Here is a 123,354-nt window from a genome sequence, read left to right on the forward strand (position 1 = left end):
GGCCAGGGGGGCATATAAGCAGGACCATTCCCAATGTATCCCCAGTTCTGTTCTACCCTACAATAAACGTTGGTTGCATTGAGCTCCGTCTCTGACCTCTTGAATCCTGCCCATGCAGACTTAACAATATAGGTTCTGCAAAGTACAATCTACCTCCTCAAAATCAGGTCCTAATGTAAAATTCCTCATGAGATATTTAAGGTGAGTGAGATGAGATTCCTTCACCCCCTTCTTCCTGTTGCCAGCAGTTTGAAACATACCGTTTTCTTGACAGAACTCTCTATCTGGGACCAGACCTGTGTTTGGTAAGGCGCTACCTATAAGAGATTAAGAGTTTGTATTCCTCTTTGTTTACAGGAGACAGCCGATTACAACGACCCAGCGCAGGTATTCTCATCAGGCACTGACAGTGGGGAAATGATGGTTGGCAGAGAGAGAGGCTTTTTTCATTCTTCTGCAGAAGTATGACACAATGCCAAAGTGCCACTAAAGAAAGAAAGACACTGGCTGCTAAAAGGACTCTCATGTTTCTTCTTTGCTGAACCTTGTCACTAAACAGCATTATTCTTTTGAGATGTTGTGGAATATTCTCTAAAATTGATAAAACCGGTGGGAAAATGTCCCAGGAACTTAACCTCAACTTCCTGAAGGGACTGGAGCAAGAGGTTATTTTGGATGTCTTGTATCGTGACCAAATATTGAGAAAGATGGATGACGAAAGAATAAGGTAAGTTACCATTCTAGAATATGGTGTGTTATTTCCCCCCCCCCCTTTTTGGGCTTTTTCTCGCATGATATTTGCTTTTTCACTGGATTAGTCTAGTGATGAAATTGCTGCTTACATAGTTTGCTGCAGTGTGTTTAGTCATGACCATTCGTACAGGAAAGACTGCTGAAAACCTTACTCAATGCATAAGAATTTATATTGAACTTCCTTATCTCTTTCACAGAAAGTATATAGGGACCAATTTATTGGATTCGTTTTCTCACAGTTTCTGTAACTTCCATTATACCAGATATCTGGAAACCAATTGTGATTTTTCAGTAGAGCTCTCTAGTAAATTTTTCCAAAAGTCTTTAGTTATTTATGGGCCAACTAACAGATCATGTGGAACTCCCAGAGTTCGTCCCCCCCATGTTAAAAACAGCCTTATAGTGTGGTGCCCCTCATTGGACTGGGCTCACAGCATAGAGAGAATGAGTTTAACTTCTATCATTTTTTTGATTTATAGCATCCATCCACAGCTCCCCGTGAGGGAGAACATATCGTTATATGGGAGTTTGTATGTTTCCCCCCATGGGGCAAATTGCAGCTTGGGGGAAGTGATTTAAATTGGAAAAATTATGTGGGGGAAAGGGTTAAACTCCGTCCTGTCATGCCACAGTCCCAGTTCTACTGGAGGGGCTCTGACTGCTTTTAACGTTTGAAAAATAAACAAACAAAAGTGTCTTCTCATCTAAATTGGCCATACGATAGGAGCAAAGAAGCAAGTCCTCTCTCATGTCCCTTGAAGTTAGCCAATATTCTAGCATAACATTACAGTGGGTAGATAAGAGAGGTTTACAGTTGGTTTCAATTTGTGTTATATATTTGTGATATATTTATTATTGTTGCTTTTTAAGGTTGAATTGTATGTTACTTTGTTGTAAGCTACCCCGAGCCTTGCTTTTCAAGGGAGTGGTGGGGTATAAATTTGAGAGCTAATTCAATGTTCCACAGTTTATTTACTTATTTATGGGTTGATCCTCATTTGCATGGGTTCTACATTGCCTCTACTAAGTAAAGTGAATTATGTCCTAAAATGGTTTCAAGCAACTGCCCAGACAGAGATTGCAGCGTTGATAACTGCCCAGAAGCATTTATATTATTGCAGTTGCTTGTCTGTGAACACATGTGCATATTTCTCTTTCTTCTGTTTGAGAGCAGGAAACTAAAAACGCAGCTGCAGCAACTTCGGTGGGAAGGGTCAAAAAGCACAAGCCACGAACACCCGGAGAAGTCATGCGCCCGCTGTCAGAAAGCTCTTGGAGTGCTGATAAATAGAGGGGCTGTATGCAATGGGTGCAGCCATCGAGTATGTCCTGGATGTCGCATCTTTCTGAATCCCTACATGTGGAAATGCACTGTCTGCTACGCGCATGAGTGAGAAATTCTACATCAGTTGTTCAACAATATTTGAATAGGTAGTGGCTATATGTTGCTTGCATCTAGGGTTGCCAACCTCCAGGCAATAGGTGGAGATCTCCCGCTATTACAACTAATCTCCAGCCGATAGAGATCAGTTCACCTGGAGAAAATGGCCGCTTTGGCCATTGGACACTATGGCATTGAGGTCCCTCCTCTCCCCAATCCCCACCCTCCTCAGGCTCCACCCCAAAAACCTCCCACCTGTGGCAAAGAGGGACCTGGCAACCCTACTTGCACCACATCTATTGGTCAGGCAGAATTTTGTCTTAGGCATCAGACCCATGGGAGTTGCAGAGTAACTAGCTACTGGAAAGAAAGATGAAGGGAAGGTTTTTGTATGGGAAGTGGAGGAAGTGGAGAATAGCACAGGTCCAAAAATAATGCAGAGAGGCATTATCAGACTCTTGGGAGAAGAGAAAGGAAGAGACTCTAGGATCTCTGTCCATGCTGCTGCTGAAATGCCCGAAATAGGTCATCCCCCAATTATATGTTACTGTATTTATGGTAAGTATGAGTTGATTTTTCAGAGTGAAAAACTGCTCTCTATTTACTCATAAAATATTTTGCAGAACTGAGGGTTAGCATGTGACACTGCCTGTTAACAAAAGGCTTCAGTTATAGATATGTAAAAACATGGTCAAACCAGTGGGTCATTTAGCTCAGAACTTGAACTACCAGAAATGGCCAGTCAGATGTTTCAGGGAGGCTCGCATGGAAGGCATAATTCTTTTATGAATCCCCTGCAGCTGGTAGTCAAAAACACAGGCCTCCTGTGCAATATTCACTGCAGTATGCAAGCCACTTGCCTCTGTGTAGTCCATCACAGCTGTGTACTGAAAGCACATGGGAGGTCCAACCACAAGAGGCTTTCTCATTTAATCATTGCTGAGAAGGGAAGCTAGCTCCTTCTTATCAGACTGGATGCCAGCCAACAGCAATCCCATCCCTTTCTCAGTCCTCAATCTGCTTCTGGCCTGTACTGTCTTTACAGATGACAATCAATTTCCTCTAGTTGGTATGGAATACCATAGAGTCTCTATAGTATAGGAGACAGGGTATAGCATGCACCCTCTGCAGCCCCTCTAGGCCTTCTATTTCTCCTAGACTCTATGGTATATTCAGAGTCTACCCTCCGCAGTTGCCATTTCTTGAGGAAATTGTATCTGTAGTCTGGAGAGCAGTTGTAATTCTAGGAGAATCCCATGCCACACCTCAGAGTTGGGGACCCTAATTCTGCATATCCTGATGGCAAGCAGTGAATAATTACAAGTTGGTGGTGGAAAGGGCCATCAAGCCTCAGCCAACTTATGGGAACCCCCTAGGGTTTTCAAGGCAAGAGACGAACAGATGTGGTTTGCCATTGCTTGCCTCTGCATAGCAACTCTGAACTTCTTGGTGGTCTCCCATCCAAATACTTACCAGGGATGACCCTGCTTAGCTTCCGAGAGTTGACAAAGTTAACTTCTGTCATTTCATTCTTTATCTGGATTGTTTAAATTGTGTTATCTAGCTCTTTACACAATTACATGTTTTCCCCCAACACAGGTTTGTACTACATGCACCATTGTTTAGTCCGTGTTGCTATCCCTTGAATTAATTAACTAAATTTAGACATATGCAATGTACAGGGGAAACATTTTAGATAGATTTTAAAAAATCCATTAGCCCATGCAGACATAACATTTCCTAATATCTTAACTGAGGTTAAGAACTCCTGTGCACCCCCTTCCTCTTTTCTGCCTGAATTTCTCCCCTTCTAGTGTTTTGTGTGTGTGTGTGAAAAACACAAACAGCAGATGATACTTTGACTTGAAATATACATTGGAAACATTTGGGAACAAACTGGCAGAAGTTAGTTGCAATGAACTCCTGTTCTGTTGCTTTGATTCTGACATAATTGCACCTTTAACAAAAGTATTAGTATTATTTTGGAAGGAAATTTTTAAGGAAATTGAGGCGATTACCAAAGAAAAAACAGAACCCTCAGTGCAGATAGTTTTCCTGAATCTATTTTTGAATGAAAACAGGAATTGTACACAGAAACATTAGTAAGTTTTTTTTATTTTAACAGCGAGGTTGGTAATCGCCGCAAATTGGAAAATGGCAGAAAATATTATGTTGGACAGCTGGCGACAAAAAATAAAAATGTTCATGATTTTGGAAAAAATTACTTTTAATACCAGAGTCATTCAAGGATATAAGGTGGGGGAAGAATTTAATAAGGTGTGGGGTAATTTGTTACTTTATTTCGGAAAAACCTCTGACTGTAATATAAGTAATTTAAGTAATTGGGTAAACCAATATTTTATGTCTTAATGAGCAGAGAATTAGTGGAATGTATTGATGCTCACATTGGGGTTTGCACATGAAGTTCAAGAATGGTCTTTTTCTTTGGTCTATGTAATTTTTGTGATCGTTTTTTTTCTTTCGGTCTTTGTATCTATGCAGTGTTTTTTTCTTTCTTAATTTCTGGTGTTCCTGTGGGTTTTTTTGCACTTTCTAACAAAAATTATTAATTTTTTTTTTAAAGTATTAGTATTGAGCATAGTGTGATATTACCTCTGCACTATGGTTAAAGCTAACCATGAATCTTCCCTCCTCCTTTTGCCCTCACAACAATCCTGCAGGGTAGGTTAAGAGTGAAGAGAGTGACTAGGTTCAATGTGAGATTCACGGCTGAACAGTCCATTGCAAACCACTACATCACATTGGCTTTGAAACCTATTTTACAACCCTGGTTAAGAGATAGCTGAGGTTCCTTTGCTTCTAGAAACTTTGAGAATGATTGTTTTAAATGTCCACGTATGATTATAAAAATCACTCTTGCAAAAGTGTGTATAGAAGATTCAAATGTTTGTTGTTTTGCAGGGATATTAAAGCAAAAGCAGGTGAATGGTTCTTTGAGGAGCGAGCAAAGAAATTTCCAGCTGAAGGTAGTTATGAAAAATAGCTGCAAATCACTAAATGCTGCTAAATGGACTATAAGTTAAATTGCTGATCTGTTGTTTTTGCACTTCACATTATTCTCCCTTAGCAAGAAATAAGATTAATCTGAAATAATGGATCCTCTGGCATGTAAACATGTGAGCTTATAAGACTGCAAAATGCTGTTTGCTGTGGCTACAAACTTGGAGATCTTGAATTATGTTTAAAGTCTTTTAGCTATGTAGAGTGCATTCCATCTAAATTGGTGGTTCCCAAACTTTTTGGGCCCCTGCCTCATTGGTTCCACAAACTCAACCCCAGAGCCCCCTACCCTATAAAAAGCATTATTCAAAATAGGGGTTTGCATGACTTGCTAAAGAAGATAATAACAATAAAATTTCAAAACAGTAACAATTCATTGCACATCTATCAAAAATCGAATTAAAACTTTTTAGTTGAAATTTATTCAATAAACTGATGAACTTGATCCAGTGGTACCAGTTCTTCAAAGTCTGGAAAAAAATTCTGATAGTTTCTACCAAATTTACCAGCATGGTGCCATAGCTTGATCTATTGTAAATTAGTGAACAACACAGTTGAAGGGGCCCACCGCTAGCGCCCCCTGCTGCCCCCTTGCCTCTTAGTGCCCCCCTAGGTAATCCCCCCCAGGGGGTGGTACTGCCCTCTTTGGGAACCCCTGATCTAAATTATAAATGTTTACTATGGATAACTGTTTATATTAGACCTGTGTTGATAGCCATTGGCAGCAGTGCATGCCTCTTACATAATTCCTGTTCTTATACTGGAGAAATATGTGCACACCAGCCTGTTCGGTGTGTGCAGAATGCACAAGTAATCTGAACTGGACAAACATTGAGACTTGATTAAATGAAGACTGTGGTCTGGATCCAAAGGTAACCTTCTGTCCATGGAAGGAGTCATTCTACTCAGAAAAGAAGTCCTGTGAGTGGGAGGACCTGGTTGGATCATTGTGCATATACAAAATGACTAGCCATAAAGAAAATGCAATAAAAGCTTCCTGAACTGGGGAAGCTGATCATGAAGGAGGGCATGCAACATGTCTGTGCTGATGGAACAGCCCAACATTTCTGAAGTACTACAAATGTAGCTAAAAACTAAATGGGGAGAACCAACGATGCCTGCGGGGCATCTGGCTTATATGTTCCAGCTGGATACATTCCATCCCTTAGATGGAGAATTTAAAGGTCTCTTTTATAAGAAAAGAGAATGTTTTACAGATAAAAACAGAGAGATGCATGTAACACCCTAATTCGTATAACAACCACTTTCTAAGTACCCTTAACCACCAAATTAAATTGCTGAAGGCTCTATTCCTTTCCGTCTGCTGCATGCTGGATTTTTATCTGCTTTGCCATTGCCTGCCTTGCATTGATTTGAAAGCTAAGAACTTGCTTGTTCTTTTGGTTTAGGGTATTTCTGAAAAACATAACTGTACATCAGCAGCCGCAGTGTGTAAAATGGCAGGCTAAACACAGCGTGGCGCCCGTGTTATTACAGGAACTAAATTTTAAAGTGTGATAACTTGATCAACTCACGAAACAACATTTGAATACACATCTGCTGAATAAAAGTCCCTTAGGAGAGTTGCAAAAAAATTGGCAATGCTATTTTGAGTATGCAAAATTGTAATTTTTGGTGAATCTACTGCTATATAGAAATTATATAAGTGGCTCATTCAAAGCGAGGCTCCCAGCACCTGGGTGAATACGCAGCAAAGCACAGGGAGCTGGGCTGAGACGCCGCCCTTGCTTTGCCGCCGGCCGCCTGAACAGACACGGGAGAGCCCACCTCCGGCCGGCAGCCCTTGGCTGTCCGCACTCCAGTGGCCACCGGCCTTCCCACAAACTCCGGCTCGTTCTCGCCCTCCCCAACACAGGCAGGCAAACTGGCGCTCTGCGGTTAGTCGGAGCTGTGCATATAGAAATTATATAAGTACTTTATAAGAGCTGAATAAGATGTTGCTAGAGTAGAGTGCTAAATATAATAACTTCATTAATGAATAGCTTTTTAAATAGAATATTAATGAATCAGTATTAGGAGGGGGGAAAGCAAGTTCAAAATTAGACAATAGAAACAGTTATGTAGGGTTAGCAGGATTGTAGCGAACTTTCCTTTCCTTTTATTCCTTAGAAGCTCCTTGATCAATTGATCTTGAGCAGCATATATCTAGTGCTGGAGGGATATAAGGACTGAAAAATCTTGCCACTGACAATGTAGCCTTGGGGTCCCTATCACTTAGTAAAAAAGGCATTATGTCAGTCACAGAGGCATTGGATTTGTATATTAAAAGGGGGGAAATATAGTGCGATCGAAGTTCCTCGTAAAAGCAGCATTCCAAAAGGGCATGGGCTAATGAGTCAATAGAGCCAGAAGAGCAAGGGCAGATCCTGTCTGAGTATGGTATATTCAGAATTCTGCCCTGCATTACCATAGAAGGGTTAGCATTCAATCTAGCCGAGCAAAAAGCTCTACAGAGACGAGGAGTTGTCAGATAATATGTATAGGCAGGCAGACCACGTGGAGGGGGTATTCTGAAGAACTGGGATGAACAGACGCGACGAGCATGAAAAGTAGTGCTGTTATAATCGAGCTCTTTAATGCGCTTTTTAATTTTGGCAAAAGCTTCAGTTTTCCCAAGATCTGATAACATATCCTGCGAGAAGCCCAGCAACGCCAGTTTCTCATCTAAGATTTTTTGCCATGAGGATTTGAAAGAGTCATGCTTCAGAGAAGCTAGGAACCCCTCAGTGCTAAAGCGCAGCTTAAGGTGTAGTTTCAAGGCAGCCAACCACGCCCTAGCTTCAAGTGACATTTGGCCAAACTCAGAATGAAGAGTAACTCCAGCAACACATCGAGGGGCATTTAGGAGTTTTCGTAAGAACTGAAGCAGTGGACGATCTATAGATATATTGATGACTGTTATCCAGATGGCAACACCAAAGAGGATAATTGGGGTAATTTTCAGGTTAAAAATCTGAATTGCCCCTGGAGTATATTTGCCACCTTTGGTGTGAAAAAAGTTGACAATAGCATCAACCCCAGGTTTAATTTTGTCGGACACTGCTTTTTGATGGGCATTCCAATTTAGGTTATGGGAAAACAGAATGCCAAGGTAAACAAACTCCTTGACTTGGTCAACCTCAAAGCCATCTAATACCCAGCGAAAAAGAGGCATTTTTCTCCTCTTAGTGAAGATCATAATCTTAGATTTATGATGGTTTATTTTAAGACCTTCCCTAGAGCAGTACTCAGAAAAAATTTGCAAGGATCTTTTCAAACCAATTCTTGTGCGGGGCATGGGAACCAGGAGCACATGACCAGGGCCCTGACTCAGAGCCAAACCCTGGCCTGCTTGGGCCAGGAGCCTGGGAGCCGTGGTGTCAGGCTAAGGGCCTGACATTAATGAAATCTCAACAGCCTTGCTGTGCACAGGCTTGTAGCCAAATACATTTGTTTTCCTAGTTTATGACTCTTCTGAAAGAAGAATTAATAGGCTAAAGGAAAACAGGAAACCAACATGGTAATGATTACTCTGTTAATTTGTTGTTCTTCACAATAATTTCAGTTTGGGCAACATGAACATTCTGACATATGCTGTAACAGCAGGGAACTGCAGAAATTAGAACTGTCCATTAAAATATAATTGATGTCATCTAACCATTTCACCAATTTAAAATATTAATGTTTCTGAAACCTCAGCCTAGGTGTCTTTTGAGATTTTGAAGGATTTGTGTGATAGCTTACAATTTAATAAAGGCAGGATACTTTTCCTTCTCATGAGCTGTATTTTTTTCCTACTTAATGCACCAGAGTCAAATAATCTCCACCCCACAAAAAAGTGTGCTTCTAAGTCTCAACTCAACCAGTTAGGTTAAATTTTAACAGATTAAAATTGGCCCCTATCAATTACCATTTAAAATGTTCGAAGTTCTTTATGACGATTGTTCTTACAATGTGACATGGTGGGGAGCACTGGTCTAAGTCTACCATCCAACCATCTGTGGACTTCGTGGAGTGAGACTTTCCTGCTTCCCCCTCCTGCCACAACCCAATGGCTTCTAATTTTTTGAGCTAGCTCCTAAAGCCAAATAATATTTATCAAGACTTGTGTTTGGGTATCCTTTTGAATTACCCACATAGGCTGCTTCCACACAGAGATGATTTTACTTCCACACGGAGATGATTTTCCATGTAGCTCTCATTGCTGTTGTAAACACGGAGGCATTCAATGTGGGAATGGAGAATGCACACATCAGTTTTCCTAGCACTTCCCTTGCCTCAGTCCCCACAACCACCAATCCACACCCTCTACTAAAAGGTTTTAAACTGGAAACTGTTAGATCATTGTAGCATTCTAACAATCTATTTTTTAAACAGTCTTTATTTTTTGAAAAACTCTCTAGCATTTTATGTTTGGAAGCTATAAGTGGAAATGTGCAGCCTGCACCTTTTGCCTTACAACTCCGCAAGGAAAGGGGCTAGATAGTTTTAAAAAACCCCAGAAAGCTAGGAATACCTAGACTGTGACAATGAATTGTTATAACATTATAGCACTATAGCAATGTGTCAACTACCAACAATATTCTCTCCCCCCCCCCCGCTCCAAATCCCTCCAGTAGTGTTGGGGGAAATGGTGGGAGTAGGGACTAAGGTAAGAAAAACAGTGCTGCTTCCAAACGGCACTCTGATTGTGACCTTTCCAAAAAGGTCACACCAAACTAAGGGAAAACACAGAAGCAGGATGAATAGAGGACAGTGTTATGTGGGTGCCCCACAAAATAGTGCTGCTGTTTGGATGCCAAGGCAGAGCAGAGCAAATGTGTAGAAGCACCCTTTGTAGAGTAGTGAAGCTGGAGCAAAAGAGTTTTTCCAACAGATTTCTTGTACAATCTATACTCACCTCCCTGTTTTGGTGGCATAACCTGACATAGAAGATGAGGTAGTTGATTATTGTGAGAAAATAATCAATATCACTTATTTAGCTGATTATAACAGTGTAAGAGTCACCTTCTGTATTGTTTTAGTTAATAATTTATCTAAGACACAATGATTACCTTTGTAAGTAGCTGTGATAAGCAAAATGAGATTTCTGCTGTTAATTATTGATGCTTGGTGCCTTTGCTGTGTGCTATTCATTTGTTGCGTGCGATTGGTCACTCGGCTCTCTTGAATTGCAACTATTGCTTAGCTGATTGCAGTGACAAAGTTTAGTGAGCAGGAAGATAATCGTTATTGTTCATATTTGTATGCAGATTTTTAGCGTTCCCAATGTGTTATAAATGTTCAGAATAACAGTACCTTTTCTCTGATTAACCTTTTTTTCATTTAATTGTACTGATAAGTGATTTTCTGACTACAATTAAAGTTTCTACTATTGATGATTGGACATTGGAGAAAAGTCTGGAAGAACACTTTTAAAAATATCACATTTCTTTTAACTTGCTCACAAAATCTTTTGAGAACCCCTAAGGGTGGGCAACATGAAAAAAAAGTCTAAACGCTACAACAGAAAGAACCATGTGATTGCAGTTTTATTGGTGCCAAATGACCTTGGTGGGTTGTCTTTTTGTTTCATAGATAGGCACGAAACTGCTGGCATAAAGCTCCTGAAATCTTATCAAAAACTAAGGTAAGGTTAAGAAGGACATTGTGTCCTAGAGAAGCCAATGCAGTACTGGGAGTATACTGTACAATACAGAACAGACTGTCCCATGTAATTTGCAGCAGGTGTCAGTGTTTGTTATAAGTTTGTCATAAGAAAGCAGAGTTCTGTTCTGATGGTTCTAATGAAATTTCTGAATAACTTTGTGAACAAGTAGGCATTAACTGAACCTAGGGCTGCTGCCAGAATGGCTACCTTGTGTTAAGTCCCCTGCTTCTCTATCTGTAACTATTAGTGCAGTTTATGCCATGACTCGATGTCATTTATGTGTGTATTTCACAACCCTCAGCAGTCAGTGATGCAGAGATGGGGCGGGGAGATGCACAGTGTAACGAGATCAGGACATGGGGCAAATTATACTAGACGAGAAGTGGTGGGAATCTTTCCATGTTGCTGCCATCATAAATGTTTATTGTGACACTTAACTCCACCCTTTAGTTGGCCTAAGTGCATATGATTTATTTCCATCAACTTCCTGATTACTCTAAACATAAAGATCCCCTGTGCAAGCACCGGGTCATTCCTGACCCATGGGGTGACGTCACATCCCGTCATTTACTAGGCAGACTTTGTTTTACGGGGTGGTTTGCCAGTGCCTTCCCCAGTCATCTTCCCTTTACCCCCAGCAAGCTGGGTACTCATTTTACCGACCTCGGAAGGGTGGACATCTGAGTCAACCTTGAGCCGGCTACCTGAAACCAACTTCCGTTGGGATCGAACTCAGGTTGTGAGCAGAGCTTTTGACTGCAGTACTGCCGCTTACCACTCTGTGCCATGGGGCTGATTACTCCAGCAGCCCAATTAATGGCTATTTATTGGGGCTCTGCTGAAGGTAATTTGTGAGGGATGGTGGGGGAAAGTCTCAGATTACATGTGGCAATTCACAATTCAATAGTTGCATTCTAGTATGCTCTGAAAAATGGCAAAGATCCTTGGGCGAACTGTTAGATTATGCAGTCATCCAGCATAGTATAGCAGAATGTCTTAGGCTAGGCCTACCTACATTCTGAGCTGAAACACCTTATTTAAAAGACTCTTGCTTTGATTTCATTGGGACTTTCCCCCCTGTAATATTTTTTAGTGCTAAGGTTGAGCTCTTATTTTAAGTGGATGGGCAATTCAGTCATATGAGCCCACATTAACCACAGTTAGCGTAGAATTGGACACTTGGAAAGCTATTTAAGAAGAACCCCACTCCCAAATTCTTATACCTGGGGAAGACCAGCACAGAATTGTTCCTGCTTTCCTTTGATCCAAGAGGCCTTGTGATAAATTTCAGCCATGGCCATACAAAGCGCTGCCTCTTCTTTGCCCTGCCTCCAGCACTGTAGTAGAATTAACTTACCAAAGTTTGACATCACCAATGATAGCTTCAAGTCAGTATGATAATAGCTATCCCTTTAAAGAGATGGACTGAGCCCCGCGGCACGGAGTGGTAAGCTGCAGTACTGCAATCAAAGCGCTGCTCTCGACCTGAGTTCAATCCCAATGGAAGTCGGTTTCAGGTAGCCTGCTCAAGGTTGACTCAGCCTTTCATCTTTCCAAGGGCAGTAAAATGAGTACTAGGGTTGCCAACTTCCAGGTACTAGCTGGAGATCTCCTGCTATTACAACTGATCTCCAGCCAATAGAGATCAATTCACCTGGAGAAAATGGCCGCTTTGACAATTGGACTCTATGGCATTGAAGTCCCTCCCCTCCCCAAACCCCATCCTCCTCAGGCTCTGCCCCAAAAACCTCCTGCCGGTGGCGAAGAGGGACCTGGCAACCCTAATGAGTACCCAGCTTGCTGGGGGTAAAGTGTAGATGACTGGGGAAGCCAATGGCAAACCACCCCGTAAATGTTGTGATGTGACATCACCCCTAGGGTCAGTAATGACCTGGTGCTTGCACAGGGGACTACTTTAACCTTTACCTTAAAGAGATACTTCCTCTTTAATCAGGTTTGTGGTTGCCATTGCTTAGGAAGCTCAAACTCTGCTGTTTATGATATAATGGATCATTTTCCCCTTTGCTAAGGTAACATGCTCACATGTTTCAGTGAGGATTTTGACTTATCTCAGAAGGCTAACATGAGGTTGATAGGCTATGTTGGTCCAGTCTGTTTGGAAACTTAGGGACTTGGAGCAGGCCCTTCTGAGTAGTGCTGTATCAGTTACAGCATTCTTTCTGTAGGAACTTGCTATACCCACTTGCTCCATGGATTTAGGCATTAGAAGAGGATTTTCCCTCCTTTTGTCAGTTGTCTGCTCTCTAGAATCTTATAAGTTGTCAACTGTTTATGCTGCATATCATCATCTTTATTGTGAACTATCCTGGGCAGTCATCTGTGGTTGGTGAATTTTAAACTGCAATGGTAAATAAAGTGGTAGGAGAGAATGGTGATGTGGAAATCTATTTAAATCTTTTTTTTATTATGTTCTTTCCCCCCCTTACATTCTTAGTAACATTTCTGTGGTTCCTCCAACCCCACCTCCATTTTCTGAGTCGACAAGTGGAGTTAATACAGTGGTAAAGTATACTTCTGTCTTTCAGTTGAATGGGCTAATTTTGGCCTACTGCTTTTAGTGTGGTCAGCTGTTATTTCCCTTGTGCACAGTCTTTTCCCCATTTTTTTAAATTTTAATCTTTTAGTCCTTGTTTCAGAGGATGACATTATGACACTGTGGGTGTAAGTCAGTTTATGAGGGCATATTAGATGTGATAGTGGCAGACGTGTGTGTTTAAACCCTAGATCTGTTACAATCAAGTGAGTGTGGGGGAACTCCCTCTTCATTTGAGCTTACCCTCCCTTTAGTTTGCCTCCCAACTTCATTTATCCCTCAGCCTGATACAGGAAGTGACTCCAGATGGGAGATTTTGGGGAAGAAGGCACTAGAGATGTCAGTCATTTTCATTACTTAAATGGAATTCCCCTCCTACCTACATGATTGTGGTAGATCTGGGTTTAAGCATATGGATCTACTGCCATCGCATGTAGTTTGCCTTCCATCCCTGAGCCTCAATCAGAATCACAGCCACTCACACTTGCAGTAGCTTCCTATCTGCAACAGTAACACCGCCATAATATGATACTTGACATGACAGTTCATTTCCACCTCAGGTTGGCATTGGAACAACTGGAACATATCCCCCTCTTTGGCCCTACTGTCCAGTCCCAACCTTATAGCTACCACCTCTCTTCTTATTTACCTTACTTCATTTTCAGAATTAAAGAACACCCCATCCCTAATACTAGGGTTGTGACCCAGAGGCAGGCAATGGCAAACCACCTCTGAATGTCTCTTGCCTTGAAAATCCTATGGGGTTGCCATAAATTGAATGTGACTTGATAGCTCACAAAATATGGCCTCCTTGAATTAATACATCTCATACAAAATGAAATCTGGGGAAAACATCTGGACTGCACTATGCACTTTTTCTGTTCCGAATGCCTGAATCAGATTAGGGCACAGAGTTTCTAAGCACTTTCTCCCTACTTTAAAACTTGGTATGACCTGGATGGCCCAGGCTAGCCTGATCTCGTCAGATCTCAGAAGCAAAGCAGGGTCAGCCCTGGTTAGTATTTGGATGGGAGACCACCAAGGAATGCCAGGGTTGCTGTGCAGATGAAGGCACTGGCAAACCACCTCTGTTAGTCTCTTGCCATGAAAACCCCAAAAAGGGGTCGCCATAAGTCGGCTGCGACTTGACGGCACTTCACACACACACACACACACACACACACACACACACACACACACAGGACAGGGAAGAGTAACAAACAGGCTTCTGCCTGGGTTTAAAAACTAATTAAAAAACTTATTTGATGAAAGGCGGAGTTAATATTTCAGAGGCATATAAATACTTTATGCTAGTGGTTCTCAACCTTTTTCTGACCGTGGCCCCCTTCCGACCTTGTTTCCTTCCTGTGCCCCCCCACCTCGTCCTACTGGTAGAAAGGTAGCTATTTAAATGTTTTGTTTGTAAATAGCCAAGGAACAAAGAAGCATAAACAGCCACACAAAATGCACACGTGCAGTTCTTATTGGGAAACTGAAATTTACTAAAAAATACCTCACAAAAATGGAATACAACATGCTAATAAACAACAATGTTCACATACAAGGGAGAACAGAGCCTCTACCACGGTTGCACAAGATTACAGTGATACAAAAACCCATAGTTGCAAACAATGCATAGAAGGGCAATGAAGGAAGTCATGTGTTAGGTTTTCATATGTTTCTGTTTTCTTCACTTCTCACTTCCCTCTGTGGCCCCCTAGTCTCGTGCCATGGCCCCCCATTTACGCAATTTTCACCTGTGACCCCGTTGGAATATCCCTGGGGCCCCCAGGGGGCCATATGGCCCCAGGTTGAGAAGCACTGCTTTATGCGGTGGGAAGGCTGGGGAAAATTGACTGTTCTTAAATAGTTGATGGTAAGAAGCAGAACAATGGTGTAACGGCAACTGTGGATAAAATTACTTCTTTTGTGCATAAATCTGCTTACATAGAATTTAGCAAGCCTGAAACGGATAGGGATTTAGAAATATTTGTTTGTTGTCGTTGTTGTCTTTATAGACTCCCAGGGCTTTGGGAGATGCCAAAGGACTGGACTGAGCTCTCTTGTCTGTTTGCAGACATTTATAGTTCCATCCCTGCCAGGACATTTGCCAGAATTGCTTGGCTGTAGAAGCAGTAGCTCTGATTGCAAGACTTGCACACATGCTTCCTTTGCCGTTTCTAAGGGCATGTGATACTAGAAGCCTTGATAACACAGCTCCTCATTTTATCTCTTTATCCATTTTGTTTTTATATCACAGGAACATGACCAGAAGAAAGGTTTCCATAGGTCTGTGGAAAACCTGTTTCTGTCTTTTACCACTCATATAAGAAGTAAGTGTTTGTAAAGACTTTCACTGTTCTAAAACCTGACTTAGATGGCCCAGGCTAGCCCAGTTTGGAAGCTAAGCAGGGTCAGCCCTAGTTAGTGTTTGGAGGGGAGACTACCAAGGAAGTGCAGGGTCACTACGCAGAGACAGCCAATGGCAAACCACCTCTGTTTGTCTCCTGCCTTGAAAACCCTACAGGGTCGCCATAAGTCAGCTGTGACTTTACGGCACTTTCCACCACCAAAACAATGCTGCTATGAGACCAATTCTAAGCGAGTCTACTTGGTGTCCACAGCATGCTTATAGACATGCATCCCCCTTTCCCAATGTATTGTGTTCAACAAAACCTGTTGGAAACCTAGCTCTGTGAGGTTCTTCAGCTGCCCTCGGCAATCCCAATAAGTCACTTGCTCAGCCAGGTGAATCAGAAGCAGGTAAACATTTATTGAGGAACACGTAGGAATACAACATGAGCAATCCACGAGTTCAAAGCTGCTAATGGCGAACCAAACTACAAAGCATAACTTTAAGCACAGAGTCATCCCAGGTGCAGAAGCAAGCTGCCTGGGAACAAGGTGATAACAGAGCCTAGCAGGAAGGGGGGAGGGAGTAAGCCATAATACTGAAAGTGCCTACATGAAACTCAAGGCCAGAGCAAAGGGAGGGGGAAGGAGTGGGGCAGCTTGACCCATTCCGAGAAACAAAACGAAAGAACAACACTTGCACAGGAATTGGCCTAACTCATGTCAAGAGCCTGCCTGGACTCCTGGCAGGCTGAATAGCATAACGAATCGACACACTTGAACAGAAATAAGTATAACTCTGAAAGAGAAATAAGCATGACTCTGACAAGCTCCTCTATGCATCTCTCCAGGAAGAATCACCTGAGGGCCAAACTGGACATGATGGCAGCCACAGGGTCTCCACCATTTTAAAAATGACACGAGGCCAAACTAGATGGGATGATGCCCACAGGTCCAACCCATGGGATTTAGAGAGATTTAAAAATGCCTCAAGGGCCGGATCAGGCCCACAGTGCAGTGGGCTGAGGTGCTCTTGCCCCCACCTCCCTGCACCTTTTCAAGTGCTGAAATAGCAGTGGCGGGGAGGGGGCTGCCTGTGCAGCAGTTTCAGGGCTTGAAAAGGCATGTGCCCGGGGGAGGGGGGACACACAAGTACCTCAGCCAGCTGCACTGTGGGCCTGATCCTCGTGGCATTTTAAAAATCTCATCAGTTGGACTCATGTCTAGTTTGGCCCTGACAATTGTCAGTTGAACAGATTCCCCTGATGAAGGTAACGACATGCGCCAAGGACTAGATATTTTGCTAAATAACCTTACTTAATTGGCTTTGATTCTTGTATTTTTTCTGGGTTTTGGTGTGCCCTCTGCCTTTTTGTTCCTCCCAGCAAGCACTCCTTTGTATGTGGCAAGCATGCATGTCCTGCAATGTGTACATCAGCACTTAGTTGAAATTACAGTTGGAGTTCAGATTAGCAGAGTGTAAACATTTCAGGATGGATCCTACCACTCCACTGAGCAAAGTTTGTTGTATTCCTCCAACTTAAGCGGCTCTTCCTTCAATGGAAATGCCACATAAATTGGAGGAAGGCTCCTTGTAGGAAGGTTGGATGGCTCCACCAGATGGAACTATTGTTTTTCTTTTTCACAATTATCACAAACCCAGCTTAAAATGTTAAAATATTGCATATATGTTCTTGTTTTTTCCACTTTCTCTTATTTTTCTAGGTATCTCAAAGTCCCAGAATGACATGGTAGTTGACAAATGTCTTCTAACGGCTGATTATGGGCAGGAGATGGAACTAAAGAAAGAGAAGAGGAGCCAGTCTGATACTGCCATTGATATTGCAAACAGGGTATTTGCACGTGTCTTAAAGGGCAGTTTAGAAAATAAATTTATCCAGTGAACTTAGCATTGTCTTCTGAAAGCAATACCGGTTCTGCAGCCAGAAAGCACAACAGATTTTGAGAATAGCTGATTACCTTTAATTGACAGAGTACTTGCAGGTCCGGGCCTTCCAGTACTGTGATCTTTTTGAGTGGGAGAGTTTCTTATATGAATGACGCTTCTGCACCTTCTGAAAATTGTTGGGTGCACTGTCTTAAGCAAACGAAAGAACATTTGTTTACAGGTAAAACAGGCCCCGAGTCTTCAGCGACTTATAAGTGGAGCACAAGAAGACAGTGTAATTACTTCTGAACGGGATTCCATCCAAACGGTTGTGCCATCTAGTCCCCAGAGTGGCATATTTTCTGCAGGCATAAAACGAGTAAGTACTGATCCTGTTTTCATCCTGTGTTACCTTCCCAGTGCTGGGAAACAGATTGCTGAAATAGATGATTGAAGCTTAAATATTCACTGGTGCTATTTTTAGTCAAACAGTGGGAAATTCCCTCCACCCAAAATATACGGAGTTTCACAAACCCTTATAAGACTGTAGAGAGCTTATGTTTCCAACTGACCTTTCTGCAGTTCCTGTCAGCAGGGCATAGGTGTGGACACAGCACCATTTGCCGAAGGCAGCAAAAGTTAGACTGCTACCAGGAAAGCCAGAGACGTGGGCAATCTTCTTCTGAAGTGAAGGTGGCTGTAGTATTCTATATGTTGCATAGGAGTGAAGTCTAAAGAGAGATACATGAATAGTGGCTTTGACAATATTTCTATTCTTTGTCTTTTTACAGGGTAGTTTGTATAGCATAAACAGTACTTGCAGTGAGGCTGGCAACTTTGAGAAAGCTGATGTCAGTGGTGAAATAGAATTTGCCATCAGATATATTTTCAAATCAAGCATTTTAGAAATATGCATAAAGGCCTGCAAGAATTTGGCTTATGGAGAGGAAAGAAAGAAAAAATGCAACCCGTAAGTTTCTTTTGTTTTGTGTGTGGGGGAAAAAAGGCAGCAGTTGCATTAACCTACAGGGACTAATGTGGGTCACAAACTAATTGAAATAATCTATTAACTTCCAGCTAGACGGGGTATACTTGCAGAAATTAATTTTGCTGCAAATGTTTACTGGCCAGAAGGGGGCGAAAGACGGAGTTATTTAGGAAGATACCCCATTGCAGATGGTACTTCCCTAGACAATAGATTTTTAAAGTAGTCTGGATAAGTGAGTGTGATTTAGAGCAGTGTCATATGTTGTTTTTTAAGAATTTGAGTCACTTTCTTTTATACTGACAGTAACACTAGCTATATATGAAAACTGAACCTGACAAATGTTTCTATTGGTTTCCATAACATTTCAGTCCCTATACTGGACTTACATTTTCCTTCCTCCTGTAAACTAGAGTCCCTTACTCCTGGAAGAGAATGATATTAAACCCCTTTAACTGTTCTGTTTGGGTAGAAATTTGGTAAACCCAGGTTTTTCTAAAGGAGGTTAAGGGTTTTTTAAAAGTATGGCCACTCCTCCCTTTTTCTTATCCTCCCTAAATGGCCGGGGGACATCACTTTTTGTACCAGGGCTGTTTTGCATATGTCTGTGCATCATCCTGATTTCTTATCACTTGTTGCTTGGCAGCTAAATGTGTGAACTGACACCTAAAATGTGTTACTCTGAAGTAATAAGGAAGCTCTAACTGAGGTATAAATAACTCATTGACACATACCAGTAATCAACATTAAAATGTGAATATATCCCACAGTGCCCTGACCTGGATAGCCAAGATCTCAGAAGCTAAGCAGGGTCGACCCTGGCAAGTATTTGGATGGGAGACCTCCGAGGAATACCAGGGTCATGATGTGGAAGCAAGCATTGGCAAACCATCTCTGAACATCCCTTGCCTTGAAAACCCCACCAGAGGTCTCCATAAGTCAGATGTGCTGGGGGGATTTTCATTACTTATAACTCCTCCCAATAAGAACCTGTGACAGATACTCACACAGCTACATTCCAGAGAGTAACCACAACACCAATGATTGTGGAGGAAATATTGTGGTTTGAATGCTCACAAATGAATATATCTCTAGAAGCATGAGGGAAAATGTGAGAAATATGTGCAATAAATGATGAACTGTAACATCAGGCCTAGAAAGCTGTAAGAACAAAACAAAAAACCCTCTGAATGTTGCAGAAATTAATGAGTAGCAAACATTGGCTATATTCTCTACCTTCCTTCCTTTTAACTGCTCTTAACTGCTGACTCCATCTCTAAATTACAAGGTATGTCAAGACTTATTTGTTACCAGATAAATCTCCTCAGAGTAAACGGAAGACATCTGTCAAAAAGAACACAGTGGATCCTGCTTTCCATGAAACGTTAAAGGTACATTGCAGCAATAGTCTTAATCCAGATATCTCTCTCCTCACTTACTGTTTCTCAAACAGCAAAATTCTCCCTGACATTTCAGGAAATGTCCAGTGAAGGAAGATCGGTTAAAGGCATATTTAAGCCAGTTCATGTACAGGACAGCCAAATCAAGCTACCCTGTAAGAGAGAGCAGATGCAATCAGAATAAGAGGAGCAGCTTAAAACAGCTCCATCAAACCAGAACCTAGGAAGGCAGAGCTACTTGTTTTTTTTCTGCAGAAAATTGATTGTAGCTTGAATTACGTTATGGCAATAAGTTTCTAGAATGTACTATCTGAACAATGCAAAGCCTGTCCAGAACAATATTAATACACATGGGTTGTGCAGCTTACAAAGGATATCTTTGACTTGCACTTCGTTATGAGTGAATTAATTTTTTACAAAATTTAAAGGAAGTGTCTCACGCAATGTTAATGCATTAATCATGTAGCTGTTTGAATACTTAAGCCAATAGGAGATAATGTCCACTATATAAACTTCCTCTCCTTGCCAATGTCTCATTCATCACTGTTACAATGGCATGTTCACATACAATGTTTCAGTTGTCACATTAAAAGGCATTGGGAGACGGCAGTTTTGCTGGCTACTGTGACTCATCAGTCCAGAGTTTAGGGACGTTCATCCTGACTTCATAGACAGGAAGATTGCATATGAAGGGCTTGCAAAACTCTCAGAGCTGTTATTTGCCTATCTTCCTGCCTAATAGATAGATGGGGAGCTCTCCATTAGTGTATTCATTGAGCCATCACGATAGGGTAACAAGATCAGAGCGGAACTCAGAGCACCTTTCCCTTTTAGAACTGAGTAGAAGATGCAGTTTAACCAACTGTAGCTGAAATTACTTGTCCCTGCCTGACAAGCTCATCTGCTGAAATTTCCTCTTCTACACAATTGTAAAAAGAACAGGTGTGTCTCTGCATCTGGTCACTCTACCTAAACCACCAGAACAGATGATTGGAGGCACAGCATTAACCCAATGTCAATTGTACAGTAGTATGCTGTTTTGTTGGCCAATGGAGTATCTCAGTATTATTGGTGCCATAACAATCAAAATGTTACTACATCACTCCTTGAAGCATCCATAGTAGGAAGATAGACCTTTGAACAGGAAGCAATTTTTGTTGTGGGGGTTTGGAAACATTGTGGCTGCTTAGCTACCATGATAATTCTCTCCTGCCTATTTTTTCTAGCAAAAATCAAAATACAGATCTTACCCCACTTTAATTTGTGGTTTCTGGGTGATTGGTGCTCTCATTCAGAGTGCTGATCACCCCATAATGGTGTAATCTTGGGATGCTTTTTTAAAAAGTTGTTGGATCTTATGTATAACTCAACATCTGCCTAGGGGGGGATCGTCCACAAGTTTGTCAGACACTGTTGTTCTCCTTTTGTTCCCTGTGAGATAAGCAACTTTAAAAAGAGATAAAATTGAAGTTTCCAAACACCCCTCAAGATCAGCCCCACATAGAGCTCATTGCAGTAATCTAATCTAGATGTAACCAGGGTATGTACCACAGTGGCCAGATCTTTTCTGTTCAGGAAAGGCCGCCGCTGGCTAACCAATCAAAACTGGTAAAAGGCACTCTTGACCAGAGCTGCCACCTGCTTATCCAAGAGCTCTCCCAGACTACGGACCTGTTCCTCTAAGGTGTGTGCAACCCCAATCCAGAATGGGTGACACCTTAAATCCCAGAACAGACCTTCCGGCCACTAGTAGCACTTCTGTCTTGTCAGGATTAAGCTTCAGTTTATTAGCCCACATCCACTCCACAACTACCTCCAGGCATTGTGATGTCCTCAACTCCTTCCCTTTAGTACAGTTTTCAGACTATGTTCCAAGCAAGTCTGGATTTCCTCTGAAGCTTATATGGTGTTCTCCAATTACAAAATGGCAGAGAATTTCCCTAAAAGATAACTTGCCCAGCATGAATTGTCTCCCAAAACAAACTGCCCTAACAAGTTGTTGCTCTAGGGTGCACTGGATTCACAAAAAGCAATGGTGAGGCTCAAAAAGCTGCTGAATTGTCTTTTTTTCCTAATATTGATCCGGTTTGTAGTATATTTTATTGTACTCTCAAGGCAGAGGGAAGATTATTTTTCATTTTCTATAGATCTTATTGGGGAGGAGGCCCGGCGAATAGAAATTAGTTAATTCATTATATTATGTGAAAGATTTCTTATGTGTCTTATACCAGCTCCGTTTACCTTTACAGTACAAGACTGAATACTCCCAGCTGGAAACGCGACAACTTCAGGTGTCCGTCTGGCACTCTGGAACTTTCAGACGCCGAGTATTCCTTGGGGAAGTGGTCGTATCATTTGAATCATGGAATTTTGAAGACAAGTCAGCTCAGTTGTTTAGTTGGTATCAACTGAAAACAAAGGTAACTTGGGATTTATTTTAAATCTGCTAATTTTAGTTTTCCAGTGTCTTATTTTTTTAGATTGCATGTGGTTTAATGTGCACAATATTTATTTAACCTTCTCCAAGGTGGCAAACATCAAAACATTTCAACATTAAGACATCAAAAAAATTAAAGCTATAGATGTATATAACATATTTAAACAATTCAATAAAACATAAAAACACACATAAAAACCCAACCAAGGAGGAGGGCCATTAACAGTCCATGGGGGAACAGCAAACAAAACAAAGAAGTCTTCATCTGCTGGCAGAAGAGAATGATAGAAGGAGACAGACAAATCTCCTTGGGGAGGGAGTTCCAAGGTTTCAGTGCTATGACTGAGAAGACCCTTTCTCAGGTTGCCACCCATCTAGCCTCAGATGGCAAGGGCACCCGAAACAGGGCCTCCAAAAATGACTGGAGTGGATGTGTAGGTTCATGTAGCTGTCCATGAGGTATGCTGGCCTCAAGCCATAATAGGGCTTTAGAGGTCAATACCATCATCTTGAATTGGGCCCGGAAGCAAATTGGTAGCCACTGTAGATGGAACAAGACTCGTGTGATATGGTTCCCGTGACCCATACCCGGCAAAATTCTGGCCACCACATTCTGTGCTAACTGGAGCTACTGCACAGTCTTCAAGGGCAGCCCAATGTAGAGTCATTGCAGTAATCTAAGCTAGATGTTACCAGAGCATGCCCCATGGTGGCAAGATTTTTCCTGCCCAGGAAAGGCCACAACTGGCTCACCAGTCAAAACTGGTGAGAACGAACTCCCCCAGCCACTGCTGTCACCTGCTTATTCAATAGACATTCCTGTTAGTTTTCAAACATCTTGGAAGGATTTCAACAATTTAAAAAACCACATTAATTGAAGCCCAGATAGAATGTATATGTCATGTTAGGATAGATACCACCAATGGATGCCAATGTGGTGAATGGCCCAAGTTAAGGAAACGATAAGAGGGCTTTCTTTTAAAAAGTAAAGCTTGCCTGAATGAAGTGAATGTAAAGGTGAACAGGTTCTTACCAAACAAATGTAAGTTGACATAAGGCAAGCAAAAATAGAATTTGAGGAGCAGATTTCTTAAAATACAAAGACAAACAATATTTCTTCAAATATGTCAGGGCCAGGAAACTGGCCTGGGAAGTGGTTGGACCATTGGACAGCAAAGGAGTGAAAGGTCTGATTAAGGAAGATGGGGAGATGCCAAAGAAACTGAGTAAATTCTTTGTCTGTTTTCACGATGGAAAATGTGGGGCCTCTACCCATACCAGAGCGGCTGTTTTCAGGAAAGGTGTGTGAAGAATAGAGGTGATGAGAGATGAAGTTCTAGGACTAGTGTACAGATTAAAAGCTGATAAGTCTTCGTGTTCAGTTGGCTTAAACCTAGGATCTTAAAAGAACTGAGATGTGAAATTATTAATATTCTAAGATATATCTATATCTATATAGTTGCTAAATTGGCCTCTTCACCAGAGGATTGAAAAGTAGCAAATGTAACACCAGTGTTTAAAAAAGGGCCTCAAGGAAATCAAGGCCAGCTAGCTTGACTTCTGTTCCAGGTAAATTAGTTAGAAGCTGTTATTAAAGACAGAATCATTAAGTACATAAAGGAACAAGAATTACTGATGGAAAATCAGCATGGCTTCTGTTAAAGTCTTGCCCTGCCTGTCTTTTGGAGATTTTTTGAGAGGATTAACATATGTATGGATAAGGGTGATCTGGTAGGCATGTACTTGGATTTTCAACATCTTCTGATGGGTTCCCTTTCCCATAATACTAGAAATTGGGGACACCCAGTGAAATTGATGAGCAATAGATTTGTAACAAACAAGTAGTAGTACTGCTTCACTTAACAAGTAGATTGTGGAATTCATGGCCAGCAGATGTAGTGACGGCCACTAGCAAACCTTCAAAAGGGGATGTTACCAGAGCATGCCCCATGGTGGCAAGATTTTTCCTGCCCAGGAAAGGCCACAACTGGCTCACCAGTCAAAACTGGTGAGAACGAACTCCCCCAGCCACTGCTGTCACCTGCTTATTCAATAGACATTCCAGTTAGTTTTCAAACATCTTGGAAGGATTTGAACAATTTAAAAAACCACATTAATTGAAGCCCAGATAGAATGTATATGTCATTGTATCAAAATTGCAGTGGAGCTGCTGGTGCCTATCCTTTAAATAACCCCCAAATTTCAAGTGAATTGAACCAAGAGGTTCAATTCTGTGGGCCCCTGAACACGGTGCCTTCAGCCATCCCCATTGTTTGCTATGGAGGGAGGGGAATTCCATGCTTTCCCCATAGCAAAGAATAGCTAAGGACACAAGAGCAAGCGAAGCAACCCCTGGCCAAAAGCCTCTCAAAGCAGACCAAACCAACCAGCCCAAAGAACCAATGCACAACCACGGAATCCCGGCAGAAGCACGGGACAATGGGGCAAGCCTGACCAACAAATGTACAACCTGAGAATCCAATCCAATGTCAAATCACAGAATTGCCCAAGCCAAACTGAATAGAAATCTGAGTGAGCCCAACCAATGTTAAACCAGAGAATCTGATCCAGTGTACAACCCAAGAATCAAAGGCAATGTTAAACCTGAGAATCCACTTCAGACCCCACATGAGGCAACCTGCGCAAAGAATACAATGTTGCAAGACCAACAAAACCAATTTAAGAAGGACAGAATCAAAGCCAAACCAACATGGTAAGCCCTGGAAAGACACAGAAACACAGTAAAATTAAAGGGGGGGGGAACAGTCCTCGGAGCCTTAAAATGCTGCCTCCCAATTTTCCTGGTTACTGCTGAATAGTTCTGGGATTTTTCGGGAGTAATTTCCTGGTATCCCAGATACCATCCAGACTGAAATATATCCAGAAAATACCGATACGGTATTTTTGGCTATATATTTGGACTGGGTATAGCTGAATGCACATTCCTGAATGCACATCTTTCTCTCTCTCCCTCCCTCCCTCACTGCTCCTGCTGCCTCTTGGTGTGTGGGAGTTGTTAAAATTATCCTGAACTTTTGGGTCCCCCTCAGAAACCCTGAAAGAAATCCTGAAATGGTAAGGAGAGTCTCAAACATTTGGGATAACAAAAAACATCCCCCAAAATCCAGATCTGGAATGAATACAACATGTTATTTTGAAGTGCACACATCTAGTTGGGAGACAGAGGTATTTAAATCTGGGTATAGCAGATTGTCATGTGAGTGGAAGTGCCTTGAAAATTAGCTTAGTTAAAATACAATTACTGAGATTCCCAGTCTGACCTAGATTGAAGTCTACTAGCAGTTCTAGTTTGATAGGTAGATCAGAGAAAGATGAGGCCAGGCTGAATATGCAGACAATTATCTCATATAATTGCTGTAATTACCACAGATAAACTTCAATTCTTGGATTTTTGTATCCATTTATTACAACTACCTTAGCTGATCATGAGAATAAATCATGAGAGGGGGGAGTGGCATGGAATGTTCACAAGCTGTCAAACCTTTTCATGCATTTTCCTCTCTCAACTTTGGTTTAGGCTGAAAAGTCAGAAGATAATATGATTCACTACAGTGGAGAACTTCTGGTGCGTGCAAAGCTGGTTTCACCTTCCCTCTGTAATAACTCTGAATCTGAAGACCAAATGAAAAAGAATGCAAAGCACTGTATGTATTTATTTTACTGTTAATATTCTGAGTCAATCTGTGTAAAGCCTTTAAAAGGCAAAATCACTATTTGTTCAAGGCTCCATGTTGTCTTGAAGCTTCCATTGTGGCAAAGTAGGAAAGGATTGAGCAAAGCATGTAGGCTATCAATAGGCTTCTAGTTCTATCCCTTTTCCCTTCTGTAGCTGAAAGTTTCATGTCACATTTGATTTTGAGCTCCAGTCAGCTACATAGAAGGGGCAGCAACTGCTTGGTTGCAAGATAGTGGTATGGTCCTCTCTTTGCATTATCAGCACCCCCCCCCCTTACAAAGATCAGATGAGATGACAAACCTCTTCCTGGACTGTACCATTTCTAAGTACAAATAAGAGTTCCATGACTGAGTGCTTGTCCTTACAAAATATTCCCTACCTATTGGAAACTGGAGATTTCCCTGACATGTTAATCTTCTTTGTATTGAGATTTTTTTGTACAGAGAAAAATTATCACACCTACAGTCTGAAGTGGTACAGTCTGAACACAAATTTAACATTTCACCTGTTTTTGTGAGGACTAGGCCCTGGTCTTTCTCCAGATGTCCCCCCCTCCATTTCTTCCCTTGCTTTCCCATCAAACCCTCATAATCTATTTGTCTTTGAGCTCAAGGTGGCTTTTGCAGGGTGTAACCTCCCCCCCCCCATTCTCATAGCTTTAAAAAAGGGAACAGGAGTGACAGAGACCTCTTACATAACAGTCATGACTGTGATTTGGATGCTAGTAGATGCTTGTAGCATTATTAGTGATCCAAGTCCCCAGAGCACAGCTAACCCTATCATTAGGCAGAAGAAGGTGGCTGTTCACCTCGTTTTCTCTGAAGTAAAAAGAAAACTGCAGGGGTGGCCCTGTGGGTGGAGAGTCCATCTGGATGCTGACCCACAGCTGCTATGCTAACAAGGGCAGATCTAAGCTCTCCCTCTCCCCATTCCCACCCCTTCAAAGAGCTCCCCCCCTTGTTTATGTACTAAGCTGCTCCGTAGCACTACAGCATGTCTGGTGTGGGGGGGAGAACAACGGCTTTAAGGGGAGGGGGGTTGCAGGCTGTGGGTACACCAATGCAATGGGGAAGTGTGATGAGGGTGTGTGTGGCAGCAGAGCAAGTGGTGTGAGAAGAGGGCATGTAGATGCTGTTTCTGTGCCACTTGCTTCTGTTGTGGTGGGGTGTTTTCACATCTCTGGGTGGTTGCAGCCTGTGTGTGTGCTTCTGAGTATTTTGTTTGTTCAATAGATCAGTTCATCTCTAGAAGATGTCACATGACTTCTTGTTATTTTTACACAAATCCATTGCCCCCCCACACACAACTAATGACTAGTGTGAATTTTGGGAAAGTCACTTCAAAAAGAGCAGCACCCGAAAATATTACCGTAACAGCCCTTTCCTGACCTGCACCGGTGGCCGTGTTGAAAATCCTTAGGAGGCCGAAAAAGGCCTCTGCCGGTGCAGGGGCCCACACCTCCGGCACCTGGTAGGCACACGCCAGCGTGGGTTGCCCCAGCACTGGCGTGCAGGCCATGATGCCAGTCCCCGGCCGCTGCAGCAGCAGCACTGGGCCCAGCCGCCGCCTCCCACCAGCCTCCGGACGCCGGCACAAAAGCTGGGAGGTGTTCCAGCGTTCCTGGGGTGTTCCGGCACCAGCCAGGGTGCGGGGCCGACATTAGTCGGCCTCCTGAGCCGTTTTGGCTCAGGAATGCCCCCCCTTTTTTAGCAGATACGCCAGCTCCCGTATCTCCCTTGCAACCCTCTTCCTACACAAGAATCCTGTGCCGGGCAACCACTGGGTTGCCTCCTAAACTCGGTGCAGGCATTCCTTTCAGGAATGCGCTGTAAATGTTTTCTAGCCTTTATCCTTCTTACAGTTTAAGTGATGTTTCCTCTTGCAGTGAGGGAAGACAAAACATATCCTGATTACCAGCTCCATATTATAGTACTTGAAGCTAAGAATTTGCCAATTACAAGACCTGATGGCATACTGAACTCATTTGTTAAAAGGTATGGTTGACAATAATTCTATTACTTATCTCAGTATGAGTACTCTGCACCAGTGCGACAAGGACTGGAGTCCTTTATAATCCCAAGCAAGGCAGCCTCCGAATTTAAGAGCATTTTCTAGAGGCAATGTTGGTTGACTATTGTGGTTGGGCTGGGATTTTTCTGCAGTATTACAAACTTTGATTTGGTATTGTGTTTTAGGTATGCTGTTTACTATATTAAGCTTTTGAGATAGTACAGAGTAGAAATCTGGAAACAGAATTAAAACAAAAGCTTAAGTAGTTAGACACCAGGCAGATGTAAAGAGCACTGCGTTGGATACAACACAACGCTCTCACTAGTACCAGAGATTACCTGTTGAAAATTCAGTCTGATGTCTAACTACTTAAGCTTTTAATTTCTGAATTTGTATTTTTTTATTATTATTATTTTAGTCAAATCTGCAAGGGGATGGGAACCAATTAGAGAGATGTGTTCTGTGAGCTATTCATGGTTCATGGACAAATCCTGAGCTTCTACCACAAAAAGATGCAGTAATTTCCTAATTGTTGATACTGGGATCTGGATTTTACTTTTTCAGGGGAACATTGGGGTATATTCCAGAGCATGCCTCCCCAAAAGCTGCTCCTGAAGTACCTAACTACCTAATACGCTGTACCTAGATACCTACTTGATTCTGTCAACAGATGTGATGGGTTTTCCGCCCCCCATGCTCAGAACTAAATTGCCAGGCACACAGGGGCCTGATTTGGGTCAGGATTGTAGTGTTGGGGAAAGAGGGCTTAAATCTGGCATCAGTTGCACAAGCTCTTTCAGGGACAGAGAAAGAGCTACTGTATGTGGGTGCACACGTGGGAATTTCTGCCAAAATAAAACTAAGGACAAATGAAAGATAGTTCATAATGCTTCACTAATGGGATCAAGAAGTATAGCTATGTTAGCCTTTCTCAGAAAACATGACCTCATGGGACCTGGATGAGTAATGCATTTGCTGGACATGTAGGCGAGAGCCTGGTGCTTTCATCTGTAAAAGCTCTTGCCACAATAAAATACTCCTGCCTTCAGTGCTATTATTCTTTTGTTCTATCAGACATAGGCACAATTCAGCCTAAATCAAGCACTTGTCAGTCCCATTGCTTTCAATAAGAGAGAGGTACTTGTGCGCTCAATGCTCCTGTTGAAGTCAAGCAGACTTTCTAAACGTGGTAAGCTTGTGCCCGAACTTTCTCCTGTTCTGAAACTCACTGCGTGCTTTCTAAATTTCTTTTTTGGAAGCTGCCTGTGCATCCTGGGACAACGTGACATGAAACAAAGGACTCCTGTGCTGAAGAAACAAGCCCATCCACAATGGAAACACTTGTTTGTCTTTAATGGTGTTACCCCATCTCAGCTGCAGCAGTCTTGTCTGGACTTAACCGTCTGGGATCAAGCACCTTTCGGCTTACGTGAACAATTTCTGGGTGGCACAAGGCTCGGAACAAGTAAGTTATTGTAAAAAAAACAAAAAACAAATCCCAGAAGTCTCAAGGGTCAGGAAACAGATATGAGGGATAATGTACACATCACAGCAATGCCAAGATGTTGCAACTGCAACGGCACAGTGAGAGAATGAGTCGCTAGCCAGGAAGGCTCCTGTTGCTCAAACATGATCTCAGCCACAAATTCACAGGTTTTCAGCTTCTCCCCCCCAAGTTGTAAGGATTACTTGAGATAAGTACAAGAGGGGATGCACAAAGACAGGAAATCCCATTTTCCACATTGCTGCCTGTTGTGGCCCAGCGCTGACCTTCCACACCCTCGCAGCCTCCTCCTGGTGGCTGGTGCCATGGCAGCTCAAAATGCCACCTCAACTCTAGCACTTTTGGGAGGGGGGGCAATACCCACATGACAATCAGTATTGGGGTGGTGATGCTAACCCCCAAATTAGCTTGAGTGCTTATTGTTTGCAGAACTCTAAAACGGTAGCTGTGGCTAGACCCCTTGTGCCAATTTGCCTATCCATGTGGAGCCTACTTCTTGGCTGTTAGATACAGGGGTTAACATTAAATGTTTTTTTTTTGTGTGTGTGTGGCAGAGTTCTTTTCCCAAGTCTTAATTCTGTACATTTAACTTTCATAATAATAACAAGCATGTACATATTGAGTATTCAAAGTGTTGTTCATACACTGTCTTGTTGTAACCCTTACAACAATCCTGTAGATCATGATGGGTAGCCATGTTCATCTGTCTGTAGCAGTAGAAAAGAGCAAGAGTCCACTAGTACCTTAAAGACTAACAAAATTTCTGGCAGGGTGTGAGCTTTCGTGAGCCACAGCTCACTTCTTCAGATACAGCTAGTATGAAGAAGTGAGCTGTGGCTCATGAAAGCTCATGCCCTGCCAGAAATTTTGCTAGTCTTTAAGGTGCCACTGGGCTCTTGCTCTTCTCTACTGCAACAATCCTGTAGGGTAGACAATACTATTAATTTCTTTGCCACAGATGGAGGTTGTAACAGGGACAAGGTTTGAAATAGGAGGACTTGACGCCTAGCTCTGACTGTTAACCATGATATCAGCTTGGCTCCTGGGTAAAATAAAGTATCACGGTCAAGAGAAGGATGAGTTCTGCTATCCCCCAAACCACTTTCACGCTAATTTTGTTCTGGTACTTAAAAAAGGAAACGGAAAATAAGCTTAAAAGGCATACATTTCAAACCCCTGTGTTTTTGATAGGTTGGAGTGTATTTAAAAACAACACACCCAAAGCATTTTTAGGACAAGAGTAGTTGGTTATTAATGGCACAATTGGACTGATGTTTTTCATGTAAACTGCAGTCCATATGAGCAGTGTACGCCATGATGGTTTGGAAGTACAGACCCACTACTACCTAAGACTGCAGTGTTCGTTACACTGAAGCATCCCCACGAATGCTTCTAAAGGCACGGGTAGATTTTTCATGAGGTCTACAGCCATAAAGGTTTATGCAGAATGGGGCCATTTTAATTCTAAGATTCTCCAACTATCCTGGTGGGTCTTCAGCTTGCAACATTTCCTTCCCCTCTCACACACAAGGAAAGGAAACAGTCATTGGTCCTGTTGCTCTGTATATAAATATGCCTACCATAGCCACATGGAGGGAAATAAAGAATCCAAGCATTACCATGGATGCTCCAGCTCATGCATTGAAACCATAATTGCATGGTATTATGTGTTTTCCCCTCTGAAAGGGGGGGGAGGTTGGGATAGGGGAGAAATGTAACAATACATTCTTTGGGAATGAACCTCTCCCCTGAGGTTTCATTCTATGAGAGAGATTTTGAAATGGATGAACCTGGAGCACAGGGGTCCCCACCAAGGAGCAAAACGTTCTGGAAAACCTGGCTGGAACTCCAGCCTAGACAACAAATGTGGATATTTGGCCTCCTGGTGAAGCTATGTACATTAGGAGGGAGTCAGAAGGGAAGTTGGCTCCCTCCTGTCAGCTGTCTGCAGAGAACCACTGGCCTAGTTGTTGCAGGCTGAATTAGGCTATTGTATTTCTCCATTATTGCCTGGGCTTCCTTTGGCAAACAAAATGATAAAAGGGAAACTGTCACATCTCTAACCATTTTAACTGGAGTTGCTTTCTGCCTGCTTGCTCCCCTGCTAGGCGTTCCCTGTAGCAAACTGTTCTTTCCCTCACTGCCAGAGACTAATGCAATTAAGTCAGACATGGAGGTTTTACAACTGTTCTAATTAAATGGTTTGAAGCCAGATCAATGGCTAAAGGAGGCCATTTAGTAGCCTTTGTTTGCAGAGCATCTGAGGCAGTTTACATGTAGTCAGTAAGCTGAACCAGTGGGTTGAAACTAAATCAAGAATTTTCAGCTGTAGGAAGAACTTCTTGACAGAGGGGTTCCCCAGTAGAACAGGCTTCTTTGGGAGGTGGTGGGCTCTCCTTCTTTGGAGGTTTTTAATCAGAGGCTAGATTGCCATCTGACAGCAATGCTGATTCTATAAATTTAGGCAGATCATGAGAGGGAAGGCAGGAAGGGAAGAGCCAGTGCTCGGCTCTTGTGGCCCTTTCTTATATGCCCAGGGGAATTCCCAATCGCCTCTTTGGGGTCAGGAAGGAATTTTCCTCCAGGCCAGATTGGCCCAAGAATCCTGGAAGGTTTTTTGCCTTCCTCTGGGTATAGAGCAGGGGGGAGTGGGTAGCTGTGAATTACCTGCATTGTGCAGGGGGTTGGACTAGATGATTTCTGTTGCATTGACTGTAAGGATGTGCGATGCAAGATTGATTTGTAAAGCATGCTCTGGGCTGGTTCTCTTGCACCCTCCCTACCATGCAAAGAAAATTGCTAGGAAGCACATTAAGCTATGTTGAATCTCATAAAACATTTACAGCCAAACTTAGTTCCTATAGGGCAGTGGAAATTGTTCTCTTTATAACTCTTTATTACTCAACTCCCTTACTTCAGGTTTTGCATGTCAGCATTAAAGATAAATATAGAAAGTGATGGGTAAAATAGTTAAAACCTGAAATTATTATATGCAGCCTTAAAATAAAGAATTTGCACTCCTAATAGTTGTAACTCAACGTATTCAGTTGCATCCTACAGGACGTAAGCTATGACAGCTAAAGAATAGAAGAGTCAAAGGAGGTAATTCTTGTTTTCTTCTATTCGCAGCATTCCAATCCAGAACCTCAGATGCAACCTCTCAAGCATGTCTTCAGTGGCAAAAAGTGCTCAGCAGCCCATATGAATGGACAGACATAACACTTACCTTGCATTCCAATGCTCATGAGTTTGACTACTGAACCATTTTCAGACTGTCTCCTCCAGCTCCAGTAGATAGAAATCTACTTTTGTAGCATGAATCCTTGCAAAACTGGTATGAGCTGCTTATTTGAAACCAAGAAATAAAAGTCACGAAGAACATGATTACCTAGTTGTCCTTTCAAAACTACTTCTCCTTGTAAAAGTCTGAAGCTTTAAGTCATTATATGGTACATCTATATACTATAAGTGGTTAACAGCAAATTGATTTAAAGATCACTACATTTCTCAGGACAACTGGATAGGTAGCTTTGTCAATTTTGGCATGAATGTTTCCAACTGCTATTGAGAGAATGGTGCTTGTTGGGAATTCAGTGAGGATGCTCTTAACACAAATATTGTCAGTGTATATTCTAGAAAACACGTACTTCACTGTCTATTGCCTTCTTGAAGCTAGGCCTAGCTGTGGACTAAACAATGCAAGTAGGTCAATCTCACTGCAAGTGTGAGAGGCCACAGGTAATGCGTATTTTGTACACAAGAGGCTACGCAGTCATCCAAGGCTAGAGCATCATTTTCTCCCAGTTACTCGCTCCTCTTCAGTACCAGTCTTTTTCTTCATATTTCTGTACTATTTTGTCAGCATTTTTATTTGATCAATCTGGATTTCAGTGATGGCATAATACCACCTTCCATTTTTATAAGTGCGAATCTTATATTTTTTAAACTATGTACTGACATTTACAGATTCGTTTCCCATACAGCTCAAATGATACATCTCATAAATTCAGCCAAACGTTTTGGCACTGGAACAGCACACCAATGCCCACCCTTATCCTTTGGAAAGTTGGTCTCTGAGTTCACCAATTTCTTTGAAAGGAGCCAGTAAAGTATGAGAACTGCCCTTCCTTACCAAAGATCATTTTTGATCAGCCATTCTACTTCCTCATTCCCTGTTATATATTATCAGTATTATGAGACAGTGTGTGTACATGTATTGTAATAATTTAAAGGAGAAAAGACTCAGGGCAGGAAGAAATCACGCAACTTCAAAATCCTGTTGCCTTGCAGATTTTTTTTTATTTGTTGGTGAATTGCAAACAAATCCCATAACACTGGGTACAAAGCATCATAAGGAGTTTTATGTAGAACCAAACTGATACCATGCCCTGGTGTTCTAGCAGATTTCCAGAGTCTTAAAAGGGAGAATTGTTTTGGGGTGAAGACTAATATGGGTAAAGTGGTGGAGGAAATCCATAGAAACACTCTTTAATAGAGAATAAAAAGCCCGTAGAAGGTCCCTTCATGGTTGGAGTCTGAAGCTATATCATTTTTTAAAAATTTCAAAAATTGTTAGAAAAAAATAGGTACAGTGAAATTGTATATACTGAATCAGTCATGTATCACATTGTTCTTTAAAGTAAAAAAAATCACCTTTACAAATGTTTTCTAGATAGTAATCAGTTTCCTACACTGCTTTGCAGCAAAGAATAGGAGTTATTTCTAACATATTATTTTAATATTAAATCTGACAGAGGTAACAAAATATACAAAGCAAAAAACGTTTATTCTCCCTTTTCAAACTAGAATTATAATTCATATTTGCACTTACATTTCAATATAGGTATATAAATACTACACTACAGCTGATTGGTTAAGCTGGAGTACCACACTTCAATCAGGTCGAAGGACAACAACAATTCCTGCCTACCTCTTTACACAAGGAGGGTATCCAAGTGTACCCGTTTATGAGTGGTCACTGTGGATGTGTCTCCAGATCCTATGGTAATTTAACTTCTCTTAGACTTACACCTAGAAAAAGAGGATTCTTTGTGTTTGTTGTGACATTTCTGCAACGGGGCGGTGGGGGGGGGGAAGGGAGAATTACATGGCAGCCCTGAAGGATTTATATCCCTACATTCTGTGTCGACAAGTCTAATTTGTTGTGATGTTTAGTAATAAGAAACATGGCACACCACATCAACAGTAGGTTTATTATTTTATTTTTAGTCTAACGTGTATGCCACAGCGGAAGTCCCTGTTCTTAAGCAGTTTAACAAGCTGCACGTTAAGTCTTAAAATTGGACAACAAAGTAAGAAAGGCCTTTTTGGCACTAGGATATGGCCAAATGTGAAGTTTCCAAGATTTGACTGATATTCTCTGGCAGCAACCCCTGTGCACTTACTGAAGTTGATGGTTGCTAAGTTCAGGTAGCATCCAAGTGAGAGAGTATGGGGATATTATTTGGTGTGTCTGTTCAGTGACCCTTCGAAAAGAAAAGTCAGTATTCAAGATCTGCATTTTCCAGAGTCTTGCCTTCTTGGTGCTTTTACATAGCTTCAAATTCATCGATCCTCTGTTTGGTATTGCCTTGCCGAATCTGTCTCAGGGTCTTGTACTTGTCCCGTCCTTGCCGCATGTTCTCTGTATGGATGAGGTCATTTTGGGTCTTCTTGTTCTCATCTCTGGCTTGGGCTAGTTCATCAGTCAGTGTCTACAATATTAACACAGTGTTAACAGGATGTACACATACTTTTAGGAGACACTGTTCTATCAATATGTGAGCATTAATAGGGCTGACAATGCAAACATGGAATCCTTTGAACACTCTTAAAACTAAGGATCACGTTTTCCACTTACACGGGAAAACTCAGCTGGTAGTAACAGATTGAAAACCTCTAAAACCCTCTGTTGTTGTTCTAATGGGTCCAATTAACCTTCTCTAGTCTACAACAAGGAACACCATAGCGAAGATATCCAGAGAGAAAAGCTGGATAACCAGTTTATGTTCACTTTAAATATGCATGAACTTCTCAAATCTGAGCACTAGGGCAGCAAAAATAAGAATTTTTTTAAAAATAACAAAGAACTAGGCCCCCTTAAAGGTAAAGGTCCCCTGTGCAAGCACCGGGTCATTCCTGACACATGGGGTGACGTCACATCCCAACGTTTTCTAGGCAGACTTTGTTTGCAGGGTGGTTTGCCAGTGCCTTCCCCAGTCATCTCCCCTTTACCCCCAGCAAGCTGGGTACTCATTTGACCGACCTAGGAAGGATGGAAGGCTGAGTCAACCTTGAGCCAGCTACCTGAAACCGACTTCTGTTGGGATCGAACTCAGGTCGTGAGCAGAGCTTGGACTGCAGTACTGCAGCTTACCACTCTGCGCCATGGGGCTTCTAGGCCTCCCTTAGGAGTAGCCTATGCAGAAGGGGAAAAAAGTCAAGGGATGGTGAAATTAATTTGTTTGACAGTTTGAACTACCCTTCTCTAAGCTTCTGAACTTTTTGGAGAAGCAATGGGAGTAAAACAAATATTTAAAGTATTTGAGTGTGGCTTTCTCCTAACTTGGTCAGGACACATTGCTGAATATCTGAAAAGATTAATAATTGAATGCATCCATATGGCCTGTTACCCATGATAACCCTTGACAGTGTGGTTGCTGCTAAGAACACAAACCTTCAGCTGCCTCTGAACACGCTCATTCTTTTCAGCTTCTGTAATACGCTTTTCTTCATTGCGATCGTCTAATATGCCTTCACTTGAGAATTCTGCGCTGTAGCCGGACAACTCTGTTCCTTCTTCCTGAAGATTATCATGGACGTGATAGTGCACTGGCTCATACACTGGGGGGGGAGGAGGAGGGGGAGCAGCCATCACCAAGTGCAGCTCCTCCTTTGTTTTGATGAGATCGTCTTGGGCTTCTTTAGCCTGCAAAAGTGGAACCAGGAAGCAAATTCCTACATTGCACTGGGGGCGTATCAATGTACCCGTGCTCCTGAGCAGGAACACACAGAAGACAGACAGACAGCGATAGATTGTTTTGCTAAATAAAAACAGGGCATTTTAGAGTGCATTTTTCTATCCAAAGAATTTGTTTGTAATACTTCAGGTACCAATTACATCAGCATGATTTTGTTTTAGCACAATTTCAGGTATTTTGCTACTTGCAAATAACTATGCATACACTGCTCTGATATTTTATGCTGGCCAATGGCCATAACAATAAATGTAAATGGAATGGAAATAACTATGCATGTACATACTAGATGGTGGGAAGCAAACAGCAGTCCCACCCACGTTAGTCTCATGGCATCACACCAGTCTGCCATATTCGCTGGTCTCCAATGACACTGCATAGCTCCATTCACACGCAGTGCCCTCCATTCCCCACCAGGGTCATGTAGAGGGGCCACCAGAGTAGCAAAAACATCTGTTCTCCTGGCCTTTGTGATTTACGGATGCATTTGAGAAAGCCAGAGGCTGCTACGCGCCTCTGAACAGGACAGGCAGATCCACAACCCTGAAGAAACTTCATTCTTACCCTGTGCTGCCATTCTTCCACCTCACCCTCCTTGCGCTTTCTCGCCTCTTCCAGAAGTGCGATCCTTGCTGTGTATTCTGCAAGCTCTGTAGCCTGTTTGACCGTGGGTGGGTGGGGAGAGAGAGTCTTTATTAATACTTTTTATTATTTTTTTTCGCAGTCATGAAATTTAGAAACACATTCATTCAATCCCCTATGGTTTTATGTTCTCTTTCACCATTTAAATTTATTCAGGTTGTATCTGCTCCCAATAACTAGACCATAAGACTGGCACCAGTCTGGCCAATAATGTCCTCCTGCCCCAGGGTGCAGCACTGAGGCAGAGTTGTCTCCCAAGTTTATCTCCAAATTATCTTCAGTTCATACCAGCTGCTCCTGGCTCTTCATCTGATCGGCAGCTTGCCTCTCTAGTTCTTCCTTGGCTTGCAGAGCAGCCAAACGCTCATTCTCCAGGCGTTCAGATTCCTCTTGAGCCCTTTTCCTTTCATCCTCAAGCAGCAAGGCTTTTTGGATTTGGTCAGACAGCTCTGCAGAGAAAGAAATCACATACATATGCAGGCACAATAAACGTTTTGTCTTTTTTGTGTGTGTGGTAAGAGAACAGTTTAATATAAAGATATTAAAACTCACTGTCTTCTAGTTATGTATAACATGATAAGGAAGAGAGAAAGGGTTGCTGCAGTGCTTTCTGAGCTTGCTTGCCATATGGCAAGGCATTTCTCTTTGAGGTTAAATAGTTATAATTAAATATATAAATATAAAGACATATCTATACAGTTTCCCCCCAGAAGATCAAAGCTGTCTCCAAACCATTTTTAAAAAATAAGTAAACCATCCTCAATCCAGAATAAAACCAACATTCAGCCAAAGGCTTTTCTATTAGTAATAATGCCTCTTGTTGTTGATTCTAGTGTTAGAATGGTACAGCTTTAAAGGAGGACAGTGGGATGATACCCCCTTTTAACCTAATCCACAGATAGTGGCTCATCAAAACTAGGTGTAAAGGAAATAAGACAACACCATTTCAAATTCCAGTGCTGTCCTGCTGGGGAAACTGAGAACACGGTGTAGTTTAGCCATAGTGAAATTTCCTGTCAGCCAAGAAATTCCCACAATAGACAAATATCTTCCAAACTGTGCAGCAGTTGTGTCAAGGATTGGGACCTTGCACTGACTTTTCAAAGGCAGTTGTGCTTATGAAAGCCATTTAATCTGTGTATAATTTATGTGGCCCTACTATAGTTTGGGGGTACATTGATTTGACTAACGAAGTCTGGGAGAGCTGATGGAAAACACAAACGCTGTTTTATGAAATCGTTTGGCTCACTCATTCTGCTTGCAGTATTAGCAGCAGCAGTGCAAGATGCATTTTACAGAAGAGGCATTAAGATTAAGAAGGTGGTGCTATTAAAACCTTAGCACCTGCTGACAGTGATCAAAAGGGACAATTCCTTGTATTCATATTTCTATGTACACATACTTCTAATTGGCAGGACAGCCTGGGAAAAGCCAAAGGAGTACTTTTAAAAGAGTTGTAAACACACTGCTAGGTTGGATGCCCAAGCATAAGAGAGTGGAAATGTTCTAGCTGGGTCTAGTGGCAGGAGCCCAAGTTGTACCTTTTTCTGCTTTCTGTGTCTTCTGTTCATACTCCTGCAGTCTCACTATGAGCTCTTCTTTCTCCCTTAACATCTGCTCCTTTTCCTTCTCGATAGTCTCCCTCCTCTTCTTTTCATTTTCTAATTGTTGCCTTTTAGGATGTAACATTTTAAAATCCAAGTTACACATTTGTTTACTCTACTTAAAGCCATGACTGGGCTGGGGAGGGGAGAAGAGAAGATTCTGGAACAGTAGCAACGTGCAAGTAGTACACAACACCCAACTGTTACTGAGGCAGAAGGATGCTGGAAACATGGCAGCCAAATATGCCTTTAAATCGGCATCACTGCATATAGCAATAGTGGCTATATTTCTAGCGATTCAGAAACAAGAAACAATTAAACGTCCTTGCTTTAATATGTAGCCCAGAACACGTTACGAAAAAGAGGTGCACATCAAACAACTCGGCCCTCTCACCAAACTGTAGACATGATGTCCATTAATCTCATCCTTAGCATTCACAGCAATGTAAAGCCATCAAAATGAAACAAGCTGCAATGTTTGTGGCAAATGGGTGGTGAGTCATATGTAGCGATTTAGTGCATAAACATAACCCCCCTGGTTATATACCATGAAAATGGGGATGGGGCTGTGGCTCAGTGGTAGAGCATCTGCTTGGCATGCAGAAGGTCCCAGGTTCAATCCCTGGCATCTCCAGTTAATGGGACTAGGCGAGTAGGTGATGTGAAAGACCTCCGCCTGAGACCCTGGAGAGCCGCTGCAGGACTGATTAGCCAATACTGACTTTGATGGACCAAGGGTCTGATTCAGTATAAGGCAGCTTCATGTGTTAGGATCAGGCTATCCAGGTCAGGGCATATCACACATACATATAGTGAAGCAAACAATAAGGTACCTGAATTATTTTCATTTTTCATTTCATGGCATTCTACTTTAACCAACAGCCCCTTGCTCTTCCGATGTACATTAGACATAATAGGTCCAGCTGCTTCTCGCCATTCAAGTGAGCCACTCCCCCCCTTTCACGCTCACCTTTCCAGCTGCTTCTGGTGCTTCTCTTCACGGGCCTGGGCTTTCATCTGCTGGACCTCAATGGTGTCAGGCTTCCTACGACGCATGTACAACTCATGGTTTCCCATGCATAGCTGCAAGATCCTCTTGTTAATTCTCAGACGAGGAGCATAAAACACAAAATCCTAGCAGGGAAAAAAATTCAACCTGGTCAAAACTCAGACACACCTGGGCTTCTCATAAAGGCTCTTATCTGTCAATTTTTTAGACATCTCTTGGTTCTTTGTAAGTGAAAATCCAGGTAGTAACAGGTTACCAATAATTTATACATTTAGTTAAAGACCTTGATTGTTTTCCTGAAAGTATTGCAACAACTCAAGTTTGTTAATATCTAAATCTGATCTTTCTGCAACTGCTATTAACACCACTTCCCTTAATTTATTCTCTGAAATGATCAAGGATAGTGTGTGTGTAAGCAAAGGCGTGGAAGGCTACTGAAGCTTAACAGATTTGTCAGTCATTCTACAAGTGCCAGAAGAACGTGACATGGTTCAGACATAACACAAACATGACTGATCCTGTGAAATCATGCAATCCCTCTTCTCCTTGAATATTGTCAGCTAATGAGTTGTTTCTGGTTTTGTTGCCAACCCATTTATCATTATACCCAAACATGCACTTTCTCTTCAGATCAAGATTCCAAATCAAGATTAAACCAGTCTTTGGAGTTTGTTTTCAAAGGCAATCCCAAACTGCAGTTTGGTGGAGTGGATGCAGAGACAAACCAGGGCTTGCCACAAAAGCAGAGATGACTAATTAACCAGCAACATGTGAAGGGAGAGTGGAGTTTTGTGAGTGTGAGAATCCCAGATTCATCCACATAGCAAAAAAAAAACAAAAAACCCCTGACTAACCATTAGGCGTAAAGCATGCCTGGGTGTGCAATTTAAGGGATATAAGTACAGCAGCTGAAAAGGCCCTGGGCCAAGGACAGCCGGATACTTTTCAGGCCAGGGATCACCAGTAGGTTCTCTCCAGCAGAGCAAAGTGCTCTTTGGGGGTGTGTGTATCGGGAGAGGCCGTCCTGCAGGTACGAAGGTCCCAGACCCAGATTTTGATGGTGAAGAGGTAACAAAGTGATGGCAGAGGTCTATAATCCTACTCTGCCAATAGTGTTTTAATTAATATTTAAAGTATTAAGTACCACTGTACAAATGACTATTTTTTTACCTTTCAAGCCATGTGTTACACTGCCAACATTTAAAAGGGAGGGAAATATGTTCTTAAATAGCAGCATTGCTTTAAGTAGTTCATCCATCCATGCAGGAGAAGAAAACAAAAAGCAACCCCTCCCCGTACTCGTAGCTGATCTATTCAAAAGTGCACTATCTAGCAATGTTATTCCTAATTATAAAAAATACTGATTATGCCAGCTATTCTCACACTTTTGTCTGTGGATATGAAGTGGTGCCTCTCTATTCTGAAATCCTTTGCATTGGAACTTTAAGTCTGTACTCCTTGGCACCAATCCGTTGGGAGTTGTTAGGGCTGAGCTATTGGTCCTCTGCAATCAATTTTCCAACAAGTGCTATGAAGTGATCTGGAAGTTAGTTGACGGTTAGTGGGATGGCAGCTCTCTGTGTCCCTTCACTTTGTCTCAGGGCAGGGTGCTGGGATCTGCTTCCCCCTCTTTGAGAGAGGCCTGCTGCCATGGCTAGAAAATGGAGAGGGCTCTGTTTTCATGTCAGCCAGATGGGTGCAGGAAAAGCTTTCCTTATCAAGGACCTGCAGACCCTTCAATGGTTGTTGCTGACTCCCCACGGATCCCAAAGACCCCAGTTTGAGAACTGGTGGATTACACAGAGAAATATCTCTACATAGAAAGATAAGACTTCTCTATCTACTAGTACTTGATCTTAAATATTCTCATGAAGGTTTTCACAGCTATTACAGAATTGATCTGATGTCTATTCTCAGCTTGCCCTAAAGAAGTCGTTGTTTGTGTTCCTCTACAGCATGGGTTCTCATGGAATTCCCCCCCTTGTTTTAGGGTTCCGGGGGGGGGGGATTGGGACCACTATTCAGCAAAGTGTGATGCCCTATAGATTATGTAGTAAAATTGTAGTTTGTTTTTAATTTAATCTGCGACATTCAATAAAATTTATGACTATCTTGGGAAGGGGGAATTATATTCTGAACAGTGGTGAAAGGGGGGAATGGAGCAAAAATGATTGAGAACCACTGCTCTACAGGAAGCTAGACATGAACATGCATCTTATGCACCTTGCCAACCACATTTCTAGGGAAAGAGAAAGCTGCATCAACATATTTGTATTCCGCCTTTCCCCCAAAGAGCTCCGGGCGCTGGCTGTAAACAGAGTTACCTCATTTTACTCTCAAAAGAAACCTAAGGAAACACAGACCGACAGGGATAGTGATTTCCCCAAGATTACTCAGCAAGTTTCATAAGCGAGCTGGGCTTTCACAGTCCCAGTCTCACATCCAGCCCATTAAGCCACACTGGCTGTCCCAATAATTTTAAGTATTGATTAGATTTGTAACAAGTTAATTATTCAAAGCAGTATGGGTTGCTTTTAAAGCAAAGGACTATATATATATCTTGAGGTGCTCTTTTATATAGGCAATGGAAGACAGAATGGACTTCTAAAGCCAGTGAATTGTCCCAAGAGGGACAAGAAATGAAAATCTTGGCTTCTTTCAAATTTCAGGAGGTTGGCTGTAATGCAGAACCCTGATAGCAAACAACCTGCCATCCTGTAGAGCTGCCAACAGTAAGACAGACCTGTTTTTTACATAGAGCCACATCAGCATTTTAAAGCAATTTAAACAAGGAGACATGTATAAATGATCCATGCAAACAAATCCACTTCTGTAACTGTCTGTTGGGCAAGTTGTTGCTTTTAAAAAAAGGTGCATTCTACCTTGCGCAGGATGGGGGTGGGGGAGAGAAGCTATACCCAAGTATTCTGCATTCAGCATAACTTGTAAGGACAGAGGATTTCCCTATTGATTAGTATGGCATGGGGGGTGCTGATGTGTAGAAGGTGGTAATTCTGGACTTTGTTGGTTCACAGTCCAACACATGTCTCTCATAGGAATAAAGGCTATTTATAGTAACATCTAGCAGCCCCGTGGCGCAGAGTGGTAAGCTGCAGTACTGCAGTCCAAGCTCTGCTCACGACCTGAGTTTGATCCCAATGGAAGTTGATTTCAGGTAGCTGGCTCAAGGTTGACTCAGCCTTCCATCCTTCCGAGGTTGGTCAAATGAGTACCCAGCTTGCTGGGGGTAAAGGGAAGATGACTGGGGAAGGCACTGGCAAACCACCCCGTAAACAAAGTCTGCCTAGGAAATGTTGGGATGTAACGTCACCCCATGGGTCAGGAATGACCCGGTGCTTGCACAGGGGATCTTTACCTTATAGTACCATCTGGCTGTGGGAAGTACTTGACATGGTTTGGTGGGACAGGCAGCTTTGTTAACCAGTATTGCCTCCAATCCATGGCAGCTATACCCCAATTCCCACCTACAGGACATTTCCCAAGTGTGCTCTTCCACAACAATCCCCCTCTCTTTTACATATACAGATGGCTGTCAGCAGCATGGAACAAATACCTTTATCCATCTACTTGCCTGATGACCCTTGTTTAAAAAGTGTGAAGTCTGTAGCAATCATTAGAGAGATTTTGACATACACCAAGAATAGCATCGGTGATCAAAGCAATTTACAAACACAAATTATTTCCAGCAGCTGGCCTGTGGTATAAGTTATTTAAATGTCCTGGAGGAAATCTTTCCATCACATACAGAAGACACACACATGTATGTGAAGAGGTATGAGTTTGCTTACAATCAAACAATACACCATTTCATCCCACCGTTTGCTGATGTCTCAGGAAAAATATCCTCAACAGCTTGTGTGCAGAAATAGGTTCCCCTTTACAACGGCTAAGAAACACACTATTCAGTACAGAGTTTTAGTAATAAAGATATTAAGCATTCCTGCTAAAGTAAAAATGTCAGCCGTTATACTTACTGGTGCTTTCTTGTCAATAGGTTTTATAACAAACTTCTTATCATTGAAAGAAATATTTCTAATCTCACTCCAAGGGAAACCAATCTTGGGGGTCAATCTGAAAATAGAATTATTATTATTACTCTTGTTTAAATTCCAACTAGACATGGCTACTAAATGAAGTCTTAATTATATAAACATCACAAATACCATCTTTCTATTGCCACAACTTATTGTTTGATTGCTTCTGGGTGGACAGACACAAAAGGTTACTTTTTCCATTTCCCACAGATCAAAGGTGTAATGACAAGAATCTAAACCAGGCCGGTGGCTCAGTGGCAGAGTACTTGTTTTGCATTCAAAAGATCGCAGGTTCAGTCCTTGAAGAATTACCACCAGTAAAGATAGACAGCTTTGAGCTATATAAGCGAATGATTGCACCCCCACCAAGTTCAGAACCTCATAGATAAGCTTTTAAAAGACCAAAGGTTTTCACAGGTTCTTCCAGTTCTACTCAACTATTTGCCATTAAGTATTACAGAAGTTATTAATCTCATTTTTAATATACAAGGAAAGACTTTTCAGGTCAGTTATCCATACAACCATCCTTACATATATATATATAATCCTAAACAGGTCTCAATTTGCAAGATCTGAGCAAGGTTGTCAAAGATAGGACATTTTGGAGGACTTTCATTCATAGGGTCGCCATGAGTCGGAAGCGACTTGACGGCACTTAACACACACACAAACAGGTCTACGAAGAATCCTACTCAGGTCTGTTCAATGGGGATTACCCCCAGGAAAGTGTTCGTAGGATTACATTGATAGTGTTTAAAAACTGAAACAGCCAGACCTAAGAGTTTTAAATAAATTTTAATGGGAGCTTACTGTAGTTGGTATATACATTGTTGTTGCTTTTGAAGCCCCAGGGTCTCCCTCATTAAGGCACTGCTGACTCAGTCTCTGGGATGCATTTATGGAATGTGTAAAGACTATTTACAAAGGGCAACTAGCCAGAGTAAGTGTTCAGACACATCATAGATGACCTTAAATGTAATACATCGGACTGAGTTGTCCCTCATCTCCTTTTCTGCTTATTCTATGTACAGAATCTCTGCCTATTAAAGTCAGAAAACTGAACTGGTTACAGGTGTGGAAGTAGGAGATGGGGAATATAAATGTGATTTGTTTGATAATGACATAGCACTAACTTTATATAACACAGGTGCCTCTATACTCTCAGTGATTAAAACATTAAATGTACTTTGGAAAGATCTCAGGATATTTAAAAAAAAAATCTAAAATCATAATGGGATTGGGATTAATAGTAGGGTTAAAACAAAGTCTGCCTAGTAAACTTCGGGATGTGACATCATCCCATGGGTCAGGAATGACCTGGTGCTTGCACAGGGGACCTTTACCTTTAAAAAAAACCCTGAATGTGCAAAATGGGATTCTGTAGACAAACATATTATTTTATTTATGGTGTGAATAAGTTACCGTATTTTTCAGTGTATAAGATGCCCCCATATATAAGTTGACCCCTATTTTTGAGCCCAAAATTAAGGGGGCTCTTATACATGGGGGTGTCTTGGAAAAATACGGGCAGGGAAGAGAGCGGGGCCCACGGGAAGCCTTCCCATGGGCCCCACTCTGTTCCTGTGCGCCCAGCTCTCTTCTCCACCCCATCAGCTGACGGGCAGAGAAGAGAGCTGGCGGGGAAGAGAGCGGGGCCCATGCCTTCCCATGGGCCCTTCTCTCTTCCCCGCCGGTATTATTCGGTGTATAACACAACCCCCCCAATTTTTAAGTAAACTTTTAAAGAAAAAAACATCATTTTATACACGGAAAAATACGTTAAATGCAAGTACATCTGCATCTAATGACCAATCTATCAAAATAGCAGTTCAGAATTCCTGCATTGTGCATGGGGTTGGACTAGATGACCCTTGTGGACCCTTCCAACACTATGATTCTAAATGAAAAGTACAGCACCTATTTACCTTTATGTATTTTATGCATTCAAAGAGGTTTTGGAAATCCTAATTGGCTTATAGGCTTTATTTGGAAGGACACTGTGGGGGGGTGGGGAAGAGAAGAAAAATCAACATATCCCCATTGCTCTGATGTGGAAAGGGTAATTTACTAAATTACAGCTGTAACACGGTAATTGTAATCTTCATCTTGAAATACTAACATAATAATTAAATGTGGGAGGGCAAGAATTTGTTTTCATTATGAAAAGCAGAGGCACAAATACTTTTATGTTAAACACTGGTTTACCACAGGAGTTGGTTTTCCCTGTTCTGCTCTCTCAGTACATTTCAGCTCCAGTTCCTCAAAGGAACTGCAGCATAACTGTATGGAGACAGGAGAGATTCACCAGCTACTTCATGTTAACAATACCAATGAATAATGAAATACACCAACATTTAAGTCTGTTAATGTGGACACATTTCTCTTAATTTTCCTTTGGACGCCCAGGTCCCATTCTGCAGGCATCATATGCAGCTTGCAAAACCAGTTTGTGTGACGTGGCTGAATAAAGAGGCTCATCATCCAAGCAGCTAGAAGCAGTTTCACTCATGCAACACCTAGAGCGACACTCCTTGTTTTCAGGGTGATGGAGCACATGACCATCACAAAAAAGGAATCAGTCTCGTACTTTGCAGTTTCAACAGGAACCTCAATGCGATCTCTATTCAAGACAGTACTAGGGACTGGCCCTTAGAGATCACTGGTATGTGCTGCTCTCCTGCTTGTGTGACTACACGGCTTATAGCTTTGCACTGGATGCAAAAGATATAGTCTCACATCTTCCTTATCTCCAGCCCCTGATCAGGAGCTTTCTGATACTCAACAAACATTCATCTGTACAGGAACTGTTTCTTTTTACATTTCCTTTTCATGACATTTCTTTTCTTCTGCTTTGTTTCCCAACCTCTCTATCATAATTAAGACCTCTTAGCTACCTCCTAACAAGATTGATTGCAAATCCATGCACAAAGGATGCAGCCTCATTAGGTCCCAGTTTAACACCAACATTGCCAGCTAGGAACCTGAATATAGTAAAGCAATTTAAACTTTTCTCCAAAATTAAGAATTGTAAGAAATTTTGAAGCCATGGGGGAAGGGGGCTTTTTTCCAGGAAAAAAAACCTAAAAATTTTGGAATAAATTGAAATATGTGCAAGACATTTTCTTATCGATTGTACTATTTAGCATATTTATCATATTAAAGAGTTTAAAATGCAATCTGGACTTAAGAGGCAAATGACTTAAAATGCAATCTTACATGGAATTATTCTGATCTAAAAGCACTGATTTAATAGGCTTAGACTGGATTAACTTTGCACAGGGTGGGACTGTTTCTACATGCAAAACTGCAAATAATATATCCAATGCCTAAGAGATTTGCAAGCTGCTGCACCCTATCCTGCCTTTGCACATGTATCTTAGTTTTTGTCATCTTAAAGGTAGAAAAATAGAAGTCGAAAATAGAAAACAAGTTTTATAGTAAATCAAAGAAAATTATTTGAACAGAAATTGTTTTGTACAGTTACAAGAATACTAGCAGCATCTGGATATAAAAAAACTGAACTGTCCAGCATTGTATCTTTAGACTCCTAGCATATTTAGGGTCAAATGTGTCATACATAAACAAACATATCTTTGAAAATATATTATGCATGTCTAGAGTATACACAGGAATCATTATCTAATACTGGTTTTACACAAAATCTTCATATGGTTGAGGGCAGCGACGGTATACATCTGAAGCTGGTTTCCCTTCCCCTCTTCCTGGCCATCCCCGTCCATTTTCCCCACCCTTTTCCCCATGTGTTTTCCTTTGCTTGTCTTGATCCTGTCTTGATCCTTCCCTCTGAGGTATGACATCAAACAAAATGGTGGCGTGCCAGCGCTGAAGTGACATCTCTCCTCATAGGGAAATTAATATGGCGCCATTTGTTATTCAGCATGGTTTTTTAAATTGTTTATGTATGTATACTTGTGATGCTAGCTGCCCTGAGCCATGCAACACCTAGAGTGACACTCCTTGTTTTCAGGGTGATGGAGCACATGGCCATCACAAAAAAGGAGGGCGACATACAAATAACATTTCTATTCTATTACACAGTAAATTAGTAAAACCTTACCTCAAAAAAAGCATTGCAAAAGAGAAAATATTTCGTTGGAGTATTTCTTTTTGTGTATCAAAATACTCATTTTTTCGTTTAGAGCATATTTAAAACTGGAACATTGAAAAGTGTTCAGAGAAAACAATTTTTTCTTCCAAATGTTTCCTTACTCCCCCGCCTTCATATGGCTATCAATAATGTAAGCTCCTTGTGTATATCAGCCTTAACATTATGTTCCCTAATTCTAACTCCCTTTTTGCAGAGAGACCTAGACAGGATAGGGAGTTTGTCGTGCTGCACCGTAGCACCATCCTAAGCAGAACAGAAATAGGGTAGAGAGATAAGATACTGTATAAGGGACCTGTTCTGTACCATCTCTTAGCTCCAACTCCCACTCCTGGTTCTCCATGGCCTTCCAGCTGTTCCCTTTGCCTACTCCCCCTTTGCCTCTTAATTGTACGTTTTGTAAATCATCTACCAGAGATCATTAATCTTGCTTTTGTGTAATGTCTTGGCAGTGATGGACTTAATGACCTCTGGAGTTTCTCCCAGACCTATCATTAGCTTACCTTTGCCAATACCTACCGATTCTTTCCTTTGCCTGTCTGCTCTTCCAATGAAGCATGCTAGTCAAGAATGCTAGTACATGAGCTCAAGCGCAAAATTCAATCACAGCTTGGATATAGGCAAAGACACACTTTGGGGCACCTCTGTCCCACCACAACTGTGTGCATTCAGTGGTTATTTTGAAAGCCAAGATTACCTGCACTGATAAGACTGCCACAGAAATACTTAAGAGTTCTTTGGCACTAGTGCCTGCTCTTTAAACTCACAAAGGAACAATAAAACCCCAACTTACTTGTCATCCTTTTCATAAATATTCAGTCCAAGTGCATCTACCCCTAGCCAGAGTTCTGTCCCTTTTTTGTTCTTGATTTCAAAATAGTTGATTCCATACATCTCTAAGTCCTGGGCAATCTTCAGGTATTCCAGCATGGCACTCTCTCTGGTTGACAGAGAAATCACACACAAAAAGGTTATCAAATGTTCTAACATTGGCCCAAAGGCCAGTGGGAAAATAATGATGCTCATTGTGATAGAGGAAAGGACCTCATAAAAAGTCATGCAGACACTTCATTTTACAACAAACAGTAAATGTTTATTTGCTGAGCAAAATGTCTCCTTGTACTGTTGAGATCATCTCAGCGACTTCAGTCATAACCTTCCTGAGCCGCATTGTATGCACGTTACTGTGATATCGGTGTGTATCAAGTTTACATTCCAGGCTCTAACACAAAGGCACAGATTGTAAGTGCTCTGAACAGTTCTTGACTAGTTTACCTTCTAAGAGGTGGGGTGCATTTATATGGGAAGTTGCAAGTTTCTGGCTTCTAAAGGGTCTTGGAAAGGCTATTTCTTTTTAAAAAAGCTTAACACAATATAAAGCACTTAAGGATATTAAACGATCAAGCGTTTCAGAGTCGTCACTCACTTGAGCATTCCGCCATGCTCAGCATGCCAGGCCTGGATCCGTTCTTCCCACTGTTCCCTAGAGAGTTTGTGCTGGTCCATTACTCTAACAGAGAGAAAAGAAATACTGTGAGATTTGTAATTCCTCTAGGGAACCTCATTAGTAATATATAAAGGACTGTGTTCTCACACTTTAAAGGTACAGGTGCAAGCATCGGGTCATTCCTGACCCATGGGGTGACGTCACATCCCGACTTTTACTAGGCAGACTTTGTTTTACGGGGTGGTTTGCCAGTGCCTTCCCCAGTCATCTTCCCTTTACCCCCAGCAAGCTGGGTACTCATTTGACCGAACTCGGAAGGATGGAAGGCTGAGTCAACCTTGAGCCGGCTACCTGAAACCAACTTCCGTTGGGATCAAACTCAGGTCGTGAGCAGAGCTTTTGACTGCAGTACTGCAGCTTAACACTCTGCGCCACGGGGCTCCTTCTCACACTTTACATAATGAAAAAAACACAATTGCTTTATTAGCAAAAGTTAACACAAAGGGCAAATTGCCTATGAGATTTTTACACTTCCAAGTTTGTACCAGGGGGGGAAAAAGGATGTCTGTCTTTTTAAAGATGAACAAAACCTCTGAAAATGCTCTTATGCTCTAGCCCCTCTCACTGACCTTTTAGTGCAGGCTGATTGTGGCTGGCACCACAGCATAATTCCACAGGAACATCATTATTTGTACAGATGTATGGTCCCATGAATTTTGCATCAAAAACCTGTTGACTCTACAAACTATATCCCCATATTGGCAAGTGGATTGTATTAGGCAGTTCTACACAGTAATCCAGGCTTGCACAATCCTGGCTATGAAGGCTGCACATCTAGTGGTGAAATCTGAAATTTTCATTTAACATGGATTAGCTGTAGGGAGTGGTGAGAGAACACCAGGATGATTAACTTTTCTAAGAAAGAGTTATGGAAGGCCTTTCCCGTACAAGGGTGATGGACGAGGAAGCAGCTTTCCTCCTACACAAGATTTCCAGAAGTATGGTAGTCACCAGTTTGAGTACATGCTAGTTGACCCAGATTTTGATCTGTGTGGAATGGGGAATGCCTTTCACCCAACACCACTAAAAGAATTTTGACATTAAAATATTGAATCCATGGTTTATATGCCTCATGACTGCAGAGAAATGCCATCAAAGTCAAAAAGAACACTTCCCCTTTTATTAAGACATCAAGCATCTTGAGTTCTAACATGCTGTTAATGATGATTTTAGAGCTGCTCAAATCAGAACTGGGTTGATCAGAAACAGAAATCAGCCAACCAAGAAACACTCCACTGTTAAAAGACAGACATTGTTTGCATAAAACAAATCACAGTATTTTCCACAGTATTTATTTGCTAGATAACGTGTTAATTGCTGGGCAACCAACATCAGTGAGGAAATATCCAGAATATTATAAGAATGGTCCCTTTATTTCCTATTTCAAACTGTTCCAAATCACTAAGGAAGAACTGTGTATGTGTGTAAAGTGCCGTCAAGTCGCAGCCGACTTATGGCGACCCCTTTTGGGGTTTTCATGGCAAGAGACTAACAGAGGTGGTTTGCCAGAGCCTTCCTCTGCACAGCAACCCTGGACTTCCTTGGTGGTCTCCCATCCAAATACTAACCAGGGCTGACCCTGCTTAGCTTCTGAGATCTGATGAGATCAGGCTAGCCTGGGCCATCCAGGTCAGGGCAAGGAAGAACTACAACATACTTATTACTTTTCTGTTCCAGTTATGCTGGTTATGTTTGAAGGACACACATGCAAACCCAAAACAAAGCAAGTTAATTGTAGCGCAGCAGGGTTTCTAAACTGATCCTCTGTACTGGGCAAGCTGGAAATCCTGTTCTTAAGTTTTCCCATTTTGTGTTTGGTTATACAGAAAGACCTTGGAATGCCCAGAGATGCCAGCCCCCCCTCTCAAGTTTCACTAGAAAGCCTCACCTTTGGGGGATCAGGCGTTCAGAACTGAGGTATCCAGACTTGTGCAATTCTTTATTGTAATCTCCAAATTTGGCTTGCACAGCATAAGACCCAAGGAGGACTGCAGTTTCAGGTGGGCAATAGATCTCATCACTAAGGATTCCCTCCTTCACCTGGAGGAAAAACAGCTTTTGCGTGATGTCCTGGATCAGCTCCTCAGACACATCCTCAGGGAAGAACTTGGCACGGAATTTGAACTGCAGAGGATTCTCTTTCCTGACATCTTGAGCAGAGACCTGATATGAAGAAGGCAAGTGGGGGCCAGTGAAGTTTGCTGAACACAATGGTATTAATTTTACAAAACCATTTTAAAAAAAATCTTACACAGGCTCATCTCAGAAATTCTGACTAAGGCCCTTCTCCCATTCTGAAAGACAAGGTTCCATACTCTACAAGGTTCATTCAAAAATCAAAGGCTCCACTTAGGCATGGGATCTGTCCAGGAAACTGAGTTTCAGACAACTGGGTATCACCGCTTGCTTTACTTTTAAACATACCCATTTAACCATTTTGATTACTACACATTTCTCAGCAGTTTCTTAGAAGCTATACCTATAGGTGTCTTTGCCAGATACTTCCAAGTATGCGCCTGATCACAGCCTTCCTCTGCTGACCACTAGGTTCTACTTGCCAATGGATTGTTTTTCTTTCAACAAATGTATTCTACAATGATGTGTTTGCCCAGGACTCAGCACATATTCAAGTCTTAATGCCAGCACCAAATGTAACAGTCTAGATGCCTTTCATGTGTGAGGAAATAGAAAAAGTACACTTCCAACCACTTTCCCCCATTCAAACAGCGGCAAGGGCTTCTAGCTGATGAATATTATCCATAGCTCACAGAGAAAAAGAGAAAATAAATTCTCTTATGCAAGATTCCCCAAAGCTAACATGAAGCAGAGCAATGAATATAGTGTTGTTCAACAAGCTGTGGAGAGCGTCACAGTAAAATGCTTTCATATCATTTTCCAGTATAGTATTTACTGTAACAGGCATCATGGTTCGCACACCTTCAGAACATGGAGTATGTACCAGTATTTCTGCTACAATTCATCTATGAGAACAATCTATTCTACGCAGCCTGGCAACTAGTCATATAAAGCCTTTAAAAGATTAAGCCAAGTACACTGAGAGGTTCTGCTAGCTGAATTAAGAACAATAGCTAGGTATTTTCCAGCAGGTAAAGACATGCTAGGACTAGACTATGTACAAACAGTTAAGACAGTAACAGTGTACAGAAATTAAGGGACTGTTCAGTTTGCCAGGCCACCAGTCATCATGCTGGTACAAATCTTCATTTGTGTCTTTTAAAAAACAATGAGGTTCCCATACCAAGTGGGTAAGTCAATCTCTTAGCAGCAACTGTTGAATTTACTAGATGGAATGCTTGACACAGCTGAATCCCCACCATCGGCCAGGCACAACGTAAAGCCTTGGTTCTGTATACAATGTTTTTAATAGCTCCTTACCCTGCATGTGCCATTATTGTGCATCTTCTTGAGAATGCGATACATACAGCATATCTGGATAGCAAGGGCACCCCAAAATCTATCACATTTTTAAAAATCCTGCCTGTGATGTTTTGCCCTGTAAATACTGGGTGTGTTTTATTTCTAAGTTTGAATGTGGAGTTTTAAATCTATGATGCTCTGATCTAAAATATAGTAGAGTAAGAAATAGGGGGCTGGATGGGTGATTGAATTGTGTTATGATTGGATGGTAGCTTTACCATATGGGGTGGAGTTGACTGGTTCAGAGAGGCTTCATGGGAAAGACAGGGGGAGTAGGTGATAGAAGAGAGTGGGTGAAGAGTGACGTGCTGTGAGAAAAGAATGTGTTCTGTGTGAACATTATTTGCCTGGGTGGCAGATTTAAAGAACCATTTTGCTTATCCAAAATTTATTAACCATGCAGCAACCGTTACACTGTTTTACACATAAATAAATTCTATTAATGTTTAAGAAAAACAACTTAATTTTAGACTGAAGGATCTCCTGTTACTTCAGCGCCACCCCCCCATATGCTAACCATTCTGTCATTCTACCATATACAACCAAGCCATCCTGTTTATTGGGTCCAATTGAGAATTCTAAGGTGAGAGCCTTTGGTGGCAGTGTAAATGAGGAAGGCAAGGAGGCAACATAAACACATCACCTCAGAACGCTCCAGAGTGGTGACTTTACAGAGGTTACATGTAAAGAGTTTACATACAAAAAGAAAGGAAAAAACATTACACTGCCCTTCCTTCAAGTAACCCAGGATTGTAAGCATGGTCTCCTCCGTCACTTGTCTCCTCACTGGGTGGCTGTGAGGATAACAGGTGATGATGGGCCCAAGGTCACACAGTGAGCTTTATAGCAATGCAGGGATCTGAACCTGGTTCTCCTTGGTTCTAGTCTGGTACTAACCATTACACTGTGTCCTACGCCTAGGTGGCTGATCCACAACTGCTACATAAGAAAAACCCTGCTGGATCAGACCAAGGCCCATCAAGTCCAGCAGTCTGCTCACACAGTGGCCATCCAGGTGCCTCTAGGAAGCCCCCAAACAAGATGACTGCAGCAGCACCATCCTGCCTGTGCTCCACAGCACCTAGTATAATAGGCATGCTCCTCTGATCCTGGAGAGGATAGGTATCCATCATGACTAGTATCCATTTTAACTAGCAGCCACGAATACCCCTCTCCTCCATGAACATGTCCCCTTGCCTTCCAAGTTGGCAGCCATCACCACATTTGGGGGCAGGGAGTTCCACAATTTAACTATGCACCGTGTGAAGAAATATCTCCTTTTATCTGTTTTGAATCTCTCACCCGCCAGCTTCAGCAGATGACCCCCACGTTCTAGTATTATGGGAGAGGGAGAAAAACGTCTCTCTGTCCACTCTCTCCAAACCATGCATAATTTTATAGACCTCTATCATGTCTCCCCTCAGCTGCCTTCTTTCCAAGCTAAACTGCCCTAAGCAGTTTAGCTGTTTTAACTGCTCCTCATAGGGCAGTTGGCTCTAGTCCCCTAATCATTTTGGTTGCTGTTTTCTGCACCTTCTCAAGCTCCGTACTATCCTTTTTTAGGCGTGGTGACCAGAACTGTACACAGTATTCCAAGTGTGGTCTCAACATAGATTTGTACAAGGGCAGAATGATATCAGCAGGTTTATTCTCAATTCCTCATTTAATTATGGCCAGCATGGAATTTGCCTTTTTTACAGCAGCCACACACTGGGTTGACTTCTTCACTGAGCTATCCACTACCACCCCAAGATCCCTTTCTCGGTCTGTCGCAGCCAGCACAGATCCCATCAGTGTATATGTGAAGTTGGAGTTTTTTGCCCCAATATGCATCACTTAACACTTGCTCACATTGAATCTCATTTGCCATTTTAATGCCCATTCTTCCAGTTTGTAGAGATCCTTTTAGCACTCTTCACAGTCTGATTTTGTTTTAACCACCCTAAATAATTTGGTGTCATCTGCAAACTTGGCTACTTCGCTGTTCAACCCCAAATCCAAACGGTTATAACCTCTTTTTCTGCCAGGGCCCAAGCCTTCAGATAATCTGGAACAAACTGTGTCCCCTCCCCAATGAGCATTAGGCCAATGGTAAGATAGCTGGGTAGGGCTCAGGGTAGGCTGTCACTTATTTTCAGTTGATTTATACTGAAAACTTAAACCTGATACAAACCTTTAAGTTGGGTCTGGCTAAAAAAATATGTTTACAAAGCAGAGATAATTTTTTTAAAAAATCTGATCATGTATCAACTGTTAATTCCAAATTTCATTTACCTTTTTGTCAAGCTTCAGCCAGGTTGGAAACCCTTTATTATCAACATACTGAAGACCAAAGTACCACACTTCACGCAAGCCTATAGTCTTGACCACCTGAAAGAAAAGAAGGGAAGAGTTCACAGAGTGGGTTAAATATCCACTAGTCCAGGATTCCGGCCACAGCTGACTAAGCAAGCCATTGCTTGGCAAAATATATTCACTTATACTGTATGAACTCAAAAAACATGCAGGCCCTCTTGCAGCCAGCTTCGGACATCAAACAACTCCAGTTCCAGAATTTGGTTCCATTCCGGTGTGGAAGAAATGGATGGACAGAGGAAAGGAAGTGGGAAGTGCATTGTTTATGCAGTAAAAGGAAAAGCAGGTCTGACTGGCTGAGCAAAGGATAGATTGATCCATTGTTCAACTCATTATCAAAGATAATTGTTTTCTCACAAAATGGAACATTAAAGCAGGTATTCACAACTATGTATTTGTAATAAAAATCAGTTCTCTCAAAGTGACCTCTACTTAGTCTCTTCAATAAAAGCAATAGCTGGTGACCATAGTCAGGAACAAAGTTGGAAGCAAACAGACTTGCTCGAAGGTCACTCAGCCAGGAAAAAAAGTGACATGATGTCTAGAATCATAGAGTTGGAAGGGACCACCAGGGTCATCTAGTCCAACCCCCTGCACGATGCAGGAAATTCACAACTACCTCCCCCCCCACACCCCCAGTGACCCCTACTCTATGCCCAGAAGGAGGCCAAGATGCCCTCCCTCTCATGACCTGCCTAAGGTAACAGAATCAGTATTGCTGACTGATGGCCATCTAGTCTTTTCTTAAAAACCTCAAGCGAAGGAGAGCTTACCACCTCCCGAGGAAGCCTGTTCCACTGAGGAATCACTCTGTTAGTAAATTCTTCATAATGTCTAGATGGAAACTCGTTTTATTTAATTTCAACCTGTTGGTTCTGGTCCGACCTTCTGGGACAACCGAAAACTCGTCACCAACCTCTATATGACAGCTCTTCAAGTACTTGAAGATAGTTATCATATCCCCTCGCAGTCTTCTCTTCTGCAGGCTAAACATACCCAGCTCCTTCAACCTTTCCTTATAGGACTTGGTCTCCAGATCCCTCACCATCCTTGTTGCCCTCCTCTGGATACGTTCCAGCTTGTCTACATCTTTCTTAAATTGCAGTGCCCAAAACTGAACACAGTATTCTAGGTAAGGTCTAACCAGAGCAGAGTAAAGCAATACCATCACTTCACGTGATCTGGACACTATACTGCTACTAGAAATAAAGGTGGCAATAAGAAATCCAAACATTTTCTGTAGCACAAACCTTTTTAAAGAGAGACATGGGAAAAGACCCTAAAAGGTCATAAGAGAAACAGATATTTAGAACCTCCAGTTCTGCAAGAGTCTCAAGCTTCCAGATATGTTTTGCAGACAAATGCATCTGAATTCCTTAAATTGGCTTAATAGTGTGGAATCTGAGTTAATTTATGTTCTGCAGGACAAAGTTTAAATCAATCCTCTACTACGGCTTGAGCAATATTAAGGAGACTGTTTGGCTACAAGGGCTGGCTGGTTCTTTCAGAATCTGATTATTCTTTCATGAACACTACCACTGCTTTAAAAACACTGGTTGAAATGACAGGATAATCTTAGTTATGCAGACAGAGCAGCTGTAGGTCAGCTTCCTCTGAAACTGACTCCTTTTAGAGAATCTGCTCAAACCAATAATCTTTTTTAGGATTAAGGCCTTCGTACACACAATACCTATATCCCTAACAAACATTGACTATGTAGGAACTATGACTTATTCAGGTCCTCTGCTTCACTCCACCTTTAGTGTAATTTCTTGTTCCCCATATGTCCCACACATTTGCCTCATTTGTCGCTCTGCTGCAAGATGAAGCAGCTTTAGTGATCATCATCCCCCTTTTCATGCTTGCTTAGGGAAGACTTACTGTGAATTTGAACAAGTATGAACAAAAACAAATGTATACATACACCAATTTTTACATAGGCATGCTGAATCCCTGTATCAAAATGAAGATGGCTAATGATATTCAGCCCAATGTGACAAAATTAACCATTTCTTCACGTTACCATCCAATAGCCCTGACCTGGATGGCCTAGGCTAGCCTGATTTCATTAGATCTCTGAAGCTAAGCAGGGTCGGCCCTGGTTGGTATTTGGATGGGTGACCACCAAGGAATACCATGGTCACTATGCAGAAGAAGGCAACAGCAAGCCACCTCTTGCCCAGAAAAACCAACTGGGTTGCCATAAGCCAGCTGCGACTTGACTGCACTTTACACACATACCATCCAATAACTATGCTTACTGCATGATAAGATGGTTCCTTTGGATGGTGATTGCTTCAAATATCACGATAAAGCATTATATTGATTTAAAGATGAAATAACAACAAAGCACGAAAGTCAAGATACCACTTCAGTTTATCATGTGGCCTAGTTTCAAGACTAGCAAATTAGGAACAATGTCTTAATGACTGTCTATATACCCCAGAGAGCCAGCTTGGTGTAGTGATTAAGGTTCAAATCCCACTCATGCCATGGAAGCTTGCTGGGTGACTCTCAGCCCTGATCCCAGCTAGTATTTGGATAGGAGACCTCCAAGGAATACTTGCGCGATGCAGAGGGAGGCAATGGCAAACCATCTCTTAAAGTCGGGGTCGCCATAAGTCAGCTGTGACTTGAAGGCAAAAAACCAACCCTCTATCCCAGCTTTCAGAGAGCCAGCATGGTGTAGTGGTTAAGAGCGGCAGACTCTAATCTGGAGAACTGGGTTCGATTCCCCACTCCTCTATATGAAGTCTGCTGGGTAACCTTGGGCCAGTCACAGTTCTCTCAAAATTCACTCCGCCCACACAGAGGCAGGCAATGGCAAACCACCTCCGAACGTCTCTTGCCTTGAAAACCCTACAGAGGAGCCATAAGTCAGCTGTGACTTGACGGCACTTTCACCACCACCACCGATCAGTGCTCATCAATTAGAAAATGCCTTTTTTTGAAGAACCCCCACTAATGCTATCCCTCTCCCTTTCAAGCTACTATGGCAATCCTGCAAAGGCCATATAAAAAAGTCAGATATCTATTGAGAGCTTTTGCCAAGTGCTGGAGTCCAAGGCAATAACTATGAAAAATTTCTGAACAGAAAGTAAAACAATCTTTAGTAACTGGGGGTGGGTGGGAATGAACAGAGTTCTTAGAACTTTTTCTCAGATCCTCAGAGCAATAAAGGACTGTCACATTGCAAGCCTCCAGATCCTCTATAGGAGATGAAAAGTTATTATCTAACTAACTGTATGAGGATGATCACAAAGTTGCTTTTAAATATCTGAAAGCTTGTACTATATTCTCCCCATCTCCTTTGTTGTAAGCCAACTTTCTTTACCTCTTCATACTGCCTTATGTATGTCAGATCCTGAAAATGTCTTCATTGTTTTAATCAGAATTCATTTCTGTTGTTTACTAATCTCCAGAAAAATAAGCTTGAAGGTTTGCTATTAGACAAGATTATGTGATTGATATCAAAGTCTGCCTTTGTCAGACCTTAAAGTATAACAATTAATGCCTACTCCAGCAGTCTTCAGTCTCACTCTACTGCTCCTAACACCCTTAGAGCAAGGTTTACAGGCCTGCTAGGGTTATTGTCAGCAGAAAGCAATTGATGCTAGACAGAAGCCCTGAAAGAAAGAATACTATTAAACTAGACGACCATGTCTAGATAAATAACATTTCTATCTTCCAAGTCACATTTTCAGCATTCTAATGCCAAGCCTGGATTCTGTTTGTTACTCCTTGAAAACATATGTGTGACATCAGACACTGATGACAAAAGCCATGTGATACCTCATATACAGGGTTGCCAGCTCTGGGTTGGGAAATATCTGGAGATTTGGGGGGTGGAGCCTTAGGAGGGTGGTGTTTGTACAGGGGATAGCCTTCAGTGGTGTATAATACCATAGAGTCCACCTTCCAAAGTGGCTGTTTTCTCCAGGTGACCTTAAAAAGCTGAGCGCAGAGGGAAATTGCAGGTATTTCCAGAAGTTACAAGTTGCCATGTTGGTCCAGGGGTTTCCTGCCCTATATCACGATCATCAATACTGCTACCCAATATTGCTACCATCAGCTCTTTCCCTAATGCATCCTCTAAAATCAATCTCCAGTATTGTTAATATAAATGAATAGCACGTTTTTTTCTTGCGCTCTTAGCCTTTCATGAAATCTGTTTTCTTTTTGGTGTCAGACACAATTATGGTTTTCAACATTTTCAAGTGAAGGCTGCCCCCTCATCCCTCTTCCATAAACACAGCCCCACTGACAGAAGAGGAACAATTTCTCCCCTCCACTGTTTGTGCAGTTCTCACTACTCTAGAAAGAACTCTTCCCAGGGTCAAAAGGGACTAGTAAGAGGAGAGAAAAATATGTATGCACCGGTGCAAGGGAATTGCATTGGCTGGATCCAAGCCATTATGGGGTTCATTACTGGGAAGAGATTCTTAGAGAAGCCTTGCTGCTATACAAGGGATTAGAGCAGTGGTTCCCAACCTTTTTGGGGGGGATGGTGGCCCACAAATCCAAATTACTTTGTATGGTGACCCATCCAGGGCATGCCTACGGTATTTTGGTGTCCTTGGCAAATTATGGCCTTGGCACCCATCTATTCCAGCATTGTTTTTTCCATAGTGCCCAACCAGATGTTTTTGAGAAACCAACAATCATCATACAATGGGTGCAGCTGCCCCCCAGTATGAACCCCAAGCAAGTGGGGGTTCATCTCTTCCTCCTCTGCCAACTGGGTCAGAGCTGGAGTTTGAGAAGGCATTCTTGGAGTGTGCTGGATTGAAGAATAAGAAGAGATGGTTTTTATAGGCCAACTTTCTCTACCTTCAAAGGTGAATCAAACCGTCTTATAATCTCCTTCCCTTCCTCTCCCCACAACAGACACCTTGTGAGGTAGGGGAGCTGAGAGAGTTTAGAGAGAACTGTGACTAGCCCAAGGTCACCCAGCTGGCTTCATGTGTAGGAGTGGGGAAACCAACCTGGCTCACCAGATTAAGAGTCCATCGCTCATGTGGAGGAGAGGGGAATCAAACCTGGTTCACCAGATTAGAGTCCACCACTCCTAACCACTATACCATACTGGCTCCTGAGATGGCAGTGAAGAAGCTGGCAGCAAGGGGCTCAGTGGAATACATCTCCTAGAGCAGGTGGAGGGCAGAGAGGCACCACAGGGGGGTAGGCAAGAAGATGGGCTGCTGAAGCAGCAGCACCAAAATAGAACCCATGCATACACACACACCCCTTTCTATCCTCCTCTGGTTTTTCCATGGCATGCTGAACAGCTCCCACCTACTCTCCAGCTTCCCCCTTCCTTCGGCTACTACCGTAAATTTACTGGTTGCCAGATGGCTTCCCCCTCCTCATTATTGTGCCAAAGAGGGAGGGGGAGATGAGAACGTGCAAAGTTGGCAAGGAGGAAGAAAGGAAGCGGCCATTAGGGAGGGCTGGACTATGACCTACTTTCAGAGGCTTCATGAGCCACTTTTGGGTTCCAACCCACAGGCTGGGAAACACTGGGTTAGAGCACCAATGGAGAACTGATAACTAATAACTCTTCCAGTTGAACAACTGCATTTGAGTCCAGCAGCACCTTACAGACAAACAGGATCTCTGGGGTATCTGACAAAGAGCTTTGATGCTCGGAAGCTCATACGCTGAAAATCTTGTTGGTCTCTAATCTAGCTGTTCTCCTGCAGACCAACACAGCTACCCTATGAAACTCTTCCAGCTGTTATTTGTTCACAGAACCCCCTTTGAGAGCTATTTAAAGCTCCATTACTAAATTTTTAAATATGGGGGTCACTCCCCAAGTATTTGGGAAGAGACCTGATTTCATAACTCAAAACAGTTTCAGCTTTCATCAGTGGAGACATTTTTACAATTATACCAATGATACTGGCTGCATACACCAATGGCTTGTGCGTGTGGACCTAACAATTGGGCCCTGCTGTGGAAATGAAAGGCAACTTAGCTGCAGGTGGAAGAACACCCACTCCTGTATATAATCAACTTACTAGGAGGACCATTTTCCTCTGTCTCTCTCACTACCTTCTAATAACGTTCAGGAAGTGTTTACACTCTTAGATATTCCACATTATTTCTAAAATCACACCACAAAACCCCCTGAAGATTCTGAAGTAATTAATCAGGCAGGATAATAGAGGCTATCTATTCCCTAGTTTTGTGATGTTGTTTCTGCTAAGCAACAAAAATTGGAGCCTGCTCCCAAATTAGACACAACAAACACATTAACACCCTTTGGGATATAGACCATTAGGTCATTATCACTTCCCTTTATTACAGGGTATTTTCTTCTTTCTACTTGATAATCCCACAGCAGCGACAGGTGTTAAGTAATTTAAGTATGATTAATACATAGTTCTACAATTACTCATGTTGATTTAACATAGTAGATCCTGCACTTGAACCCTAGCAATAATTCATTAGCAGCCAGTTAATCTAGCAACATATTTATTAACTAAGTACTCTGTTAAATTACAAAGCCAGTGGGGGCAGGGAGAAACATCAACCCACAAAAGTAAAGTTACAGATGTCTAAGGAAATACTACACAATTTTACACGGGTGGCTTTCTACCTATTTTACAAGAACGACAGTCTTTGATTCCAAAACAGAGCAACTCTATTGAAAATTATATATGGCCTTAATTTCTAAAATACTACAAACTTGCATTCAAGATCTTTTGGTCTTCAGATACTTTAGGTGCAGGGAAATGCATCTGGCCCAATATTAAAGAAGGCAAGAAGTTTCCTGGAAGCTTTCAAGGGAAAGTAGCCAGACTGAATGAATATGCTAAACGAACATCAATCATGGATCCTTCTAGAGCCCCTCACACGCTTTTGGACACTATGCAACACACCCATGTTTGCAGGACAATAGTCCAAGCTCTTCCCTAATGATCCAGTCCATAAACCCAGGAAGAACCATTTGCAGATGGCAGCTCAGATTGCCACTTAGCCTAATTCAGTCACCTAACCGTCTGAGGTATTCCCTGGCACATGTGATTCTGCAAGGTGATTTACATTTAGGGAGATGTGCAGCTAGTGTATTAAAACCATCAGTCCACCATTTGGCCAGCCAGGGAAGGCTCAGCCTCCTGACCTATTCACATTTCCCAGGACTACAAAGTACTGATCTTCTTAGGAAACAGTATTAATTCCCCCCTCCCTGCTTCTCTCACAATCACTAGATGCTGAAATCACCTTGCCAAAACAGACAAGAGTATGATTCATCTCCTCATATTCTATTTCCCCTTCCTAGAATTCACCCGCCACGTCTTCCTACCTGCTCCTGCCCCTCCTTTGCCACCGGTCTGCCTTACAGTCAGCCAGTCCTTCCTCATAGCATCCTAAGCTGGCTAGGGACAGCTGCTCTTTTCGTTTCAAAATAGCCTGTCTTCAGATTGATTTTCTCTGGACTAGCCTTGTGGAAGGACACAATCTGTTCTCAAAATAACTTTAACTAGGTATTTAGCTTAAAATGCAATTGAACACTAGGAACTACACCCAGGGAAGATTTCTATTGAATTGCCAAATGTGAGTTGCTATTGTATTGTTGTCATTAAACAGTTCGGTTTTGCTGTCTGATTTTGCTGCTGTCTTGCTTTCTCTCTTTCTATTCTGTATCTTGGTTAGGTCAATAAAGTTACTTTCTGGTTAAGCTTCTGTCTCCCTTCCATCTTTACCTCCCTGGGAGATTTTTTGTGTGTCAAGCTGGGAGCCATGTATAAACAAGACTTAAAAGATTCCTTTTCAATCCCAGAATTTGTGTTCTAGTTCTTCATGTGTAGAGGACACTCTTCACGTGACATACCTGACACAGGGACTGATTTGATTTAAGAAGGTCCACAAAGCACAGCTTTGCTGTTTTCCTAAACTGACAGAATTTGATCTGATAGAATGACTTGACAACATCAAACAACGCATGCCAGAAGTCACCAATTTAAATAAGTTATATCTTGTTCTTATTTCTATAGTTCCTCTATTTTCCTTCTATCCAGAAGTTAAAGACCCTTTACTTCACCCTTTTAGAAGAGCTGGTTTTTATATGCCGACTTTCTCTACCACTTAAGGGAGACTCAAACCGGCTTACAATCACCTTTCCTTCCTCTTCTCACAACAGACACCCTGTGAGGTAGGTGAGGCTGAGAGAGCTCTAACAGAGCTGTAACTTGCCCAAGGTCATCCAGCTGGCTTCGTGTGTAGGAGCGGGGAAACAAATCCGGTTCACCAGATTAGCCTCCACAGCTCATGTGGAGGAGTGGGGAATCAAACCCGGTTCTCCAGATCAGAATCTACCACTCCAAACCACCGCTCTTAACCACTACACCATGCTGGCTCTTTTTAAGGCCTGAATAGAAGAAAATTTTTGTCAAGGATATTTGCTTTTAATTGCTGACCTGTAAGCTACTCAGAAACCTGTGTGTGTGTGTGTGTGTTTTTTTTCCTTCCAAACAAGCCTTTCAGCCACTTGCAGAAAAATATTAAAATTTTATAGAAAGTACTGCACCCATTCCTACTAACCTGGTCAAACAGCTGCTTGCCTGTAGTATTAGGCTGGATGGCAAACTCCAGCTCTGCATCCATAGTTATAACACGAACATTCACCTAAAAGTGAGATAGAAAAGTGACAGATAAGGAAATGAGGGCACAAATCCAAGAATTAAAGAACTGATTGCAGTTTACATACATATTGTTCTATGGTTTGGGAATAAAATCTGCACTTTTTCAAAAATACAATGATATTAAAACATATTAATGACCATTGCAATGTTTAAGAAGCATGACCACAACACTTCTTTCAAGGCCTCAGTCCTTTAGATTCATTACCTGCAGCTTTGTTCACAAAAGGCAGTGAACCAAACATTATCCAGAGTGTTTCACAAGTGCTGCAATTTATTGTTGCATTGGATTGAGCTTTGTGTTAATTTGCATTTTTAATTCTGCAACACATTGTCATACTGAGCCAGGGCTGTTATATGCGTATACCATGACATCTTAATTAACATCCTTTTGGAACTAGGACAAGGAATGACCATATTAAGGGGAAGGCTTTAAAACACAACATGGACCCTCCCCCACGCTGGTTTCATTAAGAGCCGGAGTTATTCTGGGATTTTAACAAGGCAAAAAGGACGCAGATTCTTCCTCCAAGCCAACTGACATTAATCCAATAAACATGCATCATTATCTTGCTTCTTTCTGCCTTCAGTAGAGCTCCCACGAGCTCAGAGTTGACAACTGTGGTCTATTTGCACAGCCAACTCTGTACAAGAGATTTTTTCATTTATAGCACACATCTCTCACTAAGACAGAATGTGCAAAACAGACATGTTCAGAGAGGCATTTTTTATAAGGGGATTAGAATTGCAGTGTAATCATAGAAACAGAGTTGGAATGGACCTCCATTACACAATCCAGGACAGCCCTTTTATAAGGGAATAGCAGTCTTCTGCAATGGTTATTGTAGGTATCATCTTGCTTTTACAATACCATCTTCTACATTTGTAGTCCACTTTCTGTACTGCTTATGGTAGGTCATGCCATAGACAGTTTTCTGTCTGGATTGTTTTCAAATTTGCAAACCCAGACCTATTGCATTGTTTATTGATATCTTATGCTGTCTAACTGAATTGTTTTTATATTTTGTAATCCACCTAAAGAGATATTTTATTTTATACAGAAGTAACAGGCTAAGGTGGCAGCTTTTTACTGCAAATGTGTGACCAGTTATTCTCTTGTGGCAGATTGAACCACAGTAATCAGGCAAGCATATTACTATTAAAACTGCACTGTGAAGATCAGACCAAAGCCCAAATACAAGAGTTTCCTGTCTCTGATAGTCATCCCGGAGGTACAAGCAAGGTATAAAAGTGACACTCCTCATTTGTATATTACTTCTGAATGGGAGATTCCATTTAGCTATCAAAGCCAAAAGACCAATCCAACCCACCATGAACACCTAAGTTGTGGGTAGTGGATGCATGGTATCTGGTATGAGAAGCAGATGGACTGAATCCCTTTGTTCCTGTGTAACACTCAGAAACACAAGAGATATTTTGCTTTAATAGAAACAAGTTTCACCCAAGCCACTGACGCACACACACACTATACCACACAGCTTGCTTACAAAATATCTCCACGAAAAAAGGCTACTCTTAGAAATGGGAAAGCTATGGTATGAAGCAAGCTCATAAAGAGTAAACTGTTTATAGGAATACATGCAAGTACCGTAATACATTTAGGATATAGCCATATACAAGTGATAAAGGAAGCATCAGGAAAATTGAAGGAAGTTTGGATTTTCAAAACCTTTTATATCAAACACCAGCATACAGAGAGTATGTACCCAAAGCCTTTTAAAAAGTCTCCCAAATGTATCCTAGGACATCTAGGCAGTGTGTGGATTTAATGATTCCAAAAGCTTTTAACAAGCCATTCCTCAGAAAAAATCTTGAGGTATTATTTCAACTAAGAAAATCTACCTCCCAACCCCACCTGGGAAAATCATGTCTGATAAGATTTAGTTCTAGCCTCTCCTTAAAGAACATATGTAATTATATTCCTTGCAGAACACAAAAGCCCCAGCTCCTTTATATTGTTTATGCTTCCTGGTGAAAACCAATACCCAGGTAAAGCAAATTTACACTCAGTTGCTAGGGAAAACTTGAGAGCCATGTTTCTTTCATATTTCTTTGCACGTCCTGCCTTTTTTTTCAAAACAGACATCCTGCTTAAAGAAAATCAGTGTGTTTTGGGTCCACTAAAGGTTTTTGATTCATCATTATACTTGGATGGGGAAGGGACTTTAGAAAAAGGACAAAACACTCAACGTACAAAAGAAGCCAAACCATGCCACCTAAACAATGTTCCCTATCTTAGAAGTTTTTATAAGATTACCGATAAACACTAACCACAGAGGAACTTTCATACTTTCCCACTCAGCATGGCACATAATGACCCAAGTTGTTTTCCAGTGCCAATAAATAGGAAACAATTTAAATTTAAGAATCTAATCTACAGCCAATTGGTGCCAAGTCAAGGTTAGCTCATACGCAAATGCTTGTCATTTGGATCCCCTCATCTTAAAGACTTCCATGTGTGAAACCACCACCAAAGGCCAAGTGGTCATGATACCTGACATTTCATCTATCACCTCGAACACAACTATTTGTATTCTTTCACTCCACTAAGCAACACCTGGACCCTTCCTTCAGCCTAAGGAGCCTTCCGCCCACTCAGGTGGCTCTTCCAAAAGCTTTTAACAAACCATTTCTCAGTACAAATTCCTCAGAGCTGCAGGAAGTTCCCCCAGCCTAAGGTAGGATACTACCCAGTGTTTTTCCAATGGAGGCACGTTCAACATGTGGGACCAGCTTTAGCAAAGAGCTAGAGAACGTGGTATGTAATTCATGTCCATGATGGCTTTAGGGTGAATTATTGCTCTCACTGATCTTTATTACAGGCACTGTGTGGAAATTCTTTAAGAATCTATTCATCTTTGGCAATCTCATCCTGCACTATAAGAAATCCCCCATCCAAGTACTAACCAGGCCCAATGCTGCTTAGCTTCCAAGAGCAGATGAGATTGTGCGTGTTCAGGGTGGTATGGCTATAGACCAAGAATATAAGAGATTCTTAAGAAATTCACTTCACAATACATCAGTTAGGCAATATCTCAATATGAAAGTTGCTGCAGTTTACTGGGATGTATTCTTAGCAGGATGCTTTTATTTTGATGCAGCAGATTAAAGCTAGTCTTGGGATCAGCAGAAGTTGCTTTTTATCAGCTACATCAAGGTCAGGAGCCTTATGTGGGCCATCTTCCCAGAGCAGGTTGAAGTTAATGCTAAGAAGCTTGGGCTGTGTGGGGGGAGGGGAAAGGAGCAGAATGCTTTTAAAAAGCAATTGTGTGACCCAGAATGGTCGATACCACTCCTGAACAGAGCCATAACAGCTATCCCTTGCAATACACATCTCATGCTGGATGGTAGCACAACACAATAATAATAATAATTCATCATAATCATGATAATGATAACATCATGCAGCTAACATGATGTAAACGCAAAAATTACAGTATACAGTTTAAAACCAAAAATTACAGTATACAGTTTAAAACCAATCTAAAACACAACCAGTCATCTTAAAAGACACCCAGCTACTCCATCTTAGGAAAGATGTTGTTTCAAGGCAGTCATGCAGCAATGCCCACTATTGATGTTACCCTGGTTGGGGGGAGTGCAAGAGGATGGAGGCAGATGAACAGAGGGAAAGAGGAAGAGAAGGAAAGCGATAACGGACAGGACCAAGGAGGGGAACAGAAGGAAGGGACAGGAGGCTGGCTCTTGATCTATACCATTGCTGCCCTCAACCATAAGTTGCCTCAAACTAATATGAACGTAAGTGGTGGGGAAGGGAATAGTAATCTGTTTGTTATAACTTTAGGGAGGAAGAACAGGAGGATTCACTGCATCCCCCCATCTTTTGTTTTGGGGAACCCACATTCATCGCAGCATGATGAAATGTACTTAAAAGGGAGTAAAAGAGTGGGTTGGCATCTCAAATTAATTTTTTTCTGGACAGAAAATGAGAGATGGAATTGGGATTGTTGGTAGCCTTGCTGAATGCTACTGAAGTCTTTGTTGCATGGAACATCTGTTAATTTGCAAGTTTCATTGCCTCCTTGATACTGGGGGATAGAGATTGAACCGGTCAATCAACCATTTCTAGACACTGAAAATTATGCTCTGATCAGATCAATGGATTTGTACCTGTGCAGGTGCATCTTCAGAATCTTTATCCTCCTACTCAACTGATAGCTGGCATCCAGAGGCCTACACTAGGCTTGCTCAAGGGATTGGGCAATGTAGTGTGATTTGTGAGTTCTTTCTCTCTTAACAGAGGACTCCCATAACATATCACAATTTGCTTTTGTCTTTAAAAGAGTGGTTTGCCATGTGGCATAGAGGACTACTTTTCTGGAAATACCCACCTGTAGATCCCTTGGGCCCAATGAACTAGTCGTACATTTTTTAAGGATCCCAGCTAAATCAAAAGATAGAATGTCAGCAAGATACTTTACAGACTTCCAACTGCCTTATAATGAACTATTACTTCCATAATATCTTTGCACAAAGTAAGCGCTCTAAGGTAAATCTTGCTTCAAATTAAAATGCACAGATTTAAACATGCAAGTAATGAAATTCTTATGCTAGAATGCTTATGAATTCTTATGCTAAAATATGACACTTATGATTTGAACTGTAAGAATTCCTACTCTAAGTCGATCAACTATTATTGGCTTGGGAGTAGAAGGAGTACTAGAAACACACACACAAAGTACATTTTCCTAAACAGGAGCACTTCTGCTAACTAAGTCAGCCTGTACAAGCTCAGTGTAGGTCATGCACCATGTTAGTAGACGCTTGCTGCAAACTTCTATATGTTAGAGGTTATTGGAATTATTCCTGTGATGGAGGATGTGGAACGACTGAGAGTATGAAAACTGCTGGCAAGCCATGTCTTATGTGATGCTATCTATTAAGATGAAGTCAATGCTCAGAACAAGAAAGTGAAGGATCAGCAGTAAGACATCAAATGTAGAGATCACATGAAGACATGAAGCTGCCTTATAATGAATCAGATTTCTGGGCCATCAAAGTCAGTATTGTCTACTCAGGCTGGCAGTGGTTCTCCAAGTCTCAAGGAGAGGTCTTCCACATCATCTACCACCTAATCCTTTTAGCTAGAGATGCCAGGAATTGGATGTTTTATTTATTTAATTGATTTTGGAAAGAAAAAAAATCCCTCCACCTTTCCTGCCAAAGCCGGTTCAGCCGTTCTGCATGCCAAGCAGATGCTCTACCACTAAGCCACAGCTATTGTCTACTCCTTATCTCCTTTGCAAACAGAATAGCAGCAGCACCTCTGAACAGAGATGCATGCCAATGATGTCAAGAAAAGCCTTGAGAGAAAACCTCCTAATAGTAGCTTCCTAATGCTGCCCAGAGGCAGCTGCTGACTGTGGTTGCTGGGCTCGATCCAGGCACAACTGATCTTAAGGGGGGAAACAAATACAAATATACATTCACAAGCGGGAACCCGCAAGGACTTGAGAGAGGCATCTCATTTCTCCCTCCCACACTATTCCTTCTTTCCCTTTCATGAAAGCCCCCCACAGCCTCTCCCTTTTTCCTGCTTCTTCTCGCCTTCCCACCCAACAGCCAACCTACATTTATCTGCCCCTTTGTCATAAGCTTTTCCTCTCCCCATCAGCTTATACCTAGAAAAATTATGGCCCAGTTGTCTGGTGTTGGTCACTGGGCCAGGCCCACATGCATGGTAGGGAACCATCAAGAACTTGTAGGGAGGCACTTCACTTTCCCATACCCTCTCCCCTTCTCAGCCATTCACTAACCTAACATTTATCTGCCTCCCATCTTCAGCTATATGTATTATTTACTTCATTTATACACCACCTTTCTCCACAGTGGGGACCAAAGCAGCTTACATTATTCTCCTCTCCTTTTTCTCTTCAGAACAACCTTGTGAGGTAGGTTAGGCTGAAAGTTCGTGATTGGCCCCAAATCACCCAGTGAGCTTCCACAGCAAGATGGGGGTTTGGTCTCCCAGACCCTACTCTGAAACTAACTGCTACACCACACTGGCTTTCATTGTGTGGGTGCTGTTGAAGAGTAGCAGGCAGCCAATCATGGAAGTCAGGTGGTATCAAGTCAACCCCCTTCTGCCCTCACCCCTTCTATATAGGTTTTCTCCTCTTTTTCTGGCCCACCCCTTCTCTAGCAATCCTCTTACCCCCCTTTCTCCCCTCATCACTTGTATGTCAATCTGCTTTTTCTTATCCCAGCCCTTCTCAATGTCCCTCTTTCTTTCCTCCCAACCGCATCTCAATCTGCCCGTTTTTCTCCCCTCTATTTCTCTCCCCTAACCCCCCCTCTTCTTTGTTTCCCCCTCCCTCAGACAATTCCCCCTTCTTTCCCTTCCTCTTTCCCCCCAGCCAATCCTCTCTTCTTTCTCTTCCTCTCATAGGCTCGGCTGTGGCCAGGTTCCAACACCGCAGCAGTTGCTTCCACCCCCAAAGTAGCCTCAGAAGCAGCCGCCTGGCCCCTCAAAGAGAAGTATGTTGTCTGCACATGCACATATGTTATTATAGTTTTAGGAGAATTAACCCCCCTAGTGTATTTTTTTTAATTTAAGATTTTCCTGCAAACCTAGGGGATCTCCCAAGTTTGTAAATAAAATCTATTTGGGGTGAGTGTGGCCCCAATCCACAGATTTAGATATCTGCAGATAGGGGGCACTCTTCGAAAATAGTATATAGAAGATTTTCATTAAATAAGAAAGCGAAAAATGCTGTATGAAGAGATACAAACCCAGCAATCCTTGCACATGAAGCAACAGTCTATTAGCAACAATTTTACCGGTTAACTTTACAATTAATCAGCATTACACAACAGTCCAGCAAGACATCTCCTCTTCCAGAAACAACTTGTTTGAAAAGAGATAGTTGCCCACAGTATTACACAGGCCACAATTCTGGTGCAATTATCAAAAACGCATAAACAAAAAGGTATCAAATCAGGCAACCTGTGGCGAACTGTAGAAGAATAAGAACAACTGCTTCACAGTGCACATTGTATACAGCAAATTGTGTTGCTGCAGCCAGCATCCCCTCCCCACCAAGGTACAATTTTTAGGCAGCTTCTCCTCCATCCTTGATGACTTTTACTATCAAAATGCAGAAACAAGAGCAGTAGCATAGTGGGTAGAGCTGAGGGGGTAGATTTTCCAGAATTTTTGAAGCCCTAGGGGGGGAAATTATTTATCTCAGAAAAACAGAAGTTTGGTGGGAAATTGAAATAGATGCAATTTTATTACGAACTTTCTTGTCAAGCCTAAACTTATTTAGCTGATTTAACATAAAATTGATAGTGCAGTTTTATATACTAAATAAAGCATAAACTATTTGGCTTATCTATGCAACTTGGAAGTATGAATACCATATTTTCTGCAATTAAAACTGTAAATGGGGGGGGGGGAAAGGAAACTCCAAAGACATATATCTCAATAGTTCAGGGACACCAGGTTACTTAAGCAAATCACAAAAGCGAGGATGGGGTGGTAGAGCATCAGCTTTGTATATAGAAGGTCCCATGTTCAATCCCTGACATCTCTGATTAAAAAGATCAGGTAGTTGGTGATGTGAAAAGACCCTACACTGGACAGATTAGCTGTCTGACCTTGACAGACCACAGATGTAAAGACATGCCAATTTCTTCTTTGCCCGACCACTTCATCTCTTCGGCTTCAATAGTCTAACGTCATTCAGCCCTAGGCAACTAAAGCTACTTGGATACTGCTGTAAATATCTTCTATAACGCCATATAAAAATATCTAAATTGGCATCAAGGAAGGAAAGCACCACCATCTGGTTTTATTTTGTTTTAGGAGGAGCTGAAGACCTGAAAAATCGAAATAACAAAAAGCTCAGCATTCTATGCTGCATGCACTGAGAAATGGAATAGATTTCTACATTTTCACTGTACTGGCAATTGCCTCATGGCTTACGGATGCAATATATTCAAAGTGCATCATTTGAAGATCATTGCTTTGCTTTTAAACTGTCTAAATGCCTTCAAGGGCTCAAATACAAAGACTCTTCAATTAAGTAAGTGTGACCCAAGAACCAGTCCAAAATATTTGTGTGTGTAAAGTACTGTCAAGTCGCAGCCGACTTATGGCGACCCCTTTCTTGGGGTTTTCATGGCAAGAGACTAACAGAGGTGGTTTGCCAGTGCCTTCCTCTGCACAGCAACCCTGGTATTCCTTGGTGGTCTCCCATCCAAATACTAACCAGGGCTGACCCTGCTTAGCTTCCAAGATCTGATGAGATTGGGCTGTACCATGCTGCCTTTCCTCCCCAAAATAATTAGGATATGCAAAATTTAAAAGGTGTGTGTGTGTGTGTGTGTGTGGCTAGTTGCCCAACAACTTCCCATGCTTCTTGTTGGGCTCCAACACTTCAGATGAGACCCAGCAAGACATATCACGCCCCTCCTAGTCTACCCTTGAAAGGCCTTCCCATGTCCCAGCTTACTCAACACTTATCATTTCATGTGATTTTTATATCTTCTTTTGTGACATTTTCATGGTTTTCATGAAATTAGGGCTCATTTCAGAAAGTGAAACAACAGCTGAAGGCCCTTAGGCAGTTCTCCCACTATTCTGATTCCCTAAAACATGAAATAAGTAATGGAGTTTATATGTTTTTAACATTTAAGGCAAGGTAGAGGCGACAAAGGAATATAAGAGATGAAAGCATTTTTCTCCTTAAGAGGACAAACCGTCTCTTCAAAAAAGAAAAAAGAAAAAGGGGAGGGGAAGAGAATTATCTTTGTTGAGGTGCAGATAAGAAAGTCAGAGCATCACATACCATGAAGCACACGGACCACAATATTTTTGCCCAGTTCCTAACATTAACACAAGAATCACAAAACAGTGTTGAGTAGCACCCTAGGCCAATCTAGGGGGGTACAACCAAGACAAAGTTGAAACAGCTGCATCCCATCTATTTCAACAGGAGAATGTAAGGAGTGATTAATGCTGAATAGGCTGTTTTTTGTGGATTTTAAAAACAGCAGGCCCAAACTAGGGCGGAATATCTGTTGCCTTCTGCATCTCCAGTTAGCAGTGCTTTACATCATAGCATCACTTTATTTCCCCATCATTTTTTTCTTCCTACTTTGATGCCCTTTGCCTGTTTGTGCCGGCAACAATACTGAACATAGTGTGGGATACAGCTAACCATTGCTTGGCACACTCATATATTCAAAGCTGTCCCACTTAAAACTGTGACAATTCATGACAGCGACAGGTGTCACAGCTGACTATGCAGCTGTACCAGTTCTGATCCCAAATACAGAATGGACACCTAGAAGCAAGTTGCTTTTTAGTCTCTGTGTTGATAGTCTTATATGGAAGGAAATACAGGATATATATATTATTACAATTGCAGCAAAGCCTGAGAAGGGCAAATAGCACTAGGAAAGGGCTTGATCAATAGTTAAATCCACTACTGCTCTTATGGTGGTTTTCAGCACTCTCAAACATTAAATAATTTCAACAACTTTAGAAAATAAAGGCTTTTTTTTTTTTTGGGAGAAAAGCTTGGAATAGTGTGTATACCCGATGCTTCTCTAATGGGTGTCGAAATGTTTGATGCCATAACATTGTCACACTTAAGATCTGGTACTGCAAGTCCTGTGAGCCCCGTGGCGCAGATTGCTAAGCTGCAGTCCAAGCACTGCTCATGACCTGAGTTTGATCCCAACGGAAGTTGGTTTCAGGTAACCAGCTCAAGGTTGACTCAGCCTTCCATTCTTCCGAGGTCGGTAAAACGAGCACCCAGCTTGCGGGGGGTAAAGGTAAGATGACTGGGGAAGGCACTGGCAAACCACCCCGCAAACAAAGTCTACCTAGCAAACGTCGGGATGCAAGTCATGGTCAAAGATCTGGAGATATCACAGGATGCCTAAAAGACAATTTTCTGTTTAGGATGAAACCCTATATTTGGATCTAATCATTGTAACTTTTCCACTTTAAAAAGAACTTCCACAAATCTGTACAGCTTGTTCAAATTTATTTTCAAGGGGGAAGGAAATCCAAATGAAGGTGTCTAAAAATTCAAAATAAGGCACATGTTTCTATCTACACAGGTCAGTTAGCACTGCCTAATTTTGGGTGACAAGGGACTCATGTGCCTTTGTAGAACACATGCTGTCAAGAAAACAACAGGACCTTTGTACAGGTCAAACAAATACAAAGAGAATGAGCGGCCAATTGTACTAAACTCCTCCCTAAGTGGACTGCTTTGACACAACAGCTATATGCAAATAGAAAGTTCATTAACAATCAAGTTGGTAATGCTACAACAACAGATGTTCAGCTTCATTTAGGAAGCATTATAATACAGAAGGCAGCTTATGGCGTGTGTTGGGGAGAAAAGAGACATCACTCAAGACTAGATACCAGAGGGATATTAGCCCCTACCTGGCTTCTGACTAACAGACAAAAGGGAAAAAAAGTAAAAACTTCATGAAGATGTGAAAGTGGGGTTGGGGGAGAAAATTAAAACCAAAATAGTTTTCCACAAGAACTTTATCTTCAGCTTTTCTACTGTAAAAATGAAACATTTCTCCTATGAAATATTCTTTTGTAATGTGTAAGAAACTTTAAGATACAGTTTTGCTCACTCAAAATGCTAAGAACTTTATACCATAGACACTTTTCCAAGGATATATTTGTTGCTTATGTGATTAATTTCCTCCACAATATTACATATTACAATGAGTAGTACATTATTCAAGAGTTCTTCGGAAGTCTTGGTGATGGGTCACTTGTTTATTCTGGTGTGGGGGGGAAAGGGTATTTTTTGATGAATGTATTAAAAACTGAAATGTATTGAATATGTTATGCGAATACCCTTATATTTTTTTTCTTTTCAATACTATTGTATTTTTTTCCTTTTTTTTCATTTTTTTTCTTTTTGTATTGTAAAATTCAATAAAAAAATTATAAAAAAAAGAGTTAATGTTTTTAATATTGTTAAACTCAGTACCTAAAGGTGCAGATAGAAACAGACTTCATACAGTCACAACTGACAATATACCTTCATGGTTTTTATTTTTACCTACTGATCAGAAGGCTAGAGCGAAGATGTGTTTGTTTAGGTAGCATAGCATGTAGCAGTCTGCAGTCCCAAGTGGATCAGAGTCAATCTAGTTCAGCATCTTGTTTCACTCCAGCTGCTCTGGAGGGCCAACAGACAGGACACAGGGCCTTTTGCCAATGTTGTCGCCTAGCACTGGGGTTCAGAGGTTTACTGTCTCTGAATACAGAGGTTCCCTTTAATGGCAAGCTGCCATGGTGAGTAAACTGTCTTTTAACCCCCCTCATCCCCGGTTAAAGCCATTTATGCCTGTGGCAATCACAACCTCCACTAGCAGTGAATTCCACAATTAAATTGCTTGTTTTTTCCTTTTGTCTGTCCTGAATCTACTGCCACCAACTCAAATTAGTGCCCCTCAGTTCTAGTATTATGGGTATAGGAGCAAAAGTTTTCTTTATCTACTTTTTCCCAAGCTATAGCTTTCCATAAATACGTTCAAACAAAATATCAAATATACCAAACTAAGGGGGCTACCACACTTATATTCCCAGCGATGTATTAAGAGTTTGAAAACGTTATAAAAAATACTGTTTACACTTTGCTTGGCCCCTTTAGCTGTGAAGACATCTTCCAACTATTTATAAGCCGTGGTATCCAAAAACCCTTTTAAAGCAATGGGGGTTACCGCACTTTGTATTCCCAGCGATGTTTTTTTATAACATTTTCAAACTCTTAATACATCAAGGGTTTTTGGATACCAGAGCTTATAAATGGTTGGAAGACGTCTTCACAGCTTAAGGGGCCAAACAAAGTACGAACAGTATTTTTTATAACATTTTCAAACTCTTGATGCATTGCTGGGAATACCTAGTGCGGTAACAGCCAATGTTTTTTATAACGTTTCCAACTCTTAATACATCGCTGGGAATACAAAGTGTGGTAACCCCCTAAGGCACTTACACCTTAGGCGTCACCAATATGCCAAACATTACAATTTTACATGCTAATTAAGTTATGATACAGTTTATTCTTACAGCTTTACAATTAGTTTTGATAAGAAAGTATTGCATATACTTCAGTGTTCCTCCCAAATGTTCTTTTTCCAGAAAGAAAAAAGAGACAGCCCTGCCTTCAAAGTTTCCAGATAATTAACATCTCTAGCTCAGCGCTACCCTCCACTCCCAAGAATGTGACAATATTGACACAAAACGTTACCATGCAATTTAAGGAGCACAGGACAAACATACAGCTCATATTCTAGCCTTATGTTTCATCTTCTAACTAATACACAGAACAAGTCTGGCCACAGGAATTCAGTATCTACTGCTGGAAGCAATGAGGCACGTCAAAATACAACTCAGTGAGAGGTCTAAACAGGACGGCCAAAATACGTGTAACACCTGACACATATCCATGACTGCCCAACCCAAATTGTAGTCAAATGTTACAGCAGAGATCAGTCTTTAAAACTGTTGTCACCCAGCACCACTCCAAATGATGGAAAGGGGAAGGAGGGGCTTCATGCTTCCCTCCTGCACCATTTTTGCCAGTGGAAAAGGCCACGGTGGGGGGGGGGCTGTTTGTCCCTTCCTCTAGCTTCACATGCCTTGGGAATGGGTACAAAGAGCCAGAGAGTGGGGCAAACAGGCCCCACTTCCATTGGCAAGAACAGCACAAGAGGAAAGAATGGAGTTCCTTCTTCCACCTTGCAGCATTTGGGAACCAGGCAGGGTGATGAGACCTTTTTAAAGGCTAGTCCCTGCTGTAATGTTTGACTATAGGTCATGCTGGACCCCGTGGTGAGAGTGGTAAGCTGCAGTACTGCAGTCAAAAGCTCTGCTCATGACCTGAGTTTGATCCCGACGGGAGTCAGTTTCAGGTAGCCGGCTCAAGGTTGACTCAGCCTTCCAAGGTCAGTAAAATGAGTACCCAGCTTGCTGGGGGTAAAGGGAAGATGACTGGGGAAGGCAATGGCAAACCACACATAAACATAGTCTGTCTAGTAAACGTCGGGATGTGACGTCACCCCATGGGTCAGGAATGACCCATGCTTGCACAGGGAACTACCTTTACCTTTTACATGCTGGGAACCCGTATCTTGACACGTCTCTCCCTTGAGACTTAGGTTAAGCAAGTCTTTTCCAAGCATTTGAGTAGTTTAAGCACTATTCTAATGATGAAGAAACAACTTGCTATCAGAACAGTAAAGAATCCAAGTACTGAGATCTACCTATGAATAAAAGACCAGGACTTGAGACTGAGGATGTAAACTGAGTTCCCATCAGTTAACACACCAATGTTGCATAATACCTCTTTGTGCATATGAAGCAAGTATATTGAGGGCTGCAATCTGAAGGTGTTTGATGCAGCTATGATAAATGATACAGAGCATGCAGAGCCTAATGGCACTTTCACACGTGCCAAATAATGCACTTTCCAATCCACTTTCACTACACTTTAACGATCGCTTGCAAGTGGGTTTTGCTAGTTCACACAGTAAAAAACAGCTTCAAATTGCATTGAAAGCACATTATTCAGCATGTGTGAAAGTGCCCAAAGACACTTGTCTACTGAACACAAGACCATTGGGGGAAAATATCACTTCCTTCTCAAATAATGCCGTTCATACAATTGTCCCCAAATCATTCAGTTCTTCAGTGCTGATCTGCACAGTATAGATAGCCATGGAAGGTGGGACACGTGAGGACAGAGGGTTCAGAGCAGGCAGACAACAGATGGGCATTCACATTGGCTTGATAGTACATGATGGCAGCCCTTGGCAAACTCTGATCTAGATTTAGGCTCCACCTCCAAAACTGTGCAACCAGGTACCAACATCTTATTCGCAAGGTACAGAACTAAAACACAAAATATCAACTTTATTGATCAGACAGTTATCTTCAGTGTCATGAGACTCCCATTTATTTTTGAAGTGCACCCATTAAACACACCCACACTTATATTGTATAGGAATTTCTATGGACGAATGAAGTTTGAGTGCAGGTTCCACACAAAAAATTGTGCTGTGATAAGGGCTGGAAAGCAGATTAGGATTGCAGTTCTAGGCACACTTACTTGGGTGTCACTTCCAGAGCAAAAACAATCCAGACTCCAGTATCACATTAAAGACTAACAAAGTCTTATTCTAGCATAGGTTTTTATGGAATAGAGTACATCTATTTTTACCTGAGAGTAAATCCCATTGAACTGGATGGATTTATATGTTAATAGGGTTTAAGATGAGAGTTGCCTTTGGCTGGAAGGGCAATAATGTAGAAACATACTGTTCTAAATTCCTTGACAGGACAACTTAGAACTCAGGTTTTCAGTGGCAATGGGGAGGAAGAGGTGACAGGGACAGGCACTTGGGAACATCATAATTACATTGTTTAGTCTGTAAAATGCTGCATGCTTTATTTGGGAAATGTGTTCATGTTTTGCTACTGATTTCTTCATTATTTTAAACATGTTAGCCATTTGCCCAGGAGCAAGTACGGTGGCTTTGAAATGAAGGAGTACAAAGATAACATGTTTAAAACCTAAAGATGGGAACACATTTAAAACCTAAAGATGTGTTTTGGGGGGTTGCGAAGCTAAAATACCTGTAATATGGCACATCATCAGCTATCCAGGGAAAAGATAAGTAAATAAATGAAAGGGTCACATTATTGAATCATTTTATTCTCTGCCTTTCTACCTAATAGCAACCCAAAACTGCCATATTCATAGATTTTGAGGGAGGTAAGAACAGCAGCTTGACAGTAGTTATTTGCTGGTGAATCAAAGCAAGCTGTACACCCTGGATTAGAGAAGGAATTGGAGCCAAAGGGGATTGGCCAGGACTGGAGGACTATGTGGGCCTGATTCCCCCTGCACAGGGAAGGGGAGGAGGAAGAAGTATAATGGGGGGGGGATTATGCTAGAGGGCCATTTCTACCAATGGCTACAACTCTTGAAGTGGTGTTCAAATGGCATAAGGGGACATCATCTGGGCTTTGTGGATTTTGCACCTTGTGGACTCTCAAGTCCCTTTTTTCTCCCCAGTCATCGAAGGCCGAGCCGTCTTTGCTTTTGCAAAGCTGTGCATATACTTAAATTTCAATAAGTCCTCCTGAATACAGTGGGACTTACTTCTGAAGACGTATGCACAGAATCAGGTTACACCACATGTGTTTTCAAGAAAGGAGATTGCAAGGAATCTCAGTATCTGCCAGTCACAAATTTATTTATTTAAATCAGTTGGTGCAAGTCCGGTCTTGTTGACAGGTTCATTGGATATATTCGGTAAGCCACAGCCCTGTTCCTTCAGCCATAAACCAAAGATAGCAACCAATATCACAGGGCCAAAGTTGGGATAAACACCATAAAATACTTTAAAAGAGTATAATGTGATCCCAGTGCGGCAACTGTAACACTTTATGTACCACAATAAACTTCCAATGGTCATACATCTCTCCTTCAACCACACCAAGAATGGTGGAGAGCAGGACTGGAAGGAGGGCTAGGGGAGCGCAAAGCTAATCTCGCTTCTTCTGAAACTGGTATGTGAGCAATACATGTCTAAGCCCGGTAATCCCCATATGATTCCTCTTCCCCTTTCCTAGTAACTATTACCAGCCAAAGAGCTACTTAAGTGCTGATTATGTAGAAAGCAGAGCATGCCCTGTACTACTAGACACAGAATCTATAAATCCCTGGCAGAATCACATGACTCAAGTCATTGTAAGTCAGTCTTTTGGCCCTCTGACATTTGTCAGCTGCTGCATAAGAAAGAGGAACAAGTTCACCTCTGCTAGGTATTGTTCTTGGTGCCAGCTGACAATCCCAGTTCAGATACATTTATGAACATAGTTGTAAGCAGCTTTTGTTGATTAGATGAAAGAACTTTTCCTCAACCAACAGAACATTTTCTGTGTAACTAACCAGAGTTTAGGAGGTCATATTGAGAATGGGGGATATTATAGAGCTTGACTGCCAAATTCTCCTCACTGATCAATTCAGCTTGATTGAAAAGTGTAGAAAGCATTAGAAAAGCAGAACCTTCTACATCACCACAGCAACATTAAGCATGCAAAATGGAGTACAGTGGCATGAGGGAAGGAGGGGAGAAGCAGAAGATGCAATAGGCATACTTCAGACTGATTAATGCCAAATCATGGCAGTGGAGGCTGGAAAAGACTGATATGGATATTAAATCCAGTGTTACACTGGGGGAGCTCTGGGAAAGCATACTTTGTGCCAATGGCAAACTTTGTGAACAAGTAGTCCTATTTTGCATTTGTGCAACAAACATATGCCAGGAAGGAAGAGCCAGAGTGGAGTCATGAAGCTAATTGAGTGACTTTGGGACAGTCACTGCCCCTCAGCCTACCCAAACTATTTCACAGGGTTAATGTGAGTATAAGAAGAAGAGTTGGTTTTTATATGCTGACTTTCTCTACCACTTAAGGAAAAATCAAACTGGCTACAATCACCTTCCCTTCCCCACAACAGACACCCTGTGAGGTAGGTAGGGCTGAGAGAGCTCTAAGAGAGCTGTGACTGGCCCAAGGACACTCAGCTGGCTTCATGTGGAGGACTGGGGAAACAAATCCAGTTCACCAGATTAGTCTCTGCCGCTCATGTGGAGGAGTAAGGAATCAAACCCAGTTCTCCAGATCAGAGTCCACCGCTCCAAACCACCGCTCTTAAACACTACACCACGCTGGCTCTCTCTCGAAGCAGGGAGAACCATGTACACCATTCTGAGATTCTTGGAGGAAGCAAGGATAAATAGGTACAGGATGGAAGGAAGAACACCTTCTCTACAAGTCCAAAGGTGGGCCTTGAAGAGTGCACACCAATTCAAAGCCCTGTTTGTCTACAGACTGAATGAATGTCCCTGGGCAAGTTTACTGTCTCAGCTTCAATTCTACCACCTATCAGTAGCAAACGGGAATCATAATGTCTGTTAAGAGGACTGCTTCAAGGATAAGAAAATTGAAGACTACAGCACAGTTTATGCTTCTGAACCATTGTCAATTATACCAACATAACAAAACTAGATTCAGAGACTGCCAAATTCAATTGCCAGGCCCCCATTTTTAATCAGAATGCAGCCTTAATTAGACATGTATCCACCATGCACATGCATGCATAAAGAAACCAACCTCTGGTTCGTCACAGGTGGCAACTCAAGTTATCAGCAACTGCCAAACATATTTATCTTCTCTTTCCGCAAGTCACAGCTTTAGCTATTACAAAAGCGCAGGGTCCAACCTGCCACACCTGTGCAGCTGTGCTGCCCTAAAAGGTCCACAAACACAGCAAACAATTTCCACACATTCTTCCCACCATTCTAACCTATGCCTGCTAGCCCTGTAAAGGAGGTACAAGATTACAGAATTGTTCTTGGCTAAACAGTTAACTGAAGAAGCTGGATCTCCTCAGCATTTTGTGGGAGCAACTCCCTTTGAAAGGAAGAGAGCGCACACTTGGAATTTTCCTCTGAAAAGTTATGCTGTTTTCACTAAACCGGTTTAGATTACAGAGAATATGGAACTGACCCAATTTAGTAAGGGGAATGTTATATATATTTATATGAAGAAACAAAACAGAAATGAAGTTCCCAGAACAGGGCCAGAGGCAATAATTTTTCAAAGGAGAAAATTGACTTAAAAGTTTTCTTGAAAAAAAGAAAAACCAGTATAGGCATATCATTACAGTTTTCTCCAACTGTCAAACATACAGAAATGTTAGCAGCCACTGACTTTCAGGAAAAGGTTTTTACGCAATATCACTGCTACTGCCCATCCCTTTTTTTTTATTACTCACAAGTACATTCCACCAAGTTCAGCAGGACTTGTTCTCATTTAAGTGTGCACAGAAAACTCCAGGTAAGAGAAAAACTCCTTTGCTCAACTCCCACTCCCTGTCTGCTAGTCTGAACAATACCAGCACTTTATTACAGCAACTTTTCAGTCCTCAGTTCATTTTCATTTGATGCTGAAAAATAGCTGGAGCTATAAACACAGACTTCCCTTACAATTGTGCCTGCACCAGGAGGTGGTCAAGGGAGACAAAATGTAAAGCATAAAGCGGGCCAAAGATCCTTAAAAATTCAGCACACACAGCACCCAGTCACCAGTGCAATGAGTTGAACCTACTACACTGAGGAACTTACATAGCATTCAAAGAGTTTTGGCTGTACTTGTGAACATCTCACTTGTACTATCTATCTCTAGGTGCAGTAGGATATAACTTGTTCATCTGGTATACCCTATTTACTGAGCATGAATGGGGAAGGTTAGCAGTTCAGTATCACTCTAGAAGCACTCCCTTTTTTATCACGCTTCTAAACTCTGCCATCCACGTACAACCCAAGTTCATTATTAAACTGCTTCTTAGATACCAGTTCTGCAGGAGAAGCAAATTCTTTCTGACTCCATGTGACCTGCGAAAAGTAATTCAAAACTGCACTGTTCAGCGTGAACACACAGTCCAAGGTCTGAAGGAGACAACAGCAGTGATTCCAGTCCTACTAAATCACACTTGAGAAGCCACAGCTATTAGTTACAAATCTGGAAGAAAATAAAGGCTAGGTCCTAATAAACATTCTAGGAAACAGGCGTCCTTAAATAGGACAGAGAACCTACTAAGCGTGCTTCAGAACCCCCAACACAACATTGGATATAGCAGAGAAAACAACAACCTAGAACTAAATCCAATTGGCATTCAAGCCAGAGAAAAGTTAAGAGTACACAGACAAAGAAGGAAGCTTATAAAACATTGGAAAGGACAGTTCCCACATTTAAACTCAGATAGTTTAGTTTTGAACATAACATGACATGTGAAAAAGCTGACATTTTCAATAGAGGAGAGATTTGCAACTTTGTTAGGATTTTATAAACAGAAAAATGAAAATAGCAGGTTTAAAATTCAAACGAAATTACTACTACCCAGAGATTATAAAAGAGAGAAAGCACTTTAACTGTGTGCTGTTAAGACTGAAATTGGCAAATCAGAGTTCTCATAGTTTCCACAATTATTCTATAATATTTTTCTTAAACAGGTCATGGGGGTGGGTGAGAAATACTTACCGGTTTTGGCATTTTTGATTCTCGAAGAGTTTCTGTTGGTCCAAAAGCAAATATTCATGCAGCAACCGACGGTGTTCCTTCCTTCCTTTAGAGAAGCCTGAACAGAAAAACGAAGTAGTTTAACATCTGCGTAATTACTGACTAAGACCCAGGCATGGCAGAGGAGTTTTAAGGATTAAGAAGCAGGTTAAGTAAGCAGAGATGATTCATTCATGACCAATAATTACCTAGTAACGCCACAGCTTCAGAGAAAACATAAAACAGGCAGCCTCACCCAGTTTTTTTAACTTGCCACGCCCACAGGAAGAAGTATAATCTCAGGGTTTTTTTAAGGGGAAAAGAGAATCTTTAAAATCATTCTCTCACAGCTATACCCAAACCAAGTAACTAAAGGTGACTGACTACCTCTGTCTTGGCTGGGGGGGGGGGGGGGAGAGACACACTTCTAAAAATCCTTGAGACCCCCTGGAACAGCTGGGGATACTACAGTACCTTTACTACCAGTGGTGGACTGGGTCTAAAAATACTGGTTGCCAAGTAGGGTTGCCAGTTCCTTCTTTGCAACCTGTGGGAGATTTTGGGGGAGGAGGCCGAAGAGGGCGGGGTTGGGGAGGGACTTCAATGCCATAGAGTCCAATTGCCAAAGCGGCCATTTTTCTCCAGGTGATCTGATTTCTATGGGCCGGAGATCAGTTTAATTAGCAGGAGATCTCCTGCTACTACCCGGCAGCTGGCAACCCTATTGCCAGGAGACAAAGGGGGCCCACCCACAACTATAAGGCTATCATTTCATTTTTTTATTTTTAACCGACTGTCTAATGTTGAAGGCCCCCCCCCCCACTTCAGCAGGAGCCCCCAGGGCCCGCTTGCCGTCGGGCAAGCTGGCCCAGCGGCCAGCACGCCACTGTTGACTCCCCGATCAGAGATCTGGAAGAGATCAGATCAGAAGCGAGCTGGAAGCAGCCAAATGCTACAGAAACCGACAGACGGGAAAGGGACACCCTCGTTGCTGCAAAGGCGGCACCCATTGCTCCGGTTCGCCTCGAAACTTCAGCAAGGCAAAGAAAGTTTCCCCAGAGGTCCGACACCAGCTTCCCACCTCCGGCAGGAACTATCCTGTGCTCTTCGGGGTCGGCAAACCCATTAGTCAAAAGAGCCAAATATCAACAGTACAACGATTGAGATTTCTTTCGAGAGCCAAATTTCTCAAACTTAAACTATACAGGTAGGCACACTGTTTATTAACTTAATAAACTTTAATTAAAGCTTTAAGTCTTAATTAAACTATAGGAACACTGAATAAAACTTGATATACTTAATAGCGATCGCATTTATTGATAAAAATTAAATTGTAAGTCCCTGCCATTTCCCCCTCCCCATCTGGAGGCCTGGTCTACCGCCAGAAAAGCTTATTGGCAGACCTGGGTTCCGGTCCCATTGGGAGGCCAGGTCTACCCACTGGCTTTCTTGGCAGTACACCTGGCCTCCAGAGGCCCCCAGAAGCCAATGGGTAGACCTGGCCTCTGAAAGGGGACTTTCCCCCCCCTCCTCGGAGTCCAGGTCTACCGCCAAGAAAGCCAACGGGTAGACCCGGCCTCCCAATGGGACTCCGCCGGAGGCCAGGTCTACCAAAGGCGCGCCGCGGCCGCCGGCGCGAGAGCAGGGGCTCCGACCCAAGTTCGGAGAGCCGCACTCAAGGGGCCAAAGAGCCGCAGCTTGCAGACCCCAACCGTAGAGGGAAGACCCCATCCCCCAAAGCACTGGTCCCCAACCAGCGGTCCACGGACCCCCAGGGGCCCGCGAGAACTAAATTAAGGTTTTTTTTATTTTATTAAGTACTTAAATAACTATAACAACATTACTTATGACTTGATTTTTTATATTACTTTTATTGTTGTTTGTTAACAGGGAAAATTTACATTATAAAAACCAATAAAATTTCCAAAAAAAAAAGAGAGAACTACATTAAGGTCCACGAAACAAAGTTATAAACCCGTAATGAATTCACATTTCCAATTAAAAGTTCTCTATTATAAAACATATATATATTCAGATATTATTCTAACTTGAATGTTGAACTAACAGTGACGATTAAAGTTCATTTTCCAATTCCCGGCGTTTTTATTTTGAGCCGTGGGGTCCCTGCGCCGAACAAAAAAGCCCGAGGGGTCCCCGGTCCCACAAAGGTTGGGAACCACCGCCCCAAAAGGGACCCGCGCGAGATGCCGCCCTCATCCCCCCCCCCCCGGAGCCCATTCGCGCCCTCCTCCTCGCCAAGGACGCGGGGAGAGGGGCGCGGCCCTGGCCCCTCCCACTCCCAGAGGGGGGTCGACCCCCCCCACTTTCAGGGAGCGCCAGCAGGGGTCCCCCCCCCCGCCAGACCCCGGGAGGCGCTCCTTGCAAACGCCCCCCGGGGGGGTGGTCCGCTTTTGACCCCCCTCTGAACTCTGCATGGGGGTGGGCGGGTGGGGGGAGACTTCGGCAAGGGCGGCGCGTCGAGAGCCCGGGCGGACCCTGCCGTCGGTCGGGGGCCAGCGGCGCGCTCGCTCCGGACGGCAGGGCTCGGCCAAGCTTGGGGGGTGGGTGGGTGGGTGGGGGGGGGGAGAAGGTCCTCCGCCTCGCTCCTGCCGGACCCCGCCCGAGCCCCTTCCGCGGGAGAGGGCGGGCAGGTAGGCAGGGACCCCCACCTGTTGGGGCCAAGGTCCCGCCCCAGCCCTCCTGCCTTTCCCCGACAGCTTTTCTAGCCGGGGTGGTGTTGGAGGAGGAGGAGGAGGAGGAGGAGGAGGAGGGGGGGTCCGACGGCTCTGACCTGGCCGGCGCGTCCTCCTCCGGCTGGGCACAGCGTTGTCCTGCGGCCGTCGCTGCCCGCCCGTCCTCGATGGCCGCAATATGGCTGACTGGGGCCGGGGCCGGAGCCACGCCAGGGCTCCCGCCTCGCCCCCCGCCCCGCCCGAGGAAGGCCGGCCAGCCAGTGGGGCGCGGAGGCGGGACCTCCCTCTTCCCCGGCGAGGAAGGCTCGCCCGGCTGCTCACCTGGGGAGGAGGCGGGCGGGCCCCCGCGCGCCTGGCCGAGGTGAGCGCCCCGGCCGAGCTCTGGCATTGCAAAAAGGGGGGCCTGGTCGGTTCGGGTTTGGATGGGAGACCACCAAGGAAGACCAGGGTTGCTGTGCAGAGGAAGGCACTGGCAAACCACCTCTGGTAGTCTCTTGCCATGAAAACCCCAAAAAGGGGTCGCCGGAAGTCGGCTGCGACTTGAAGGCACTTCACACACACACACACACACACACCTTTATTTTTTTGGGGGGGGGGTCAGCCCTGGTTAGTATTTGGATGGGAGACCACCAAGGAAGAGCAGGGTTGCTGTGCAGAGGAAGGCACTGGCTAACCACCTCTGTTCGTCTCTGGCCATGAAAACCCCAAAAAGGGGTCTCCGGATGTCAGCTGCGACTTGAAGGCACTTCACACACACACACACACACACACACACACACACACACACACACACACACACTGCTTTTGGGGGGGGGGTCAGCCCTGGTTAGTATTTGGATGGGAGACCACCAAGGAAGTCCAGGGTTACTGTGCAGAGGAAGGCACTGGCAAACCACCTCTGCTAGTCTCTGGCCATGAAAACCCCAAAAAGGGGTCGCCAGAAGTCGGATGCAACTTGAAGGCACTTCACACACACACACACACACACACACACACACACACACACACACACACACACTGCTTTTTTGTGGGGGGGGGGTCAGCCCTGGTTAGTGTTTGGATGGGAGGCCGCCAAGGAAGACCAGGGTTGCTGTGCAGAGGAAGGCACTGGCAAACCACCTCTGTTAGTCTCTGCCATGAAAACCCCAAAAAGGGGTCGCCGGAAGTCGGCTGCGACTTGACGGCACTTCACACACACACACACACACACACACACACACACACACACACACACACACACGATAGGCAAAGCCCTTTTCTACTAAAAAGAAGGGTTTTAAATGTGGGTTTACTTTAGACAAGCTCTTAAAAAACAACTAGACGCTATATTAAAAAAGAGCACTCAATTCATATATTATCTGCATTTTATTCATTTATTTATTATTATATTATTTGCACACACACACACACACAACTGCTTGGTGGGGAAGAGCAATTTCAGTCTCTCTCTCTCTCTCAAAACATATTTTATTATATATTTTTGTAAAACAAAACAGTAACGGACATACACATCCGCACAGTTTTCCCCCACCCTTTTCGGGGTTCTGGTAAAGAATTGCTTTTTCAAAAACTTGCATTTTATATCATTAAAAAAAAACCACTGTTAATCTGCCTTAAGTTCTGTAATCATTGCCCTCTCTCTCTCTCTCTCTCTCTCTCTCTCTCTCTCTCTCTCTCTCTCTCTCTCTCTCTCTCTCTCTCTCTCTCTCTCTCTCTCTCTCTCTTTCTCTTGAGTGGGGCAGGACTAGTCTCAACTGGATGGTTTTCCGCGTTCCCTCCCTGTGTGATTTCCACACTCCTCTCCCGCCTGGAAAATTGCATTGCAGGGTTTCTGCAGGGTGCAGCTTTCACGTTGGATGAGCAATCGGAGTCTCCGGGAGAACAAACCAACCAAATTAATCTGACATTATATAATCAGTACAGAGATACCTGGCCAACGATTAAACAAATTTGGGTTGGGCTTACCAAGAAGAAGAAGAATACAGGTAACCCTGTCCACCATATGTGGTGGTGGAAAGTACCGTCAAGCCACAGCTGAGTTATGGCAACTCCGTAGGCTTTTCAAGGCAAGGGATATTTAGAGGTGGTTTGCCATTGCCTGCTTCCCTGTGGGCTGAGAGAGTTCTGAGAGAACTGTGACTGGCCCAAGGTCACCCAGCAGGCTTCATGTGGATAGGGTGCGGAATCGAACCCAGGTTTCCGGATTAGAGTCCGCAGCTCTTATACACTATACCACACTGGATCATCCACTATATGGGATAGTAAATAAAATAAATTCATACAACAGCATCTTTCTCAGCTCCAGCCCCAAATCTCAAGGTGGTGTGTAACTTTAAGAGTTTGTCAGAAGGGATAATCAATAAAGCCACATGAATACACACATGAACACACATGTAGCTGCCTTATACTGAATCAGACCCTTGGTCCATCAAAGTCAGTATTGTGTACGCAGAATGGCAGCGGGTCTCAGGCGGAGGTCTTTCACATCACCCACTTGCCTGGTCCCCTCCCCATAAGCCATAGATAAAGGTGAAGGAAGACATGTTGCCTACAGTTCTTTTTCTTCTTTGCTTAACTGCTGTTTCTGGTGAACTCAAAAGTTTGCACAGTGTGTTGTGAATTTCAGTTGGTCCTTATAAAGGTATTATTTTGCTCTGCCTGTATTGTTTTCCATGCTACCCCAATTACTAGTGTCTAGGGCTACAACTGCCACTTTTTAAAATGGATAGAAACACACTCTGTTGTGCCTTTCACAATAGTAGCAGGTGAAAATCTGCAAGGGAAGATTTTCTCAGCATAAAACTGCACATTAATTTCTGTGTGGTATGCAATTTAAAGGCACTCGCAGTGTCATCCTAAGCAGAGTTACACCTTTCTGAATGGTTTTAGCAGGCTATAACTCTGTTTAAGGTTACATACTCTGCCCACTAAACAATCTTTGCTACTACTACCAGCAATGAAGTTGGACTGGAACAAACAGTTGTGGAGGTCCAGGAGAGGGAAAACTCATCTAGGACCATTTCTGTACAGGTTATATGCCCTGGGTTCAATGCTGTTGGGAAGTGGGTGCCCCCCCCCACTGTGTCCCCACAGCATTGTGGTCCATTTGTGGATCTCCTGGGATTCCCCCTGGCTATTCTTCAATCTTTCCCATGGCTGCCTTGCTGCAATCTTTTGGGAAAGATTGCAGCAAAGCCTAGATAGCTGCTTTCTGGGTGAGAGAAATTTCAGATCTTCCCAGTCCTGCCCATGTGGCAGAGCCATTTCCCTGCTTCAGTCCCTGTGGCCACCATTCCCCCACCACCACTGGTGGACTCTTTAATTTTTAATTAGCAATTGAGTATTATTATAACATTACAACAATGAGTCTATTGGGTCTCTGAATTCCCAGCTTTTTAAAAAAACATGCCTTTCCCCTTATGCCTCCAGAATGAAAGGGGCTAGTCACTTAAAAAAAATATCTAGTCCCTTTCATAGAAGAAATATAAGGGGAAAGGCATGTCTCTGTAACCAAAGGGGCTAGAGAAGTATTTAAAACAACAGAGAATCCAGAGGTCCTGATTCACATATGGTTTTAACAATATAGCAATATTCAATTGTCAGTTTTAAAAAGAAATAGAAAAAGCTTCAATGGGGGGCAGGGGATGGCCACTGCTGGGAGACTGGGGGCAAGGAACACATGAAGCTGCCTTACACTGAATCAGACCTTTGGTCCATCAAAGTCAGTATTGTCTACTCAGACTGGCAGCAGCTCTCCAGGGTCTCAGGCAGAGGTATTTCACATCACCTACTTGCCTAGTCCCTTTTAACTGAAGATACCAGGGATTGAACCTGGGACCTTCTGCATGCCAAGCAGATGCTCTACCACTGAGCCACAGCCCCTCCCCATAAATATGCCTTAAGGTAAATTAGGGTAAGCCTGCCATGTGAAAGCCCCATTGCTGATGTGCTACTAACCACATAAGCCTGTCCCCTATGTTACTGTTCCATTTGTATATCCTTGCTACCATATACTCAAGTGGTCAGAAATATGTAGCCAACTCTGGCTTCCCAGCATGCATACTTGCATAATACACATTTTGCAAACGTGCATTTGTTGTGTACATACATTATGTGCTGCTGATATCAAAGATGTGGCATAAAGTATCATTAACATTTGGTTGGGACTGAAATGTTACTGCCTCCACACTGCTGGTTTTAAAACCTCTTAGTGTATATGATGAATTGTTACGTTAAACAGTTCGATAGTAATCAAATCTCCCAGCCTCAGTGAAATAAATGGTGCATAAAAAGGAAAGTAATGTACAGCAAAATAAGTTTCTTTTGTTTGTATTATCACCCGGCTGCATCTATTTCTGTAACATTTGAAGGGTATTTGCATGTATGAAATTACTAAACACCACTCATACTGGGCCTCAGCCAATTGCACACGTGCCATGTGTTTTTTGGATGTACAAAAGTTCTTCAGCCATTACTAAGAACCACCTTCATTTTCTGTGATGTATGGTGGCTCTCAGTGTGGGGAGGTGCATTTGCTTCCCCGCCCGAGAATTGGATACATTCATGCAGTATAATCTGCCAAAGAAATACTAATGCTCAACTATAGCTATCCTGTTAAATTCACCTGCAGAGCAGAAAGAATCCATAGGACTGGATCCATACTAAATTTTCCAGTGACAGAATGGAATTTTCCTACCTCTTCCCTCTCTCTGCAGTCTACTGATCTCCACTAAATTCGGCTCCTGGGGGGTAGGGGACCCTGGGGAATGTCATGGCTTGTGTGTGTGGGGAGCTGCAGTGGGAAGGGGGAAGGGGTGGAAATTCCCAGTGTAATCTGGATCCAACTCATACCAAGCACAAATAGTGCTCTCCCCGCAGCCCATTTTGTGCAGCTGGTGCTATCTGTTCCCATGTTTTCTTTGGGCATCTTTCTCCAAAATTTTTGGTCTACTGCTAATGTTCTTGAACTGAAAGGAGAAAGTTCCTTATAGGTATTTTCTGAGATGTGTCTACTTATACCTCTTTTGAGCTGAGCCAGCACAGCTTTTATTATTTTAATTTTCCCCCAATCCTGTTAACACTCTACTATGTATCATATTTGTGTCCCATATTTCCTCTGGGTACATACATGGGATGTTCCTATTTTAGGCTTGTAATTATCTTGAGAGGCATGCTAAAGATAGCAGCTGGCCCAATGTCACCTTGCTGACTTTCCTTGATGAGCAGGGAATTCAGATCATATCTGTCTTGTCCAAGCCTTCTCAACTTGTGAATGTAACCTGTGATAACCTCCCTTTTGAGACTGCACTGTCTAGCACCTACCACATGGCTAATGGGAAGTGTTTAGCTTGGTGGGCCACAAATTGTCCGCTCCAACTGTAACACAATTTGGACCACTACACCAGCAGTCTTCAGCATGTGCAGATGTTGGACCCAACTTCTAAACCCCCCCCCCCCCAAAAGCAGCAGCATGAACTCACATGAACACATGAAGCTGCCTTATACTGAATCAGACCCTTGGTTCATCTAAGTCAGTATTGTCTACTCAGACCGGCAGCGGTACTCCAGGGTCTCAGGCAGAGGTCTTTCACATCACCTACTTGCCTAGTCCTTTTAACTGGAGACGCCGGGGATTGAACCTGGGACCTTCTGCATGCCAAGCAGATGCTCTACCACTGAGCCACGGCCCCTCCCCAAGGGACCCACTGAGTTTGTGACAGGGAGTCACATGGCATCACAGTCACATTTATCCAAAATATGTATGTACAACTTTGCTGCCGTACACTCAAAGCAGTTAAAGACATGACCCAAAAAGAGCAAGAGTCAGAATCTCTGAACTTGCCTGCGCAAAAAGGAGTTCCTTCTACCACCGTGTGACTTTGCCTCACTGTCCTGCTGTTCTTCCCAGTATGCATGCAAAAGGATTCAGGGGGCATGGTGCCCTTGCAATGTACACATATGTGCTAGAAGCAGATCCTTCCAAAAAGCAGCCCCAAATGGCCCCTCTGTGGGGGATTCTGACCCAGAAGTGGGGACTCTGTGATACACCAACAGGCCGATGACCAGTTCAGGATATGATAACCATCTTCAAGTACTTGAAGGGCTGTCATATAGAGGAGGGTGCCGAGTTGTTTTCTGTTGCCCCAGAAGGTCGGACCAGAACCAACGGGTTCAAATTAAATCAGAAGAGTTCCCATCTAGACATTAGGAAGAATTTTCTAACAGTTAGAGCGGTTCCTCAATGGAACAGGCTTCCTCGGGGGGGGGGTGGTAAGCTCTCCTTCCCTCGAGGTTTTTAAGCAGAGGCTAGATGGCCATCTGTCAGCAATGCTGATTCTATGAACTTTGGCAGTTCATGGGAGGGAGGGCATCTTGACCATCTTCTGGTCACTGGGGGTGTTTGTGGGGGAGGTGTGAGTTTCCTGCATTGTGCAGGGGGGGTTGGACTAGATGACCCTGGTGGTCCCTTCCAACTCTATGATTCTGTGATTAGAGTAGTGGACTGACAGGGCATTCCTGAAGGGGGAGGGATGCTCTTAGGAGCCAGCATGACCCCTACGCCGGCATAGTGCCACTTGAGCCAGCCCTCCCTGGACCAGGGTGGCAGCGCAGCCCCTTGGACGCCAGCGCAGCCTCCCTCCGGCCTTCTCCCACAGCAAGTCCCTGTGCTGACAGAAATGGACAGAAACTATTTTACTCCATGCCATCTTTATCGTGCCACTGAGGCCATTTGAAAATATTGCTACATTGTGAAGTTACATGAATGAATTGCACATGAAACAAAATTATGAAATGTTATGGAGGAAAAAAAATACTTTTCTTTGATACTTTGTTGCTGGTTATTCATTAACACAATCCTATCCTCCTGTTCCTTCTCTCTGCCTAGTGTCTGGGATCAGGGTCAGGCTGGTCCTAGGAGGCAACAGATGAATGAAAAGAATCAAGAAGTCTTGTTATCACTTTATTCACTTCCTTTTTACTTTCACGTGAACCAGACTTCCTTTATCAGAGTAGAAAATCTGCAACCAACTTGATAAAGAAGAAGAGTTGGTTTTTATACCCCGCTTTTCTCTACCTTTAAGGAGTCTCAAACCGGTTTACAATTGCCTTCTCTTCCTCTCTCCACAACAGACAGCTAGTGAGGTAAGTGGGGCTGAGAGAGTTTGGAGAGAACTGTGACTAGCCCAAGATCACCCAGCAGGCTTCATGTGTAGGAGCAGGGAAACACTCAGTTCACCAGATTAGAGTCAGCCACTCATGTATAGGAGCGGGGAATCAAACCCGGTCTTCCAGATTAGAGTCCGCTGCTCTTAACCACCACACCACAGTGGCTCACTGGTGAAAACTACCCATCATTTATGGCACCCTGTCATCTGGCTGACAAGCCAAGTAGTAGCTCATGTTTATACAGATGCTGATGGTTACATCTAGGCTATCAGACTATGGATCTGGCTACTTAACCTCCAGATTGTTCAGATTACGTCCTGATCAGGCAGCCAATTTTTCTGTGATCAGTTTTAACAGCTGGCAACTCATTCACAACTGTTCAAAGGCTTCCTGCACTCCATCCCAGGACAACACATGAATGCATGATTGGTATTCAATCATGCATGCTGTCATACAGCATGAAGGAGCTCTCTTCCTACCCAAGTCATTGCTGCATGCTGGTTTGCCGCACAGGCAAAATCAGAGAGTAAAATCAACATGTACACTGTGGGCAAAATTCAGCAGTGAGACGCACCCCCAAAAGAGAAAAGAACATTTTAAAAGCAAGCACACCTTACCTAATTGTTCTGAGCAAAAACCCTGCTGCACAGTAATGGAGGGCCAACTGTTCCAGAAAATTGAAATGTATTGCAGTGTGTACATAATACAGGTATGCAAGTTGGGAAGCCAAGGTTGGCTACAGGTTTCTACCTGCTTGAATATGTGGTGGCATAGATATATAAATGGAACAGTAACATAGGGGACAATTGCATCATGAGTATGGGCTGCTCTGATTGGCTACCTTTACATGTTCAAGCAACTATACACTAGCAAGCACACCTAGTATGCAGCCGCACACTTGTTCACACGGTCAGGAGATCAATTCACCTTGATTGCTACCATCAAACAAGACAACAGTAACCGTTGAATGCATTCACTGTGAATTTTGTAGCATCTCTACTATGCATCCCCTGCGAGGGGGACTTGAGATACCTGCAGAAGGCCCATGGCTCTAGAAGCGATTCACTGCTGTTGGAGGAGAACAACCGCTGAGGTTTTAGCTCTGGCTTAAACCATGCAGCAGAATGTGATGGTCAAGTCCTGTGGTGGTAGAACGGACGGCACCGCTTCAGACTGCAAACGGGGAATACGGCAAAGGCCTGGGACAGAATAATTCCTAGTGCTATCCCAGTTTTCGGTTTCCGTGGAGCTTTTACACGGAGGGACATTCAAAACGGCAACCGCCCACAGTGCTGTCCATTCTATGGCCTCACTTTCTGCTGCCTCATTCTCTTTTGTATGGGCAGCCTAGGCCTCCAAGACCTCGAAAGGGAACTCTGAAAGCAGCAGCAGCAGGAGGAAGGGGTGGGTAGGGGAGATCATCAAACTGAAGCCATTGCTAGGCCTAGACTGCTCTTCTTTTGTTCTTATTCTGTTGATGAGATGCCTTTATAAACAAGCCCTGGATACGTGCAGATTTTGCTCTGCACCGCTGTTTGTGAGGGAGTCATCAGGCACACCCTGCTTGGAGGGAAGAATGAACCACTAAAACCAACGCTAAAGAGCTGTATTTAGGAAGAAGAGTTATCCCCAATGTGTTTCTACTTCAAGAACAGCTGTGTCTCTAGGGTACGGCGGGGCCACTTACATTACACTTTTTTTTACGCTGGAATCACTTCTGTGTAGAAAATATCGTGACGCTCGCGTCCAGGTGACCATGAGTAATGATTCTGCTGAAGCTTCCTTTCCCTACACAGATAGATTTTCCTTGTGAAATTTTATAAAATATTTATACGCCCACCTTTCTCCTGACCTACAGTGGATAACGGTACAATATAAAATACAAAATACCCATATAAAATAAGATAATTAGAAACATTAAAACAATAAGTAAAATACGTTTAAAAGCACCACTTCGAAAACACCCTGTGCCCAGATCCCCTTTGGCGTGGATTCAGTCTAGCTGAGTGGCCTGAACGCTGCCTCCTGTGTGAGTGCAAAGTGCCATCAAGTTGCAGCCAACTTACGGTTGACCCCTGGTTGGGTTTTCAACCCAAGTGATTAAGTGGAGTTGGTTTGCCATTGCCTTCCTCTGCCAGATCTTCCTTGGAGGTCTCCCGTCCAAGACCGGCCCTGCTTCGCTTCCAAGATCTGACGAGGTCAGGCTACGCCATGCTGCCTTCCTTCCAAATACTGCCTTGCTTCTTCTGAAATCCGAGACAGGATCCCTGAACTCTCACCAGGGGCCCTTGCTCGGCCCTTCTCAGAGTCACTCTTAATGACTGGCTCACTTTCAGGTGCTGAGAACAGACAATGGCCCCTCAGTCACCAGTCCGCTGCCCTGTCAAAGGGAGTCTCATCTGTGAGAGGTTGCCTGATGGCTGTTGCTTTCCTTGGAAATGTTTGAAAGTCCCTATATCAAAGCATTAAAATACACAAATGAAAAATTACCGAAGTGCTGGGGAGGATATAAGCAACAAGATAGAGACTGAAAGGAGAAAAGACCGCTCTTTTATCTATTGGCTTTCAAAGCTTATGATGCATTTAAATACAGTCCCAGGGAAAAGCAGCTTTTGCAAGTGGTGCCACGTTGGCAATCAGTTCAATTATCATCACCAAGAAAAGGAAACCGTTAGCTGAAGCCTTCAATAATTACGAATTATTCATGTTGTACTTTTTAAAAAATGTCTAACATGCTTGATGGTCTTTGGCCCTGATCCAGCACACTCCTATCCATGCATACAAAGGATTGTGTATGCAGGAGTCATGGTGGTTTGCTTTTCTAAACAGCCATTATCCCAACACAAACCTTCTCACTTTTTAAAAGAAACAAGTTTCTGAATTTGTGGCACTCTTCAGGATGCTGCTTATTCAGGGAAACAAAAGTCCCCAGTGCTATGCACAGTTGTCCCCATTGCACTCTTCTGGACTGGAGGCAATATGTGGTTTGGCCTCAGAACTGGCACATCTGATACATCCCTTATTGCTGCCCGCTTTACAAACTGGGCACAGAGGTCCTAATTCCTCAGGTCTTTCTGGCAGCATTTGGTAAAATAAATGGGGAGTATGACTCATTGAATACTGTCCAATCTTCCATGGATAGTTCCTGGGTAGGCAGGCATAATCTGGTCATTAACAGAGTGGAATATTTAGGGGACTCTCAGACCAATCCTATGCTTTTACTCAGCCCCTACTGAATGCACTGAAAGCCCCACTTACTCCTAATTTAGCATGCATAGGATTGCCGACTCATAGAATGAATGCATTCATTACTGTGTTTAGCAATCAGACCAAATGTAATTCCCAAATAAATAGCCCTTGGTAAAGAGTTCATCTCACCAGCTGTGTTCTACTCATGAACCCCAAACAGAAATTTTAACTGCTGTCATCACCAGAAGCTAGTATAGATATGCCAGTGTAACCGTTTTAGAAACTAAACGATATCAGTTGTGCTTTATTAAAACTCTTCTTCAACTTAAAAACAACAACAGTCTTATTTTTTATTGGAGATGGGCCATGGCTCAGTGGTAGAGCATCTGCTTGGCATGCAAACGCCCCAGGTTCAATCCCCAGCATCTCCTGTTTAAAGGATGAGATAGTAAATAATTTGAAAGACCTCCACATGAGACACTGGAGAGCTGCTGCCAGTCTGAGTAGACAATATTGACCTTGATGGCCCAAAGGTATGATTCAGTATAAAGCTGCTTTATGTGTATTCATGTGCTTCATGAGTCCTGCCTCCTACTCCAATTTACCCCAAGCATTGGGGCAAGACTAGGAATCCAGCTCATTTTAGTAATTCAGATCACGACAGGAAGTTCTTCATTTCTCTTGTTATACCTTGCTAAGTACACACTTCAATGGTACACCACCTCTGTTCATCTCTTGCCTTGAAAACCCTACAGGGTTCCCCTAAGTTGGTTGCGAGTTGATGGCGCTTTCCACCACCACCAAGTGCATGCCCAGTTTAGGCTTTTATGTGGGGCAGCTGGATTACCACAAACCACCAATTCTGTAAAAAGAAAACGCTACCGTGACTTGTAACTAAAGGCCCTGATTACAAAAAGGGCACCTTCCCAATGTTGAGCAACAAAATGTCTAACAGCTTCTGAGCAAAGGGATAAAAAGAGCAATAAATTGCAACATGCTGTACTTTAAATCAGTTCTGAAGAATCAGCTGGTATGAACTACTGCAACTGAGGGCCTTACTGGAACCTGTCATAATGAACACGTACAGCCTGTTCTCTTTCTGCTGCACAGGCTCCCCGTTTGCTTCTGGGCTCAATTCTAGGGGCTGGCTTTGACCTTTAAAACCCTAAATGACTTTGGTTCACAGTATCTGAAGGGCTACCTCCTCCCATACCAATCTGCTCAATTATTCAAGTTGATGAATGAAGTAACAGCAATGAGGTTGACGAATGAAGTGACAAGAATGAATCGGGTAGCAACCGTTTTCTGGTCCTAGAGCAAAGGTGTTAAAGATAAGGCCCAGGGGGTGGATCAGGCCCTTTGAGGGCTGTTATCCGGCCCAGGAGCCAAGGCAGCCGCCACCCGCTCCCCCTGCTCCCAATTCTGGGCTGTGGGGGCCTTCTGATCCACGTGGAGGTCCCAGCTCAGCGCTTGGATCGCCTTCCCCCCCCCCAAAGTTGGGGGCAGCTGGGGAAGGTGTTGTACGTACAAGGCTCACCAGCCAAGGCAGCCCCCCGCTCCTGATCTGGGCTGGTGAGCCCGCTGCGAGTGCGCTAGCTGAGCCAGACCCCCCTCCCAGTCCCAATCTGGGCTGGCGAGCCTAGTGATCTGGGCTGGTACACAATGGCCTGGCCTGAACAAATGACATTTATGTTATATCCAGTCCTTGTAACAAATGAGTTCGACACCCCTGCCTCAGAGCATCTTTCTAAACAAAACTGGTGAAGAGGGAAATTATCTATTGTATTTCAGAATGGGTTCCATGATCTACTCAGCACACATAAGCCTCAATGCATATATTGCTAGTCCTCCAGCCTCCAGGGGAGTGGTAACATCAACATAGCAGTGATACAAGGTGAGAGAAGGACTGTGTGTGTAAAGTGCCGTCAAGTCACAGTCAACTCATGGCGACCCCTTTTGGGATTTTCATAGCAAGAGACTTAACAGAGGTGGTTTGCCAGTGCCTTCCTCTGCACAGCAACCCTGGTATTCCTTGGTGGTCTCCCATCCAAATACTAACCAGGGCTGACCCTGCTTAGCTTCTGAGATCTGACGAGATCAGGCTAGCCTGGGCCATCCAGGTCAGGGCGAGAGAAGGACTATCACAGGTCAAAGGATGCTCTCTGGGCTATGACAGGCCTCCTGCCATATGTTTTGAAGCCTCAAATACGGTGAATAGGCACCACTGACAAGAAAGTCGTAGTATAGCCCTGGGAAGATCCCTCTGGTCATATTAGGCCATTTGCCAAGGTGCCTCTGACCTGTGAAACAGATGGACATATTGCTGCCTTCTTAGCACACAGGACATATTCTGTGAGATGAGAAGTGTGTATAATGTGACGGTGGTTTGCCTGGACCAGGCTTTGTCCACTTTGACAGTCCTAGAACCCAACTAAAAGCAGTTGTTCTCAGATCCACTTTGAAAATGCTTCCACTCTTGCCAGAAGCTGAGGTTCTGGCTTCGATTCCTACAAGGTGAAACTCTGCCTCGTTCCTGCCCACAGCTTGAGTTTGGAAATCAGACAAAGCACCAAGCAAAACAGAAGCAAATGTTGATGAAGAGTGGCTCCTCAAAATATGTTAGAAAATTACATTTATTTCAGTTTTCAACAGGAAAGACATTCCAATAACCAAATATATTTTCTTGCTCACTTTGTAATTGCTAAAAGTTGATTTACAGCAGCTGTCCCTTGTTTCTGTTTCTTCTCTCCACCCACACTTCCCAGGCAAATGGGATACCAATTGGTGACAGGCACCAGATAACTGAGATTGCAACTGGTAAATAGAGGCATTTGGTGCCTATAGGACTAATGGGATAAATGAAGAAAAGGTGACTTTGCAAAACTGGGATCAGTATCACTGGGCCAGTCTTTAAGTATCTGTGCTGCTAATTTTTGAGCAATATATATTCAATTTTTAAAAGCATTTTAAAATGTAGAAGGGATAAAAAATATTTGGGAAATTTGTCAGTTATTTGTTAGCAGTAGCAATGCCAGTTACTTTTGGGATATGATGGACGAAAAGTGGCTGAAATTTGTAATAGTTACTGGTCTTTCCACTGCTAATCTCATCAACATCCTCATTTGCTGTATATTGTTATACCAACAATGTCCTCCATAGGTCTCTATTTAATTATTTGTTCCAAATTCTAGAACTGGCAGCACTGTATTTTAATGCTGGTTCTCTGGGGTTTTTGAAAATAATGATGGATCTCCCAGCAGTAGGCTGGCATATTAGATTTCACCCTGACCACAGTAGTAATCTTACCCCATTTCGGTGATTAAGGTTGCCAGCTCCAGGTGGTAGCTGGAGATCTCCCGCTATTACAACTGATCTCCAGGCGACAGAGATCAGTTCCCCTGGAGAAAATGGCAATTGGATTCTTTGGCATTGAAGTCCCTTCCCTCTCCAAACTCCGCCATTCTTAGGCTCCACCCCCAAAATCTCTAGGTATTTCCCAACCCGGAGCTGGCAACCCTATTGGTGAGGGCTCTTCCAATGGTAGTTCCAGGGACAATTAATGATTCTGGGACCCTTAGCAAAAATCCAGGATGTCCCCCCACAAGAGTCACTGCCAGCACCCACCACCTTGCTGGTGCCAGGCAAGGGGTGACCCTCGCTCTGTGTGAGCTGGGTGGGAGCCATCACTGAAAGCTGGCATCTGGAGCTGCAGACAGAGCTGGGACAAGCAGCTCCTGTTGAATCAGCTGCCTGGGCCCCAGACAGGGAAGGTGTAAGTGGCGGTCACTACAAGAGGGTAGCTCAAGCCCTGGATGGGATGGGTCTGAGTAGCAGTGGTGGGAGACTGCTCTTTTTCTTCTCCCTCCTCCATTGAGGGGTAGGGCTGTGGCTGATCAGGGCCCTCCCCAGCATGGGACCTGGGACAGGTGCCTCTGGGGCCCGCTGGCTATGACCACCTTGGGTAGCCCCACTCATAAAATATCGATGAAGCCCTAGTGCAAATGCAGCTGATACCTGAAGGCAATATAGTACATTAAGGAGCAGGCAAAATATCTGAATTGCTTTATGTATGGTGGTATACATGATAGGAAAAGTTGAGGGCAGCAGGAAAAGAGGAAGACCCAACAAGAGATGGATTGACTCAATAAAGGAAGCCACAGCCTTCAATTTGCAAGATCTGAGCAAGGCTGTCAAAGATAGGACATTTTGGAGGACTTTCATTCATAGGGTCGCCATGAGTCGGAAGCGACTTGACGGCACTTAACACACACACACATACATGCCTTGCTATTGTGTTTGCTGTGACTGCAATCTTCAAGCACATATGGTAGTTTTAGTCAGATTACTCTGGAGTAAATTGGTTGAGATTAAGGGCCTCTTTGTCAGGAGCTTTAAGTAGCCATGCTGTTATTTATTACATGTACATGGCTTTTTCTCCAAAATGCTCAGAGAAGGCTTACAACTGCAATGTGTGGTATGCTAGTCTAAGATATAGTCCCTTCAGTGAGATTGCTAGCGAGGCAGGTTATTGTTTAAAATGTGAACATAAAGGAACATTCCACTCAGTGCGGGATTTACGTATAAGCTAAACAAGCTATAGCTTAGGGCCCCACTCTCTTGGGCCCCCCCAAAAAATTTAAAGGAAAAAAACCTGGATGTACATTTCCAAAATATAAGATAAAAAACAAATAAAATAAAACCTTCATACAGCAAATGACTTTAGATACCTATTAGGTCCATCAATTACCATATAGCATATATTCAACACAAAAAACAGCGACAATTTGTTGTTGACAAAGGACAGCTGGACATATAAAGGGCCCCATTACCTTCAATAGCTTAGGACCTCATCAAACCTAAATCCGGCCCTGATTCCACTAACCACATACGTGTGTGTCTGGGGTTGGGGAGCCCACCCCTACACTTACCAAGGGCAACAGATGGGGGGAGCAGCTACCTGCCACCTACCAGGATTTCCCTGGGACTTCCTGGACGGGTGGGGCTCTTGTAAATCCTGTAAAAGGAGAGTCAGCTAAAAGCTGAGAAGAACATGCTAGGGCTTTCTCTGCTAGGCTGTGGAGAAGCCCAGTGTGGGAGAGGAAGAATTGGCTTTTATACCCCACTTTTTTCTAGCACAAGGAGTCTTAGATCGTTTAGGCATGGGAGTTTCACCAGTGGTTCGTTGCTCGCTGGACCCACACTTTCCTGTTGGGAATCTATGCACCAGCAGTCTCCCAGTTCAAATCAAGAAGCATTTATGTCCCCACCCCTTGAAATGCTGATTTGTAATTGGCTGTAGTGAGAGAAAAGACCCCATCCAAACCCAATTGCCACATACAAAAGCAGTTTAAGAACAAAACCAAAAAACAGAGCTATCTGAAAAGAATGAGGAGGAGGAGAAACCCAAGCCTTGTTTTTAAAGCCTTTCTTCTGCTCAGACAGAATTCTGAGGAAGCAGGAAGCATTTGAATCCCCACCCCTTGACACACTGCTTTGTAATTGGCTGTAGTGCTTGCTGTGAGAGAAACCAAGCTTCTGTGTCCTGCACTTTGCCTTATGCATGGGAATTTCACCCAGGCTGAGCTCAGGGGAGATGGAAGAATCGGGTTAATGGAGGAATAGGAAGTCCTGGGATTTGTGAGGGCTGCCAGCGAGGTCATCTCTAATGGACAGAAAACTCATGAATAACTCCCAGGAACAGCCAAGACAGATTGGGGGGGGGGGAACGTGAAGGAAAATACCCATGCATAAATGACTTTAAAGTGGTTTACAATCACCTTCCCCCACAACAGGCACCTTGTGAGGTAGGTGGGGCTGAGAGAATTCCAAGAGAACTGTGACTGGCCAGAGGTCACCCATCAGGCTTCATGCGAAGGAGAGGAGAATCAAACCTGGTTCTCCAGATTAGCATCTGTTGTTCATGTGGAGGAGTGGGGAATCAAACCAGGTTCTCCAGATTAGAGTCCTCCAGATTAGAGTCTGCTACTCATAACCACTACACCACGCTGGCTCTACAGGGTGCGTTTAACCTCTTCTCTCCCAGTTCTGAGGACATAAAGACCTCCTGCAAAGGACGCTTGAGGGCGCCCAAGTTCAGGGGCCCAACCCAGCTGACTAGGGTTGCCAATCTCCAGGTGATAGAAGAAAGAATCCCTATGCTGTACTCAAACAAAGAAACAGCATGCAGCACCAAATTCAAAATATATAAAGCATACAGAGAACTATACAAAAGCAGCATTTGTGTATGAACCCTCTGTGGTCCTGTTGTGATGCATTGTATCGGTAGGTTTCGAAAAATTATAATTTAAGTATAAGCTGAACATTTATAATGTGAGAATGTAAAATTAAAAAAATTATGGTTAAAATCTGTATGTCAATAGTTAAAAGGGTAAATCTGTATTAAGACACTGAATTTAAGAATGATGTGAATTTTGTAATGTACTCCTTGATCAGCAGCTTTTGTAGCACATGTTTTATGTTTTTCTAGGCTGATGAAGCTTTTGGCGAAATGTGTTCTTTCATCTAGATCACACGTTCCCTCGTTGTTTCTCTACTTGAGGCTCGTTTGAGTTCATCCTTCATACTTTTTGGATTTATCCGTGCGGTACTTCAATATTGCTTGACTTAAACACTTGTTGTTTCCGAGTGTTACTGTCAAGCCGCGTCTCCTTATAAAGCCGCGCCATTCTACCAAGAGCTGTGCTACTTTTATAGGAGCTCTTACGGATTCTTTGGACACTCTAGGGCCATTTGTGCTGCTCGTGTCATTTGTGTTATTTGTGCCATTTGTGTTTGTCACATTGTTAGGCTGCTTGTACTGTACATTTATGTATAGTTCTCTGTGTGCTTTATATATATTTTGAATTTGAGCCTGAGTGCTGTTTCTTTGTTTGAGTCTCCATGTGCTGGCTGGAGATCTCCTGGAATTACAACTCGTCTCCAGGTTACAGGTATCAGTTCTGCTGGAGAAAATAGCTACTTTGGAAGATGCACACTATGGCATTATACCCCAGTGAGGTCCTTCCGCTCCCCAAACCCCACCTGGCTTCTCCCCCAAAATCTCCAGGAATTTTCCAATCAGAGCAGGCAACCCTACAGCAGCCTCAGCTTTTGACAATTTTTTCCTTGCTCATATTGTTCAGGATGAAATCTGATATTCCTGCCTACATAGCCACATCTAAGCCCAGATTCTTTCTTCAGTGTTTTACACTATCTCTAGCCTGGATAGCTAAACTCTCAGTAGCAGCCATCCATGATAGATATGTCTTCATGAATGAGACCATAATGAATAAACAAAGAGACCCCTTATCCTGGGAGGTAGTTGCTTGAGATGAGCATTTGTTATTTTGCCAAGGTATCATAGGAAATGTTGACAAGTATCTCTACCATTGGGCCTTTGCAGACAGTGCGGCACCTAACTGCCAAACTAGATGTGCCGGTGACCGCTTTATTTGTTTAATCACATATCCACCCCGTTCAGGTGGAGAGTAAGAGCCTGATCAAAAATAGTGTGCTGGTAAGAGAAGCGGAACGCTCCCCCAATTCCTTTCTCCACTAGCCTGGCCTATAGTAGAACTGACTCGTGCTATGAGAGAATTGGTAGTGATGGAAGTAAGATGGGGAAGGATTCAGCCCCTCCCTCAATTGCCTCTTCCCACGTTTTAGTGCTTCTTTCCAGTGACTAAAGTGAACCTCCACATTCAGAAGCAGGAGACCTCTGAACACCAGTGATAGGAGGCGACATTAGAAGAAGGTCTTGGCCTCTGTGCCTTGTTGGCCCTGCAGGGCAAGTGGTTGGACCACTGGGTGAGACAGGATGCTGGACTAGATGGATAAGTGGCCTGATTCAGCAGGGCTCTTATGTTCAGGTTAAATAGAACTACTCCCTTTATATATTAACAAAGATGATAATGATTAAATAAATGTGGCTGCTGCCATCTCGTTTAGCTTGGCCCTAGCCCTTGTCAGAATAACACAACATGTGAGACTGGTAGGCACTGTCACCGTTGAAATAAAAGGACTGGGTTGCAAATAATTACAAGAGCATGTTCTCTTATATAGGAAAGAAGAGGAAGGGTGATGAGCAGAAGCATGGAAATAAAACATTGTGAATAACAACCACAGTAGGGCTGGCGTCTTTGGTATGCACAGTTATTAAACTAGCAATGATACTTCAGAGCAGGCAGAGATGATATCTTTCACCGGTTGTACTTGTTGCTAGAAAAAACAAAAAGCAAGCTGAGAGAGCAAGAAAAAATGTGCAGTGTTTACATTCCCGGTGACCAGTCAGTCCAGTAACTGACATCTTAAATCTTCTGTAATAAAATCCACATTTGCAAAGCTCTGAAAAGACATTTGGACTTTTTCTTTGCACCTGTTCATTTGAAACCATCAGACAAATGGAGTCCATAGAGTCATCTGTGTCATTGAAGCATTTATCTTATCATTTGGTAGTCGAGGTGTGAACCGCTTCCATTCATTTTCTAGCATTTTGTTTACATTAATGAATAAATTTTAAGGACATCTAAGAGTTTGAGCAACAGACAGCATATAGCTCCTTATTGGGCTGAAATATAGCTGCTGCCTACTGTTGCCTGAAGATCTTTGGAGAGGATGGAAGCCCCCTGGCAACTGCATCCTCTCTGCTTACTAGAGAACATGTGCAAAGGAGCATTAAGTCCTGATCAAATGGATTAGCTGATCAAGGCAATGCGCCTCTGACTGTTTCTCAGCCACCACCTAATTTTTGCTTTCCACTTGCTGCCAAATATTCTTCCAAACAAGGCATTGCAAAACATAATTCATATCAATTTATGCCTTAACATGGTGGTGAAATACTGGGTAAATAAACATGCAGATTCCATATAAATACAGAAGATGCAATGAAGAAAATGTCTTTGAACTTTATTCCCCCTTAGGCAGAAATTAAAGGACAAGAACTGAGCCCAGAGATGTTGTTCTGTCAAGCTATATTTCAATTTTGCTACAGCACACTTAACCATAGTAGCATATATTGTGTGTGTATAAGGCGCCATCAAGTTGCAGCTAACTTATGGAGACCCCAACAAGAGGTTTGCAAGGCAAGTGATTAAGCAGAGGTGGTTTGCCATTGCCTTCCTCTGCCAAATCTTCCTTGGTGGTCTGCCATCCAAGTATCGACCCTGCTTAGTTTTCAAGATCTGATGAGGACAGGCTATACTATACCATTCCACATTCCCAAGCATATATCAACCTCCCTTATACTAAGTTAGGCCATTAGTTCATTTAGCTCAGTGTTGTTTTATTCTGGCTGTTAGTGGCTCCTTTCCCGCCCGCCCCCAGAACCTGTTACCTGGAATCATTTGGCTGGAGATGCCAGGAATGGAACTCTGTGAGCTAGGTTAGGCTGAGGGAGTATGACTGTCCTAAGGTCAACCCAGAGACTTTCATGGCAGCATTCAGATTAGATCGCCTAGATCTTTGTCAGACATTGACCATTACACCACGATGGCTTCACAACACTGGGCATGGGAACTAACATACATAACACATGTATTCTGCCACCAAGCCATGACCCCTCCTCCTTCTCCCCTACATAGGACATGAGTGTGCATATGCACAAACACACATTTTTCACAGCAGCATCTACGTACAACATTCTCACTTCATGCAAACATGATGCTAACATTAAAATACAGTATTTCTTGGGAAAGGAGAAGACTACTACTACTATTATTAATACATTTGTTTCTGAAGATCTCTGTGTATAAAAGTAAAATCACAGACAGGCGCTGCCTGCAGGTAAATAGTTTAAGTGAAACAGTCACAAAGGAACAGAAAATAAGAAGGAAACAAATGCAAAGTGACAATTGCTGGGCTATGAAAAGTAAACCTAATTGTAACAAATGCATACTGAAAGGCTAGAAAAAGCATCAAGAAAAGGGTAAGAGCAAAATAATTTTAAAACTTCTTGGCAGGTTAGGAGGAGATGGTTGCTGAAGTTGTTGGACATTCTCATGGGCATCGATATTGTTTCCTTAAAGAAAACCACAGAATTGACAAAGACTGTCAGTATTATTTTATGGTGACATCTCTACTGAAAAATCTGGTGACTGAGGAAAGGGAAGAACTTTAGGTTTGTATTGATCCCTGTTTTATAAACAAGGTAACCTCCAGAGAGACAATGAAGTTGTTATTTATGAAATAATTGTTCTTACATTTTATTAATAAAGGAATTGCACTCACACCAAGATTTACTGGTCTGTCTTCATGTAATATAGTTAGACTGGGGATACACGGGTTCAATCCCTGAAAATTCTCAAGATAACCCTGAGCAGGACACTGTTCTTAACTCAGCCTTGTTCACAGGATTGTTGTGAAAGTAGAATTGGAAATACATTATGTGAGCTACCTGTTCTTCTTGGAGGAAGGGTTAGATACAAGTCGCAATAAAAATATGAAATTACAAGCAATATTCGATACATTAAACTGGAGCCTTATTTCACTCATCCAATAATATACAGAGCAGTTTGCTTGTGACATAATTATCTTTTTATAGACTGCCTTTGGGGAGAGGAAGTGCCACTTATTTTGTGCTTATAAAGTACATCATGATGTTATGTCTTGCCCTACTACCTGACCTTGCATATATGAGTACCTGTGGATTTGTACTGAGGTACAGCCTCATAAAAGTAAGCATAAATCTTTTATCTAAAATCAGTGAAATTAAATGTCCTTATGGACCATATTCATGCCTTAGTTTTCTTAAAGTCTGTTTTTGATTTATGTAAGGTTATCTGAGTGATGCATGAAAAGGATGGCTCCTTTGAATCTGAAAAAAACTGAACTTGAATCACCTTCTTCTTTTTTTTTTTTTTACTCAGCTTAGGCTGTGATTCAGATTGGGACCACAGTGTGGAGGAAGGTAGGTGAACGCCTTCTCTTCATGCCATTTTAATAATCTAATTTGCCCAATGGAGTTGTGGTTTCCCCTGTGAGGGAAACATACAAGTACAATGTGGAATGTCTATATCCCCCCCCCACACACACACTAAGGTTCCCAGCTCTAGGAAGGCACAAATTATATTCATGCTTCATGTCTTGTTGGATTACGGATTGGATTAAAGGTCCACTGGATAGGAGGCTGACATTAGAAAAAGCAGATTTACCAGTTGGGTTTCACAGTTTGTTATGGTCCTCTAAAGTAGTAAAAATTCCAGCAATACCCCAACAAACCTCTCAAGACTGTGATGTAAAGCCAACCCTTTTAAAAGTTCGGAACATGTATAAAAAAAGGATACGTCCTCCTCCTCCTACAATAATGTCTCCTCTGGAAGCTTATTATGATCAATCTATTTGGAAGAGTTGCAAGTATCTAAGATATCAAGATTTGATTGATGAGACTGGCAAAATCAAACAAATACCTACTCTGAAAAAAGAGAACAAGGATTTAAACTGGCTAACTTATTTACAGTTGAGATCAAGATTTAAAGAAGACTGTTTTAAAACTGGCGCCTTGAGAACGCAAACAGAATTTGAAGCTATATTAATCAAACATCAAGACCATCTACTTGGAAGGATCTACAAGCTATTGTTAAAATGGAACAAGTAAAGACCAACATGATCAAGTGGATGCAGAACTTTGGAGAAATTATCACAATGGAAAAATGGAAATCATGAAGTACCAGTGATTTAAAGTTCACAGCCAGTCAGGAAATACGAGAAAATTGGTACAAGATGTTGTACAGATGACACTTCACTCCGAAAGTGTTAAAGAAGATGCATAAAACAAATAAAACAAGTCAAGCGGTTTGCTGGAGCGGCAGAGGCTATTCTGGTGAGTTTCCCATCAAAAATAATCAAATAAAAGCCAAACATAATAAAGACTCTGAATACAAGTAATAATGAGAATCAAGAAAAAGCATCAAACTTAACCCCCCCCACTGAAACTAATTGAATAAAATTTTGGTGCATGTCCCTCCTTAACCGTTTAAATTAACAAATGAGTCAGAAAGGTTAAACCAAAAAATGATGGGGAGGGAAGGTGGCATAATACTGCCCAATCTTGTCAGATCTTGGAAACTAAGCAGGGTGGGTCCTTAGAAGGGAGACCACCAAGGAAGACCACCAAGGCAATGGGAAACCACCTCTGTTTCACTTGCCTTGCTGGGGTCACCCTAAGTCCGCTGCGGCTTGATGGCACTTTTTACACACACACACACACACACACACACACACACACACACACACACACACACACACACACACAGTGAAAGGCAATTGAATGTTGAATGGGATAGAGCAACAATAAAATACATACTTGTCAACATGCAATTGCCTTTCAGCAAAACAGAAAAGGAAGTTTCAGAGGGTAGACATGTTGATCAGCAGTAGAACAGCTAGATGTCTTGTATTTGACAAAGGGAGCTTTGACTCTTGGAAGCTTAAAACCCAAAATCTTATTGGTCTCTAAGATGCTATTGGATTCGAAACTAGCAGCGGAAAGGGAATGACTGATGGCGCAAAATACTATCCTGAAATGCACATTGCATTAGATCACAATGGGAGTTGCACATTCATTTCTCAATAGGAGTTTCCAGCTCCAGATAATTAACCATTGTACACTATGAGTAATGTACTAAATGAGAGGCAGGAGTCCAGGAATACACCTACTAAAAAGAGATACTGTTTGTTGTGTGATACTGGAAGCCTGCTAAATTTAGGCCTGATGTAAGCAAGGGCAGTGCTTCCGAGATAGAGGAGTTGCAGCAACATGCAGTTTTATAGTTCTCCCTGAATGTAGTAAAGGCTTTGGGATTCAATTTCACTGAAGCCAAATGGCTTCATAGATGGACAAATGAGGCCCCCAAGAGAAGAAAGGTTTGAAAGTAAATTAATAATTTGTTTGAGAGGCCCCACTTGCTCCCAGTCCTCTTGAAAATGGGTGTGGAGGCCAAGCAGTGGTATGTTTCTGAAATGTTGCATGTAGTCTATCGGGCCTCCATAAGCCCTATTGCCACAGGTGTTTATTTAAAATATTGATTTATTTTTACAACATTTATATCCTGCCTTTCTGACCTCACAAGGGCCACCTTTGTAAATACTAGCTGGAGATCTCCTGCTATTACAACTGATCTCCAGGCGACAGAGATCAGTTCACCTGGAGAAAATGGCTGCTTTGGCAATTGGACTCTATGGCATTGAAGTCCCTCCCCTCTCCAAACCCTGCCCTCTTCAGGCTCCACCCCAAAACCTCCCGCCGGTGGCGAAGAGGGACCTGGCAACCCTGTTTGTAAGCCTGCCTTTAATTTTACACAAGGTAGGTAACAACAAAAAATTAAAGCCAAACAGTAAAGCAAATGATAATAAAGCATGCAAACATTTGCCGTTTGAAATTCCACACTTTTCCCCATCTATAAAATCCCACACACCCTTCTAAAAAGCTTGGCATCATTGCCTATCCTTAAAGCCACCAAAGTGGAGGCTAGGGTTGCCTGGGGCCCGGTGGTAGCGGGCAAACCCCCGGCAATTCACCCCTCTGCCCGTCGACCAGCTGAGGGTCGGCGGGCAAACGTGCATGCACGCATACACATTGCGGCAGGTCACTTCTGGTTTACAACCGCAAGTGCCGCCTCGCGAGGGGCCTTATACCACTAAAACTCACAGTTTGAGTGGTAAAGGGCCGCTTGCAATGCATTTACACCCAGAAGCGCCGCATCGCAAGCGGCCCTTTACCACTCAAACTGGGTGTTTGAGTGGCATAATGGCCCTCGCAATGCGTCACTTCCGGTTGTAAGCTGATGCACATGCGTGTCAGTGCACATGCGTGTGCAATATCCCCTCAGCTCTGCCCCTAGGGTTGCCAGGTCCCTCTTTGCCACTGGCAGGAGGTTTTTGGGGCGGAGCCTGAGGAGGACGGGGTTTGGGGAGGGGAGGGACTTCAATGCCATAGGGTCCAATGGCCAAAGTGGCCATTTTCTCCAGGTGAACTGATCTCTATCAGCTGGAGATCAGTTGTAATAGCAGGAGATGTCCTGCTGGCACCTGGAGGTTGGCAACTCTATCTGCCCCAAAAGTCTCCCGCCGGAGGAGAGGGGGGGCCTGGCAGCCCTAGCGGAGGCCTTTCTCATGGGTGTGGAAGGCTGTTTCAAGACGTGGGAGGTTGCAACAGAGAAAGCCTGTGAATGAGCCATGGTTCTCCTCATCCTTGACAGGAGGGGACTGAATGGGGTTGCCAACTTCCAGCTGGGGTAGGGTTGCCAACCTCCAGGTAGTAGCTGGAGATCTCCTGCTATTACAACTGATCTCCAGCAGATAGAGATCAGTTCACCTGGAGAAAATGGCTGTTTTGGCCATTGGACTCTATGGCATTGAAGACCCTCCCCTCCCCAAACCCTCCCCTTTTCAGGCTCCGCCCCAAAACCTCCCACCGGTAGTGAAGAGGAACCTGGCAACCCTCAGCTGGGGCCTGGAGATCTGCTGGAATTACAGTCGTTTGCCAGACTGCAAAGATCACTTCCCTAGGTTTGCCAGGCAGTGTCTGGCAACCAGTGAGAGGGTTGTGAGTAGGCTTACCAGGTCTTGTCAGTCAATCGGCAGGAGGTTTTCTGGGGTGCGCGGTGCGGGCACGCACGCCTGGCTTGACATTCCCGCACGCCTACGCATCTACATCACTTCCGGTTTACTCAAAAGTGATGGGGACGCTCTCTCAATCTCGGCTGAATTTGCTAGAGCATCCACGTCACTTCAGGGTAAACCCTGAATTGACGTAGGAACGTCTCACGTGCACGCGTGCACGGGGTGTCCGCCGGCTCTCAGCTGGTCGGCGGGCAGCCCGGTGGATTGGCGGTAGTTTACCTGCCACCACCTGGCATTAGTCCCTCTTTGCCACTGGCAGGAGGTTTTTGGGGCGGAGCCTGAGGAGGGCAGGGTTTGGGGAGGGGAGGGACTTCAATGCCATAGAGTCCAAATGCCAAAGGGGCCATTTTCTCCAGATGAATCTATCTCTATTGGCTGGAGATCAGTTGTAATAGCAGGAGATCTCCAGCTAGTACCTGGAAGTTGGCAACCCTAGGGATGGGGGTGGGGCTCAAGAGGGGCTTTGCCCCTTGACACACAACTTTCCCCCAATGAATTCAATAGAGAAGGTTTGTTGTACTTAACATATTTTCTGTCTATCTTTAAATCTAGTATGGGGTGGTGGTGGTGTCAGTTTCCTTCCTGATAGCTAAGTCTTGAAGGCAGATGTCACACTGTGCTCTTTTGTATCTTTCTCGACCCCTTGAAACAAGCGTAGGGATTAAGTTGGGATTCATTGTGGAAACAAAGTATGTTGCCCTGAACTTGCATATCAACTTTCATTTGAGTCTCAAAGGTCTGTTCAGGCTGATCTCCATGCCCCCCCCCTCCTAACAACAGACACCTTGTGAGGTAGGTGGGGGCTGAGAGAGTTTGGAAAGAACTGTGACTAGCCCAAGGTCACCCAGCTGGCTTCATATGGAGGAGTGGGGAAACCAACCCAGCTCACCAGATTAGTGCAAACTGCTCATGTGGAGGAGTGGGGAAATCAAACCCGGTTCTCCAGATTAGAGTCTGCTGCTCTTAACCACTACACCACACTGGCCCATTAACTTCAGTGGATTTAGAAGGGGTGTAACTCCGTTTCGGATTGCTCTATAAGGGTTTTCTGTCTGGCCGCAGGGAAGCTATTTAAAATGTTAAGCTTCGCTAGGTTTTTATGTACAAACAGGCTTTTAAAAAAGCGCAGGACAGCATTTAGTGATTCATTTCTTCTATTTACATATCGTAGTCCAGCTCACCCTACGCCTATGGATTCTGCCACCTCATTCTGGTGCATGGGTAGATCATAAGACCATAGGAACAAAATATAAGAATAGTCATGGTGGATCAGACCATAGTCAAGCATCCTGTATCCAACAGCAACCATTCAGCAGCAACAGGGAAGCCTATAAGTAGGGGCCTGTTGGCAGTGGCAACAACCCTCACCTCCTGGCTGCTTCCTAAGACTTGACAGTCAGAGGCAGAATAGCTTTGGACCTAGAGTGCCTATTGAGTAATCATGGCTAATAGCCAACGAGAGAACTATCCTCCATACATCTGTAGAATCATACAATCATAGAGTTGGAAGGGACCACCAGGGTCATCTAGTCCAGCCCCCTGCACAATGCAGGAAATTCACAACTACCACTCCTCCACACCCCCAGTGACCCCTACTCCATGCCCAGAAGATGGCCCAAAAAAACAACCTCCAGGATCCCTGTTGGGAATGGTTTCACTTGTTAACTTCTGCTCCTTATGCAAGTGGACAGAGGCATATAGTCTCCACCTATTTAAAAAGGTGGGAACTTCAGTTGAGGCATATGAATACATCCTTTCACAAGCCAACGTAGACATCATCATTAATATTAGATTTCCTGCTTTTGTTTACCTTTTATTTTATTTTTAAGCTATCCTTCCCCCCTCCCCCCGCTACCTGCCTTATTTAATACTTCTTGCTTCTCCTTTAGCAATTATTTGCTCTTCTGCAGGGAAGTCCACTCTGCCCTTCAAGAGTCAAGACTTTCCCATGTACTAGGTGAATAGCTAATATAAAAATATTGCCAGTGCAAGGGGTGAGGGGAATGAGCCACAAGTCCCTCCTTTCTAACAGACATAAAAGACCATGATATATACCTCCTCAGCAAAGTTTCAAGTTTACGAAGAAATCTCAACGTGTATATGGATGATCCCTTCTTTCAAGATACCCCAGATTTATTGTATGGTACAGATTATTCCTTTTAGAGCTGCCAGTGAATTTCGCCATGGCAAAGCATCTGAGTGACTTCAAGCAAAGCACAAAATATTTTGATAAGATTAGTAAACCTTTTACTTATTTTATACTTATATTTAGTAGGTCTCTGTTCGTTTTCTTGAGATCCAAGAAGACAGAAGTCTTCTCTCTGCAGTTTATCCAATGCAGTTGGAAGTAGGGTTGCCAGGTCCCTCTTTGCTACCGGCGGGAGATTTTTGGGGTGGAGCCTGAGGAGGGTGGGGTTTGGAGAGGGGAGGGACTTCAATGCCATAGAGTTCAATTGCCAGAGAAGCCATTTTTCTCCAGGTGATCTGATCTCCATCAGCTGGAGATCAGTTGAATTAGCAGATCTCCTGCTATTACCTGGCAGTTGGCAACCCTAGTTGGAAGGTAGTGTTTAAACACAGTTCCTTTCCATTCCCAGCCACTGCATTACAGCTAGATTCAAGTTCAGTGACCAACAAGATTTTCTAGCTGTTTTACTCTAGACCAGCACAGCTACCCTCTGAAATTATCTTCATTGCATTTCAGTCACGCTACAATGATTTTCACTAGATGGGGTCTGGGAGATTACAGTGAGAATAAGGACGAATTGCCCAATGTTCAGCACTTGTAAAGGTACTTTTTTTTTATTTAGTTTTCTTCTCTGGAGAGGTGCTTTTTAGAACAGAAAACAGGGCCACCCAAAAATCTCTCTTTATCTATGGGGAAGGATGGAGAAAACGATAAGAGATTCTTCGTCACCTGACAACACAAGCTAAAACATATGAGTTACACACTGCCTCTTTATGACACACCCAATCTGAGGAGTTGGCTATGATTCATGGCCAAAAAGGTAAACAGAAAAGTTCTGGACAAGGTTGGTTAGCAACAGCTATCAAAACACTTGGTTAAACTATATTTCATAAACCAGCCCGAGCAATTCCCCGTTTTGTGTTTTAAAATATTTCGGTAACATGTGGTTTTGTTGTTGAACACAACATTGAATATTCCATTGCCAACTTCTGAAGCCACCCCTGATTAACAGCAATTAGCAGGTGATAACTGTCATAAAAGCCTTACCAGCTGGTTACTGCATATCGAACTTTTAGAAGCAGGCAGGCTGTTTTGTTCGAAAAAACTTGGCCAGATGTTGGCCTCCTACACTACTTTGAGGCTGCAGTTGGTACAGTCTACAAATTCCAACAGATGCATATTTTAAAATGTGTAAATATGTCGTTTGTTGAATTTGTATTGTGTTAATTTAGAAGCGTTTGTGGGTGTGTTGCCCTGAATTTTAAAAGGGGGGAAAGTGATAAATTAGAGAAATAAAAGAAGAGTTGGTTTTTATATGCCGACTTTCTCTACCACTTAAGGGAGACTCAAACCGGATTACAATCACCTTCCCTCCCCCTCCCCACAACAGTTACCCTGTGAGGTAGGTGGGGCAGAGAGAGCTCTAAGAGAGCTGTAACTTGTCCGAGGTCACCCATCTGGCTTTGTGCGTAGGAATGGGGGAACAAGCCCAGTTCACCAGATTAGCTCATGTGGAGTGGGGAATCAAACCTGGAAGGAATAAATCTGAAGGAATTACATTATCAGTGTTTGGATTTGAAACATGCTCCTCTGCCTTTAAGGGCATGCAAAGCTGTCCTGACTTCTCCCATTGCTGCTACCCCCCCCCCCCCCAGTAAATCTTCTTGCAGCCGTTAAAGGCACAGTAGCTGAAAGTGGTTGGCTTGGCTACTCAAAGGTTTAAATTAGACCCACTTCGCTGCCGGTTTTCACCTCCATCCAATCCCCTCAGCTTGTCTGGAAGAAAAATCTGCTGTAAATTCTTCTGTGAAGAACAGCTAGATGAAAGAGCACTTCTAAAGATGCAAAATAGATATGGCCTGTCTGAGCTTATCCCATCGTGACATCATGCTCCATAGGCTGTGCGAATACAGCAGCTTCACAGGTTCAGAGGAAAAAATACATACCAAAGTGTGGAGGGTTGCAATGGCTGTTTATTTAATATTTAGCCAACAGTGCGCTGTGTATTTGCTTCACAGGGCTTACCACGTGTAAACAGGGCAAAGGTGGAGGAGAGAGATGGGCAGGGAGAGTTTCAGGGGAAAAGCGCAATGCAAAGGTAGCTATTAGTGGTGTATACAGGCCAGGTGGTGGCCCAGGAAGCGACATGGCCAAAGGAAGGGCAGGCCTGCTCCGGCAGTTATGGATGCTCACCTACAAGGCTAACCTAGGAGCGTAAATAAAATGTTTTGGGCAGGAAAGGGGATCAAGCCTCTGCTTAGCAGTCCAATTTCTGTGATTTCAACGGCCGCAGGCCTGTCCCCTCCGGGAACGGTAATCTGTTTTCCCCAAGCTCCTGTCCCGATAACGTTGTGCCTATTGGGTTTCTAGAAGCGACTCAGCATGCCTGGACATTGCTGAGTTGCTCTCACTCCCAACAGTGCCCGGCCACGGTGTTTGCAAGCAAACCGCGCTATGCTACACTGAGCAGGAACCACCTTTCTGTAACTGAAGCAATGGACGGGAGCTCTCTCTCTCCCCCCCCCCCCCGCCTATCCATCCCCCTTCCCCAGTCTCTTCGGCCATTTATGCAGGGGAGGTTTTGCCTTGGATCTGCTGCTCTCTAGATGCACGTTTTCCCCATCCAAATTCTCAAAACTTTGCATGGGGGGGGGGCTTATTTTTGAGAACTCTGATGGGAAAAAAAATGTGCATCTTCAGAACGGCCAATCCAAGGCAAAACCTCCCGTGCATAACCCAGTAAAGGCGAGGCTGGTTTTGCCTTGGATTTGCTGCTGTGCAGATGCACATCCCCCCCCATCTGAGTTCTCAAAACTGAAAAATAAGCCCCCATGCAGAGTTTTCTCTCTCTCTCTCTCCCCCCCCCCCCCCCGCCTATCCATCCCCCTTCCCTGGCCTCTTCGGCCATTTATGCAGGGGAGGTTTTGCCTTGGATCTGCTGCTCTCTAGATGCACGTTTTCCCCATCCAAAATCTCAAAACTTTGCATGAGGGGGGGCTTATTTTTGAGAACTCAGATGGGGAAAAATGTGCATCTTCAGAGCGGCCAATCCAAGGCAAAACCTCCCGTGCATAACCCAGTAAAGGCGCGGGAGGTTTTGCGGATGCACATTCCCCCCCCCATCTGAGTTCTCAAATCTGAAAAATAAGCCCCCATGCAGAGTTTTATCTCTCTCTCTCTCTCTCTCCCCCACACACACCTATGCATCCCCCTTCCCCGGCCTCTTCGGCCATTTATGCAGGGGAGGTTTTGCCTTGGGTCTGCTGCTCTCACTGGTTCCCAACCGGGGGGGTCCGCGCGAGAACTAAATTAAGGTCCGCAAAACAAAGTTATAAACCCATAATAAATTAATATTTTCAATTAAAAGTTCTCTATTAGAATAATATTAGGATATGTTTTTATAAGTTTAACGTTTAACTAACAGTTATGATGAAAGTTTGTTTTCAAATTCTCGGAATTTTTATTTTGAACCTTGGGGTCCCTGCACCGAGCAAAAAAGGCCTAGTGGTCCCTGGTCAAAAAAAGGTTGGGAACCACTGCTCAGATGCACGTTTTCCCCATCCAAGTCCTCAAAACTTTGCACGGGGGATGATGTGCGCCTGCAGAGCGGCCAATCCAAGGCAAAAGCCTCCCGCGCACAAATGGCCTTGCAAGACGGCAAAGGCGCTGGGGGCGGGGAGGGAGCCCCGGAGGCTTGCGTCACGTCGGAAAGCCCGCTGCGAAGCGCGGCCCCGCTTTGCTCTCGGCCGCCGAGGTGCGTTGGCGGCAGCAGCCGCCGCCGCGCCTCCCAGTTGCAGTTCCGCCTCTGCTCGGCCCCGGCCGCTCCCCCGCCTGGTTTCAGTGGCAGGGGGAGGGCCGTGGAACTTTGCCCTGGGGGCGATTGTGCCGTCACAAAGGCCGGCCGGCCAATGAGCGAGCGCGATTAAAATAGCTGGGTATAAATAGCCTCTTTGCAGCAAACCGGCTGGGCCAGGCGGCGACGCAGGTGTGCCTGTGCAGAGCCGGCAGGTTAGGGCGGCTGGGCGCTGCTCCCGCGCCTTGGGCAGGCCGTTTCCCGCAAAGGTTTCTGCAGGGACCAAATTGCTGGGCTCCGTGTCCTGAATCGAGGGTTCGCCTTTCGGAACCAGCTCTTGCGTTACTGCTGTACGCGTGGACGCAGGAAGCTCCCTTCTGCGGAATCAGACCTTTGGTCCATCAAAGACCATCGCAACAAGATGGTCCACGAGTCAACAAGATGGTCCACATTGTCAAAGGCAGCAGATAAATCTAATAGATGCAACAACGAGGCCTGACCGGGAGAGAACGCGGGGGAGGTTTTGCCTTGGGTTTGCTGCTCTCTAGATGCCCTGACCTGGATGGCCCAGGCTAGCCTGATCTCGTCAGATCTCAGAAGCTAAGCAGGGTCAGCCCTGGTTAGTGTTTGGATGGGGGACCACCCAGGAAGACCAGGGTTGCTGTGCAGAGGAAGGCCCCGGCAAACCACCTCTGTTAGTCTCTTGCCTTGAAAACCCCAGAAAAGGGGTCGCCATAAGTCGGCTACGACTTGAAGGCACGTCACACACAGATGCCCATTTGCCCCAGCCAAATTCTCAAAACTGAAAAATAAGCCCCCATGCAGAGTTTTGAGAATTCAGATGGGGGAAAAACGTGCGTCTAGTGAGCGGCAAATCCGAGGCAGAACCTCCCTTGCGTTTTCACCCTGATGTGCCTGTATTATTGTATTAGTTCCCCATGACAATAACACAGTAGGAGGTTGAGAGTTCAAAGCAGTTTGCTTATTAGGCCCAATATACATACCGGGTGAGAACGGCCCCAAATGTGCAGGACAATTCACACACCAGAACAAAGAATTGCAACAACTACTCTGAAGATGCCTGCCACAGTTGCTGGTGAAACGTCAGGAAAGAAAATTCCAAGACCACGGTTACACAGCCTGGATAACCTACAAGAACCAATTGCAACAACTTTTATAACCTCTGGTCAGGGGTATTACAATATAGTGCGTAGAGACACAAAGACCCAATAATGGACACATTTGGATTAGCATAACCTATCCGTGTGGTTTTGAGGCGTGGATCTAGGTGGCTACATGATCTGTAATGGAGAAACGAAACTTTACATTCTTATCTGACACCCCTAAATCACTGCCTTGGCCTTCATTAGGGTGGCTAGCTGTACCAGGCCTGCAAGGATGATCTCACTGGCACCTGGTCCATAGTGTATGCCAGTTTATGCTAACTCAGTGATCACACAGGAGTGGATAGGAACCAAAGAATAATACTTGACCCCTTATACATGGGGTATTGCCATTATATATGTGTGCAGAATATGGTATTGTGCTAGATGCTAACCCTTATACCCCAGGCTTAGCATCTTTATAAGTGTGAGTATGCGGACTGAGTATAAAAGCATACATTTCCAATAATAATGAAGATTATAGGCATTACAACCCTTGGTCCATCAAAGTCAATATTGTCTGCTCAGACCAGCAGCGGTTCTCCAGGGTCTCGAGAGGTCTTTCCCATCAACTACTTGGCCTAATCCCTTTAACTGGAGGCACTGGGGATTGAACCTGGGACCGTCTGCATGCCAAGCAGATGCTCTACCACTGAGCTACAGCCCCTCCCCAAAGGAAGGGGAGCTCATACTTTGCAAGTTGGATTTTTTTGGTCCTGCTTTTCCTATTTCTGTTTGTGATACACAAGGACACATCTCTACAGCTGTGGTAAAGTGGATTGGCTGTGTCGTGTTTGGATGGTATTTTTTCTTCTGTGCTCTTTGGCTAGCTGCTTGGCAGGGGAGCACATTCCACCATGGACTGAGTTCTTCCACCTGCACAGCAGCACCACCCTTTGGCTGTCTTTAGAACATAAGAAAAGCCACGCTGGATCAGACCAAGGCCCATCAAGTCCGGCAGTCTTTTCACACAGTGGCCAACCATGTGCCTCTAGGAAGCCCACAAACAAGACAACTGCAGCAGCACCATCCTGCCTGTGTTCCACAACACCTAATATATTTGGCATGCTCCTCTGATCCTGGAGAGAATAGGCATGAACATAAGAAAAGCCATGCTGGTTCAGACCGGGGTCCATCAAGTCCAGCAGTCTGTTCACACAGTGGCCAACCAGGTGCTTCTAGGAAGCCCACAAACAAGATGACTGCAGCAGCATTGTCCTGCTTGTGTTCCACAGCACCTAATATAATAGGCATCCTCCTCTGATACTGAAGAGAATAGGTATGCATCATGACTAGTATCCATGGATAGCCCTGTCCTCCATGAATGTGTCCGCAGGAGAAAGGTGGGGCACAAATATTAAAATAAATAGCCCTGTTCCTTCCAGCAGTGGATTGTGTGTAAATGGTTTTATTTCTCTCTTTGTAGCTTCAACAATTGACTAGCAACTGAGTTTATCAATTGCTGTTCTTCTTAATGGATGTTGTCAATAAAGTCTTGCAGTTGAATATATGAAGCTGCTAACATGAGGCCCACGGGCCCCTCAAATTCAACGTTGCCTTCTCCAGGGATTGGCAGAGTTTTTGGTTCAAGGATCACATATGGGTATGGTAGTTTCAGGGTGATAAATAAATATACTGTGCAAACCCCAATTAAATGAAGGAGAGCTGTGCAGGAATGCTGCTATGCTCTTATCCATCCCCCATTTATTTTAATGGGGCTTGTATTAGATAATTTCACATTGCATTGAACCCACAAGGTTAGAAATGTCCATCTTTCACTCTACAAAAGAAAACTAAATCTTGCAGGTGTGCATTCCTTCTGCCTTAACTTTATTTACATTATTTATAGTCCGCCTTTCTCACTGTAACTCAAGGGGGATTACACAAAGTGAGTCAATACAATCAACAGGATGGAGCATTCAGTAAACAATGAAATGGAATGTGGGTTGTATAACCAACCAAAAATCTAATAAAAAAACAGAACTGCAGCAAAGCATAGGTGTTAACATGACACATAAAATTATGCCAGATTACATAGTAGGATTCAATTTACAGCAACCTACATAGTAGTATAGACCACAGCCCCTAATAATTTGTCCAAGTAACTTTGGGCGAAAACGCATGGTCGCTTTATCCTCCTTTAATCTCTGTTTCAGCCAGGATTTAGCCAGGATTGAACGCATGCTTTTCGCCTAATGTGTGTTCGATCCTGGCTGAAATAGGGATTAAAGGAGGATAAAGTGATGTGCGTTTTCACCCTTTGTGAATAATTTTATACAGCACTATCCTATTGCCTGCACAGACAAGCCCTCTTGAATAATTCAGTTTTGCATTGTTTGCAGAAAGCCAGAAGAGTGGGAACCTTCTTGACCTTCTCAGGCAGACCATTCCACAAGGTGGGGGCCATAACGGAGAAGGCACATGTATGGGCAGTTGTTGATTTTGCCCATTTGCAGGTTGGTACCTGCAAAAGGCCTTGTTCAGATGAGCGAAGCTGTCCTGGTGGAGCACAGGGAGAGAGACAGTCTCACAGATATGAGCCAACCCCAAAACTACGGGCTTTACATAAAGATTGAAGAGCATGGAGGATAGGAAAGCACCCTGTGGGACCCCCCATGATAGGTCCCACACTGATGATAACTGGTCTCCAATGGCAACTCTTTTGGTCTAGTACATGAGGAATTATTTGAACCAGTACAACACACAATCCCTGCTGCCTGCTACCTCTAGGCACAAGTAAACAAGACGGTCCACAACAAGATGGTCCACAAGTCAACAAGACGGTCCACATTCTCAAAGGCAGCAGATAAATCTAATAGATGCAACAACGAGGCCTGACCTTTGTCTACATTTAGATGGAGGTAATCAACTAAAGCCACCAGAGTCCAGATCATGCAAAGTGATGGTATCGCTTTACTCTGCTCTGGTTAGACCTCACCTAGAGTATTGTGTTCAGTTTTGGGCACTGCAATTTAGAAAGGATGTAGACAAGCTAGAACGTATCCAGAGGAGGGCAACAAGGATGGTGAGGGGTCTGGAGACCAAGTCCTATGAGGAAAGGTTGAAGAAGCTGGGTATGTTTAGCTGAAGAAGAGAAGACTGAGAGGGGATATGATAACCATCTTCAAGTACTTGAAGGGCGGTCATATAGAGGAGGGTGCTGAGTTGTTTTCTGTTGCTCCAGAAGGTCAGACCAGAACCAATGGGTTGAAATTAAATCAAGAGTTTCCATCTAGACATTAGGAAGAATTCTCTAACTGTTAGACCGGTTCCTCAGTGGAACAGGCTTCCTTGGGAGGTGGTAAGCGCTCCTTCCCTGGAGATTTTTAAGCAGAGGCTAGATGGCCATCTGTCAGCAATGCTGATTCTATGACCTTAGGCAGATCATGAGAGGGAGGGCTTCTTGGCCATCTTCTGGGCATAGAGTAGGGGTCACTGGGGGTGTGGGGGAGGTAGTTTTGAATTTCCTGCATTGTGTAGGGGGTTGGACTATATGACCCTGGGGGTCCCTTCCAACTCTATGATTCTATGAGAGCATCTCCATCCCATTGCCTGGTCTGAAACCAGATTGAAAAAGGTCTAGGGTAAATGAGTTATCCAAGACCTGGACTGTTACTGCTCTTTCGATCATTTGGCCTAGGAAGGGTGGATTAGAGACAGGGTGATAACTGGCTACATCATTTTTCTGTTGGGATGGTTTTTTCAGTAGTGGATGGATAACCTTCTCTTTGAGGGGTCAAGGGAAGGTGTCCTGAGAGTGATAGATTTATCATAGATACTAAGGATTCACTGGCATAGTCTTTGCATGATTTTAGAAGCCAGGATGGGCAAGGGTCCGGGGCACAAGTAGTGTTCACCGATCCCAGGAGTTTGTCAACATCCATCATGGACCACCACTTCATAGGTTTTACAGTGAGCTCTATAACATGATCTGTCAGACTCAGTACGCGTTCTCCACTAGTGCTGTTCTAGACATCTCCCAGCTCTTTTCAGATAACTCAGCTCCACGATAAATCAAGGAACTGGGTTTCATCCCAAGGGTTGTTGAGGTTGTCATGAGGTGACCTTATCAATAGATTCAAGGAGCTTCACATTCCACGCTTCTATTGAAACCTCAACAGAGCATGTATTTGGAATCCTAGAATCCCCTAGAGCATTCTGGAAACCAGTAGGATTCAAGAGCCTGTGTGGGTGGACTATTTTAACTGGGGCCCCTCTTCTGCAGGGTATTAGTGCCACATTGACTTTGGTTTTGAGCAGGTAGTGATCAGACCATGGTTCAGGGCAAATCTGCAGCCCTAAAATCAAACCTTCCCTCAAAGGTTCGGTGCAAAAGATTCGATCCAAGGTGTACCTCTTTCATCCGTTGGCCCAGTCACGATTTGGGAGAGACTCGAGGCAGACAAAGAAGTTATGCATTCCTGGGCTGGCTGAGCATGAATTTTGAAGACCTCCAGAATGATGAGTCTTGGTGTCCCCAGTGCTACAACGGAGACCACCTCTGCCAATTAAGCCAAGGTGCCCACTGGAGAACTGGGCAGCTGCTAAACAAGAAGAATGCCTAATTTATCCGTAGTCCCTAATGTGAGGAGCATGCCTTTTATGTCACTGATGGTTCACACTGGCAGTATGTGGAAGTTGAAGCACTCATGGAAAATAATGGCCCGCCTCCTCCCCGGCCAACTGTGCATGGTTGGCAAAGGATTGCATAATCAGGTGGTGTCAGTTGGGATAGAAACACCACATTGTTTTCTTCTAGCCATGTCTCTGTTATGCAAGCCAAGTCAATTTCCTCTTCTTGTGACATCTCATACAGTAGTGTGGTTTTGTGCCTTACTGATCTGGTATTACAAAGTGTTAGTGTATAGGTGGAGGAAATAAGGTCCCTTGCTTCATTAATACTTAGGAGGCTACAGAGGTTAGACAGGCAGTGAGCTTCCTTACCACATATTGGCCTTTTTTAACACATCCCATCCCCATATCTACCAGCTCCCAACGGCACTGAAATATTGCATTCATCAGACATCCTGCTGTAGGTCAAGATTGCCCCCCAAAACAATAATATATCACTCAAGCACCCACCAGTCAACAGGCTAGTGCAGGGGTGGGGAACCTTTTTTCCGCCAAGGGCCATTTGGGTATTTATAACATCATTCACGGGCAATACAAAATTGTCAACTTAAAAATTAGCTGACCAAGCCCCAAGCAGGCAGCTGCCCCAGATGACCCTCCCCCGCATGCGGCAAGCTGGCAGGCATCCAACCGGTGGCGCACTCGCCCACCTGGTGGCACAGGATGGTCTGTTGCACCAGCCAGGCGTAGCTGTCCAGCCACACGCCGGAGTTGCTCCTGCTCCACACGGTCAGGGCTGGATTCTACAGCTGGCTCCT

General features: G+C 43.3%; 2 protein-coding genes across 2 annotated transcripts; one reads left to right on the top strand and one right to left on the bottom strand.

Annotated features, from left to right (window-relative positions):
* The first annotated feature begins 617 nt into the window (after window positions 1-617).
* SYTL3 (synaptotagmin like 3) lies at window positions 618-32,905 on the top strand. Its single transcript, XM_056852361.1, has 15 exons — window positions 618-727; window positions 1,928-2,143; window positions 5,057-5,121; window positions 10,733-10,784; window positions 13,261-13,327; window positions 15,620-15,692; window positions 17,437-17,564; window positions 17,841-17,978; window positions 18,391-18,569; window positions 19,873-19,975; window positions 22,234-22,404; window positions 25,960-26,086; window positions 28,004-28,112; window positions 29,388-29,593; window positions 32,762-32,905. The coding sequence occupies exons 1-15, from the start codon at window positions 618-620 to the stop codon at window positions 32,890-32,892; spliced, it is 1,875 nt and encodes a 624-aa protein (XP_056708339.1). The 3' UTR covers window positions 32,893-32,905.
* A 2,007-nt stretch (window positions 32,906-34,912) lies between these two features.
* On the bottom strand, window positions 34,913-83,216 carry EZR (ezrin). Its single transcript, XM_056852360.1, has 13 exons — window positions 83,138-83,216; window positions 63,893-63,976; window positions 55,265-55,360; window positions 51,441-51,715; window positions 49,472-49,555; window positions 48,839-48,985; window positions 43,860-43,956; window positions 39,826-39,989; window positions 38,793-38,923; window positions 37,540-37,700; window positions 37,174-37,266; window positions 36,309-36,560; window positions 34,913-35,346 (listed from the first exon to the last, which is right to left on the bottom strand). Exons 1-13 carry the CDS (start codon window positions 83,147-83,149, stop codon window positions 35,182-35,184), a joined length of 1,761 nt encoding a protein of 586 aa, XP_056708338.1. The 5' UTR covers window positions 83,150-83,216; the 3' UTR covers window positions 34,913-35,181.
* Window positions 83,217-123,354: the final 40,138 nt, after the last annotated feature.

This window comes from Euleptes europaea, chromosome 7, assembly GCF_029931775.1.
Source record: "Euleptes europaea isolate rEulEur1 chromosome 7, rEulEur1.hap1, whole genome shotgun sequence".
Classification (NCBI taxonomy): Eukaryota; Metazoa; Chordata; class Lepidosauria; order Squamata; family Sphaerodactylidae; genus Euleptes; species Euleptes europaea.

Excerpts from the sequence above, each read along its gene's own strand:
- EZR (XM_056852360.1), bottom strand. Across the intron at positions 37,267-37,539 it reads TGAAGAGCCAGGAGCAGCTG|GCTACAGAGCTTGCAGAATA; the intron begins GTATGAACTGAA and ends ACGGTCAAACAG. Across the intron at positions 35,347-36,308 it reads GTGTTCAGAGGCAGCTGAAG|ACACTGACTGATGAACTAGC; the intron begins GTTTGTGTTCTT and ends TTAATATTGTAG.
- SYTL3 (XM_056852361.1), top strand. The coding sequence starts at position 618 with ATGTCCCAGGAACTTAACCTCAACTTCCTGAAGGGACTGGAGCAAGAG. Across the intron at positions 5,122-10,732 it reads AAAGAAATTTCCAGCTGAAG|ATAGGCACGAAACTGCTGGC; the intron begins GTAGTTATGAAA and ends TTTGTTTCATAG. Across the intron at positions 28,113-29,387 it reads CTGAACTCATTTGTTAAAAG|CTGCCTGTGCATCCTGGGAC; the intron begins GTATGGTTGACA and ends CTTTTTTGGAAG.